This window comes from Alosa alosa, chromosome 4 (assembly GCF_017589495.1).
Source record: "Alosa alosa isolate M-15738 ecotype Scorff River chromosome 4, AALO_Geno_1.1, whole genome shotgun sequence".
Classification (NCBI taxonomy): Eukaryota; Metazoa; Chordata; class Actinopteri; order Clupeiformes; family Clupeidae; genus Alosa; species Alosa alosa.
The window spans coordinates 36,827,232-36,947,139 of record NC_063192.1 but is presented as its reverse complement, the minus strand read 5'-3'; the positions used below and the strand labels follow the sequence as shown (position 1 = coordinate 36,947,139).

Genomic DNA, 119,908 nt, shown 5'->3' with positions numbered 1-119,908 from the left:
TTTAAAGACAATGACCATTTCCTGCTTTTGAACTTGACATGTACTAGTGTAGGGCTTTTTGTTTTTGAGATACCCCTACTGGATGAAATTCTAAACCCAACAATGTTTTCCTCAAAGACATGGATGACAAATAAAAGTTTCAAAGTTGAAAAGACATAGCAGCTTGGTCCGTTTGAATACCTACGTTACAAAGTTTGAATGAAGTTTCAAGCCAAACTTGACACATGTATGAGAGATATAAAGACATGGATGACAAATAATTTCCTGCTTTTGAACTCTGATAAAACAGAAGTCATGTAGTCTAGTGACAAATGGTCAAAAAGGGCTTTAGTTTTTGAGATACCCCTACTGGAGGTAGAACTAAACCCAACAATGTTTTTCCTCATCTCTAAGGTCTCCCATATATGAAATGGATTCTTAGCTAAATATATTTTACTGCTAAGATTGTTAAATTAACAGATATTGTTATACACACCAAAACCAAAAAAGGACTAAAATATAGCCTGTCCGTATGGGACTTAAGGCATAAAAAGTAATGCAGATCAATCACACATGGATGTGAATATCTTGATGTATGGCTTAAATACACTGTGTGCAAAATTATTAGGCAAGTGAGTATTTTGACCAAGTGAGTATTTTGACCTGGAAAATATGCATTTTCATGCATATTTTCCAACTCCAAGCTATATAAACTTGAATGCTAATTGGATTTAAGCATTATCAGGTGATGTGTATTTGTGTAATGAGGGAGGGAGTGGCCTATAGTGATCAACACCCTATATCAAGGTGTGCATAATTATTAGGCAGCTTCTTTACCTCAGACAAAATGGGCCAAAAAAGAGATTTAACAGACTCTGAAAAGTCAAAAATAGTACAATGCCTTTCAGAGGGATGCAGCACTCTTGAAGTAGCAAAGATATTGAGGCGTGTTCACCGAATAATCAAACATTTTGTTGCAAATAGTCAAAAGGGTTGCAAGAAACGTGTGGAGAAAAAAAGGCGCAGAATAACTGCTAGAGACGTGAGAAGAATTAAACATGAAGTTACCAGGAACCCATTGACATCCAGTGCTGCCATATTCCAGAAATGCCACCTACCTGGAGTGTCCAGAAGTACAAGGTGTTCAGTGCTCAGAGACATGGCCCAGGTAGGAAAGGCTAAAACACGACCACCACTTAACAAGACTCATAAGTTGAAACGTCAAGCCTGGGCCAAGAAATATCTGAAGACAGATTTTTCAAAGGTTTTATGGACAGATGAAATGAGAGTGACTCTTGATGTCTAACAGTCTTTCAGTCTCGTCAGACTGAAGAACTGTCTCTCTGACACTGTGATCTGCAGCACCGGAGCGCCACAGGGAACTGTGCTCTCTCCAGTCCTGTTCACCCTGTACACATCTGACTTCTGCTACAACACCGAGTCATGCCACATGCAGAAGTTTTCTGATGAGACTGCAATTGTGGGGTGTATCAGGAACGGGCAGGAGGAGGAGTACAGGAGCCTGGTGGTGGATTTCCGCAGGTCTAAGCCCACTCTGCTACCAGTTCACATTGATGGGGTCAATGTGGAGGTGGTTAGCACCTACAAGTATCTGGGTCTCCACCTGGACAATAAACTGGACTGGTCAGCCAACACTGATGCACTCTACAAGAAAGGGCAGAGCAGGCTGTACTTCCTGAGGAGGCTGCGGTCCTTCAATGTGTGCAGTAAGCTCCTCAGGATGTTCTACCAGTCTGTTGTTGCCAGCGTCCTCTTCTATGCAGTAGTATGCTGGGGTGGAAGCACAAGGAAGAAGGATGTGGGGCGAATTGACAGGCTGGTAAGGAAAGCTGGCTCTGTAGTGGGAGCTGAACTGGAGTGTATCACTTCACTATCTGACAAAAGGACCCTGAACAAACTGATCAACATCTTGGACAGTGAGTGTCACCCACTCCACAGCACTATTGTAAAACAGAAGAGCCTGATCAGCTGGAGACTTCGCTCACTGCCTTGCACAACTGACAGACTGAGAAAGTCATTTGTCCCCAGGGCCATTGAACTGTTCAATGCCTCACTTAAGGGAAGAGGAGAGATAGACTATGCGGAGAAGTCTGTCTGCCTCTTCATCCCCTCCATGTTTGGTACTGTCTGTCCACTAGCCACTTGTACCACTGTCTTTATGCCTCACTGTTTGCGTGCTATATTAGCACATCAGCACATATGCATAACCCCCCCCCCCTCCATGCCACAGCCGAACTGTGGCCACACTTATACATTTTCTTAAATAGTTAAATATATAGATATATAGACTTTCCTTTACTTTATTTCTGCATTGTTGCACTGTTGACTTACTCATTTGCACTAACACCATGACCACTATCACCATTGCACTACCACCATGACACTCATTCACACAGAGCACCTTAGAGCACCTTACCATACCTTTCTATGCACAGAGAATCACAGGCTCAGTCCCTGCCTCAGTCATTGCAAGCGCCTCTGATTTATTAATCACCACTATGTGGATACTGTTTTTAGAATTGATTTAGATTAAGTGTTAGTATAATTTGTAATTTTGTTATTTGTATTTTTAGTATATTTTTTTATATATTGTATTAAGTGTTAGTATAATTTGTATTTTAGTATATTTAGCATATTCTTTATCTTCTACTGTCCTTACTGCTTAGTTGTGTTTTTATATTATATACTTTAATTACTCTTCTGCTGTTAAAGAATGTGTTTGTCTTGTATGTATGCTGCTGAGACCTTGAATTTCCCCTGGGGATCAATAAAGTATCTATCTATCTATCTATCTATCTATGGACCAGATGGATGGGCCCGTGGCTGGATCACTAATGGGCACAGAGCTCCACTTCGAGTCAGAGGCCAACAAGGTGGAGGTGGGGTACTGGTATGGGCTGCTATTATTAAGGATGAGCTAGTTGGACCTTTTAGAGTTGAAAATGGACATAAAATCAACTCCCAAAACTACTGCCAGTTTTTAGAAGATACTTTCTTCAAGCAGTGGTACAGGTAAAAAGCCTACATCCTTCAAGAAAGCCATGATTTTTATGCAGGACAATGCTCCATCACATGCATCCAAGTACTCCACTGCATGGCTAGCCAGCAAAGGCCTTAAAGATGACCGAATAATGACGTGGCCCCTTTCTTCACCTGACCTAAACCCCATTGAGAACTTGTGGGCCCTTCTTAAACGTGAGATTTACAGTGAGGGAAGACAATACACCTCTCTGAACAGCATTTGGGAGGCTGTGGTTGATGCTGCGCAAAAAGTTGATCATCAACAGATAAGAAAACTAACAGACTCCATGGATGGAAGGCTCATGACTGTTATTGAAAAGAAGGGTGGCTATATTGGTCACTGAATATTTTTTGAAATGTCAGAAGTGTGTATTTGTACATACTGAGTTGTTTATGTATTATTCTTACTCTAAGAAATGAAAATAAACAAGTGAGATGGGAACATTTTAGCTTTTCATTTAGTCAAGTCAAGTCAAGTCAAGTTTATTTATATAGCACATTTCATACACAGAGGTCATTCAATGTGCTTTACATAAACAAAACCAAACGATAATAACAAATAAAAGCATAGAAGGGCAATATAGTCAAAGAATAGTTAAAAGGTAAAGATCATAATAAAAAGAAAACATAAAACACAAGGTAAAATCATTTAAAAATAAAGAATAATTAGTAAGCAAAAACAAAGGCAAAAGTAGGAAAAAAAGTAATAAAAGACAAAGTAGAATAATTATCGCGGCAGATTCAGAATTTGTAACTCGGCACAGTTAGCAGAAAGCGTCTGAGAACAGTTTGGTCTTAAGTCTAGATTTAAAACTGGCTACAGTTGGGGCCTTTTTAATGTCATCCGAAAGTTAGTTCCACAGCTGAGCCGCATAGCAGCTAAAAGCTGCTTCACCATGTTTAGTTCTAACTGTAGGTTTTACTAGCAGGTTTTTCACCTGGGACCTGAGAGGACGAGAAGGGTGTGTACTGCTGAAGCATGTCTGACAAGTATTTAGGTCCTGCTCCATTTACTGATTTATAAACAAGCAATAGTGCTTTTAAAGTCAATTCTGTGACTTACTGGAAGCCAGTGCAAGGACTTAAGAATTGGAGTAATGTGGTCAGTTCTTTTAGTTTTTGTTAGAGTCCTAGCTGCTGCATTTTGTATCACCTGAAGCTGTTTAATAGTCTTTTTAGGAAGGCCTGTGAACAGTCCATTGCAGTAATCAACCCTGCTGGAGATAAATGCATGAATGAGTTTTTCTAAGTCATGTTTTGACATCAGCCCTCTGAGTTTGACAATATTTTTGAGGTGGTAAAAAGCTGATTTAGTTATCGCTTTCATGTGGCTGTTGAAATTTAGATCACTGTCAATTAATACACCAAGGTTTTTAACAGTATCCTTTGCCTTCAACCCTTTTGTGTCAAGGAGAGTGGCAACCCTAAGTCTTTCCTCATTTTTACCAAATATAGTTGCAATTCTGCACACTAATAGTTGCCTAATAATTCTGCACACATAGATATTTTCCTGATGAAGCCAAAACTCACTTTTCCTCTGTTAAATATTCAGATTTGAGGTGTATTGACAATTTTGATTGACTGGGAAAACTGTATTGTTCAACAATACAATAAATCCTCAGGAATACAACTTGCCTGATAATTTTGCACACAGTGTAGAGACATATAAACACATACCTAAAATAAGCGGACATGCAAACAAATAATATCTATGCAGAATGTTTTCATTTACTTTGTGGTTGCTTTGCCAGGGATTATCATACAAGCACATATGATGGCTTGTTGGAAAGGTGGGGTTGTGCTGAATCTAGCAATACCAAGTATGTAAATATAGCATGGCGAATCAGGGTGTCAAATTAAAGAAAATGGAACACTGACCAAATTTACTCTCAAGTCCAAATCACATTATCAGTGGTTAGAAGAATGTTGAGAAATTCAAATATAAGATACATTTAATAATAATAATGACATTTCATACAGTCCATATGGAAGCAAAGATTAAAATCGAAAGATAACACCTTACCATAGCACAAACAGGAGACCAGGAGTCAGGATTGCAGTTTGACCTTATTCATTTTTAATAAAACTATAACTTAACTTCACACAATACAAATGAAATTACTGTCTTAAATCAAACAAATTGCAATCTAACAAAATAAACACTCTGAGGGGGAATGAGCCCTCTCCTCACTGAATCTCCAGCTTTTCTCAGGCTTTTTTCCTCTAGCAGCCACCCATGATGTTACAGCTGCAACACACCACTGTCACTCATCCACATTGTCATCAGTGACAAAATGGGTCATATTTGGACAGTCTGGGAAAGGGCAAGAGCAAAACTCTGTGCAGGTCAAGCCCACTGAAAGACACTGACATTTGGTGACATCGCTGCAGTTTCCATCTTTACAGTAGAGGTGGGTGATGTCTCTAACTTCTTTAGGTGCTGGTGCCTTCTGGAACATCACAGGTTCAATGCACCCATCTCCTCTGAGCCTCCATCCTCTACCAACTGGGTTCCAGAGAAGAGGTTTGGCCAGGTGGCTGTGACGCCACACTGCTGTTTGGTACAAGGCTCTCAGCACATGTTGCTGGAAGGCATCTTCTGTTGGAGGCAGATTTGCTGCTGACAAATCTGTGGTAGATGCTAGTGTGTACCTTAGCTCATCCAGGTTGGTGCAAGGATGCCCATCCACCTTTTTCTTTTGGCCATACAGGAGAAGGGCATACCTTCTTGCCACTGGCAAAGCCTCTTCCAGGCTACCAGACAGTCCAAATTTGGTAATTTCCTGTAACTCACAAAGATGGGTCTTCAGTCTTGTGAGGGCAGTGGCCTTCCCAATTCTGTACAAACTGCTTGTGGTGTCACAACCCGTGAGGGCATGGCATGCAGGTAAACACTCACAAAGCACAGCTCCAAGCTTCTGAGCGATCAAACAGATAGGGACAAATCTTTCCTTAAGGCCATGTCCAGAGTGCATAAACACTGCTGAGGATCCAAACATCCCTTTGCTTGAATAGTACAGAAGCAAAACTAATACATCTGTATCATCACATTTGACAATTATACGAGAATGTGACTGTGCAAGGTGTATTGCATGTAACACCAGCCTCGTGTCAGCCTCCTCCTGGTCACTGTAAAGATCTGTCAAGCAGTCAATGCCTGACTTGCTAACCCTCTTAACCTCCTGACCATTTTCAAAGCCACCTGCCAAGATGACAGTGTTCCCTGAAGAAATTCTTGTTGGCCCAGTACTGATGATGTAGGTGCTGACAAAGCTACATAGAGCAGCCTTGTTTCCACTGATCCTGAGGTATTTTCTGTAGTTTGGAACACTTGTTTGTCCTGTGATGATATGTGTTCGTCTGCTGGTTGAATGGTGCCTCTTCTTTGTCTTTCAGAGTGTTGAGTGTTGGTGGTCATATCTATCAAACACTATAACGACGCAGCTGTTGCCTTCTTTTCCCATTAAAGTTGCAATCTTTTTCCAAACACACTCACCCAGGTCATTGAACGTTTGAAAGGCTGAATCATTGAGACTCTGTAGAAGAGCCATGCCATCAATGATATATGCTGATGGTTCTTCAACATTTGGAAGTTGCTGTGTCTCTTCAACAACAGCCTCAAGTTTCTTGGCCAGGTCAGCTTTTGTTGTCTTCCTCATGCTTCCATCATCATAAAACAAAGAGGGCGGGACAGCTGCGAGTTCGTGAGACATCACAGTCTCCATGGACACCTCTCTTTGCTTGGAGACAGCCAGTAATCTTCGAAAGAGCACGTCTGAGTCCATGTGAACCTTTCTAGATATGCTGCCTCCAACTGATGTTTTCATGTCCTTGGAAGTTGCACACTGGTTTCTTTTCTCTGGCTCCCAGAAGCTCTTTGTTCTTTTTGATTTTGCCAGACATCGTTTAATAAAGATGGCATTCTGCTTCGCACCATCTTGGAGGAAGCTTGAGAGCTCTTTTGCAACTTTCTCAGATGCAACCTGACCACTTGCAATATTGATCAGTTCCTCTGGAATGCTATCAAGATCAAAGGGATTCTGCCTCTGCTCCACAGCTTCCATTATCTTCTGGATGTCTCTTTCGTCTCTGTCCATTCTGGATGCTCCATGCTCCTTGTGTGCTTTCAGGCTCTGATCATCAGTGTCACAAAGCTCTTTCATGGCATCCACATATGCTGTGGTCACATGTCTTGTCATCAACCATCTTGTGAGAGCTCCTTTTCGTAATGTGAAGCCAACAACTCCACCCTGACTCTTGCCTTCACGATTAATGGTTTGTTCCAGTGCTTGATCAGTAGCCACACAGTTGAAGCTTCGATGCTCAGACCGGCGAACAACAAACCCACCTTGCTGCATGAATGTGTATGCTTCTGGTTGTTCATGTTCAAGTGCTTTCATTTCTGCAACATAGACTGGCATGTACTTGCCATAATTGGTCCTACCAGCAGCTCTGAACCAAGGCATGACTTCACACATGCAATTCAAGTGAAGTTGAAAGTCAGCTTCACGCTCCGAACGAAGAGTCCTTAGCAATAGATCAGCACCATTGAGGAACATTAACCAATATCCAAAGGTTGCTGATTGCTTTACTCCCTCATTTGTGAACATCTGGATTCTCTTCTGGATCTCTTGAAGTTCAGTCTCCACCTCACTGATGAGCTGTTGCGCAGTGGCCTTGTCATTACCATGAAATGCATGCTGTACATCTTGTAGGATTTGCTCTTGTGCTTCAGTCATTGCACATCGTCCTTGTTTTTCAAGCCATGATTGCATGGCTTGCCAGAAGAGCCTGAACAGAGCCTCAGAGGCTAGCTTGATGCTTCTTACTCCTCTTGCCAGCTGTTTCCCTTGAAGCAACTGTCGAGCTGTTCCCTCTGCATACACATCTGACTCAGTTAGTATGTCAGAGTCCACCATCACCATAGAGCTTTCCAATGCTTGCTAGGTAAGCCATCGTGATATGCATATCTCCCAGTCTCATTGTGATCTTTCCTTGTAAGGGTGATGGTTTGCTCCACAAGATCTGTTGTGCTTTATTATAAATAGCAAGGTCTGCTGTCACAAGAATATGGTGCTGTCCCAGTTCTGCAGCAAGCTGTACAAGTCGTATCATAGATGTATATAGATGGTGGACAATTCTGAGGGTGATTCTTTTAAGAAGGGCAGGTAGAGTACACTGGCTACTGAACAAGCAGTGTCTGACGTGAAGGCATTAAATGCAGACCAAAAAGGGACATGCTGCTTATTCTCAATTACATTTCGGGATAGCTTCCATACCAGATCTCTGTCTTCAGCTGCTTTAGAGATTGTTGTGTTTGTGTGCAATAGCTCAGGTTGGGCAAGTTCAGGTGGTTCGGGTCGCTTTGTAGATTTGATGTAATCACAATCACAGATCTGTAATCACAATTGAAATGAGAGGATAAGCTTATGATCATATACATTAGATATCAAATCAACCTCAAAACATTCATATTGAACATTAATTTGTATTAATCTTTAGCAATTCATGTGACTAAGCGAATACCATAACATGAAAACAAAAACAACTTGAAAATATATTTTAGAGATAAAAGAATGACAATGTCCCTGTAAAGTTTATCTCCATTTATATCAAACATGTTTAAGGTGGTGAGGGACCTCTGTGGAACCCGTGCTAGGTATTTATCTGCTGTGGAGACTTGGCCTCTCCGGAACACAACAGACGCCATAGCATGAGTTGTACGCTTCACATCCAGGGTGTCTTCATTTTGGTCAAAGTTGTCGATGGCAGCATCAACAATTCCATGTTCAGCGACTCCAGTGAGGCCCGTTGGGATGTAGACACTACTCTCTGTCCTTGATATCTGGTCGGCTGCCACAGATGTGAGGAAGTGCCTAACCTCTGTATAGGAAACACAGTGCCCCATTGCACTGAGCTCATTGATGAGTGTCTTACTACCAAACTCATGATATATTAAAATGGCAAGTCCCAGTGTGATTGGCGTATGGATGTGATGGCTCTGTTCAATGAGATCATGACAAATTGCAATAACACACAGATTGTCCTTTGAAGCTGGGTCATCATCACATGTAATCTCTGTGGGCATGTGAATCAACACACCAGTTCACAAAGTCATACAGGATGTTGGGTACATAATTGCTGCATTGGAGACGAGATAGATGGTCACTACTGACATATGATTGACTGTCATGCTCTACCTGCTCCATGCTTTTCCTCAATACGTCTGCAGCCCTGTGTAATATTTGGATTTCGGAAAGACTCTGATTCTGTGGAAGTGTTATCTCACAGTCCACTGTTATTTCTGTGAGTTTAGCAGCTTCCCTCAGTGCACAATATGGTCATACTATCTGAGCAGATCAGATCTGACGGTCCTGGACGTGGAACAAATGCAAGCCTGTCTTTGTGCTGTATCAGCTTTTCCTTTAGTTTCCAGGATCTATATTTCTTGTGTTGAACTATGGACACACCTTCTTCCTCAGCAATGGTCTTTAGTATGCTGTCATAGCTGAAGAGTCAAAGAGTTGAGAGTCCTCACTTTCATATCTTTGGACAATACTGTTGAATCAACGTCTTCAGTGAGCTTAATAAAGGCTTTGTCATACACATTGGTCTGCTTTTCTGACTCTTTTCTTCGTCTGGCTGCTGCTATATTTCGTTCAGAGATGTAGTGTGCAAGGCACATTTTATGGTATTTGGCATCATATGCAAAGAGATCTGGGCATGAAAGAATGCGAACATGTACATCTTCATCAAGCCTTTTAGAAGCTGCACGAAGGACCTTGTCTCTGGTACTTGCGCCTGTACCAGTCGACCAGAGGTTCTGGTCTAGAGCTGGCCTTCCCACAAATGAAACAATCTCTCCGTATTTTAAATGATGATGTATCAGCCCTACTCAGCCTTCTTGGTGCAGCTGTGCCCTCACTCTGAACATCTGCAACTTGCTGCTCACTGATTTGTATCTTAATGCAGTATTTCGCTCTACATGATACGAAACTTTGACTTTGGAGGACAGTATGTCATCTGTATATGGAGCCATAGTTTTATGGACATCATCATCTCTCTGCTGAGCAAGGGTTAATATGCGTTGGAGGCCTTCTACTGTGGGGTTTTTTCTTACCCTTTTCAAAATGTTTCCCACAAATGATACAATGCTTTGGATCCAATTTCTTTAAGACATTCTCCATAATTCAAGAGACTAGTGAAAAGGAAAAATTATATACAATTCAGAATTTTCATTGAAATGCAAATCAAGTTGAATTATACTTGCAACATTAGGGCTAAGTACTTTCTTAGCTAGGCTATGTAGTTTCTACAACTAGCTATTTAGCTACATGTATTAGGCTAGGTCAGCCTTTTCATATGACATAATATTTGTAATGATTTACCTGTCTGGTTAGGAAGGGATCAATAAAGACAATCAAGTAGCTACCTACTGCTGGATCCAACCGTTAGTTTAACAGTAGTCAACTCACTATCTAGGTCTAGACCACAATACTCTTATCAAATTAAATAATCTAATATCTTATTCTTATCTAATCAAAGATCACACCAATAGGGTGAAGTAAGCAGTGTAGGCTCCACCGCCCACTGCTGGTCTGGACAGACAAAAGCTACCAATATTATTTTCCATTATTCAGTAATAACTTGACCAAAACAAAATTTAAGTGGATATGAATAATAAAGGCCATTCCAATGTTAACCTGATTCAGTTGTATCTGTTTCATACAAAATGCATAGTATACTGTGCCATATGAAATGTATCATTATTAAATGTATCATAAATATAGATCAGCACTTACCTCATGTAACTTATTTTGCATTAACAATGAATTTGTCAACATTCTTTTCACCACTGATAATGTGATTTGGGTTTTATCAGTGTTCCATTTTCTTTCATTTGGACACCTCATACATCGAGTGACAGACCACCCTGATTTGTCATGCTATATTTACATATCTGGTATTGCTGGATTCAGCACAACCCCACCTTTCCAACAAGCCATCATATGTGCTTGTATGATAATCCCTGTCAAAGCAAAAACATTCTGCATAAATATAGATTTTTTGCATGTCCGCTTATTTTAGGTATGTGTTTATGTCTCTATTTAAGCCATACATCAAGATATTCACATTCAGTCTTTTCTAATAGGTAGAGCAACTTCCTGACTACAATCATGCCAAGTTTCAAAGCTCTCAGAGCTTGTGTGATTGATCTGCATTACTTTTTATGCCTTAAGTCCCATACGGACAGGCTATATTTGAGTCCTTTTTTGGTTTTGGTGTGTATAACAATATCTGTTAATTTAACAATCTTAGCAGTAAAATATATTTAGCTAAGAATCCATTTCATATATGGGAGACCTTAGAGATGAGGAAAAACATTGTTGGGTTTAGTTCTACCTCCGGTAGGGGTATCTCAAAAATGTGGGGCCATTGTCACTAGCCTAATGGTTGTAGGTCCTAAAAAGATGAGGGATATCCTATCCTCATCACAGGCTACATTTACTAATCTTCGACTATCCTCATCCACAAGTGTTAAAAATGTAGGAGTTACAATTGACCAAGACCTATCACTAAGTAATCACATAAAACAGATTACCAAAACTTCATTCTATCACTTAAGGAACATTTCAAAGATAAGGAAGTCTTTATCCTTACCAGACGCTGAGAAATTAATCCATGCTTTTGTCACCTCAAGGATTGATTATTGCAACGCTCTGTATGCTGGCTGCAATAACACCTGTCTAAAGAGCTTACAGCTTATACAAAATGCAGCTGCTCGCACACTCTCTAGAACTAAAAAATATGAACATATTTCCCCTATCCTGGCATCTCTACATTGGCTGCCTGTTAAAAGTCGCATTGACTTCAAAGTATTACTTCTAACGTACAAAGCCATTAATGGCCAGGCACCAGAATATATTAAAGATCTCCTAGTCTCATATAACCCGCCCAGACTGTTACGATCACAGAATACTGGCCTTCTTGTAATTCCAAGAATCTCAAAAACAACAGTGGCAGAGCTTTCAGCTATTGCGCACCCCTCTGGAATAATCTACCCTCCTCAATTCGATTAGCAGACACCCTCTCTATTTTTAAGTCTAGACTTAAAACATACCTCTTTACTGCCTCCCATAGTTAGGTATGGTGCAGTGTGGAACTTCACCCATCTCGGGGATTTGGAATGGACCACCCTGCTGAGTCCTCGTGTGACTGGCACCCCAGTTGCGCGTGAGATGGTGGTCACTGACCATACCTGCGCTGGTGTCGACTACCCCTCACCATGCCTTAGTTATGCTGCTATAGCATAGTGCTGTCATGGACTTCTCATGTGCCATGCCGTACAACCCCCTCCCCTCTCCCCTACCCTCTTTCTCTCAACTCTCCCTCTCACCCATTCTCACTATGATTTACTGTAACAATATATAGCACCACTGATCACTTCTTGACATTAACCACATTGATTTCAAGTACTACTAACCCATTCTACATTTCTCTTTCTTCTCCCTTACTGTACCTCACTTGTGAGGTATATCATCACCAGTCATCAACCATCCGTGTGCCTGGCCCTCCTCTTACCCATCCCGCCTGTCCCATCCTTGACTGCTGTATTACTGTCCCCCTACCTGGATTCCTGGCCCATCCTTGAATGCTGTATTACTGTCCCCCTACCTGGATTCCTGGCCCGTACAGCCCCATCACCTGCCTATGACAACTCTGCCCGGATTCTGGCCTGTCTGCTGACCCACCACTGGCCCCCTCACAACTTTCTTTCCTGGACAATTCCGACGCCGGACTTTTGCACTTTCTCTCACTAAATCATGATATGCTTTATCATACCGGATACGTAATCATCCCACCTTCTGTAACCTTCACCTCAGGTGCTTTAAACACCATGTCCTATTCTCCACACCTGACTGTCATATGCATGTCTCATGTATACAGACCTTACTGTCCTGTACTGACCCTAGGCAGATGGGTCAGGCCCTTGAGTCGTGGATCTGCTCGAGGTTTCTTCCTATATGTATCTCCAATTCTAGGGAGTTTTTCCTCCCCGGTTACCCTGTTACCCCGGTTACCCATGGGCCTCCCTTCCTTTCTTTTCTTCCTCTGTTCTTTTTCTCTGATTGCCTACATTCTGTAAAGCACCATGATACATGTGTAATGTTTTGGCGCTATATAAGCACAATAGAATTCAATTTCAATTAAATTTAAGTTAAACTGTTCAAGAGAAATTGCGTACGGATAAAGTGGTAAGCGGAATAATAAGTTGCCTAGGAAGAACAGTACAGTGCATTTTCATGCACTGTAATCACCGATTTCCCTCCATTTCAGTCACGAGAACACTTTAATTGTGATTGTTGATGTGCGCTTGCTGTAGCCTAGGCTAGATAAGGAAAATGTCAAAAAGGAAACCCTGGGTCAGCGAGCACAGCTTGCGAGCACGAACACAAGGCTGAAATGGGAAAGACTGGGGCAAATGAACGGCCCGTTAAATATCGCACACTGCGACGAGTTAGTACGTGTTAACCCTGTTCGGTTCCACTTGCATGTGAGAAATCTTTCTCACATATGAAAAATATAAAGACAAACCTGCATGCGCTCACGTTTGGGGGCCATTCCGCGCAGGGCTGTCACATCCATAACGCCAACACAATGCATGGTAGGCTATTTAGTTGGCATTATGGATGTGACAGTTTTGCGTGGAGTTGCCCTTAAATGGTGACATCCTCAATTCTTGCATGACACTTCACCACCTCACTGAAGATGAGCCAGCCAGACTCCAAGGCCATCACCAAATCTAATCTCTGGTAGGCCTAATGTTCAATTTCGCCAATGACATGTCAATGAAAATTGAGTGTTGTGTTGTTAACTATGATGTTACTTTGCATACTAAAGGACACTGGAAAAATAGGGGGTGGTGTTTAGCATGGGAAGCCTACTTCTGTCATTCAACATTTCAAGTTACTTGCACATTAAAACTAGTAGAAAATGTAGGCCATTTAAAAATCTTCTGTTGAATGAACCTATAACTGTACGTTAAATATCCAAACTTTTTCTTGTAACCGTCTTTATGTGGCTCTTCTAAAAAAGTAATACATTTGGTAAAAGTGGCTCTCCAGGCAAAAAAGGTTGCCGACCCAACAACCGGTCCCTAACCAGTAGGACGGCCCGTAAATCGCCAGATACCGGATGCCAAAGACGGCAGCTTTTTTGTAGGCGAACTTCAGGTCAATTCTATTCCCCGGAACCTCTCCAGGTTGCAGATTTTTATTACGTTGGTGGGTGTTACATTGCAGACTTGGAGAACCAAACTCAAAAGAGCTCTGGGAAATAGGCGTGTTGCACATGGCAGACTGACCACTTTGTAGCAGTTATTTATTGTTTTTTTTCCCTTGCACAGTAATCATCTTGTGGTTACGTTCATATTTATATTTTTACAGGATCTAACATGTTCAGGATGGTGGTGGTGAGGATTATCAAAAAGTTACAAACTCCTTAAAAAAACAGAATGACAAATCAAGTGATGTTTTGTTTTTTTAACACATACTCAGTCTAAAGCTGTAAATCAATCAATCAATCAATCATTCATTCTTGGCATAAACTAACATAACATCAGTTAAGAAATAAACGGGGGAGGGGGGATGGGGGTTCACTTGCTTGTGCATGCGAATGGGGGGAGGGTGTCAGGTGCAGGTGCTAGTCAATGCCCACAATCCTTTTGCTTTACCACTACGGAAGCTCTCAACTTAAACCTATGGCTTCGTTATCTGCTCCTTTATAAAAAAAAATACAGTAAAAAAGGTGCACGTCATGAGCCAAATTAAAAACGTTAACACTTGATAAATGTGATGTGATGCATTATTAGGAAGTACATTTAAAAGACAACAATATTAAAACAATATGAAAGGGGAGAACGTAAAAAAAGGAACTAGACAGATCTTAAGGTCAAAAGTACTGAACTATATATAATACAGTAGAAAAGAAGGCATCTCGTAACATACATATATACGTGTATGTAATAAACGCATGTGATTTGAAGTCGTTTTCAGTTCAGCAATAGAGCAGCCGACCCGGTGGCCAGTGGGCAGGCTGGAGAGATTGTAGGCATCTGGAGAGGTTGGGCCAGGGGGCGGAGCTTCAGACCTCAGGCACAGAGTGGTCCATGGCAGACCGCAGCAGACCCCCAGACATCCTACGAGCACCAAGCCATGCACAATTACAACCAAACACATGACAAACGTTCACCTTTTTGCAGCCGGAGATAGGCATTAGATTTTTGTTAGATCATAAAACAGATATGTGAGGATTATAATGGTCTTGCAAAACACACTACGTCCACTCTTCGACTTTATACTAGCTGGTGTTCGCTGCCTGCAAATACTCACTTTTTAATCATGTGTTCGTAGATGAACTTGGGCATGATCGTAATGGTCATGGCGGTGGGGGAGGTGGTCAGGATGTCTTTAATCTGAGTGTCCTGCAAACACACAAAGCAATTCAGACACACAAACTGATTTGGCTTGATGATCAATTCAGTTGGATTTGGCATGATGACCAAACACACAAACTGGATTTGGCATGATGATCAAACACACAAACTGGATTTGGCATGATGATCAAACACACAAAGCAATTCAGTTGGATTTGGCATGATGATCAAACACACAAACTGATTTGGCATGATCAATTCAGTTGGATTTGGCATGATGATCAAAGACACAAACTAGCAATTCAGTTGGATTTGACATGATGATCAGAGACACAAACTGGATTTGACATGATGATCAGAGACACAAACTGGATTTGACATGATTATCAGAGACACAAACTGGATTTGACATGATGATCAGAGACACAAACTGAGATGCCAGATAGCAGCTACATTGTGAAAAGCCACAGACAGGCCCGAGATCAAACCTTCAGGCCGATGACGTTCTGGCCGTTGATCTCACATATGTAGTGGTCAGTCAGCATGCCGTTGCGTGCGGCCGAGCCATCCTTGACCAGCGAGGTGATGCGGCCGGACTTGTAGATGAAGCCCACGTGACCGGAGCTGTCCTTGTGCATGGTGATGGCGCGCTGGAAAGGCCTGGACACACACGCGGAGGAAGAGCAGGTCAGCAATCAGCCAATCAGGGGAGCACACACAGGAAACATCTCCAAACCTACTCATATGGATCATCATTCATATCACAACAGTGGCCAATAGGAGACCCTTATGACTAGGTATGCTTCTGGCCTGGCCAATTCATGGGTTTCATCAGGTCCCTTTCCACAGGTGTTTAAAATCAAGCATCTTGATTATCAATACAGACTGCATGGTGCTTGATTAATACACCTGTGGAAAGGGACCTGATGAAACCCATGAATAGGAGACCCTTATGACTAGGTACAGTATGCTTCTGGCCTGGCCAATAGGAGACCCTTATGACTAGGTACAGTATGCTTCTGGCCTGGCCAATAGGAGACCCTTATGACTAGGTACAGTATGCTTCTGGCCTGGCCAATAGGAGACCCTTATGGCTAGGGGTGGATCCCAAACATTTATTTGCGTGCTGCTTCTTTCATCGGTCCTCGAGTTTGTGCCCCGGAAATCGTTCATAGCTCGGCGTCATCGAGGATGTCTCATTTGTCTAATTGCAACCAGAGGAGATGAGAACAGGGCCGATACGCGAGGAAACACGAGCATCCTATACGGAAATGTTTTCAGTCGGAATTGTGCGATCATTGGTCCAAGCTGTAAAGATGAAAAGTTCCCTCCCACGTTTGTCAAGTTTTCAAACAAGTTTGTAGCGATTTATTAGCGACAATAACCAAGTAGATAGACCAAGAAAATACCGTTATATGCTGGAATCATCATGAGCTACCATGCACACTTTTGTAAAAAAAAGTTAATGCCTTTTGTTCACGTTGTATAAGTTTTAATGTATGTCTCGAGAACTATCAAACACTACCTCATTACTAGGCTCAATAAGTGGGAATAGTCCAGGCCCATATGATAGTTTTAGGCTTTATGGTACAAGTTAATATTCTCTGCAATTTGCGTGTAAAATGATCTGTTAACGTCTCTTAAAAGAAAAGTGATGCGTGAGTGAGGAGGACGTCTCGTTTGCCATATCTGCCTCTCCTTCATTCCCCCATCCTCCTTGCAGTCCTACTTCCTGGTTTACTTCACAAAGGAGGGGAAGGGAGGGAGGACAAACAGAGCAAAGGAGGTCGATAGCAGATAAACTAAGCAACTGTGAGGTGATTGGTTTGCTCTGCTTGTTGAGGTCCTGGACAAAAATGTGTCACTGATTAGGTGTGACCATAATTATGACCACCAGGGGGAACCAAATCGACCACATGCACTCTGGTTTGGCAGGGGAAGGAAAATCTTGTTTTATCTGTGTGAACTTTGCCCTATAATTCCACAATGGAAACAATGACATCACCCAACTGCCTTGCGTGTCGCCCATCTGTGTTTGTGAGTGTCGTCCAAACGGCTCAAAGCCTCCAACATGATGCGCCCCGTGTGCACGGCACCTTCACAGCGGCCATATAGAGATGGAGCACAGCACGGCCATATCGAGAGCAAGTGCTCGGTGACGGAGCACAGCACGGCCATATCGAGAGCAAGTGCTCGGTGACGGAGCACAGCAGGTTTGAAATATTGATACAATCTGCTGGTGGCAGCTGCTGGTTCTCCCCACTTCCCATCCAACTCGTGTGGAAGCCCAGATTGGACTCCAGCCACACAAACACCCCACCTCAGCTAGACATGAACATATAAACACCCCACCTCAGCTAGACATAGTCACACAAACACCCCACCTCAGCTAGACATGAACATATAAACACCCCACCTCAGCTAGACATGAACATATAAACACCCCACCTCAGCTAGACATGAACATATAAACACCCCACCTCAGCTAGACATGAACATATAAACACCCCACCTCAGCTAGACATGAACATATAAACACCCCACCTCAGCTAGACATAGTCACACAAACACCCCACCTCAGCTAGACATGGTCACACAAACACCCCACCTCAGCTAGACATGAACATATAAACACCCCACCTCAGCTAGACATGAACATATAAACACCCCACCTCAGCTAGACATGAACATATAAACACCCCACCTCAGCTAGACATAGTCACACAAACACCCCACCTCAGCTAGACATGGTCACACAAACACCCCACCTCAGCTAGACATGAACATATAAACACCCCACCTCAGCTAGACATGAACATATAAACACCCCACCTCAGCTAGACATGGTCGCACAAACACCCCACCTCAGCTAGACATGAACATATAAACACCCCACCTCAGCTAGACATGAACATATAAACACCCCACCTCAGCTAGACATGGTCACACAAACACCCCACCTCAGCTAGACATGGCCACACAAACACATTTCTATGCTAATTACCTGGAGACCTTAGATCACCTCATCATATAAATGATCCCTAATCATATGAAGATCATAAGATGAATCATTCACACCTGACCTGTTTGCATATGTTTTGAAAATGTGGTTTGGGTGATCTGATCACAAGTGGACAGCGCTAAATAAGAGTGTCTTTGGTGATCTGGACAGCGCTAATTAAGAGCGTCTTTGGTGATCTGATCACAAGTGACAGCTTTTTAACAGGCCGCTCCCAGAGGGTCAGGCTGGGTTCCAACATCTCCACTGCGTCAGGGCAGCAGAGAAGACCATATGCTGCCCCCTCCCCACGCTGGAAGAGATCTACGCCTCCAGATGCCGTAAGAAGGCAATAGACATTTCAAAGGACCCTTCACACCCAGGTCACTGTCACTTTCAGCTCTTGCCATCAGGCAGGAGATAGAGAACAATGAAAACCAGGACAAACCGTTTAAAAACTTGTTTCTATCCGAAGGCAATCATGGCCCTTACCTCTTCGAATTTGAAATAGTCTGTTCTTGGCCCCTAACCCATTGTGCAAATTTTATTGTGGAGTAATGTTTTTTACCAGTGAAATCTGTACAGAACCATTCCTGTTCAGAAGCAGTGCAATATATGTTTATATTCTTTTTATATTCATATGTGTATTTTTTAAACTATTTATTGTTCTTATGCAAACCTCATGAGTTGACCGCACTTTTAATCTTGTTGTACCTTTGCAAAAAGTGTCAATGACAAAGACTATCTATCTATCAGCGCTAATTAAGAGGGTCTTTGGTGATCTGATCACAAGTGGACAGCGCTAAATAAGAGTGTCTTTGGTGATCTGATCACAAGTGGACAGCGCTAATTAAGAGTGTAAACAATCACCAGGCACATTGGGATTTTATCCCTCATCCTGAGGTGGTCAGGGAGACATGTGACCACATGTTCTGTAGTGTAAAGGCTAACATGTTCTTGGCGCGTCTTGACGTGTTCTTGATGCCGAGTCGTGCTCCCTCACGTTCACTCAAACTAGAGACTTTTCCCCGTCAGTCGTGCTCCCTCACGTTCACGTGAACTGACCTGTCGCGTACGATGAGCTCGATGCGCGTCTCGGCGGCGGACTTCAGGGCCTTGTGGGCCTTATCGGTGCTCCAGCCAGCACAGTTCTGCCCGTTGATCTGCAGCACCTGGTCTCCGAAGCGCAGGCCAGCCAGAGCGGCCGGAGAGTTGGCCTGCACCAGCTGGATGAAGATGCCCTGAGGATGGAAAGAGAGAGTTGTGGTCAGTGGACTGAGGAGAGGAAGAGAGCGGTCAGTGGACTGGCTTTATGGAGAGGGAGAGAGCAGTCAGTGGATTGAGGAGTGGGAGAGAGCGGTCAGTGGATTGAGGAGTGGGAGAGAGCGGTCAGTGGACTGAGGAGAGGAAGAGTGGTCAGTGGACCGAGGAGAGGGAGAGTGGTCAGTGGACTGGCTTTATGGAGAGGGAGAGAGAGGTCAGTGGTCGGTCCACTGGCCTTAGCACTCAGCCTTCCAGAAACAGGAAGGACTAAGTGATCTGAAACAGGAAGGACTAAGTGATCTGAAACAGGAAGAACTAAGTGATCTGAAACAGGAAGGACTTAAGTGAGCTGAAATTCAGGCGGTCATGCCGTAATGGAACTTAAGTGCTGGGGTTGAGTTGTTCAGACTGAAGTGGTTTGTGAGCTACAAGGATGTGGTGGGTGTGATGGGCAGACCAACCAGCCCTGCTGCAGTGACTGGTCGCCATGGTGATAATGACTCACGTTGTCAATCTCCCGGAGCCTCAGGCCGACCTTCTTGTCCTGGTCCTTGCAGAGGATGATTTCACGCAGACCCTGGCGGATCTCCGCACGCCTGATGCCAATGTCGTTGCCCGTCACTGGCCTCACCATGCCAGCCACGCCCATGCGCGCGGGCACTGCCACCTGCTGCACGCACAGAGAGAGAAAACAGGAAGATGACGAGGGAGAGTTTAGAGCTACGAAGACATGAACAAACAATAACAGGAGAGATCGCTGAGCAGTCAACAGCAGAGAGCAACAACAGAGAGATGCAGCAGATGCACCCCACACAATACCACATCGCCAATAACACACGCCAGCCACACACATACCAATAATAACACTTTCAATAATACACCCCAATAATTTCCAATAATAATAATACCCTTAATAATAATAACACCCCAATACTCTTACCAATAATAATACACACACACCCCAATAATAATACCTACCAATAATAATAACCTAATAATGCCCAATACACACATTAATCTCTACACACGCTTCCCACACGCCAGCCCCACACATGGCCCCACACGCGCCCACACACGCACCCCACACGACCCCACACGTCCCACACACGCACCCCACACACACACACCCACACACGCCCCACACACACGCACCCCACACACGCACCCCACACACCCACACCACACGCCCCACACGCACGCCCCACACACCTAATCTCACACGCACCCCACACCCACACACGCCCACACGCCTCCACACACGCCACCCCACACACCACACGCCCAATAATAATCAATACCACCACCAATAACGCCACACCAATAATAATACTCCACACGCCCCACACACACGCCCCACACACGCCACCCCACACACGCCCCACACACACACACCCCACACACACACCACACACGCCCCACACACACACCACACACACACCCCACACACACCACGACGCTCCCACACGCACCCACATCACCCAATAATAACTAACAATCACACCTAACACACCACACCCAATAATAACGTTAATCTCCACACACGCATCCCAATACCCAATAATAACACACCAATAATAACCACACCCAACACCCAATAACACCCAATAACACCACACACCCAATAACGCACCACACACCCCACACACACCACACGCCCCACACACCACACCCTACACACACACACACACACACACACACACACACGCCCCACACACACACACCACACACGTACACACCACATAATATTAATCCTACACACACACCACATCACCACCATTAATAATCATTAATAATAATAACTAATACCCATAACACACCACACCCACACACACACACACACACAATAATAACTAATAATTAATGCCCAATAATAATACACACCCAATAATAATACACACCCACACACACCAATAATAACACCAATACACAATAATAATCTCACACCACACCACACACACCACACGCCCCACACACCTCCAGACTGCTGCTGGCTGGTGAGTCAGTGCTGTCTTGCCCTGTGATGATTCCAAGACCACAGATACTGCAGTCTTGCGTATCCGGTCCACTCACTCCCCACCCCACACACGCCCCACACCCCCACACCCCCCATACACACCCGCCCACTGCAGTCTCATGATCCGGTCCACTCCACCCCCACCCCACACACGCCCCCACACCCCCACACCCCCACACCCCCACACACACAATCTCCAATAACTCCCCACACACACCCCCACACACACACACGCCCCACTGCAGTCTCATGATCCGGGTCCACCCACCCCACCTACCAACGCCCATTAACACAACTTCCACACCCCCACACACCCCCACACACACACACACGCCCCACTGCAGTCTCTCATGATCCGGTCCACTCACCCCCCACACACGCCCCACACGCCCCCCACACCCCCACACACACACACCCCACACCCCCACACACACACACACACACCACACCCCCCACACACACACACACACACCCCACAATCTCCATACACTCCCACTGCAGTCCTATGATCCGGTCCACCACCCCACCCCACACACCCCCCACACCCCCCCCACACACCCCCACACACACACACGCCCCCACTGCAGTCTTGCGTATCCGGTCCACTCACTCCCCACCCCACACACGCCCCACACGCCCCACACACCCAATACACACACACCCCACACCCCCCATACACGCCTCTACTGCAGTCTTGCGTATCCGGTCCACTCACCCACCCCACACGCCCCACACACCTACACCCCCCACACACACCCCCACACACCCCCACACACACACGCAGTCCCATGATCCGGTCCACTCCACTCCCACCCCACACACCCCACACGCCCCACACACGCGCCCCACACACACACACACACCCCCACACCCCCCATACACGCCCACTGCAGTCCTCTATGATCCGTCCACCCACCCCCACCCCACACACGCCCCACACAATAATAACACGCCCAATACACACCCCTTGGCCACACATCCCCCACACACACACACGCCCCACTGCAGTCTTGCGTATCCGGTCCACTCACTCCCCACCCCACACACCCCCACACACACACACACACCCCACACGCCCCACACACACACACCCCACACCCCCCACACACACACACACGCCCCACTGCAGTCTTAAGGATCCGTCCACTCCACTCCCAACTCTACACACCCCCACACACACACCCCACATCACCTCCCACACACACACCCCCCACAATAATACACCCCACAACTCCCCACACACACACACACACGCCCCACTGCAGTCCCATGATCCGGGTCCACCCACTCCCAATCACACACGCCCCACACACCAACACACCCCCACACACACACACGCCCCCACACACCCCCACACACACACGCCCCACACACACCCCCCACACACGCCCCCACTGCAGTCTTGCGTATCCGGTCCACTCACTCCCCACCCCACACACGCCCCACACAACCTACACGCCCCACACACCCCTGTTCCCCACCCCACACACGCCCCACACCCCACACACACACCCCACACCCCCACACACACCCCACTGCAGTCCCATGATCCGGGTCCACCACCCCAATCTCCCACACAACTCCACACACACACACGCCCCACACACACGCCCCACACACGCCTCACTGCAGTCCATGATCCAGTCCACTCCACTCCCCACCCCAGCCATCGCCCCTGCCACTCCCACACACACACGCCCACTGGGTGTCTTATGATCCGTCCACCTACCCCACCCCACACACGCCCCACACAGTACCATAACACGCCCCCACACACACCCCACACGCCCCACACACACACACACACTCCAATAATAACACTCCCACCCAGTCCCATGATCCGGGTCCACCTCACCACCCCACACACACACCCCCACACCACACACACCCCCACACACACAATAACCTCCCACAATCTCCACACACACACACGCCCCACTGCAGTCCATGATCCGGCCCACCACCCCCACCCCACACACCCACAACGCCCCCACCTAACACACCCCCACACACCCCACACACACGCCCCACTGCAGCCCTCATGATCCGGGTCCACCCACCCCCCCCACACACACACACCCCACACACCCCCACACACACACACACACCCCCACACGCCCCCACACACCTCCTCTCACTGTATTATGAACACTGTGGGCCCTGCCTGCCCACACACGCCCTTACACCCCACTGTATTACTAAACACTGTGGGCCCCACTGCCTAACTGCCCACATGCCCCCCACACCCCCCCCACTTCCTCCACTGTATTACGCAACACTGTGGGCCCTGCCTGCCTAACTGCCCACACACGCCCCACACCCCCCACCTCCACTGCACACACGCAACACCGTGGGCCCCGCCTGCCCAACTGCCCACACACGCCCCACACCCCCACTCCACTGTATTACGCAACACTGTGGGCCCTGCCTGCCTAACTGCCCACAGCTCTTACTTTCACTGCATACATGCTAACACTGTGGGCCCTGCCTGCCTAACTGCCCACACACCCGCCCCCACTTCCTCCACTGTATTACGCAACACTGTGGGCCCTGCCTGCCTAACTGCCCACACACGCCCCACACACACGCCCCACTTCCTCCACTGTATTACGCAACACTGTGGGCCCTGCCTGCCTAACTGCCTGCACTTTGCATTCAGCGCTGGCTGCATAAGCCATGTGATAACTCCACTGTGCCTGTGCTGTTTTAACCTACCATGCTCTGCCCTTCATTATTTAGGAACATCTACATCTAATATGCAGTTCAGTGATCTGCTTCACCTCATTTGTGGAATTACATAATACAGCAAGCTTACATTCACCAAATTCATAAAATCCTCTTTCTATATGCACTTTCTGAGTGCATTGGTGTACAAACAAACCCCTAACTCCCCCCTACAGTAAACATCTACGTCACCATCCAACACGTGGGTCATTTAAACGGCCATGTTGTCAAGGTCCTTGTCGTTTTCTTTTAGTGAAAGCATACTAGCACTTTCCATTAAATAATGGTGGACTGATGTGGCAGCAGGCGAGAGCAATAGCCATTACACAACACACTGGACTAGCCCATCAGATGACCCCGCCTCCAACCGCTTGACCACACAACACACTGGAATAGCCCATCAGATGACCTCCAACCGCTTTGACTACACAACACACTGACTAGCCCATCAGATGACCCCGGCTCCAACCATTGACCACACAACAACACACTGGACTAGCTCTATCAGATGACCCCTTCCAACCGGGCTGGACCACACAACACACTGGACTAGCCTATCAGATGACCCCGCCTCCAACCGCTTGACCACACAACACACTGGAATAGCCTATCAGATGACCCCGCCTCCAACCGCTTGACCACACAACACACTGGACTAGCCTATCAGATGACCCCGCCTCCAACCGCTTGACCACACCCACCTGACTGGAACACAAACAAGGGCGCAGCCAACACACCCAGAGGGGTATTTCACAAAGGCAGAATTAAGACACCTAGCTCAACTCGTTTCACTAATGCCAAACCAGGATGAGTAGGAGCGACTATGTCAAGCCAGGTGTAAGTAATTCAGGATGTGTGCGCATGCCCACGGTTGGAATTTTAAAAAATACAAAAAATAGAGTTCATAGAGAATCATTCACACAAAGTGACCAACTGCTTTTGATAGACTAACAATGCAGTAAAGTGGGGTAACATGGCTATGTCTGTAAAACAGCAAGAGTAGGTGTGGTGGACCGACTGAATGCAAATCTACGTATGCATGCACCCACGTGTGAATGCTTCCTTATCTCGGCACGCGACGTCGTTCTCTTTTGTGAAAGCAAGTCAAGGTTAAATTTACCCAGGATAACGGAAAAAAAATCCCAGCTTAATCCCTTATCTAGGTTTTGTGAAATCCCCCTCAGATGCACAAATACGAATACACAAACACGTATGCAAACACACAGACAGGCACATAGCCAAGCACGCAAGCGCTCACACACACACCCCCCCAGGCACACACATCCAGGCACCTGCGCACACAGCCACCCACACACACACACACACGCACACACACCCCCAGGCACACACGCACACCCAGGCACACACGCACACCCACCCAGGCACACACACACACACCCAGGCACACACACCCAGGCACTCACGCACACCTGCACAGGCACCAACGCACACACACCCACAGGCACGCACACACACAGGCACCAACGCACACCCACTGGCACGCACACACACACACCCACAGGCACGCACACACACACCAACGCACACACCCAGGCATGCACACATACCAACCAACAGGCACCAACGCACACTATGAAAAGGCGACTCATGCACACACACCCACAGGCACCAACGCACACACACACACGCACGCACGCACACACACTATGAAAAGGCGACTTATGCACACACACACACAGGCACCAACGCACACACACACACACACACTATGAAAAGGCGACTCATGCACACACACACACACACACACACACACACACACACACGCACTATGAAAAGGCGACTCAGATGGCCACACACTTACGCTGTCTGCCAGCGGCACGAGCGCCAGGTTCTTCTGCACCTCATCGCTGTTGAGGTTCAGGCCCATGTAGTCCCCCAGCTCCTGCAGGTTGGGGTAGAGGCCTGAGACAAGACAAGGAGAAAAGTGGGCTACTAAATATCACAAAATCAAACATGTGTCCCCCCGTTTCTGCAGGTCAGGTTAGAGGCCTGAGACAAGACAAGGAGAAAAGTGGGCTACTAAATATCACAAAATCAAACATGTGTCCCCCCGTTTCTGCAGGTCAGGTTAGAGGCCTGAGACAAGACAAGGAGAAAAGTGGGCTACTAAATATCACAAAATCAACATGTGTCCCCCGCTCTGCAGGTCAGGTTAGAGGCCTGAGACAAGACAAGGAGAAAAGTGGGCTACTAAATATCACAAAATCAAACATGTGTCCCCCCGTTTCTGCAGGTCAGGTTAGAGGCCTGAGACAAGACAAGGAGAAAAGTGGGCTACTAAATATCACAAAATCAAACATGTGTCCCCCCGTTTCTGCAGGTCAGGTTAGAGGCCTGAGACACGACAGGAGGACAACAACTAAATGTTGTTGGAGCAAAACAGACAGCAGGCATATAGACAGGCCATAACAGGCTTATAGACAGGCCATAGCAGGCTTATAGACAGGCCATAACAGGCTTATAGACAGGCCATAGCAGGCTTATAGACAGGCCATAGCAGGCATATAGTCTGAAGTTGAAGTTGTTCACCCATTTGCCTTATATCAATTTACATCCCCATGAATGGGTGGTTTACATCATACAGCAGATTAGACGCCTCAGCCATTTGCTTTCCACAGGAGGGGAGAGGTTACCAGAGGTCATCAAGCAGAGTAATGGCAGCAGAGTAATGAGTAATGGCAGCAGAGTAATGGCAGCAGAGTAATGAGTAATGGCAGCAGAGTAATGAGTAATGGCAGCAGAGTAATGAGTAATGGCAGCAGAGTAATGGCAGCAGAGTAATGAGTAATGGCAGCAGAGTAATGGCAGCAGAGTAATGAGTAATGGCAGCAGAGTAATGAGTAATGGCAGCAGAGTAATGGCAGCAGAGTAATGAGTAATGGCAGCAGAGTAATGAGTAATGGCAGCAGAGTAATGGCAGCAGAGTAATGAGTAATGGCAGCAGAGTAATGGCAGCAGAGTAATGAGTAATGGCAGCAGAGTAATGGCAGCAGAGTAATGAGTAATGGCAGCAGAGTAATGAGTAATGGCAGCAGAGTAATGGCAGCAGAGTAATGAGTAATGGCAGCAGAGTAATGGCAGCAGAGTAATGAGTAATGGCAGCAGAGTAATGAGTAATGGCAGCAGAGTAATGGCAGCAGAGTAATGAGTAATGGCAGCAGAGTAATGGCAGCAGAGTAATGAGTAATGGCAGCAGAGTAATGGCAGCAGAGTAATGAGTAATGGCAGCAGAGTAATGGCAGCAGATTAATGAGTAATGGCAGCAGAGTAATGAGCACATAGCAATGCCCAGCACTCACTCCAGTGCCCAGGGTGGTTTAAATGCCCAGCACTCACTCCAGTGCCCAGGGTGGTTTAAATGCCCACCTCTCACTCAGTGCCCAGGGTGGTTTAAATGCCCAGCACTCACTCCAGTGCCCAGGGTGGTTTAAATGCCCAGCTCTCACCAGTGCCCAGGGTGGTTTAAATGCCCACCTCCTCACTCCAGTGCCCAGGGTGGTTTAAATGCCCAGCACTCACTCCAGTGCCCAGGGTGGTTTAAATGCCCACCTCTCACTCAGTGCCCAGGGTGGTTTAAATGCCCAGCACTCACTCCAGTGCCCAGGGTGGTTTAAATACCCAGCACTCACTCCAGTGCCCAGGGTGGTTTAAATGCCCAGCTCTCACCCAGTGCCCAGGGTGGTTTAAATACCCAGCCTCACCAGTGCCCAGGGTGGTTTAAATGCCCAGCACTCACTCCAGTGCCCAGGGTGGTTTAAATGCCCAGCTCTCACTCAGTGCCCAGGGTGGTTTAAATGCCCACCTCTCACTCAGTGCCCAGGGTGGTTTAAATGCCCAGCACTCACTCCAGTGCCCAGGGTGGTTTAAATGCCCACCTCTCACTCAGTGCCCAGGGTGGTTTAAATGCCCACCTCTCACTCAGTGCCCAGGGTGGTTTAAATACCCAGCACTCACTCAGTGCCCAGGGTGGTTTAAATACCCAGCTCTCACTCAGTGCCCAGGGTGGTTTAAATGCCCACCTCTCACTCAGTGCCCAGGGTGGTTTAAATGCCCAGCACTCACTCCAGTGCCCAGGGTGGTTTAAATGCCCACCTCTCACTCAGTGCCCAGGGTGGTTTAAATACCCAGCACTCACTCCAGTGCCCAGGGTGGTTTAAATGCCCAGCACTCACCCAGTGCCCAGGGTGGTTTAAATACCCAGCCTCACCAGTGCCCAGGGTGGTTTAAATGCCCAGCACTCACTCAGTGCCCAGGGTGGTTTAAATGCCCAGCTCTCACTCCAGTGCCCAGGGTGGTTTAAATACCCAGCTCTCACTCAGTGCCCAGGGTGGTTTAAATGCCCAGCTCTCACTCAGTGCCCAGGGTGGTTTAAATGCCCAGCACTCACTCCAGTGCCCAGGGTGGTTTAAATGCCCACCTCTCACTCAGTGCCCAGGGTGGTTTAAATGCCCAGCTCTCACTCAGTGCCCAGGGTGGTTTAAATGCCCAGCACTCACTCCAGTGCCCAGGGTGGTTTAAATGCCCACCTCTCACTCAGTAACCAGGGTGGTTTAAATGCCCACCTCTCACTCAGTAACCAGGGTGGTTTAAATGCCCACCTCTCACTCAGTGCCCAGGGTGGTTTAAATGCCCAGCTCTCACTCAGTGCCCAGGGTGGTTTAAATGCCCAGCACTCACTCCAGTGCCCAGGGTGGTTTAAATGCCCACCTCTCACTCAGTAACCAGGGTGGTTTAAATGCCCACCTCTCACTCAGTAACCAGGGTGGTTTAAATGCCCACCTCTCACTCAGTGCCCAGGGTGGTTTCTCAGAACAAAACGGCCCAAGACAAAACACACACACACACACACACACACACACACACACACACACACACACACACACACACACACACACACACACACACACACACACACACACACACACACACACACACACACACACCCCTTGCGTGGCCCCTCAGACCGGCGGCCACATAGAGGTGTATTTGCATGAGGAGAACATAAAGCACATGGGACGGTTTGTGCTTCCCCAGGAGTGGGCGGCTGGTGTCGTAACTCGGCCGATCCCAATCAGGCATCCCTCCACAGCCCCCATAGAGACTCATTTACCTGCACAGCACACCTAACCGCACAGCACACCTAACCGCACAGCACAGCACAGCACAGCACACCTAACCGCACAGCACAGCACACCTAACCGCACAGCACAGCACAGGACAGCACACCTAACCGCACAGCACAGCACACCTAACCGCACAGCACAGCACAGCACAGCACAGCACAGGACAGCACACCTAACCGCACAGCACAGCACAGGACAGCACACCTAACCGCACAGCACAGCACAGCACAGCACAGCACAGCACAGCACAGCACAGCACAGCACAGCACACCTAACTAGGGATGCACGATATATCGGCGGTCGATATATTATTGGCCGATAAGTGAAAAAATGAAAATATTATTATTGGTCCGATAACAGAATTCTGGCCGATAATTTGCGCCGATAAGTCCTAATTTAGGCCTACGTAAGGTCCGTCTGGCTACACTGAGCTACTTGAGCTTGGTTGGCTATACTTTTTCCTCAATTTCGCCTAGTTCTAAGTTGTGTTTTAGTATTATATTTGCATTACTTTAGCTTGGGTTTTGTATTATTACCTAGAAATATGCTAACCATTCCTGCTTCAGTTCCAGACAGGTCATCATAATAAGTTATTAAAACCTTCGGGGATAACCCCTTTCATTTCTGCTGCAGCAGGTTGTGCGCAACAGAGTAGACGGACATAAGATACAGTCTGAGGAGTTGCAGCTTTATTCAGTTACCCGCAGTTGAAACTAAACCTAAGTTTCCCCTCACAAACTCTGATTTGGTGGCTATACTGTAGCTTATTCCCAGCTTAGCCGTTTATGAGTGTTTAGTCCTAAATGAAAATGATTCATACTCTCTAGCCACTCACTGACGTCATGTTCACTTAAAGGAGCCACACATACTGTAGGGCTAGGCTACTGTTATGTTGACTGCTGTACTATTGAGGACTATGATGAGTTCTGTCCATCATTTGGTGGTAGGTAAAATTACTGCAATAAAATTACGCTTATTAAATGCTTTCCCCAAATCACTTTTCACAATTTTTTTTCAAGAGTAATATTATTGGTTATCGTATAGGTCACAACAAACCAATAAATATCGGTTATCGTTATCGGCCCTAAAATTCCATATCGGTGCATCTCTACACCTAACCGCACAGCACAGCACACCTAACCGCACAGCACACCTAACCGCACAGCACAGCACAGCACAGCCCCGCACAGCACACCTAACCACACAGCACAGCACAGCTGACCGCACAGCACAGCACACCTAACCGCACCGCACAGCACAGCTGACCGCACAGCACAGCACACCTGACCGCACCGCACAGCACACCTAACAGCACAGCACACCTGACAGCACAGCACACCTGACAGCACAGCACAGCACACCTGACAGCACAGCACAGCACAGCACAGCACAGCACACCTGACCGCACCGCACAGCACAGCACACCTGACAGCACAGCACACCTGACAGCACAGCACAGCACACCTGACAGCACAGCACAGCACACCTAACCGCACAGCACACCACACCTAACAGCACAGCACAGCACTTGGCTTACTACAGGGAAGGGTGACAGAACTGCATTACCTTTACATACTTCCATAACTGCAGTGTTGTATTCGCTAAATATGGTTACCAACCACGGCAGAGCAGCGGACATATCCAAGATAATTATACAGTTTATGAAAGTGCCACTTTGCAATATCCATAATGCATTCTTGAAGCCATCGTCACACTTAAAAGCACTTTCTAGTTACATAATGCAAATACCCATGATGTGGGATAGGCTAGGCCATACATCATGTAAGTACCCATGATGTGGGGTAGGCTAGGCCACACATCATGTAAGTACCCATGATGTGGGGTAGGCTAGGCCAGGCCATTGTGGCCAGAAAAAACAATGAAAAAACAATCAACACAACAATATCAAAGGTGGAGGACAGGTTAATGTACAATTAACATTTAATTTGAAAAATTACCTGAAAGGAACACGGCAATTGATTGGGAAATTGTTTTTATAATCAAGACACACCCCCTTCCCTTCTTTGTGTGTGCTAGGGTTAGCTTGACACTGTTAGCCTAGCTTAGCACAATTCACTGGAAGTGGGTTGTAGTAGTGTATTCTTATCTAACTCAGGGGGTAGACAATAAATATGCTAATTTTTCAAAAAGTTGCTTTGTTGTTCCTTTAAGCTTTATTTTTTCTGATTTAGCAACCTTTAGCACCAAGCCTGAAGCCATTTTAAGAACATAAAATATCATCCATTCTATGCACAACCATGTACTAGTGAGTGGTGGTGCCCATAGTGAGTGGTGGTGCCCATGTACTAGTGAGTGGCGGTGCCCATAGTGAGTGGTGGTGCCCATGTACTAGTGAGTGGCGGTGCCCATAGTGAGTGGTGGTGCCCATGTACTAGTGAGTGGTGGTGCCCATGTACTAGTGAGTGGTGGTGCCCATAGTGAGTGGCGGTGCCCATGTACTAGTGAGTGGCCGTGCCCATAGTGAGTGGTGGTGCCCATAGTGAGTGGCGGTGCCCATGTACTAGTGAGTGGCCGTGCCCATAGTGAGTGGTGGTGCCCATGTATACCGAGAGGGTCCACTGCAGCACTGCTCACTTAGCAGCGAGGACAAGGCGTCCGACAGGAAACCAAAGGGGCGTTCAGAAAGAGAGAGTGAGTCAGAGAGACCAAGGTGGAGGGATGCAGAGGAGGGGGGGGGGGAGGAGGAGGAGGAGGGGTGAAAGGGGCCAGAGGAAGAGTGGAGAGAGACAGAGGAGAGAAAAAAAAAAAAAAAAAAAAAACACACACAGCAGTGAGGATGAAAGAGAAAGCAAGATGGCAGAGAGAAGGTAGATGCAGCACAGAGATGTGCTGTGGAATGTTACAGGGAGAACTAGCGAGAGAGAGGGAGAGAGAGAGAGAAAGGGATGGGGGTGGAGTGAGTAGCAATGAGGCATAATGATGAAGGAAATGCAAAAAATGCAGAGCAGGGGGGGAGGGGAAGGAGAGAGAGAGAGAGAGAGAGAGAGAGAGAGAGAGAGAGAGAGAGAGAGAGAGAGAGAGAGAGAGAGAGAGAGAGAGAGAGAGAGAGAGAGAGAGAGACACGACACACAAAGTACATTTTATGCTATAAAAATACATTTTCAGATGATATCCCAATTAAAATCTGGTCCAAAATATTCGGCACCACTATCCTGCCTATTGCATTTTATGGAAGAGAGAAATGTGTGGTTTGTATTGCACTTTATGGAAGAGAGAGAAATGTGTGGTTTGTGGGACTCACTTGATCCAGGTGTCCCCAGGCCAGCGCCGGAGGCTGCTGGCTGGTAGGTCCCTTCTGTGAGGGCCGGAGTGGTGGTGTGGACAAACTCAGACTGAGCCTGCAGAGACACAAGACCAGCGGTGAGCGCTCACACCAGAGACAGGGGACCAGCAGTGAGACATCAGACTCAACAGTCAAGAGCATTGCTCCTCTAGCAGCAAGTAAACAAGTGCAATTATACTAGTAGCAATGTTGTGAGTGTTGTGCTAATGTCGTAGTAACTCAGTTTAAATAAAGATAGTGTGTGTCACACATTGCTGGAAGAAGTCGAACCCACTGACTTGATGCTACCAGAACACGAAGCTAGGCAATTTGCTTCCTTCAGATACAGGTCTTGTTATAATCTCTCTGTACACTTTCAAAGTTTACAATACTTTGGTTTGTCTGTAGGGACCCTCACCACACTACCACAGAAGTGTAATTATATTTTGAGCAGTCAGTGGTATAAAATAGTGTTTGTTTTTTTAACATGCTAGCTGGCCCCCTTAGCTTAGACTATAAGCCCAGTCAAAGTTGATGCAAAAAAACGTGTTGCTCAAAACTCAACCAATTAATGTAATCAATCAAAAGTTTGAATTTGTTAACTACCATAAATAGACCCTAAATTCTTTTTACTCCGGAGTTACGCTTCAATAAAAAAAAAAAGAGAATTTTGATCTGTCAGATTTATTACTTGATGTGTTAGGACAATCTTCTGTGTTGAGGCATGGGGCCTGAATAGTGTTTATCAGGTTGTTACTGCTTCAGCTTCCTAGTAGTTAAAAATAGTGTTTATCAGTCTGTTAACTTGCAACACCTGCCATCTCATTTGATACATACTGCCCAGACAGAAACATTTAAGCATCCACGCTTATTTATATGCAACTCTGCGGCATCGTTCAAGCTGTCGGCTGGGTCAGACTGGAGGCAGGAAGCCCAGTTACTTGCCGTCCTCTCCCAAAGAGGCCACTTGACCACATCTACAAGTTAGTCATGCGATCCGTACATCTTGAATGACTTGCAACATCTTCAAAATCACTAATGACTTTATGACTCACCTTAATGACCTTGTCCACCTTAAGGTCCTCAAGGGATGGATAGAGCGACATTCTGCAAAACACAACACAAACAAAACTGATAAATAACAATATAAAAGCTGTACAGAACACAGAGCACAGAACACAGAGTAGAGAGCACAGAACACAGAGCACAGCACAGCACAGAGCACAGCACAGAGCACAGCACAACACAGAGCACAGCACAGAGCACAGCACAGAGCACAGCACAGAGCACAGCACAGAGCACAACACTGAACACAGCACAGAGCACAGCACAGAGCACAACACAGAGCACAGAACACAACACTGAACACAGAGCACAACACTGAGCACAGAACACAACACTGAACACAGAGCACAACACAGAGCACAGAACACTGAACACAGAACACAGAGTAGAGAGCACAGCACAGAACACAACACTGAGCACAGAACACAACACAACACTGAGCACAGCACAGAACACAACACTGAGCACAGCACAGAACACAACACTGAGCACAGCACAGAACACAACACTGAGCACAGCACAGAACACAACACTGAGCACAGCACAGAACACAACACTGAGCACAGAACACAACACAACACTGAGCACAGCACACAACACAACACTGAGCACAGCACACAACACTGAGCACAGCACACAACACAACACTGAGCACAGAACACAACACAACACTGAGCACAGAACACAACACAACACAGAGCACAGAACACAACATAGAGCACAGAACACAACACAGAGCACAGCAGACAGTCGAGTCAAAGCGGGAGTAAAGCTGTGTGATTGACTGGCATGTAGCCCAGCTGCTCTAATGAGATCGCAGCTTTTGAACGGAGTTCTGTTCTAATCCTCCATGATACTCCACTGTAGTCTTGGAAATAGGTGCGTGTTTTAACGCAACACAATTTACTTATCAGTAGAAGTTATTAGTGAAGGTAGGATGTGAAGAGGGAAGGTGTGTGCACTCACTCAATAATCTTTTTACAGGGAACAGAAATCTCTGGAAGAAACTCAGAATACTAACCACATGCTACAAATAGCTTAGTCTTTGACATGTGTGGTCAAAATACATAAAAAAAAAACAGACAAACCAGCACAGGAACCTTTCATTCTACACACTGTTGACAGGACTAGGGGTGCCACGATTTGATTCGATTTTCAATCTTTTTTAAATATTACTATTAATGCATTCCTTATACGCTACTTATTTTTTTTTTGGCCTTTTCCTTTTCTGTTTTTATTTCTGCGCTTTTATTTTGAAACCGCTTTTTATTTTGAAACCGTTCCAACCGCGAGGTTCAGCACATGCATGTGCGTTTGTGCATCTTGGCATACATGCTGGACGTGAGATTGGGGGTGTGGCTGCATCATCGATTCTACTTTTGAGTTCAAAGTTCGAGATTGAGATGTAATTTCGATCGATTTCAATATAAAATTGTGACACCCCTAGACAGGACACATCATTCGGCATACTGTTAAGCATAAGTATAAGTATAAGTATATACTCTTTCATTCGGCATACTGTTAAGTATAAGTAAGTATATACTCTTTTGATCCCGATGAGGGAAATTTGGTCTCTGCCTTTATCCCAATACGTGAATTAGTGAAACACACTCAGCACACAGTGAACACACAGTGAGGTGAAACACACACTAATCCCGACGCAGTAAGCTGCCTGCTACAAGAGCGGCACTCGGGGAGCAGTGAGGGAATAGGTGCCTTGCCCAAGGGCACTTCAGCCGTGCCTACTGGCAACCCGGCAACCCTCCGGTTACAGGTCCGGTGTGCTAACCAGTGGGCCACGGCTGCCCCAACAGGAGCACTTCCTCCATACTTCTCCCGCCTACACAAGCACTTCCTCCATACTTCTCCCGCCTACACAAGCACTTCCTCCATACTTCTCCCGCCTACACAAGCACTTCCTCCATACTTCTCCCGCCTACACAAGCACTTCCTCCATACTTCTCCCGCCGACACAAGCACTTCCTCCATACTTCTCCCGCCTAACAGGAGCACTTCCTCCATACTTCTCCCGCCTACACAAGTCCTTTCGGCAGCCTGGGTAGCGGAGCGTCCCCACCCTAACTAGACGGAAACCACGGTGATGGCTCATGCCCTTGCATGCCCTTCTCCCTCAGGATGCAGTCAGGGCTGGCCAAGGCACCAGTCCGCTCTTGTTGTGGCACGAGTGGATTTAGCAAACAAACTAGCACAAATATCACAGCAGCACAATGAAATAATAAATAAATAAATAAATAAATAAATAAAAACACATAAAGGAGCAGCAGTGTGGAATGAGTCATCATTCACACGGACGCCTCCAGACATTCTGCCTGCAGAGAGTGTCGAGTGCGTTACATAAAACCTGTTAAAAAATAAATAAAAAATAGAAAATGCAATTCCAGGGAATTACCATTGCATGTAAATGCAAAAAAGCTGCTGTGTATAACATTATATTACTTACAGTATGATTATTCAAATTACACAGTCTTACAGTATTCTTGAAAACCACTTACTTGGTTAGATGTTAGCTTAGAGTATATGAGTCAGTAAAAATAAATGGTCAATTCAATATTGATCAACATTCTTTGTTTTAATACAGCAGAATGATACCTTAGAATACAACTAATGAACACTTACCAATGTAAGCTTGAAAATAGTAAAGTAAAAATCACAGTTCTGTGTGTGTGTGTATATATATATATATATATATATATATATATATATATATATATATATATATATATATATATATTATACACACACAGAACTTGATAATGCCAATCATAATTATCCTAAGACAGACCTATTTATCAGTGGTAACTATCAGTGGCAGCAACAGCTAGAGGCCTCAGTTAATGGTATTAGGTCAAATTTGATGGTGATATATACATATCATTATTTATATATATATATATATACATATCATTATTTATATATATATATATATATATATATATATATATATATATATATATATATATATATACACACACACACACACACACATATAATTATATGGTGATATATACACTGAAGAATAAAAGAGTCAGCCCTTCAGATGATCAGTTTTAGACAGAACTTAGGTTAGAATCTTAATTTTCACACAGCACAGCTCAGATCAGAGAGGTCTAACAGCACAGCTATGTTTCACAGATGTTACAGCACAGGTATGATTCAAAGGTAGGAATGGTTGACAAATATGATTCACAGGTATACATGTTCCATATAGTTAGTGAGTATAGTCCTCACACAACAATATAGTTCTCAGAATGTCTCAGTGTAGATCTCAGATAAGTCTCAGTATGGTTAAATGGTATGTGCACAGATATGGTTACATGTTTGTAAGAATGTATGTTAGTATGTTGCTAGCAACATTGTCAGAGATGTATGGTTGACAGGTGTGCACACAGACAGGCACACACGTAATGTCATACACGGTCAGCACCACTGGTCTGGTCTGGAACCTAAAAGGCAAAAGCAAACAGTTATACCAAAACAAGGAATGTCTGCAATTGTACAATTGTTCAATACAACTAAGGTATTTAAGTGAAGTTGTTACATTACATTAGGCTGACACATTATAACCTAACGACTAACATGGTAAACAGTTTAAGCTTTTTAAACAATTCTAGGACAATTTAAAAAAAAAAAACGTAGAGTAGGCCTACAATACAATTGGTGCACCATCAAGCTACTGGTAGTTAAATAGTAGCCTATAATATTAAATTGTAAACAAAGCAGAATTCTGTGTTTTATTGTTTTTAGTTTTAGTATAGGTGATAGCTAATCATATTTTTATTTAAATATAAAACGTAAACAGCTTAGAAAATTTTGCTGGCAAAGTGTTTGGTGTTGCTTATGATAATCATACGAGTAAGGACAGATCATTCTGATACTAAGTATCTTGATAACCAACTGCTATAACTTAAACAGCTTGCTAGGTCTGTCAGCCACATTTTTTCCTACAGATTACGATGTACTACAACTTGAAGGCTTAATTCACGTGCCAGGCTACACTTTAATTTATAGACCAGAACAATGCAGAAATGAGTAGGCCAAGTAAACATTGTAGCCTATGTTGACAACACAAACATTATAGCTCAACTTATGTAGTGTGTTTTAACAAGACTTTAGTCGTATGGTCCATTTCTTAACAGTAGCCTATTCATGGCTTTCATAAGGTCCCTTTCCACAGGAGTATTAATAAAGCACCAATGCATTCATAATCTAGGTGTTTGAAACCCATCAGGTCCCTTCACACAGTAGCCTAGGCTATAATCAAGCACCACGTAGTCTGCATTCATAAGCTATTCTAGGTGCTTGATTCTATACACCTGTGGAAAGTGACCTGATAGAACCAGAGCCTAGTATCTCTAGGCCTACTTCTCTGGTTTACGTTAACGTTCCAGCAGCTAGTTAAAACGCTGCTGGTTAGGCCTAATGAACAAATGTAACGTTAGTGCATTACGTTTGATTGTCGTTAGCTACGGAAACCTAATCGGTCACTGTCTTGAATTTCCCCTGGGGATCAATAAAGTATCTATCTATCTATCTATCTATCTATCTATCTATCTGTAAAGTTGACGACATATTAACGTTGATTAACAGTGGGTTTCCTTTCATAATACATATCAACGTAGCAAGGTGCTAATGTCAACTATTTCACTAACGTTAACGTTACCTAACGTTATAACGTTAGTTTAGTTATGTGTGACCCATCATTTCATACATATAACGCTAACGTTACATAATGTTTGACGACATAAATTACTCAAATACCAAAAACCGGAACACTTACCTTGTCTGTAATTGGAGAAATGTGCCTCTGAAGGAGTTTTACAAAGTGACCACGGCACAGCAGGCGAAGACGTTCAGCAGATTCACAGCTCCAGTGATAGCTCGCGTTCAGCTGTTGATGGCTTATTTCTTTCAGCTGCAGGTCACGTCATAATGCTAAAAGTTGCCGCCAAGGTGGTCAATGTTAAGTCAATGGGAATTTATTGCTCTTTTATCGTAAATATCTCAAAACGTATAAAGCTTACAAATGTAAAAATTATATTGTACAATCGTTACAAGACCTTTGTAGGAGTGTTTGAATGACGTCAGACGGTTCAGTGGTTTTACTGTTATTAAACGTCGAATTTGATCGGAAGAAGAATAATAACTAGAAAACGCAATTCCAGGGAATTACCAGTGCATGAAAATGCAAAACATATGGTGTGAAATATATTGTTAAAACAGATGATGTGCTAATTGGCAACCAACATGATGAGGTTTAATATAGTTGAAATGACTGAACAGATAGGTGGATAGTTTAAAAGGTTAAATTATTTGCTAGTAATCACAAAGTCAGTAGTGTTTCGGCATCTGGGTTGCCAGCTCTGCTCTAGTTACCACATATGCGGTGTACACCGCTCTACAGTATTTTGAAAGTGATTGTAGTACCAGTTTTGGCCAAAATCCTACATACGGTTCCTTTAATATAGTTGGAATGACTGAACAGTTAAATAGGTGGATAGTTTAAAAGGTTAAATTATTTGCTAGGTAGATGAGGTTTAATAGTTGGAATGACTGAACTAGGTAGATGAGGTTTAATATAGCCTGGCCACCTGGCCTAGGATTCTAATTGCTTAACGGCAGTCTTAATAGAGCCATATTGTATGCTTAAAGCCTGAGACAGAGTATATAGTTTAAAAAATGTAGATAGTGTAATGGATGTTGATAGACAGAAAGTTGAATGGATGTTGATAGGCAGATTGTTTAATGGATGTTGATGGATAGTTTAATGCATAGGTTCTCAAAGTGCGGCCCGGGGGCCAATGGCGGCCCGCGGAAACATTTCTGGCAGCCCGCGATAACATCTGATAACATCTGTAAAACTGTACAACTGTACTGTGTGCTTTGAAAAGAATGAATCTCCGTTTAGGGGTGTTCCGTGGCCGTCAGGTTTTCCTGTGGTGCTTTGGTAGCTGGAATTGGCCCTGAATAAGGCCTATGCTGATAAGAAGCAAGGCACACTGAGACTGACTGTTCGTACTTGAAATGGACTGCAACCTGAACTGTTATATCCTAAATTTGTCTGTTGAGGGTAGAGAACCCCAGGGATTGTGTGTGCATTGCAATTTTTCTTAAGATTTTCACAAGTTTTGCCAGGTTTAGCCCCAGTTATGAATTAAAATGTGTTAAATGCTATACATATAAACTGTAGAGATGCAACCTGCTCATTAAAATGATACAAATGGGGTTTAATGCTATACATATAAACTGTAGAGATGCAACCTGCTCATTAAAATCATTACAAATGGGGTTTAATGCTATACATATAAACTGTAGAGATGCAACTGCTCATTAAAATCATTACAAATGGAATTGGCCCTCAGTTAATGTTGGGTTCCTGAATTGGCCCTCAGTTAATGTTGGGTTCCTGAATTGGCCCTCAGGTCAATGTTGGGTTCCTGAATTGGCCCTCAGGTCAATGTTGGGTTCCTGAATTGGCCCTCAGGTCAATGTTGGGTTCCTGAATTGGCCCTCAGGTCAATGTTGGGTTCCTGAATTGGCCCTCACCAATTCCAAAATACACAGACACACACACGGGCAAAGTTCTATACAGACACACACAGGCAAAGTGCTATAATGCGCAATGATACAACCACCTGCGCAATGATGCAACCACCTGTGCAATGAAAGCTAAATTAGGGATGCACGATGATATCGGCCTGACATCGGTATCTGCAGACTTCATAACTTAATTATCAGCATCGGCCAACATGGACATTTCTGCCAATGTGCCTGGCCGATAAGGTGACCTGTTAATTATGTGCACACGAAGCAAATGTTTACGTTACTATGAGCGGCAACAACATACTTCAACATGTTGGCTGTGTGGCCGTATTTCCAAATTCTGGAAATTGATTAAAAAAATAGCTATTTGCAGAGCTTGTAAAGTACCAGTGATGCAAGGAGGGGTTAAACGATACTCTTTTAACGTTACCAATTTAATAACACAGCTTAAGAGCCATCATCCTGAACTCTACAAAGCACTAAGCCAGAAGCGGCACCAGCTAAAACCGTGACGAGGCATTGCTAAGCTTTTGTTTACAATGCAATCAGTCCAGAATAAAGGCTAGCTGTAAATTTACTAGCCTACGTGTTGTAGGTCTCATTCACTTTACTCTACAGATTGACATTTTAAGTTTACAGGGTTACAGCTGCATTTCTGTTCATTTGAGAACAATGTGTCGTATTGTCAACAACTCTTGGGGAACTGTCTTATTATTATTATAATATTATATTATAATGTGTTATTTGAAATAATTTAAATATTTTTTCATGAATGAATGTCCATTTCTAAAATGATACAGGGTTGAATCAAAGTAAAGTTTTTAATGTCCCGTATCGACAGCAAGTAGGCCTAGCCTACACCATCATAACAGGTTAATTGTAGTACAGGAGAAACTTTTCAATTAATAAAAATTAGACGTGAATATCGGTATCGGCAATCGGCCAAAATGAGCTTGTAAATATCGGCATATATCGGCTGAAATTCAATATCATGCATCCCTACTAAATTACAGAGCATGTTTGGGTTGATAGCCTATACAAAAATAATATGCTTTAATGTGCTCTTTTACACAAGAGATTCTAGGAAAACCCTGACCTAGGTGGATTTGTTTGGTTTATGATGGTGCACTCTGATGATTTATTTACCAGGAAATGGAAAACTAATGAGCAGCAGTGAGCTCACAGAAAATCATTAGAGCTGGGTTGGGGAGAAGGGCATCTTCTGCCAGGAAGTCATATGACTTAGTCTACCCTGTTCCAGAGGGGACTAATCTAGTCAGTTGCACTTTGCTGGCAGACATCTAGAAATATGTACCAAAATGAGCTAGTCTTTCTACTACAAGTATTAATTTAGATACAGGAACGATTAGCCTACAGAATTGACTTGACATGTGGCACTCAGCAGGCTTGAGAAAGCAAGTGAGTGTGTGGCAGAGCTGAGTGGGAGTGCACTTGGTGAATGGGAACAGAGCCATCTCCACATCCAGGATCTACTGCTCAGAGCAACCAACTCGCACTACAGCTGCATTCAGACAGGAAGCCACTAGCAATGACAGACCATGGAATGTTCAAGAAACTCAGTACTGGTTAGCACTTCGGACTTGTAACTGGAGGGTTGCCGGTTCAAACCCCGACCAGTAGGCACGGCTGAAGTGCCCTTGAGCAAAGCACCTAACCCCTCACTGCTCCCCGAGCGCCGCTGTTGATGCAGGCAGCTCACTGCGCCGGGATTAGTGTGTGCTTCACCTCACTGTGTGTTCACTGTGTGCTGAGTGTGTTTCACTAATTCACGGATTGGGAGTATATACGTATAGTTAGGTGACAAGAGAGAGGCTAAGAGTATACATATAGTTAGGTGACAAGAGAGAGGCTAAGAGTATACGTATAGTTAGGTGACAAGAGAGAGGCTAAGAGCGTATAGAGCGCAACATCAACGTATGTTCCGTATGCCTATATTCTGCATCCTAGTGTGGTAGAACATCCACGTATGTTCCGTATGCTTATATTCTGCATCCTAGTGTGGTAGAACATCTATGTATGTTCCGTATGCTTATATTCTGCATCCTAGTGTAGTAGAACATCTATGTATGTTCCGTATGCCTATATTATGCATCCTAGTGTGGTAGAACATCTACGTATGTATCCTATATTCTGCATCCTAGTGTGGTAGAACATGTACGCATGTTCCGTATGCCTATATTCTGCATCCTAGTGTGGTAGAACATCTACGTACGTATCCTATATTCTGCATCCTAGTGTGGTAGAACATCTACGTACGTATCCTATATTCTGCATCCTAGTGTGGTAGAACATCTACGTACGTATCCAGGCAGCCCATTTGCAGATGTTGTTCAACCAGAGCCTGTAGGTACACCAGTCTCCCCTGACAGTTATCATGGATGGTTTACTTCCCTATAGAGATCCTTCTTCAGCATAGATGACCAGTGTTTCCCCTAGAATTTTTTCCAGCAGCGGTGCTGGGGGGGGGGGAGGTTGTTGCACATTTTTTTTATTTTTTTTTTATATCATACCTTCGTGTTTCTTTTGTGGACATTTTCAGCTTTCTTTTACATTATTGGTTAAAAATGATAGAAGAAAAATGAAATGGCACAACCCAGAAAAAGATATAAATTTACAATTTATTTAAATTTGTCTTAATGGCAAAAGGCCACACCCAATCTGCGAGCACTTATTTTTTCTGGGCTTTTCAAAGAACATCTCTAAGGCTCTTTGGTAATTGAATTGAATTGTTGGGGGGCCATTAATGCTGACACGCATGCACGTAGCCAGATGCTCTCCTTGTAGTCTATTTCTCAGTCCCAAAACAACAAACCCACGTATAAAAAAGTAATTACTCACTTTTCTTCTACATCACTCCCACAGTTACCATACAACTCACTCACAATTAACTCGAAAAGGACCTAGGCTACTTGATTGAAGTACGACCGTTCGTCTCACCGCCAAGAGAACACTGAAGTTATGAGAACACGTCTTTCTGATAAGAGAATGTAGGCTCCTATGTTTAATGCCGCAAACGTAGAAAAGGTCTGTTTGTGATAGCCTATTATAGCTAAGTGGACAGAATTTAGGCTATACGTATATGCCAACATATGCTCATATTTCCTTTAACTATCAGAAAGTTTAAACAGGCCTAGACTGTGTTCGCCTATAAGTAGGCTATTTATTGTGTAACCTACAAGTGAACGATGACACCATAGGCTACACTGTGGCGGAGCAAGTCCCCATCAGTCGGATAGCTAAACAATGTAACCGTGTTCAGAACGTAGGCTAGCCATATGGGCTGCAGACTTGTCTTTGGGCTTGTAATCACCTGACACATCATGCCGCATATATGTCCTGAATAATGAGAGGCTAAGTGCGGATTTGATGCACTTAACTTACTCAAAACTTTCAGAAAACAATTTCGAGATGACGTTGGCCGTTGTGCTTTTACAGTGTGTTAAGTGAATCTCGCGGATATTATGTTGCGTGCAGCGGCGCTGAAAATCCAGGCGCTTGCGCCATGCCGCTATTAAATACACTGTAGGGGAAACACTGATGACAGTTATCATGGATGGTTTACTTCCCTATAGAGATCCTTCTTCAGCATAGATGACGTAGAAAAGGTCTGTTTGTGATAGCCTATTATAGCTAAGTGGACAGAATTTAGGCTATCATTATATGCCAACATATGCTCATATTTCCTTTAACTATCAGAAAGTTTAAACAGGCCTAGACTGTGTTAAGCCTATAAGTAGGCTATTTATTGTGTAACCTACAAGTGAACGATGACACCATAGGCTACACTGTGGCGGAGCAAGTCCCCATCAGTCGGGATAGCTAAACAATGTAACCGTGTTCAGAGCGTGGGCTAGCCATATGGGCTGCAGACTTGTCTTTGGGCTTGTAATCACCTGACACATCATGCCGCATATATGTCCTGAATAATGAGAGGCTAGCGCGGATTTTGATGCACTTAACTTACTCAAAACTTTCAGAAAACAATTTCGAGATGACGTTGGCGTTGTGCTTTTACAGTGTGTTAAGTGAATCTCGTGATATTATGTTGCAGCGGCGCTGAAAATCCAGCGGCGGCGCTGCGCCGCTATTAAATACACTGTAGGGGAAACACTGATGACAGTTATCATGGATGGTTTACTTCCCTATAGAGATCCTTCTTCAGCATAGATGTCTGTGTGTGTACGCAAGAGAGCATCACGTGTGTCAGTCTAATCCCATCAAAACAGGAAGCACTAGTTTTTGGTGGTCAACCTCACAACGACCTCCTTTCACAAAGACATTGTGCCAACGCTATAAGCCGCTATGAGCCCGCGCTGAGCTAAACGCAATTACTAAGTGAATACGTAAAGTGTGTGTAGACATGTACCAAGTCCTCTGGTGTGTGATGAAAGCATTGTGAAATCAACATTACACCTGTGCATGTACTTGTGTTTAGTATCCTTTGTTTATCCTTGAATGGTTAGAATGCAATAGGAGCCTATCTAGAGACCTTTTGTTTATTCCCAGGTGTGCTTCTTTGGCCACGTCTACACGAAAACGACAGGCATATTTTCATGCCATTTTCACACCTTTCATACACAAAATCCATTTCGAGATATAGCGAATGCCATGAAAGATGGAAGATGATGACAAATAGCCTAAATAAATAAAGAGTAAGACAAAGCAAATAGCCCAGTAGCATAATAAAATACACTACGACTTGATGCACGATGCACCATGCAGCATGCATGCAACATGTTTTAAACGATGGTATGAAGACACGTACATTTGCAAAGAGGAGAAACAACTTAACTTGATTTACAATGAAATGTTACATTTAGTTTACAAGTTGACAGTCGCGAGGGAATAACTGCACATTGTAACTAAGGGATGCAATAACGCCACTAACAACAACCAAAACCATTCATTGAGAGCTCCTAGCCGCATACGTACATTTCAAAACATTGCGACATGAAATGTCACAAAAAGCAGCTTAGGATTGTTTGTGCATAGGTCTTAGTGAGTTAGGAGTCCTTTCGACTACTTCTAAGCTGTCCCAGACTCAGGTGCTACTCTTAGGGCTCAAATGCTTTGTGAATTACTCTTAGCCAAACAAATTAGGGGTCCTAAAGTTAAGAGTGACATGCCCATTATTATGACCGCCGCTAGCGAAGCGGTCATATAGGGATTGTCAAAGTCCCCCCCCCTCCCCCATCATCTACTTCCTGAATTTTTGGTCAACGATACCCGGGACACCGAACCACCGGGGCACATGAAATTTGGTCGGTATGTAGCCCCACTAGACTTTTACGGAAAAATTTTGTTTCGTCCCCGGGGGCCACTGCCCCCCGTACCGCAAAAAAAAGCAGTTTTTCCTAAATAACTACCTGAACCGTGGCACTGAGGATGAAGAATCTTTTATGGTATGTTGGTCTCAAGGGCCCACATCAACCTGGCCCATAATCACTCATTTGTGATTTGCACCCCCCCGGTAAAAAATGAAAATGCAATATTATTCTGCTTTGATCGCCCCTATGTTCAGAACTGCACCAAATTTTATGTGTATGATTGACCTGGCATTCTCTGGGGGTATGCCAAGTTTCGTAGAATTTCATCCATGGGGGGGGTCTAAAAAAAAATTAGGTTATGTGTACATTTAGTGACTGTACACTCATTGGCCTGTAGATGGCGGTGCACACATATACACATGCACACACACACACAGGCACCCACATACTATCGTTATTAGAACGGCCGATACATAATTACAAATTCAGTAGGATTAAAAGAAAGCCAAAATAAATATTCATCATCATCATCATCATGTCTGCATTTCCAGTATTGGCGATAAGTAGTCGTTTGTCCACTAGATGGCGCATCGTTGTAGTGAGACGTAATTTTGTTGGAAGTTAAAAGTGGGTTGGAAAATCAATAGACGCTTCCTACAAGGACTAGTTTAGGCTACCGCAGAGAACGTCTAATAAGGATAGGACGATGTTCACATGAAATGTAATTCCCATTTCTTCTTGAAGCCGAAATAAATCTGAGGATGTTTATCGGACATGCTTGGTTTTTACTGCAAGTACATTAATCTTATAATATCAATAAGGACCTAGGTAATGTTACCGTTAGCGTTGGTTGAGTGATGGAGGCCAATTTCATTGATTGCATTTGTAGAAAACTATAAATGCGGTTATACCAAGCAAATTGATAGCAGCACTGTAATTGTATCTTTCGACTGTCATTTGTTGCACGTGCTACAAAAATCATTCTGTGCAATGGAAGATTTACCAACGTTACACCGGGTCTGATACAGTTTTGCCTATACATGTGAGACAGGCGCTTCTGTTTATTTTGTTTTAAAATGCGTGCAGGGGTGTGAGGGGAATCGATGTGCTTTGATTCCAGCTTGGTAGTTGTAGTCTGTGAAATTAAAAAGCACATGTGTGTGAAGTATCCAAACAATGACACCTTCATTTCATTATGGCGGCTTTAGCAACACACCTTAAGCTACTGTGTAGTGGGTCCCATTTAGAAGTGGCTACTTCATTCGCGCTTTCCTTGACTCATGGAGCTGCGTGAATTTTATTACAACTTTCCGCCACGATATGGCAGTTTAAGGCCGCTTGATACTGTAAGGCGTGAGCCATTGGTTTCCAAAGGAGATTTTATTTGTGTCGCCAGCATAGCCTATTGACAATTTATGTTGTAAATAGGCCTACCTTATAAGCCTACCTGTAGCTTAGGGAAGCTAACAGCTTTCTATTAGGAGTTTGTTAGTTACAGTTTTGTAAACCTAGCCTGATCTGCCCGCTATTTATTTTTTGATTTCTTAAAAGATTGAGCTTGGTCTGGTGAAAGCCAGACTAGCCATGGACCTCAGTTACACAATGCAAGGGAACATGAATCAGCCTATATTTGCACGAACAATAACAGACAACAGCTCTTCAACTTTGGCCCGTTAAAATGTGTATGAACAGAAATGTATGAACATAGCGACGCATTTCATCAAGGCCCATTTGGACATGTCAGTTATTTGCACCACTGGTTAGATGTAAAACAGCATTTCGTTTCAGACTACTGTTACTTAATTTGTGCATTGACAATAAAGTATCACATGAACTAAAGATGACTAAAATCTTATGTAGAAGAAGAAACATTCACAAAAAATCCATCCATCCAAAAATGACCTTTGTTTTTGATAGCTGTTGAAAACGGCATGGAACTGACAGAGATGTTTTTTGTTTATAAATAACATTGTGCTGATACCTTTTGCTTTTCCCAAATACAATGTAGCCTACAGGTGTAAGTGACCTTTCATCAATCCAGTTGCAATGGATGAACTGTGATGAACTGCCCTACTTGTGATTGTTATAAAACCTTTAAAATCTCTAAACAATGCTACATCTTCTTTGGCTATTCTACAATCTATTGACCTTTTCAGCACCAGTAGGCTACTTTCTGTGCAGCTGCACACACACACTCAGGCATGCCAAACAAGCACACACAAAAGTTTCAAGAGTGTGGGGATGGAGTAAAATATGGAGACAAATTGAAGTGTGATTTCTTTTCGCGGAACGGATGTACAGGACTGAGCGGCGGTCATATTTTGTACCGCTATGCGGTACATCTAGTTTTTAGGAGTTTCTCCTAAATTCGCCAGATTCTTTGTGAATACGGCCCCTGAGGTTCAGACACTAGTCAGAAGTAGGGCCAACTTTCACCTTGTTTTCATCCACTGAGGCCAAGAGCATGACCGCTAACTATCATAATCAGCTCCTAGTTCACCTTCCCTACCCGAACATTTTGAGCATTCAGGAAAACACTCCTGTAGGCCACAGAGATGGCCAGTCAGGATCAAACTACGGTCCAATGCCCACTCACAGGAAACGGGATGCCTTTCAGACAGGAGAAGGGGGTTTCCCCCAATGGCAGATCTACAAGCCTTTTCATATATTTCACAGCAGAACACGAGACTCAAGATTGAACCACTCTACTTCCAATGGGACACAGCACAGCAGAGCACTTCTTGAGGATGTCATACAATCCCTCCATTATGTCATTAGAGGCTGTAAAGCCCCCTTCAATATTTGCTCTGGGCTATGAGAAGGGTGGGGCATTCTCGCAGTATGTTGGCTAAAACAAGGGACCTTAAAATACTTTGGGCTTTCTGGCAACATAACCTGCCTCCACAAACTTAGAGGCCTTCATGACTGCTGTCTACTGGAAGTGGTTCGCTGGGGAATAGGGAAAAAAAAGTGCAAATCACTGTTGGGCAGTGATGGGCTCTCTGCACTGGCTGAGTGCTTTTAGCAACAACATAATTGAGTCAGAGGACTCCAGTCCATCACTCCGAGGTCGCTGTGCCTTCATTGTCTTCCCCAGAACCTCCTTCAGCCGTTCATAAGCGAGCTATTATCAAGGCCAGCTCGGTCCGAAACAGAAGACAGCGATGCTATTTATAAAACTTATGGCGGCAAACACAAAACAAGAGGCCACAACATGAGGTAAAAAGACTATACTTCAGAAGATGTACGGAGGTAGAGAACAGGAAAGTCTGGACAACCAGACTAGCTAAAGAGCTCTCACACTTCTGGACAGTTCTTAAAACAGCTAACCTCAAACAAAGATAATTTATCACATTTTACATTACTTTGCCAAAACAAACATCAACAACTTTCTCTGTTCTGGAATAAATCTTTAGATTTTGGAATCTCTAGACAAAATCCTCAAAAAATTATCTCTAATCAAACAAAGCAAAACCATCACGAGAGGTTTTTTGAAGGGAACTGGAAACACAAATGAGTCACTCTGGGAAAAGGATTCTTGCCCTATTGACACAGAGGTCAGAGAAACTAAGTTGCATAATGTCTTAATGTAAGCATCATAAAATTATCTGAATCGCCTGAAGGGTCGGACATCCGTTTGAAGATCCGCATAGTGCGGAGGACATGTCTGAAAACAGTAATGGTCATAGATAGCAGCACCAGCTGAAATCTCCAAAACTCCAGAGTGTGAGGTCTGGGGAGGTAAAGAAAACGATCATTCTCAGCCTTGAAAACGAAACCATTGAGACTGGCCTGAATCTGTGATTTTATAAGAGGTGGGTGACAGGTGACGAGTGTTCTAACTTTAAACTGACAAATCACACATGACTGTTTTTCATGATATTATTTCGCATTACCGGAGTTGTATTTGTTGTGATATCTTACTTTGTTAGTTTAAGGAAAGAGACACCAATATTGCGCTACGCATATCCACCATCACGTGAAACTTACAACACTGGTACCAATGTCCAGCCAGTCTGAAATGAGTGGCTAACATAATCCTGAAGCTGATGTCATTCTGGAATCCCCCGTTCTACCTCCTTCAACCAAATGGCCTTGCTAAGGTTAAGATGTTTGGTCTGACAAAAAATTGTGAGAAACAGTTTCATTCACATGAGTGGGGAAGCAAGTTAGCGTCACTAAACTCACTTATGAGTTAACTATCAAAGTAACATGGCTTGGAGACAGTTCATACTGGCTAAATAAGTTAAAAGTAAATGTTGGCCACAGCAGAGAAGAGGCCTCCGCATCAATTTACCTAGCACCATATATAAAGGCCTAGCACTTAACTGTCGTCATCACGCCGATGATAAATAACGTTAACGGTAGCTGCTAGATGTTTTGGTTAACGTTGTGTCCCCAAACTGACTCATATGATTAGGTCAAATCATTACGTATCACAACGTTAACGGCAAGCCAACGTTCATGGATTCCAGAGAGAAGTGATATTAGACTGCTGAAATGAACGTAAGACACGTTGCTTTGACGAATTATTAAGAAAACGGTTAACTTATTAGTGATAGCAAGATGAACTGCGCCATCACAGCCATCGCGCTAACGTTAAGTTAGCTAACGGGGTGGGATCCCAGGTGTTACTTTAAGCTGTTATTACCACTGATTTAACTACTTGCCAGTGAACTTTTGCAATTATGTCGATGTCCAACTTATAAGCTTTCCTCATAGATGTTACCTCCATGTTTAAGGTGCGTTATGTAATGACCTCATAAAACACAACAGTTAGATAAAGTCAAATGTTTACCTAACTGGTTTGTCTTTGTTCTTTCGAGAAACCGCTAGCTTCTGGGCAGCTAGCGATAGTTACCACTTTGTGAGCTAGCTAAGGTAACGTTAGCTACTAGGATAAAGATGCAACCGATGCAACTCAAGCCACGGAGCTAGAAACTAGCTGATCAACAGCGAGAACAAAATTAAAACCATAACAGCTCTAGCGCAATTGACCATTCATCGAATTACCATACCTATGTGTCCGTACTCAAAACTTGTTCATGAGAAGTGTTCTTACCTTGTAATTTACTGTACTGAAACCCAAGCGCAAATACGGTCAGATTTATGTAGCTAGTCCTAGCGAGCTAACAAAACCAGACACGTCCGAGCCGAGGTACTTCTCGCTTTGCGCTGTTACTGGAACTTCTTTGCTAAACTTCCTGGTAGGCAAGGGCTTGCATGACGTATTTCAGACCGCCTTTTAACCAGCTTCTGAAGACTTTTCTGTGCTGTGCTGTTTAACCCTCGTTTACTTGTCATACAAAGTTGAATTTCGACTGTAGGTCGGGAACATATATACTATAGTATACTGCTCTGGAAAAAGGATGTTGACATGTCAAAACAGATAGCCTAGGCCTACGGTCAAAAGTGGCAACAGCTGTGGCAGCTCCCCTATCTAAACGACAATGGTAATGTTGCGACTTTATGGCTGCCAATCATATGACTTATATGAGTCATAGTTTCAATGAATTACGTTGGACCACAAGTAGACTAGGCCATTAGTCATTCTCAAGGCCTGACAGGTAAACTATATCCGAAATTAAACAGTAGCCCATCCTGAACGATCGCACATTTCAACTCAAATATGGTCTGCACTGACTGAGAAACAGTGGCATAGGCACCCTGGGTCGTACTGTGGCAGACTGTTGAGGTAAGTAATATATTTCTTTCTATTTCCGAAGTCCTACACAGTTGGTTGAGTTTGGGTTAGTGGTGTTGTTTTGCTTGTTTCCTTTTATCTGCATTCGAGAAGCGCAGTCTTGAGGGTTCCGTCCACCTTCTTAAACAAGCAGTAGGCCTATTGTCAAATGAACTGACCCCTCGTGTGTCTGTTTCCAAATGTGCCATTGTAAGTTAATGGTTATGGTGAAAAAATGTCAGCATGATAGAAGGGTGATAGAGAAGTATAGTGATTTTCAGTCATTCATGGTGGCAAAGTCTTGCTTGTAAATAAGCTATAACATATATGGGCAACATCCGGCCCGTGGGCTTTCCCTGACCGGCCCGCATAAGGTCCGTGAAAGAACAATAGTCAAGAGCCTAGCATAGAGATAATGCACGCAAATCAATATCGTTGCTTTTATTTTGAAAGCGACTGATATTTGTACGCCCATACCATTTGTGCGATGTGCATAGAGTTAATTTAATGATGGTAATGATTTAATGATGAAATATTGCTGAGTGTTGATGAAATGGTGGCACAGGCCTAAAGTTGTACTGACTCATGCACATTTTCATGGCCTAGCCTAATTATATAGATATTGTAGTTCTTTTTTATATCAGTCTTTGAAAACTGAAAAAAAAAAAGAAAAAAAAGTCAATGTCAAAATCTTTTTCGAGAATGAGGATTAAATACTGGACATAGATTAAATAGCCTATTGCTGTTTTTCCTTGGTCTCCCTCACATTTTCATCTGTTCTTACGAGTAGTAAACAAAACCATATGATTTACTTAATGTTATACAAGAACAGAATAGGACAGAATTGAGTTCAGACTTGAGTTGGGTATTTTGGGTCCGGCCCTCCTCAACAGTCCGTTTGTCATGTGGCCCCTTGGGGAAATGAGTTGCCCACCCCTGAGCTATATGGTTGTGGGGACGGCAAAAACAAAACACAGCTAAAAACGCAGTCTGGTGAAGACATCGGAAAAAAGGCTAATTTCTCAAAGCAGGTAGAAAGCACTTTATTGCAACAGCACATTTTGATTTAATCATTGGTTTTTGCCTGCGCTAGTTACTGAGCACACGAATGAACAGTGCAGCAAAGGACCCTTGAAGCCACATATCCAGATAGCTTGAATTTCAACAGTAGCAAAGGCCAGCATCTCCTTAAGCTATATTTTTATGTTAACTCTTCATTAAAACATTTATTCATACAAAACATTGTTGCCCTAGCTGTCATTTGGACTAAACAAACAATTTGTTTACAAACAACTTGTTTAGGCAATGTGTCCCACATCAGTATTGATAGTGGCAGCTTTCAAAAAAACAAATGTATAATTTAAAGTCCAACTGTAGAATAGTATTTCTTTGTGTTAGAAAGTTGGCATTTGAGATATATAAATGATGGCAAGTAGTTAAAGTAAATGAGGTGGGGGAGGTCACAATTGCAAGATACTTCCCCACTTTAGCAAAAACATTTCTGCAGGAAAAAAAACACAATTTAGTGTGTACCATTGTGCACACATACCCAGATGAATACTAAAGTCGCTAAAATGTCTTGGAAAAAGTTGAGCACAGTGAAAGTCAACTCAGTAGAGGACTTGACTATGGAACATGCACAGCCCCTGTCCGTTCAATGAGTGGCTGCAAAATTAGTCTGATTTCAGTGTTAAAATGTCCAAGTCCAAGTATCACTAAACAGTTGTTTTTATTAGCAAGTATATTGATATCGTTTCCATTTTCAAAACCTTGATTTATTTGATTAATACAAAGCGAAGTTATATCCACCAAAAAGACAGCAATTTGTTTTGTTTCTCCTTCTATCTGACCTATTTGGATTAATTTTCTCAATTTGAGGCAACACGACATTAGACACATTTTGCAGCAAGACTGTTCCTCTGTGACATCATTGTCATTGGGCTGTTTTATGAAGAGGCACTAGGGTCAGGGATGCTGGGACTCGCTACCAAACTAAACCATGAGTGTATGGACAGACACTAATCACAACTACCTAATTCAGATAGGAGGGGCAGAATTAAAAAAGAAAATACAACTTCATTTCTAATTAACATTGTAAAGGAGTTCCTGATTGACATCATAAAGGATAGACCATGATGATTCAAAGCTACACCTCTATGCAAGCTAACAGTACAGGCTAGACCTTCACGCTCCTACGCTAAATTCATATTTTGTTCTATTCTCCAGATGGGAGGAGGTATGAATGCCAACGTGTGCTTTTCGTTACCCTTACATCTTGAACTCAAAGTCAAACATGGTTGCTTGCACATGGACAACCCTTTCAGTGGAAAAATCAGTGAGTGAATGTGCATTGCTGTGTAAACGAGATCTCTGCTCAATGGTTCATTGGTATGTTGTAGTTACACTTGATCATGCACAAACTAGAACAGAAAAAAAAAAAAAAAAAAATCCACAATTTAAGTATTTAAGATTAAGAACATCACGAGGTTTGTTAGGTTATGGCCCATAGTTTTATAGGAAGAGTGTGGAGGGAGGATAATAACAGTCACTGACAAAAACACAGATCTATACGGATAAAATAGTGACCCAAGTGGTGGAAGATTAGACTCGGGACTCTTAAAGAATCAAGTGCAGACTCCCCTAGCTTCTTTACAAGTGTCCAAGGTAGGAGACAACTGCAGAGGAGAGAAAGGGGTAAATAATTACATCTTTACATGAGCAAACTTACACACAATACACCACAGTAACATGTAACATTGCACATGCATATTGCATACACATGTTCACCCACCAAAAAATACAAACAAAAAGAGAGGCTGAAGAGAAGCGCTTTCACTCCAGGCTGAGCAGCTCCACATCGAAGATTAGGGTTGCGTTGGGCGGGATGATCCCTGGATGCCCCTTGTTGCCATACGCGTAGTCAGCAGTGCAGGTCAGCTTTGCCCGCTGCCCCACGCTCATCTAAACGGACATTAGAGCACAAAAGGAGTCGCATTCAGTTGCCGTTTCAGGTGCAGAAAACCTGAAAGGGACTCCTGACTAAACCCTAAACTAGATTGTGTTTCATAGGTAAGGTAGCAGCAGACTGCAGCAGATGGATTGTGTTTGATAGAAGCCATTATTTATACACACACATTATATTTATACATCTAAACTGAGAAATAACACAAATTGTTGTAAAGACTGTTCAAATGTATGCACACCAACACCAGGAACAGTCCACTACCCCCCTCCAGCTACATGTCACTAACAATCCTAATTTAGACAAAATGATCCACAGTGATATACAGTGGTGTGTAGTCAGTGACCAGATCTGAAACACCTGTGAGTGAATAACATTTTGCAATAATTGAGTTGAACTCAGTTTCCTGCCACTGTCTCTCTTTGACTGAAAAGCTGACATCTAGCTGCTTGTCAGCAAAAGAAAAGATAATTGAATTTTATTCCCCATCCACCACAAGTGTTGCACATTTTTCCTTTTATCAGATAGAGTCTCTACCCATCTGTAGTAAATGACATAACACATCCCAGGGAGACTGCTGGAGGAAACCAGTGACCAGGATACATCAAATAGGTCTGACATGGCAGGCAAGTTAAAACTGCTGTGCGCCGTATCAGCATTTGTTGGGGCAAGCGCCACACGTCATAAAGCAAAGAGTAACGCCACAGACAGCTCCACGCGTCATAAAGCAAAGAGTAACGCCACAGACAGCTCCACGCGTCATAAAGCAAAGAGTAACGCCACAGACAGCTCCACGCGTCATAAAGCAAAGAGTAACGCCACAGACAGCTCCACGCGTCATAAAGCAAAGAGTAACGCCACAGACAGCTCCACGCGTCATAAAGCAAAGAGTAACGCCACAGACAGCTCCACCCGTCATAAAGCAAAGAGTAACGCCACAGACAGCTCCACCAAGTCATAAAGCAAAGAGTAACGCCAAAGACAGCTCCACGCGTCATAAAGCAAAGAGTAACGCCACAGACAGCTCCACCCGTCATAAAGCAAAGAGTAACGCCACAGACAGCTCCACCGTCATAAAGCAAAGAGTAACGCCACAGACAGCTCCACGCGTATCATAAAGCAAAGAGTAACGCCACAGACAGCTCCACGCGTCATAAAGCAAAGAGTAACGCCACAGACAGCTCCACGCGTCATAAAGCAAAGAGTAACGCCACAGACAGCTCCACGCGTCATAAAGCAAAGAGTAACGCCACAGACAGCTCCACGCGTCATAAAGCAAAGAGTAACGCCATAGACAAGCAACGCCATAGACAGGTAACTCTGCTTTGCCCCGTTGTTGGTTCCGGCATCTGAACCGCTGTGTTCCGCCTTCATTACCACACGCCCTTCATTACCACACGCATTACCACACGCCCTTCATTACCACACGCCCTTCATTACCACACGCCCTTCATTACCACACGCATTACCACACGCCCTTCATTACCACACGCATTACCACACGCCCTTCATTACCACACGCCCTTCATTACCACATGCATTACCACACGCCCTTCATTACCACACGCACACAAGGCTTACGGCATTGCATACCTGCACTACCCCTTCCTCCCAGCCACGGATCACTTCCTGTTTGCCAATCTTGAACTTGAAGGGCTTTTCACGGTCGCGGGAAGAGTCAAACTTGCGTCCATCGGTGAGGGAGCCTAGAAGGGAGGGAGATAGAGAGAGAAAGAGAGAGAGAGGAGAGAGAAAGAGAGCGGTCATTTCCCCGGAAGCCCTTGCAGACCACCAGATGGGTCTCTGTCGCCACCCCCACCACTTAGCATTCACACTCTGAGGCACACAACTACAGACAGGGACGCATGAGAAGCCCACAACTACAGACAGACAGAGACGCATGAGAAGCCCACAACTACAGACAGACAGAGACGCATGAGAAGCCCACAACTACAGACAGGGACACATGAGAAGCCCACAACTACAGACAGGGACGCATGAGAGGCCCACAACTACAGACAGGGACGCATGAGAAGCCCACAACTACAGACAGACAGAGACGCATGAGAGGCCCACAACTACAGACAGACAGGGATGCATGAGAAGCCCACACTGCAAAGGAACATGTAGGCCAAGTGGTGTGGGAGCGCAACACTATGTGTAGTGCACTAAGGGAGCACAACATTATGTGTAGTGTACTAAGGAGCGCAACACTATGTGTAGTGTACTAAGTACTAAGGGAGCGCAACACTATTGTTTTTAGCACTATTAGTTTTACGGCCGGCAGATATATCAGACCAGACGCTATTAATGGTTACAACAATGGCATAATCAGATAGTAAATTGTTTATTTCTCATCTCTGATCTACAAATCTAAGCAAAATGACATTTTAAACACATTCAGCAGCCATTACCGAGGTCATCCGCCATGTTTGTTTACCTTTTACAGCTGTTTGACGTTGCCGCAAGGGATTATGGGTAGGAGGGAGCATGAAGTGTGCATCGATGCTGCCTCCAAAAATGTTATTCCCGTTATTTGGGAATTCTAAGATATCTTAAAAGGCAGCAGAATTTGTTTTTTCGGTTTCGAAACGCACTTGCTGCCTTGCTCCCCAGTTAGATATCTTAAAAGGCAGCAACTTTACCCGTTTCGAACACACCCTATGTGTAGTGCACTAAGGGAGCGCAACACTATGTAGTGTACTAAGTAGTGAGGGAGCGCAACACTATGTAGTGTACTAAGGGAGCGCAACACTATGTAGTGTACTAAGTAGTGAGGGCGCGCAACACTATGTGCTTATGTGACACGTAGGGCAAATGATGGAGAATCATACGTGACAAACACACAAGAAATCGACCACATCTTAGTTTTCCTGCTGTGATTCCTTCCTGAGGGAGCACTGAGGTTTCTGTGTCAAGGAGAGGATTCTCCGTTCAGCAGAGACAGCCACAGCACTCGTCTCTAGCCTGTACTCAAGTGAGAGGAAACGGGGCCAAAACCTGCTGTCCACACAGATCACCTCTACAAGGTAAAGCCTGCATCGTACTGCTATCCCCTTATCCAGATCACCTCTACAAGGTAAAGCCTGCATCGTACTGCTATCCCCTTATCCTCACACTCAGCAGTATCTGTATAGGGCTAGGATGTGACCATAACAGTATCTGTATAGGCCTAGGATGTGACCATAACAGTATCTGTATAGGGCTAGGATGTGACCATAACAGTATCTGTATAGGCCTAGGATGTGACCATAACAGTATCTGTATAGGCCTAGGATGTGACCATACAAGCACACTTAACATGTACTGAAAGTACCTCAACAGCTGCAAAGACTCATTGACACGCGTTCTATGGATGTGTCAGTATATATCACTTAATCACAAATCAAAACTGACTTTACACATAACCTGACTAAATGAATCGCTTGCTCAGTTTTCCAAATGGGTCAGCATGGCTAGTTATGGTGTTATATAGTCCATTCATTGGTAAAATAACAACAACAAAAACAATTAATAGTAGGCCTAATAATAATAAATAACATCAATAATAAATTAAAATACCCGTTTCCCCCCATTCATAATAACTGTAATAAAATCCCTTTATTTTCCACACAAAAAAATAGTAATGTTAATAAAGAATGTGGGTAGTATTTCAAAGTTACATAATCAAACACCAGCCTCACTGCCTTGATCGCAACTGTCTAGCGCTTTGGAAGTGAGAAGCTCGTCGTAGAAGCATTATCTTAAGAAAATTAAAACAATTCCTTGTGCACCTGATCGGTAACTTAATTAAAGACTTATCCACTCAGAACTCCTTAATGCACTAACTTACAGCCAATACACCGAGTCACAATATCCCATGGAGTCAATCACCCCAGACGCTGATAATCCGCTCTATCCAACGCCGCCAATCCTTCGAGCTCCAACAAAGGCAAAAAATCAGACGGGGTTTAAAAACAGAGCTGTCTTGTCTGAATGAGACAGATGCAATAGGCTGTCGACGGCTGGACATCGTGAGTAAAAAAAAATATTTTTCAATTAACTTCAAGTGGAGCTACATGGAATAACGATGCACGATTAAAATAAAATAAAAATAAATCTGCGTTTTAATTTAACACTAGCGTAGAGTACAAGATGGCTATATACAGTGCACCCAGTTTCATTGAGGTTGTGCCGGGGTGTCGTTTGTTATAGCTAACAGTGCCTAGCGTAACAAACGTTAACGTCTATCTGTTCGTATAATAGATTGACACGATTTTGTAACGTTAACGAATAACGTTAAGATATGCATGGTTTCAGCTTTACACTGACCAATCTTACATACACGAAAGCATGCTGATCTTTACAGAGAAGACCTTTCCATTTATTGTAATTTTACAGGGAAACCGTGTTGGGTGCATACCCAGTTAGCAGATAGCTAACTACACACTGGCATTGCTGGGGCCATCAGCTAGGCTTGTTTGATACGATTCGTAATAGAGGTTGCTTGTATAGCTAAAATGGTCGATATACCGATATCTTGAATATATAACACCAAGTTAACGCCCAGTTTCATAGGTACTCAATCGGAAAACAATAAAGCTACTAAGTCACTTCAAACCTATTTAAGACTCACCGACATAATGCACCACACACGTCTGTCCTTTTTTGGGGAAAGTCCTTCCTGTTAGAGCGCGCAGAGAAAAACAGGAAAACAGGCAAGAGCCCGCGGTTAAAAAAATGAGATCAAAAGGAGACAAATAATATCAAAATATATAAACATTTAAATACTAAATTTTCATAATGGATATTAGATGTTTTATGTTACCATCGCCCGGGGTTATTGTCTCAATCTCGACTCCCATTTTGTTCGACAGTATCTCCGTCCAAAAACGACACCCTCCCGCAATCTGCTCCCTCGGCGGCTGTTCCAAGCTGTCTCTATGCAGCGTTAAAGACCACGTGACACCGACGTACCAAAGCGTTTGGTTTACGCTTGTACGGCCTTCGACGCCGGAAATGGTGAGACGAAAAAGGAAATAACACAAGAATGCATCTGTTTGAAGCAAAGATAACCTAGTCCTATATCTATGTATAAAACCCAAGGCTCTCTCTTTATGTAAAAGTCTTTGAGTCCCCTATTGACATGTTTTCGTCTTTGTTATTGAATTTTTTTAAAAGGAAATGGAAATCTCTTTTAATAGCCTCTTGTGTGTTGTTTTGTGTTGTAATATCCTTATGTATTTTTCTTTATCCATCATACCCAGACAGCACACATACATCTGCCCGATGTCGGTTTCAGATCAGCATGGAATCCTCCCATATAATAATGTCGCAGGGTATCGGCCTGAAGTCGCTTCCATGTATGTTGGCTTTTGATCGTTCCTACTACCCAAAGCAGATCCCGAGCAGATCCCGCTTATCTGTTTTTTTACCCCAGCTTCCATGTATGTTGGCTTTTGATCGCTTACTACCAGACGCAGATCCCGCTCTATCTGTTCTTTTTCTATGCGGTGTAGCAGGCAGCCAGGCACGTCAGATCAGCCTCCTGGAGCAGCGACTTTCAGGTTGGTAAATTCACTCATGTAAATTGTCAGAAAATAGGCATTGTGTCAATTGTATGACTGTTTATATATTTGCCTGCTAGACTTAGCCATAACTTGGTGTACATTACTTTATAAAGAGCTGTTTTGGGGTAATTACAACTTCGTTGTGAACTAATTCACGTTAGCTAGTTGAGCTAGCACTGGAAAATATGTTAAACCTAGCTAGCGGCTATGGCGAAATGTTAACAGCATCCATGATTACCGGTACAAGGACAGCAATATGCTTGGGTGTAAGAATAGCACGTTATTATTTGACTGTGAGACTTAACCCAGGAAAGGCTGTCGTTTTTGTATGGAGAGGAGTGGGAGCTAGGCTATTAGCTAACGTTACTGTCTTTGGCTGAGCTAACCTGCTGGTCGTGTCATCATAATGCCTTTGCACAGAGGAAATGCACAGATAAATCAGCAATAAATCAGCTGAAGTTCCCAAAGCAAATGTAGGCTACTTTTCAGTCCCAACTTTCTCTAGTCACTTTCAGAGTTCGTGGTTTTGGGGCGTTAGCTAAGAAATAACGGCATTGCTTCGCCTCTGCTTGATTGAAAAATCAGCTGAGGTAATGCTAATGGGTTTGAAATCTATTTCTCCGAGCTCGGTAGTGGTTCTCTGCATCTATGAAAATTCCTTAACAGCAATCGGTAAGGGTAGACTTTAAAGATGAAAGTGTTGCGGTGAATTAATTGTTGTTTTTGTCTCTTGCAGGAGAAGAACCTGATTTTTGGGGGAACATTTTCTAACAGCATTTTTTCATCATCATCAGACTTTTTTAAACATTAAATAAAATGAATTGAAAATATTTCTGGCATCTTTCTTGTGTCTTTATAGATCTAATTTGCTGTTGAAATTAATAAATGGATAAACTGATAAATTAGGCTCACTTTAGGTTGTGTCTTCGTTTAGCCTAATGAAACCTAGTCTAGCGTAAAGCGTTAAATAAGTAAAAATGCCATGTCAAACAGTGCTTGGGGTAGCCTGTATCCGGTATAGCCAAGACTGACGTCGATGGCAAAGCATTCTGCTTTGGGGAAATATTTGCTATGGTATGGCATGGCCATGGTATTCAAATACTGTATATGTTCAACATAGGCTGAAAGTTATGTTTAATGTTCCTTCTCCAAAAAAGTTTTAAATTATTAATCTCTAAAGTAATGAGTCAAAATCACAAACAACTTCAGGCGGCGCTCTCTTCCATCTAGCCTGGCCCAGCTAGATGGTGTTCTCCCCCCGCTGCTCGTGGTTCAGTCCTACCACAAGTGCAAAAAAGGAAAATTAGAAAATTGAAGCATCATTTAAATTTTTAACTTCTGAACAGAAAACCGTAACTGTGCTCAATTGAAAATCAAAATAAGCAACAATAACCCATTTACTGTGCCGTCCTAAAGAATGGATAACAGATTTTTAAGCCGATTTTTATATATATATTTTTTTTCATGTGAATTCGTGAATTCTGCAAATAGAACATAGCACTGCAAAGCGTTACACGGACCGGGTCTAGTCCAGTCAAGAGCAAGTTTATTTTGTTACTAAATATAGCAGTCTAGCCAATCCCATAAAATGGATAATACTGTCGAATTTGAATCTATTGAAAAGTGACCCTATTCTTAGAGAAGTGTTTCTGGTCCCCCCAAAAATTACTTTTAGGGGGGCCCCCACCCTTCGATACAAACTAGTACCAAGCCATCTCAGCGTGAGCAAAAAGACCATTTGGCTCCACAGACAGATATTGGGTACGTACAAATGTGGATTTTGCAACCATAGTTCTTTTGTTTAATGGGATTCTTGTATTGGTGTCCTTAGCCTAAGAGATATGACCACCTAGTGGCCTTTTCTTGTATTGTTTACCTGGGAATTAATTACCTATTGTGAAGTCATTACCTGTGTTATCCAGGTGTTTGTGATTAGCTAACCTTTTAAGAGAAAATTGTTTGTTTGAGCACCATACCCTGAAAAAGGCGTTCTGTGCCGCTATACGTGGGGTGCTGCCCAGTTTATGTTTTTTAAATGTGACATAGCCATGTAAAATAAACATTTTTGGATACGAAGAGTGCCTTGGATTTCCTCCTTTTTTCAAATGACTTTTGTATTCCCTACACCTTCAATTTTTTCTGCAATTCCTGAGACCTTTGGACTTTTCCTCATCACATATGTTGAGTCTTTGAGGAGGGACTTAAGAGAAGCCATGGCCTTAGCGCAGTCGACCACTGAGAGACGGCAGCGTAGGCAGACAGAGGTCTATAACAGGAGAGCAAAAGGGTCTACCTGTTAATGTTGGTGATAGTGGCCAACACATACCTGTCAACACTCCCGTTTTTCCTGGGTTTCTCCCGTATTTCAAGGTCATCTCCCAGCACCCTCCCGTTTTGTTATTTCTCCCGGAAAACTCCCGTAATTTGCATGGCCATCAAACTTCATTTTAAAATCATTGATCCATTCAGGTTGCCAGATTCTGTATGAAATACACCCTACACATACACAATCACTTAGTTTCAATTTCAACCGTTTTGTCATAGGCTAAAACCTGGCAACCCAAAACCCAAATAAGGTAGCGGGTGCCGACTGCGCAGCCTAAGTCTCGTCGTAAGCAAGCGGGCTAGTTGAATGGCCTACTCCAGAACTAGCTGTTGTGAAATTGTTGGGAATTTATTTAATTGATTAACACATCGCATAAACTGTTATTGAGTGTTGTTGATACACTGAACTTGTACCCTCGGAACCAAATCTGACAGCAAGCAGCTTTGGAGTTTTGCAAGTAGGCTGCAGGCAGGCAGCTGGTGGATACATAACTGGCATGCGTAAGGTAACGGTAAGGTAAAAGCAACGACCGAAATGCAGTGTTGAAACACATGTATGAAACGTATTAAATATGCAAACACAGATCCGGTATAAACACTGACCCCCCCCCCCGAAAAAACAAATCTCCCGTTTTTGGAAAGCTAAATGTTTAGCGCAGTCGACCACTGAGAGACGGCAGCGTAGGCAGACAGAGGTCTATAACAGGAGAGCAAAAGGGTCTACCTGTTAATGTTGGTGATAGGGGCCAACACATACCTGTCAACACTCCCGTTGAAGCAGCTGGTCGTATAAAAAAATTGCACAGAAACCTCATCATGCCAGTGAATTTTTTGCCAGTTGATGACAGAAATGACACTGACGAGCACCTGTCTTTCTCTGGAGACAGTATTAGGGTGCATTCAAGGCACTTCGGAATGACAAGGACCGCCCCCGTGGCTACTTTGTTTTTCCCACAGCAAGTGTTCATGTGCTTTGCCGTCAGAGTGTGTGACAAACAAGGATGCCACAACAAAGGTGAAAACATACACTCACTAATCCTAAATAAACAACTGTATTTGCTTAAAATATAGTGTAAGACACTTCTGAAAGAAAGATATACAGCTTTCAAGTGACAAAAACGGCAAATTCCCAAGTTCACATTAAAACTGTTGGACATGAAAGGCCACATCGACTACAAACGAACTACAACGTGATGACAAAAGTGATGACGAGCCCCTAACTGGGCAACTCTGTTAGCAAAATCTAGCCCCAGTTTCCGACCTCTGACTCACACATTACGTGACGTGAATGACGCGGAATGATGATGTTTTGCCTCGGAAAAAGGGTTTTCCGAAGCCCATGAACGCTAGGTTAGTGTGGCTGACAGCCTACAGTCTAGCCTGGACGATGACACTGATGACAGGACGGTTAGATGGGTTGCTCTGGGTTGGTCTTCCTGGTTGCTCTGACACGCATAGTGGGGACTCAGGGGATTTGACTGACTAGACGGAGGGACTGTAATAATTCCAGACTCGGTCAGAGTGGAATTAGACGCCTCAGCGTCCTCAGTGACAGTCCTGCGTGTGCTGTGTCGGACATGTGTGTTGGCGAGTCTCTGCCTGTTGATCCCCATTCGATTTTCAATTCTTCCTCCCACACTGGTATTGCTGCATCTCCTGTCTCTCCTGGTCGCCATAGGGGTGGCGTACGCACAAGGTTTGGTAGAAGGCTCATACAGACTATGTCTGCTCAGTGGGTGCGGAGTCTTTTTAGAGGAGGTCACTAGAGTACATTCAAGTCAAGTCAAGTTTATTTATATAGTGCATTTGAGGTCATTCAATGTGCGTTACATGGCAAATTCAGATATTTTTTTGTATATTACTTATATTTACTGTGTAGGCAATTTTGATGTTTAATCAGTAAAATCTCTTTATACAGTCTGTTTGATAAGTTTCATTTCTACAAGTATATCCCTCATCACACTGGTTACTTCCCTTTGAAGGGACACCAGGCAAGCCTGATGCTTATTCTCTACGAAACTCCGGTCTGAAGCTCCGGTCTGAAGCTCTTTTCCTTTTCTTTGCGTCTTCCGTCAAGGGTTTTCGATGCTTCTTCGCCGGCTCTGCCATTATACACAGGTTTGCAACAATCTCTAGCGTTTTCGCTAGCCTGCCTCTGTGCTGTAAACTGATCCTGCTTCGGGTCGGGCGGGTAGGATACACCGAACTTGCAAGTGGGATATTCTTCCTACAGGCAGTAGGGGCGGCGAGAGAGCCTTTTTATTCCCCTGAATGAGTCATTTAACCATATACCGACTTACGAAGATGATTAATTAACACGAAAACGTTGCCTGGTGTCCCTTTAAGGGGGAGAAGTTTCAGTATTTTCAGTCTATTGTACTAGACTTTGTGTTCACAGTTTTAGTGTATCCCTGTTTATGAGGTGTAGATGGCACCTTACCCAGGATTAGTTTGGGGACTAGCAAGCCCCTTACCTCTCTAGTCCGTCACCGGACAGCTCTTTTTAGCTGGTGGACCTGTGGTCCTGATTTTGCGTTGCACTTACCTGTGCTACTTGTCATTGAGGGTTTACCTTTTTTTATTTTTTTTTTCCTTCCTGTATTTTTTTTTTTTTTTACAAAATTCAGTGAAATCAGTGGGGGTGAGTGTAGCAGGAGTGATTGCGTTTCCCTGAATTTCCCCCCATGATAATCTGTGTCTCTCTGTTCTGTTAATTTTTCCCACAGTTGTGTTAGGGTTAGTTAGAGTAAAAGTGACGTGGGGCTCGGGGCTCAGGCCTCCCCCCCCCCCTTGGATGGTGCATCTTGCACGCATGTTACACTGAGCAATAAATTCTGTAAATAAGATCCAATTCAGTTGTCACATGGACTTGTATGGATATGTATGAATTTAACAACAAAACACAACGCAGAGTATATTTAAGGGGTCAAAACACTCCCGTTACAACTACATTGACTGCACTGCACTGTTTACCTGTTTACATTTGGTCCTGCGCTGCACTGTTTACCTTTGGTCCTGTGCTGTTTACCTGTTTACATTTGGTCCTGAACTGCACTGTTTTACATTTGGTCCTGCACTGCACTGTTTACCTGTTTACATTTGGTCCTGCGCTGTTTCATCACTGCCTTTGTTTTGTTTTTCAGTTTCCCGCAGACGCTGCCGTCCCTAATTGGTCCTGTTGAGTCCCTGTAGGAGGTGTGCCGGGCTAAACAAAAAGGGCTCTCCCGTGGTCTGGGGGAGAGATTACTTTGAGCGGCGTTACATGACTGTCTTGAGTACTGTAGTAGCCAATTCTCAAAACTCATTAGTGACACTCGTGTCTTTCAACATTATTGCAGTATCCAAGCATATTGTAATACTGGTAACACCCAAAACTACACAATATATTTATTTTTTATATTCCTGATCAATGGAAACAAAACGTAAGTGATTCTTTGTTTTTCATTTTTAATACATTTCCAAAAATCTCAAACAACTTTTTAAAGTGGTCATTATGGGGTATTAGCTGTAGAATTTTGAGAGAAAAAAATCAATTGAATCCATTTTGGAAAAAGGCTGCAACATAAAATGTGGAAAAAGTGAAGCACTGTGAGTACTGTCCGTACGCACTGTATACACTGCGTTCCAAATTATTATGCAAATTACATTTTTATCAGATTTTCCTAAATAGTTGATGTAAATGACAGTATAATTTTCAAGTCAACAACCATTAGAGTATAATTCAAATTTTATTGAACAAACCTTCCAATGATAACAGTATTTTTTTTTTTTTTTCAAAAATAAAAAACTCAAAATGCACTGTTCCAAATTATTATGCACAACAGAGTTTCAAGACATTTTATCGGTTGTAAAGAACTAAAATTGGTCATTTGTTGAATTTGCAGCATTACGAGGTCATAGAAATTAAATCAAAAGTTATTTCAATCAAAAACATCTTAACAGGCCAAGTTACTTGTTAACATAGGACCCCATTCACCAACTATCCATTACTCCATCCATCAGGGCCCAGTTTTCCGATAACGGAGACACACTCCTAAGAGGGTTTTCTACGATTCATCTTACGATTGTTCGTTTGGTTTTCCCGACTGTTTCCAGAACATGCTCGTAGCATGAACGCGTGTGCACTGCTCTTAAGATGCTCTTAAGGGGAGCTGTCCACGTTAATAGTTCTGAAATGTCCTCTAATTTGATGGTGATGTCAGGTGACTGCACGTCACAGCTATAGGCCTACCGTTTAAACTTCGTATCTACACATTAATTCACATCAATACGAAAATAGAAACACTTTAACATCTGCATGTAAGCATCCCAAGGCTAGGTTACCACACAAGTACCACCCAAGGCTAGGTTACCACAGACATAAATAATTGTAATTATTTAAGATTAGATTGTTGCACCATGCAATAATTTTCCGCGGTGTCACTTAAGAACACGTTTGAAGATAAGAAAGAAGTCGAGTAAGAAAGTGAGGAAATGTGTAGGCTTAGATTTTGATGCAGTACAGACTAAACCACATGTTCCTTTCTCTGCTTTTACTTCATAGGTCTAATAAATTATAGCCTTCACTTAGCAAAGATAATGGCAAACTATTCTGGCAACGTCTCGTTTCATAACTGGATTGCATTTTGGTCCGCTTGTCATCACATTATTATGACCATTAAATGTAGGCTATTTTGCACGCTAAAATCTGATTCATCACAGGTAAACACAATAAAGAATGGGAACGTAAATTGGATTATGTATTCTAAGTTGTAATTCCTCTGTATGTCCTGTTGGTGACCTCAGTGAGAAGTACTGTTAAGACGCTCTTAGCCGGTAACGAGAACTCTGGAGCACTCGTAGATCTACGAGTGTTTTCACAACGTTCTTAAGCTACGATGGTTTCGCGAAACAGTCGGCAAATCTTAAGACGTTCGTAAGAGGGACTTCACGAAGCTCTTAGGCATAAGATGCTTTCGGGAAACTGGGCCCTGGACCGTCTAGGGTTGCACGGCATTCATCCATAAACAAAACTGTTTTGACAATTAGTCTTAATGTATTCCTGAGCCTAACAGGAATGGAGAGCACTGGGTAACTCATTCCACCAACATGGAAACCACTGAGGAAAAGAGTCTTGAATTTGACCTAGCGTTTATGACTGGTCGACACAACAGACGCTCATCGGAAGACCGCAGTGCGCGGTTGGGGATATACATCTTGATCATTGAATTAAAATAACAGATATATATATATGACATGTCATCTGGAAAACCTGTATTTATCTAAATATACACTATTGTACATAATTAATCTCTATCGTCTACATAACTCCACAGAATACTGTACTCAACCTGCACGGTATTTAATGCTGCTTTTGCACTTCTGGTTGGATGTCAACTGCATTTCATTGGCTATGTACCTATTGGGGCAGCCGTGGCCTACTGGTTAGCACTTCGGACTTGTAACTGGAGGGATGCCGATTCGAACCCCGACCAGTAGGCCACGGCTGAAGTGCCCTTGAGCAAGGCACCTAACCCCTCACTGCTCCCCGAGCGCCGCTGTTGATGCAGGCAGCTTATGCGCCGGGATTAGTGTGTGCTTCACCTCACTGTGTTTTCACTGTGTGCTGAGTGTGTTTCACGGATTGGGATAAATGCAGAGACCAAATTTCCCTCAAGGAATCAAAAGAGTATATACTTACTTACTTACCTGTACTCTGCTAAATAACGTTGAATCTAATCTAATTGGTAATCGTAATTCATGATATGTTGTCAAATATTGTTAGTAAGTTGTGGGAAGTGTACATAGCTTACTTCTGCTTAAATAACTCCTAAACGGTTTTGTTCAGAGCCGAAAATGCAACTGTATTTGACAGACGACAGATAGGTTGCTAGTGACATAATATTAGCTTTCAGTGTTTTACAATGTCTCTGTAAATTATGTTTAATTAAAAACTATTTCATTCGTCCCGGTTCTTTTGCCTGCATCAAATCGCACATTTGCATTTAGTGCGCATCTACTGTAGGCTTCACATGATTTCTAAGCGACGTGTAGCTCATATCTGACTACAGAAAGAAATGAATGACACCGGCACTACGCACAAATTAATTTAAACTTAAACCGTACTTCCCTACATTTGTTGAAAGTGGTTACAGTTATTTCCATTCCAATAACTTCACACACTGCATTTCCATTCGCACTTGTTTTTTCTACTGTTTAGTTTAATTTATTGAACTGCTCTATTTCTTATCCTGGACTGCCACCTACTGGATAGAAAAGGCAACAACCTAGTGATTATGTGAATAAAAATTTACATGTTTGAATGGTCAAAAAAGGATAAATCATAGGGGGCCACACATTAGCTTGGTGTTAGGGTAGCATACTCTGCACATTAGCTTGGTGTTAGGGTAGCCTACTCTGCACACTACCTTGGTGTTAGGGTAGCCTACTCTGCACATTACCTAGGTGTTAGGGTAGCCTACTCTGCACATTACCTTGGTGTTAGGGTAGCCTACTCTGCACATGTCATTGACAGTGAGTGGTAACTTCAGTCATTTGTATTCATCATGCTAAAGATCTGACACCAGACACGCTAATGCCTGAGCCAAAGGGAAAATGATAATAAAAGAGAGAGACGTTGAACTTTAAAGTCTATAATGTTGGTTTGGCTCTTCATTGTTATAATAAAAGAGAGAGACGTTGAACTTTAAAGTCTATAATGTTGGTTTGGCTCTTCATTGTTATAATAAAAGAGAGAGACGTTGAACTTTAAAGTCTATAATGTTGGTTTGGCTCTTCATTGTTATAATAAAAGAGAGAGACGTTGAACTTTAAAGTCTATAATGTTGGTTTGGCTCTTCATTGTTATAATAAAAGAGAGAGACGTTGAACTTTAAAGTCTATAATGTTGGTTTGGCTCTTCATTGTTATAATAAAAGAGAGAGATGTTGAACTTTAAAGTCTATAATGTTGGTTTGGCTCTTCATTGTTATAATAAAAAAGAGAGAGACGTTGAACTTTAAAGTCTATAATGTTGGTTTGGCTCTTCATTGTTATAATAAAAGAGAGAGACGTTGAACTTTAAAGTCTATAATGTTGGTTTGGCTCTTCATTGTTATAATAAAAAGAGAGACGTTGAACTTTAAAGTCTATAATGTTGGTTTGGCTCTTCATTGTTATAATAAAAAAAAGAGAGAGACGTTGAACTTTAAAGTCTATAATGTTGGTTTGGCTCTTCATTGTTATAATAAAAGAGAGAGACGTTGAACTTTAAAGTCTATAATGTTGGTTTGGCTCTTCATTGTTATAATAAAAGAGAGAGACGTTGAACTTTAAAGTCTATAATGTTGGTTTGGCTCTTCATTGTTATAATAAAAGAGAGAGACGTTGAACTTTAAAGTCTATAATGTTGGTTTGGCTCTTCATTGTTATAATAAAAGAGAGAGACGTTGAACTTTAAAGTCTATAATGTTGGTTTGGCTCTTCATTGTTATAATAAAAGAGAGAGCGTTGAACTTTAAAGTCTATAATGTTGGTTTGGCTCTTCATTGTTATAATAAAAAAGAGAGAGACGTTGAACTTTAAAGTCTATAATGTTGGTTTGGCTCTTCATTGTTATAATAAAAGAGAGAGACGTTGAACTTTAAAGTCTATAATGTTGGTTTGGCTCTTCATTGTTATAATAAAAGAGAGAGACGTTGAACTTTAAAGTCTATAATGTTGGTTTGGCTCTTCATTGTTTTTATAATAAAGAGACGTTGACTTTGAACTTTAAAGTCTATAATGTTGGTTTGGCTCTTCATTGTTATAATAAAAGAGAGAGACGTTGAACTTTAAAGTCTATAATGTTGGTTTGGCTCTTCATTGTTATAATAAAAGAGAGAGATGTTGAACTTTAAAGTCTATAATGTTGGTTTGGCTCTTCATTGATTCACTCATCAGCCAAACTTGTTTTTAAGATGTTCATGGCAAACATTGATGCATGTGATTAATTTAGATTAATTAATCACAGAGAATGTAATTAATTCAATTATGTTTTTTAAATTGGTTGACAGCCCTAGTTTTAACGTTAGAAAGACGTTTATTAGCAGTTGTTTTCCCTCATTTTGATCTCTTTCTTTTTCCTGTTTTTGCTTTTTTTTTTTCCCAAGGGCGTAGGTTTGGTCTCAGCTTTTGTGGGGACATATCCCCAACTCCTGTTGTCACAATACCATCATTATTGTTTCAATACCAATAGCAAGTGAAGAATCTTGATTTCGATACTTTTGCGATTTATTAAAATTTGATTTGGTTTGTGTGATCATTCACATCAGTGGCAACCATAGAATTCGATTTACCCTCCACACACACACACACACACACACACATAGAAAGTGATGGTTGTCATAGGTTTCTATTTCATATTTTGGAATTCATATAAACGTTCTAGTTTTAATTATTTATAGTATTTTTATGATCTGCATAATTACTAATAGCTAAACATATTTAGTCATTTGAATACATCATGATATTTAAATTATTAGGCTAGACACTTGTCTTCAAAGTGTAATTCCAGCGAAAATTGACCCAATGGTGTTTTTCTGCATTAAAACATATCAAATAAGCCGTGGAGACAGTATTTTTCGTTGATCAACCACTACAGAGCTTACTCCGGTATACACTATAGCCCCAAATCGCAAATTAACTAAGGGCCATGAGCGAAACGCTTCCCAAATAGCATTTTTTAACCAGTAATATTATTCAAAACAGCATCAAACCTCGTCAGTAGCTTGCTCAGGGTCCCTACACATAAAATGAAGCACCAACAACGTAGTTAGCGAACCTGGAGTTCATTAAAGTATATTTTCAGATGGCTAATTTAACTTGTATTTGAGTAATATTTCATCAAAGTATTGGGACTTTTACCTCTGGTGGAATGTCACCAGCCGTAGTACATGTTGTTATTGTGGTGGCTCACTGCCCCCCTGACCTCAGTACAAGTGGTGCGTCCACTCACTGCCCCCCTGACCTCAGTACTCACTGCCCCCCCTGACCTCAGTACAAGTGGTGCGGCCCACTCACTGCCCCCTGACCTCAGTACAAGTGGTGCGCCCACTCACTGCCCCCCTGACCTCAGTACTCATTGCCCCCCCTGACCTCAGTACAAGTGGTGCGTCCACTCACTGCCCCCCCTGACCTCAGTACAAGTGGTGCGTCCACTCACTGCCCCCCTGACCTCAGTACTCACTGCCCCCCCTGACCTCAGTACAAGTGGTGCGTCCACTCACTGGCCCCCCTGACCTCAGTACTCACTGCCCCCCCTGACCTCAGTACAAGTGGTGCGTCCACTCACTGCCCCCCCTGACCTCAGTACTCACTGCCCCCCCTGACCTCAGTACTCACTGCCCCCCCTGACCTCAGTACAAGTGGTGCGTCCACCACATGAGGGGAGAACAGATAGGAGGTGGAGAGAGAGCGTTCAACAGGAATAAGTAGGGCGCCAATGACGCAGGATCTGACGAACAGCCTGAGAAAATCAGAAGAGAGTTCAGCTCGTCTTTCTGAGCACATGAATAAAAAACAGGATTCTCATTCAAATAATAAATTTATATTTTAATTTCATATTCTTAAACATTTCAATGTTTTTTCCTTCTCATTCACCTCTGAGCACTGCTGTGAATATGCGCCACTGTAATTTGTATATAAAATTATATTGTGCATTTAGTGAACACAATAGACCACAATAATACCTTTTTTTACCATCATCTAAAGCAGTGTTTCTCAACCAGGATGCCAGTTGCATTGTTACGATGCCCCGTGATTATAAAAGTAATGACTGGCCTGACCATGTTGTAGCCGCCTACTACACTACTACTACACTACCACTACTACTACACCACTACACTACCACTACTACTACACTACACTACCACTACTACTACACTACCACTACACTACCACTACTACTACTACACTACCACTACTACCACTACACTACTACTACACTACCACTACTACTACACTACCACTACTACTACACTACTACTACCACTACATTACCACTACTACTACCACCACTACTACTACTACTACTACTACACTACTACCACTACTACTACACTACCACTACTACTACACTACCACTACCACTACTACACTACCACTACTACTACTACTACTACACTACCACTACTACTACTACTACTACTACCACTACTACTACTACACTACACTACCACTACTACTACTACTACCACTACTACACTACCACTACTACACTACTACTACCACTACACTACCAGTACTACTACTACTACTACTACACTACCACTACTACTACTACACTACACACTACTACTACTACTACACTACCACTACTACTACTACACTACCACTACTACTACTACACTACCACTACTACTACTACTACCACTACTACACTACTCAGGCTCAGTCCCTGCCTCAGTCATTGCAAGCGCCTCTGATTTATTAATCACCACTATGTGGATACTGTTTTTAGAATTTATTTAGATTAAGTGTTAGTATAATTTGTAATTTTGTTATTTGTATTTTAGTATATTTTTATATATTGTATTAAGTGTTAGTATAATTTGTATTTTAGTATATTTAGCATATTCTTTATCTTCTACTGTCCTTACTGCTTAGTTGTGTTTTTATATTATATACTTTAATTACTCTTTCTGCTGTTAAAGAATGTGTTTGTCTTGTATGTATGCTGCTGAGACCTTGAATTTCCCCTGGGGATCAATAAAGTATCTATCTATCTATCTACTACTACTACACTACTACTACACTACTACTCTACTACTACTACTACTCTACTACTACACTACCACTACTACTCTATATATGAGAGCTGTGGACCAGGAGCTACGTGTGTCAGTCATCCATTCCTGCGAGAATAGAGCGGTTATGTGCATCGTCCCAGGCCGAAGTCACACTCCTATGTGCGTGTGTGTGTGTTGTAGTATGCTACATGCGTTATGCGTTTGTTGGTCTTCAGAGACAGTGTGTGTATTCTAATGATAATCCACATAAAACATTTTTTTAAAAAGTTTGGGTTACCTTGAGATGTTTTATTCATGTAAAGGGTGCCGCAATTGAGATGTTTCATTCATGTAAAGGATGCCACGATTGAAAAAAGGTTGAGAAACACTAATCTAAAGAGAGTCATGGATATCTTAAATATGGGACAACATTAGACTAACACTGGGACAATGTTAGACCAACACTGGGACAACGTTAGACCAACGCTGATCTAAAGAGAGCCATGGATATCTTAAATATGGGACAACGTTAGACCAACACTGGGCTAACACCAGCTGTCATGGATATCTTAAATATGGGACAATGTTAACAATGCCAACACTGATCTAAAGAGAGCCATGGATATCTTAAATATGGGACAATGTTAACAATGCCAACACTGGGCTAACACCAGCTGTCACTATTAATTGACTGTTACAGTGTAAAAAAAAGAGATGAAAAAGATTAAATAATGGAAATTTCATCAAAAGGTATATAAGAGGTTAATTAATGAAAATGTCCATGTGTTGTCCATACTCCTCGTTGGTCTTCAGAGGGGAAAGTCTTCTCTCACCGTGTCCCCGTTCCTAGGCAACAAAGAGCAACATTCTCATTACATTAGGAGTAGATCGGATAGCGCCTTCATTTGCACATGTCCACTAGATGTCCCTCCAGTAAAGCAGTGTTGAGACTTTTCTTCCGCTGCTGCTCATACTGTCAGCACAACAGGAGACTTTCTACTGAGGAGACACAGCACTCAAAAAATCCTCCATAGAAATGCATGGGGTTAGTTTGTAACGTCAATATGGCAGTTGTCTACACATATCCCACCCCTTCCGCGGCAAAACGTTGACATGTAAATACATTGAGCCAATCATGTGGTGTGTTGTGAATACACTGAGCCAATCATGTGGTGTGTTGTGAAGACATTGTGCCAATCATGTGTTGTGATCTCGCAAGGTTGGTGTCGTGAAGCCTTGCGCACACGCATTTCTACCGAAATAGATGCCCGATATGCGTTACAATATGGCCGCAGAGTTGAGGGACTTGCCTAAAAGGACTTTGGCATAACTTCATAACGGCTGATAATTTGTAACAGAATACAAAATACGGATGTGAAAAATGTATTTCGTTAAAATACAAGTAATTAGTCATTTAAACATAATAGTCTTTTAGTCTTTTTTTTTTACTGAACACCAGAGGTTCCTCTGAGGGGACTAGTGACACTCCACAGAATAATACTATGGGTAGACTGGTCTGTTTTAAAAGTCCATGGAGCAAATAAGGCACATTGAGTAATGAAGTAAGAGTTAGTAAGATGCAAAATAAATACAAGTAAGATGTGAAATAAAAGCAATATTATATAAAGACCTTACACTAGTATTTGAATCAAAAATGCATTTCAAACAAATGTGACATGGTTGGGTTAGGGTTACATTACCCCACAACACCACCTGTGCCAGTTACATTACCCCATAACACCAACTGTGCCAACACCATAGCACCAACTGTGCCAGTTAGATTACCCCATAGCACCACCTGTGCCAGTTACATTACCCCATAATACTAACTGTGCCAGTTACATTACCCCATAGCACCAACTGTGCCAACACCATAGCACCAACTGTGCCAGTTACATTACCCCATAGCACCACCTGTGCCAACACCATAGCACCAACTGTGCCATTACCCTATAATACTAACTATGAACTCACAAGGGAGGAGCAGGTACATTTGTTTTTTTATAAACACTGAGGTCGGTCTACAGGGTGTGTTACATGATTTTCATGCATCTAACCTGGACATTGCCATTGTCAACATCAGAAAATATGGCAAAATATTTGACTATGGTGATAAGCATAGCCTTACGGTTGTCATGGTTATAAGTAGTATATTTAACTGATGCATTTTGGTTTATTTGAGATTTACAGAAATACTCAAAATACAATCCCTCAAAGTCTTTTGCTGCAAACTACATCTTATTGCAAAATACAAATGACAAAATACGCTAAAGTAATGAAATACTTGACGAGTCTTCAACAAACTAGTTTGATTCTGGGGTAATTTTTTGCATGTCTAATAGTGAAGTTCTCAGAGAATTACTGGAGCAGATGGACCTGAATATCTGTATTAGTGAGCAACGTAAACATTGCCTTGACTAGTCTGCAGAGAATGCATGCTGTAAGCACAACATAAACATTGCCTTGACTAGTCTGCAGAGAATGCATGCTGTAAGCACAACATAAACATTGCCTTGACTAGTCTGCAGAGAATGCATGCTGTAAGCACAACGTGACTAGTCTGCAGAGTGTATATGTTTTACCTTTTCATTTCAAGTACACATCTCCACACTCTAACTGTAATTTGCGGTGCCAACAATTGAAATAATTTCATCATGTGAAATAAAGGACACCAAGGAACCAGAGGTTTTGCAATCAGGAAACAGATATGCAGTCTGAAAATGTGTCATTAAACCAAGAGAATGTAGACAGGGTTCATTTTACACCACTCAAAAAACAGTACTATAGCAAACAAATGCAGTAGTGTAGCAGGCAGTCAGTAAGTAGGTTTAATGAGGCTTCTAACATGTTACAGATGCTCAGAGTGTTTCTGGCTTCCTCCTGTTCACCTATTCAACCGGAATCTGGGTTAATCATGCTTTTAAAAAGTGGGCATTTTTCATTGCAAAACAGATGTGCGCTTAATCACATGGGAGTACCAATCAGAGGTGAGCTTAATCACATGGGAGTACCAATCAGAGGTGAGCTTAATCACATGGGAGTACCAATCAATCGCTCGGCACACATCTCCCCCAGCACCAGTGGCGCAAAAAGTGGGTATGCGCACCATGGGGGCGCCAAAGCGATGGTAAAAATAATAATAATAATGATAATATATTTGGTATATTCTATATGTAGCTACTGTTGTACGTTTCTAAATCATTTCAACATTTTCTCAATGTTAGATAACATTTTAGAGGACTAACAGGCTAGAGTAGGCGCCTTATCTCATAAGATTCCAAATGAGATGGCATGTCAAGGGATGCGACAGTAGTTAAATAAGTGGACGGTGAAAAGCAACAAGTAGGATTTAAAGTGTGACGTCTGTGCTTGGAGGCTTGCAAATATTCATGTTAACAGACTAACTAGCGTTTGCTAAGCATATGCCGATTGAAACATAACCTATTCCATTACAGTAAGATAGCTAGGTGGCTATCATGCTCATACTGAACTTTTAATGGCAAACTGCAAACAGAAATGTCACGCTAGCAACAACTCATTACATGTTTCCATTTCCTAACAATCCTAATATTAATAGCTTAATATTGTGCTGATAATGTGGCAAACAAAGGCTAGAGTTGGCCAGCCTATCCTTTGTGAGCAACAGCTGGCAAAAGGACGTTATGAGAACCGTTTAGACTCTCTTAAAGTGACAATGCACCATTTAACAATACTTCAAGTTCAAATTGGCAGAATTTCTTAAAAAAATAATGATTTACACTAATAGCGTTTTTTTTTTTTTTTTTTTTTTTTTATGGGGCACCAATTTGTTGTTACATACCCCTCAAAAAATGGGTAGCTGCGCCCCTGCCCAGCACACATCTCCCTCCATGGTTGGCACATTTCCCTTGACCTCATCATGAATGCACGAGTCGGGAAACGGCACCTTTTCAGTCTACAGTCATGGGGCAGGCAGGATGCGTCTTTACTCTTAGTGTGGTCTTTTCACACATATCATGCCATGTTTTTAGACACATGACATTTTTCATGACAAATGTAACACACACACACACAGCTGTTAAAAGTACAAAGTTAACGCAGCCCCCTAGGCCCAAGTTGTGATGCAAGGAATGCTGGGAGGAACAAGGGTCATTTCTCTGTTTTGGGTGCGGGTGGAATCAGCCGCACATTCCATATCAAAACCACAGAGACAGTAACCATGACCACATGGGTTCAAACAAAGATCTTGTCATTACACCAAACAGAAACTACCAGGGGAAGATATTTTGAATATCTATTGAGATATTTGTGGTTCCCAGCCTCTAAGGATTCCTACTGAAGGCCAACACATGTTCAGATGTCGACATAAACAAAAATAGCTCCTCTTGTTTTGATATATGTATACAAACATGGGGCATTTTCTCCCAAGTCACATTCACAAATATGGGGCATTTTCTCCCAAGTTCCATACCCTCACATTCATGGGTGGTACATCAACCTGTCACAAGCCTCTTCCTTGTTCTGGCTTAGATCCATTTTCAGAGTTGATATTTTGCATTTAGCTGGAGGGAGAAGACTAACGAGAGGATTGTGAAGATTTTGGAGTCAAAAATGGCCCTAGACCTATAACCTTATTTCCAGACATGGTGGGACATTGTGTAAAATGTAAATAAATACAGAATGTGATAGTCTGCCACTCACATAACATACAAGTAAAAAGAGCATCTCAGAGAAGCTAGTCTTTGCCACTGTCAAAAACTGTGGCAAATAATGCAACAATATAAGAATTACTCTCCTCAATCTAGAAAGAGAGAGAATCTAGAATCTAGAGAAATCATTTAATTGCATTTTGTGTTTTCACCATCTATAGTTCATAATATGATTCAAATATTCAGAGAATCTAGAGAAGTCATTGAATTGAATTTTGTGATTTCACCATCTATAGTTCATAATATGATTCAAATATTCAGAGAATCTAGAGAAATCATTGTACGAAAGGCACAGGGCTGAAAACAATATTTGATGACGAGGATCTTTAATAATAATAATAATAATAATAATAATAATAATAATAATCTTTATTTGTATAGCACCTTTCATACACAGAATGCAGCTCAAAGTGCTTTACATTTGAAGCATGTAACACAATAATAGTCAGTCAGTCATTATCAATCACTTTTCTTTGCTGTTTATGATCTACTCAGCAACATATCAAAAATATAGAAAATGACGTGCTTCAGATGGCCCTAACCCTAACTCTAACTGTAAAAACAGACCTGATGATGGTGATCTTTAGTGCTATTAGACAATAAATTGTCTCTTCATGTGGCCAAAACTGAATTCATAGTGTTTGGCTCTAAGCCAAGACTGTATAAGAAAGAGTTGTCCAGTATCAGCCTTGGTGGGCAGCTCTTCCCTGCCAAGCCCTCAGTGACATATTTAGGATGCTGTTTAGACAGCAACCTAGATGGGGGGAGCATGGCCTCTAAGGTCATGAGCAAGGTTAATGGCCTCTAAGGTCATGAGCAAGGTTAATGGCCTCTAAGGTTATGAGCAAGGTTAATGGCTTCAAAGGTTATGAGCAAGGTTAATGGCCGATCCAGACTCCTAGCTAGGAAAGCTCCATTCCTTGATGCAGTGAGCCTCAGACTGCTAACTAATTCACTGGCCTTATGCTGTCTTGATTACGGACTTGGCTCATGGTATGGTGGTCTAACTAAGGTTAGTCAGGGTAGTGCTGGGGCTCACACCAAGCGATCATGTGGGTAAGCTCCAGTTCCAACAGCTGGGCTGGCTCCCCCTGGAGGCTAGGCCAGTACAGCTCCAGCTCAGGGTGGTCCATAATGTTTGCAATCATAAGGCACCGGCATACCTTAAAAATCACTTCACAAGGAGTAGGGATGCCCATGCGTACCACACCAGAGCTAGTAATGCAGACTTGTACTTGCCTAAGTTCAAAACAAACATTGGGAAGTGTACTCTCAAATATAGTGGTGTGGTGACCTGGAATAAATTACCTTTGGAAATTAGTGGAAATTGAGTTGTTGTCTGTTGGTGTTGTCTATGTATGCACGTTGCACTTTAATACAGAAAGGTAGGGTTAGGGTAGTTTGTTTTATATGTTTAGCCTCTCATAGTCTATTTTTTATGATGTTTAATTGTTTTGTTTTATGTGGATATATGTCCTGTCTTGTAACATCAGGGACCATGATGGAAATAAGTGCTTGCACTTTATCATGTTTTTTCTATCCCTTGGATATGTCTTTATTCCAAATAAATCAAATCAAATGAAATTAGATGGCGCTGTATTAAAAACAGACCTGTGTCTGTAATGAAGACGCAACTTGCGTAATGCACTTACTCACACAGCCTGCTTCCACTCACTAAAGAGTCAGTGCTGTGTGCAGCACTCACTAAAGAGTCAGTCAGTGCTTTGTGTCTGCCATAATAATATATTTAACTGTGTGTTCTGCCATATTAATATATTTAACTGTGTGTTCTGCCATATTAATATATTTAACTGTGTGTTCTGCCATAGTAATATATTTAACATTAATATATTTTACTGTCTGTTTTGCCATAGTAATATATTTAACTGTGTGTTCTGCCATAGTAATATATTTAACATAAATATATTTTACTGTCTGTTCTGCCATAGTAATATATTTAACTGTCTGTTCTGCCATAATAAAGTATCATATGATATGAAATGTACTCACACAGCCTGCTTGAGGGCACATTGTATTTCCTGCCGCCGTTTCTCGTTGATAGGGTAAAAGTAGAAGAGTCCCATGCCCACCACGATCAGAGCAATGGGCACGGGGGCAGAGAGCACCCGCAGCGTGGTGATCACCACCTCATTGTGCTTGCACGCCCCCGGCTTGTAGCCTGCAAAACTAAGCATGAGGAACAACACTGTGAAACGATGAAGCTGACAGAGAGGCTTAGAGTCACAGAAGACTGATCATGAATGGTGGTAACCATGGTAGCAAACAAAGCCATTTCACACAATCAAAAACCTGTTTGTCACCTTTGTTGGTGTTTTTGGTTTAACTTTATTAACTAATAGGGGTGAATCTATTTTATACAGTCTACGGTTTAACTTTATTAACTAATAGGGTGGAACTCTACGGGTTAAACTCAATTTAAGTCTTATTTGAACTCTGTGTATGTTTGTTCTAACAGACCATGATTCAAAATGAGAAACATTTGCAGTACACATACGTTTTATAAATAAAAAGGAACATCTGCAGTAAACATACGTTTTATAAATAAAAAGAAACGTATGTGTATCAAAATAACACCACATATTGAAGTCAGTGCTGCCTGTAGTACTCACTAAAGAACCAGTCAGTGCTGTGTGCAGTACTCACTAAAGAGCTAGCGTGTGCAGTACTCACTAAAGAGCCAGTCAGTGCTGCATGTAGTACTCACTAAAGAACCAGTCAGTGCTGTGTGCAGTACTCACTAAAGAGCTGCTGTGTGCAATACTCACTAAAGAGCCAGTCAGTGCTGTGTGCAGTACTCACTAAAGAGCTAGCGTGGAGACTCCTGCCGCCATGCCTCCTCCAAACTTGTTGAAGAAGACGAAGAAGGAATAGAACATGGGTTCCAGGTCTGAGCAGGACGGGTTTTTCAGCTTAAAGTCGTCCACCACATCTGGCAGCATTGACCTGGTGAAAACAGAAACAAATTGGAATGCAATGCACTGACCTGTGACCAAAGGAAAGCATCACATCGCAATGTGATAACTCATGACAAATGTGACACAAGTGTCTAATGAAAAACACATTGAAGCTCTCTTGAGCTCTCCCTCATGCCAGAAAACAAGCTAATAGGGAACCGGCGTTTTTCCTCTTGCTTTGCCCAGACACATGCATGTACTTGTGTGGTCACTAAAACTGCATTGGTGTCACGCTTTTATCTCAATATGCACATATTTGCAAGGAGACTGTCCCCAATCCTCAGAACTGTTACGTAGCGCTGGAATAAGGGGAGGCTGGACCTACGAGCCTGGACCTCAGCTCCTGTTCAGCTCATGTTCATCTCACTGAGACACTCGTCTGGCATGTGTTCATCTCACTGATACACTAGTCTGGCATGTGTTCATCTCACTGAGACACTCGTCTGGCATGTGTTCATCTCACTGAGACACTCGTGTGGCATGTGTTCATCTCACTGAGATACTCGTCTGGCATGTGTTCATCTCACTGAGATACTCTTCTGACGTGTTCATCTCACTGAGACACTAGTCTGGCATGTGTTCATCTCACTGAGATACTCGTCTGGCATGTGTTCATCTCACTGAGACACTAGTCTGGCATGTGTTCATCTCACTGAGACACTCGTCTGGCATGTGTTCATCTCACTGAGACACTAGTCTGGCATGTGTGTGCTTTTCCCTGAGCCACCAGTATGGCAGGCCAATCCGTTACAAAAGATAATGACTTTAGTTTTAACATTTTTACACAACAATATTCAGATTGAAAAGTTCAAAGAAAAAATGTCTGAAAGGAACGTTTGTCTCTGTCGAATTTGAACACACTTCAGGCTTCATGCTCAACATCTCACTAATCTGCCTTCATGCTCAACATCTCACTAATCTGCCCTCATGCTCAAGGTATCACATCTCACTAATCTGCCTTCACGCTCAACATCTCACTAATCTGGCTTTATGCTCAACATCTCACTAATCTGCCTTAATTAAATTACAGGGGCAATAAGTATTTGACCCCTATGTTAAATTCCCATAGAGGCAGGCAGATTTTTTTTTTAAAGGCCACTTAATTCATGGATCCAGGATACTATGCATCCTGATAAAGTTTCCTTGGCCTTTGGAATTAAAATAGCCCCACATGATTTGCATTGAACTCAATGAGCATCAAACCAGCTAATAGGCTAACTGAAAAACACACCATGCCAATCTCTAGGTATGGTGAAGGGTATGTGATGATGTGGGACTATTTATATTAGGAACTCTCCTACAAAGGTTATCCCTTTAGTGAGCACCATGAACTTGCACAACTCAAAAAGCTTCTACACACCTACTCACCATGGCAACAGGTAGAGTGCAGCAAGACTAGAGCCAGCCAACATGGACATCAGAATGAAGACCACCAGCTGACTGTTTACAGTGCCGATCACCGCCAGGGCCGGCATGTAAAACTGGAACAGGGGGAGAGAGAGCAGATAAGATTAAGAAATGATGTCACTAAAGAAATGAGCTGATTAGTAGTAGTATGTTGTTAAGACGCCACCAATATAGATATGAAAACCCATAGATATAAAACCCATAGATATAAAAGCCCATAAAAACCCATAGATATAAAAACCCATAGATATGAAAACCCATAGATATAAAAATCCATAAAAACCCATAAAAACCCATAGATATAAAAACCCATAGATATGAAAACCCATAGATATAAAAATCCATAAAAACCCATAAAAACCCATAGATATAAAAACCCATAGATATGAAAACCCATAGATATAAAAATCCATAAAAACCCATAGATATAAAGGCCCATAGATATAAAAACCCATACATATGAAAACCCATAAAAACCCATAGATATAAAAACCCTTAGATATGAAAACCCATAGATATAAAAACCCATAGATATAAAAACCCTTAGATATGAAAACCCATAGATATAAAAACCCATAGATATAAAAGTCACTAGATATAAAAGCCCATAGATATAAAAGCCCATAGATATAAAAGCTCTTAGATATAAAAACCCATAGATATAAAAGCCCATAGATATAAAAGCCTAGATATCTACGGGTGCACCACAGTCAGGTCCAAGTTACCAGGGAGACCCATGACTCGAGTCCTACCCACCGTCATGTCCCAGTGCCACCCCATCTCTCTCTCTCATTTGCTTCCTTAACAAAAGTTCCAGAACCACAACCCTGAAACAAACGTCCTATGAAGTCCTAGCAATTACAATGACACACAATGGAGGCCAGGGCCTCCTCTGGCCAGATGATGATGATTTCAAACTAATCTGAATATTCCCACACCAATGTTCTTAGCAAAGGGATTGTTTTCATTGCTGTCCCTGCACCTCTCAGCCCACACCAACATCAGTGAGCCGCTAAGACCCAGCGTGATGATGGAGTCCTGAATAGGGCCTGTACTCTTTTACATCACTCAATTGGACAGAGACTCACAGATAGGCTGATGAATACATCACTCAATTGGGCAGAGACTCACAGATAGGCTGATGAATACATCACTCAATTGGGCAGAGACTCACAGATAGGCTGATGAATACATCACTCAATTGGGCAGAGACTCACAGATAGGCTGATGAATACATCACTCAATTGGGCAGAGACTCACAGATAGGCTGATGAATACATCACTCAATTGGGCAGAGACTCACAGATAGGCTGATGAATACATCACTCAATTGGGAGGGCAGAGACTCACAGATAGGCTGATGAATACATCACTCAATTGGACAGAGACTCACAGATAGGCTGATGAATACATCACTCAATTGGGCAGAGACTCACAGATAGGCTGATGAATACATCACTCAATTGGGAGGGCAGAGACTCACAGATAGGCTGATGAATACATCACTCAATTGGGAGGGCAGAGACTCACAGATAGGCCGATGAATATGGTCGTCTTCTTGCCAACTCTCACCAGCACCAACTGCCACAGAGGGATGGCCAGCGTGGCCGAGGTCTGGAAGCAGGAAGAGCATTAAGATCTCATGTAGATATTGGTCTGGAAGCATTAAGATCTCATGTAGATATTGGTCTGGAAGCATTAAGATCTAATATAGATATTGGTCTGGAAGCATTAAGATCTCATATAGATATTGGCATTAAGATCTCATATAGATATTGGTCTGGAAGCAGTGTGAGAGAGCGCATTAAGATCTCATATAGATGTTGAACAAGCATGCTGTCATTGATTTACTTGCTGCCAGAACAAATCAGTGAGTTGTTTTGTATTTTCACAATAAACTGCCGTGCAGCTGTCAGACTATCCACCATGCAGTGGTGATATTAACAGAGACTTGCTGTTGGTATGTGTCTCAAATACAGCTGAATGATTTCCCAGACGGGGATTAAGGCAGCTATGACTAGCATTTCTGGAAACCACTGAAACATGGATTTCTCTGGTCTGTTTAGCTGTGTTTTGCATGCACCTCATTTCCATGCTTGTGGCATATTTTGGTTTTATGTAAACTAGCTCACAGGCTCATCTGACCAGGCAACAGCAGCACAAGAGCAGACGCTGATGAAAGGTCCAGTCGCTTGCTTACAAACATTCTGGTGATTTATTTGGCCATGTCATGCAGGCATCATGCGTTCATACATTACTCATATTACATAGCCATATTTATTCTGCTCTTATAAGGTAATTGCTAATACACTGCACATATTTATATGTAACTTATATTACTCTAAACCTCCTTCTGTAAATCAACTGTATACTACTGTCTACACTGCACTATATTTCTTGACCTGTCTATGCACCACCTGTCTATACTTTATATATTATATCACATTGCACTTTTCTGCATTTTTTTGCACTTCTGGTTTAAACTGCATTTCGTTGGCTTTGTACTTGCTTTGCTGTTTTTACAGAAGTACACAGTGAAAAGCCAGTGAGAATGACGTCTGTTCACCTGTCTTGTCCATCATTATCTTCACACAACTCAAACATACTGGACTCCACAAAACCAATATCTGCCCTAGTCCAGCGCCTGCCACTGACATCACAGCAAAACAGATCACTCACCAGGAGGATGAGTACGAGGTGCTGGAAATACCTGCCCACTCACCAGGAGAATGAGTGAGGTGCTGGAAATACCTGCCCACTCACCAGGAGAATGAGTACGAGGTGCTGGAAGTACCTGCCCACTCACCAGGAGAATGAGTACGAGGTGCTGGAAGTACCTGCCCATCCCGGCAGCATGGGTGCAGAAGAGAGCAAGGTTACCCTGAGACAGCTGCACATCAAAAACAGACAGACGCCAATAATGCAGTTTCATTATGCCACAGCCCCTGCTATTGACATTCTTTGTTTTGGGGATTTAGCATAATGCTGCTACCAACAGTTCACTCACAGAAACACATTAACTTGCTCTGCCATCACATTGATCTTCCTTATGACTAATCACCAAATGAGACCTTTGGGGTATACTACCAAGCACGTTAGACATATCTAGGCTATCTACACATATCGAGGCTACACAAAGCCTTGACAGGGGTATATGTATAACTGTTAAGTGATATTACGATAGCAGTTATGTGATATATTTGACAAATTAGGCTTTCAGCTCAGATCTGTGCACGTTCTCGGTGTTGGGATGATGTTGGCCAATCGTGAAACGTGGAGACGCACTTGACCACCTATATTAAAACACAATTACTTCCGCATTAATAAGCGATAGCGTAATCTAGACTGCGGTCATTTTTAGTGTCTAGCCTATAACATCAAATACATCGATTGTCATCAGATGGTGTATGGTATGCACGTCCATAGTGCCATATTTGCATGCACAACACTGTAAAAAATATTTTTTTCTCGCTGATTTATTTTCACTAGCAACATGGGTAAGGGACTATTACAATAGTTTCACATCAGACTCAGAGGACTGCTTTACTAATAAAGTAAAATATAATTACAATAGTTTCACATCAGACTCAGAGGACTGCTTTACTAATAAAGTAAAATATAATTACAATTGTGTAATGATGCTTGCATGAGAAATACTTCCCAAAAGTTATGCAATCCTAAAAACAACATGTGATAGGGCTTTTTCTGTTGCTACCCCTTGATTCTGGAAGATAGATAGATAGATAGACAGATACTTTATTGATCCCCAAGGGGAAATTCAAGAAAAATTCAGTAAGCCATTTTTGTCATTGGCCAACCTGGGGAATGAACCCAGGTCTCCAGCATGACAGTCCGGAGCTCTAACCACATGCGTGGAATCCATCCTTATAGACATGAAGTCCTATCCCACCATCAGTGGCTTTTTTCTTTCTATCTATTTTCTTTGGCCTTTGATGTCCATTAATTCTCCCCTTGTTTGTTTATTTATCTCATTTATATTTCTTTTCAGCAAAATATGAACTGCCATATTTAACTTTACTGTACATTTTGATCTGGGCCTATAGTAGTAGTAGTTTTAATAAACGTATCTTCTTTTATCATAATTAGTTAATCATTATCATTAGAGGGGATGCATCCCCTCTATTGAAATCCGGAGACTTCATCCGGAGAATGAAAATGCACTGTACTGTTCTTCCAAGGCAACAACATCAACAACAACTTCTTATTATTATTCCACTTACCACTTTTTCCGTACGCAATTTCTCTTGAGCAGTTTAACTTAGAAACGTTCAAACTTTGTAACGTAGGTCTTCAAACGGACCAAGCTGCTATGTCTTTTCAACTTTGAAACTTTTATACTTTTTAAACTATTAAAGAAAAACTTTTTAAAAATCCCCATAGACTTAACATTGCCGACAGACATCATAATAATGGCTGTTAAGCAATTAGAATCCTATGGCAGGTGTTCAGGCCACCTGCAGCCTCAGCCTTTAAGCATACAATCTGGGTCAATTAAGACTACACATCCTATTCAACTGTTTCCTCTGCCCAAAACTGTTTCAAAATAAAAGTCCTCACTACAATAATCCACTGTTAAACAATGTAACCCATTAAACTACTGAACTTTTTACATTCAACTTTTAAACGGTCTACTCATTAAACTATCTAGCTATTAAACTAGCTGTCTATCAACAACTTTTAAACTATCTACATTCAACTTTTACATTTTTAAACTATATACATTCACTAGCTGTCTATCAACAACTTTTAACTTGTCATCAACTACGTCAACACTTTTCATCAACTATGACTCCTACCCACTGTAGCTAGTTAGCATGGTTAGCATTGCTAGCATTGTTAGAATTTTTAGCAAAACTGCTAAAAATGATTAGCTAGGTTAGCTAAGTCACATGGTTAGCATAGTTAGCATTGTTAGCATGCTAGTTAGCATAACAACTAAAAATGATTATTAGCTAGGTTAGCTAAGTCACATGGTTAGCATAGTTAGCATGTTAACATGCTAGTTAGCATAGTTAGCATAACTATTAAAAATGATAAGCTTGGTTAGCTAAGTCACATGGTTAACATAGTTATCATGTTAGCATTGCTAACATAGTTAACATGTTTAGAAAAACTGCTAGAAAATGTTAGTTAAGTTAGCTAAGTAGCATGGTTAACATAGTTAGCATTGCTAACATAGTTAGCATGTTTATCAAAACTGCTAGAAAACGTTAGCTAAGTAGCATGGTTAGCATGTTAGCATTGCTAGCACTACTATAAAACATTAGCTAAGTAGCATGGTTAGCAGAATTAAAAATCTTAGCATAACTACTAGCAAACATTAGAGCCATTCCAACTTTCAGTTATCGTCAAATATCTACCTATACACAGCCATTAAACTATTTGAATATCAACATTCATTCAACTTCCAGTCTGTCAACAACTTTTAAACTATTTACCTTCAACTTTTAAACGGTCTACATTTAAACTATCATTAAACTATCTATTAAACTAGCTGTCTATCAACAACTTTTAAACTATCTACTGTCTATCAACAACTTTTAAACTATCTACATTCAGCTTTTAAACAGTCTACTTTTAAACTATCAACTTTTATTAAGCTATGCAACCACCATGTCTATCCTAACATCACCGTAGTAACCATCTCTGTATTATCTGTTTTAACTATACATGATATTTTACATCACAACTTTAGCATTTTCATGCACTGGTAATTCCTTGGAATTGCATTTCTAGTTGTTATTATTTTTCTTTTTACCTTTTTGTGCGCGCTATTCAGCCCAAACCGCTTAACGTACAAATTTGGTTGAAGCACCGTTCCGTAGATCTTCCAAGGCTTTACCGTCCTATCCGTTTTTCATTTTTGAGAAGTTTATACTTTTTGAGATATTTGTAATTAAATGTGTATTTTTCCCCCATAGACTTGAATAGGGGCTGTGATGTCATAATAGAGCCAGCTGCGCTCGTTAAGTAGTTCTCGGAGCAGTTCCCAGGCTAATCAGAACACTGGCACAGGTGTCACCTGTGAGGAATTCAACTGTCTCAGCTTCTAAGCATACAATCTAGCTCTACCTGAACTACACATCCTGTTAAAGGGTTTCCTGTGTGTCAAAATAAAAGTCCCAGCCATATCTCATGCATTCAGCATTATATCTCCAGAACGGCTTGACGTACATGCTTCAAATTTGGTACGAGTGTTTTTATGGACTCAAAGATGAAGTGAGTTGAAGTTGGAGGTTGAAGGTCAAATGTCAAGGTCAAAAACACCTTGAGTATGATATCTCAAGAATGCCATGTCACACAAGATTCAAATTTGGTTACTCCAAAAGCACCTTTGCAGGTATCACAATTACCCTACCAACCAGCTAGCAGCAAGCTCAACAGCCCCACCAACACCCTAACCAGCAGACTGCATCCCCTCGTGTAATTCCTCGGAATTGCATTTCTAGTTACTATTATTTTTTGTATTTTTATTTATTTTTGTCACTTATATTTTTGTTTTAATCACTATATTAATTTTATTTCTGTGAGCACATTGCCTTTAAGTGTGCTATATAAATAAATGTGACTTGACTTGACTACACTGGTAGGCAAATGGAGAAAGTATTTACATGCTTATTGATGAGATTTCATTTGAATGTTTGAATGTGAGGATTCAGGAAACACAATACCAGTTTCTGTGTATGGTAAACGACAGAGCAGATCACTGATCTGGAGATATGTATTAAACAGGAAGAATAATTAGGCTACAATAGCTTTTGGCCACGTTATATATTCAAATCTGACTATACAATACTCAATGCTAGACAGTGTATTATCCAGTTATATTCAAATCTGTCTATAGTTGCAAGAATCAACTTCGTTCTATTAAATGTTGTTACCTCACTCCAACGGGTTGAAGCGGTTTCAGTTTGTATCGCACAGACACTCACACACATGCATTGAATGAGCGCTCATACCACTATCCTACCACTTAATTGTGTGCCTCTATGTTTGATGACACCAAATTAGCAAGTACTTCCTCCTGATTGCGAAAATGATTGTTTTCTTTTTCCTGTCCGTCCGCGGTTCCTTGATCAACTGCGCAGCAAATGACCAGAGTAACAGAAGCACCGCGCAGCAAATGACCAGAGTGACCAGAGTAACAGAAGCACCGCGCAGCAAATGACCAGAGTAACAGAAGCACCGGGGAGGAGTCTCCTCATCGGCACCGGCCTGCGGCCCATAGTTTGAGAAACACTGCCCTATAACAGGGGTTCCCAAACTTTTCCACGACAAGGCCCCCAAATACCACTAGGTTCTGGCCAAGGACCCCCTTGATGTGTTACTAAACCCATCAACAATACTATGGCAAATGTAAAAAATGTAAAAGCTAATACTAATGATTATTTTAGCCACAAGCACTTCGCGATAGAGCATACCGTGTGTAAAAATTGCATTTGGGGCTTTCTGCTATATGAGAGCTATCACTCTACTATTATTCCCAATTATTATCATGAAAAATATAATGTTCAGATATGCGACAAATTATTATAATGGCATTGTATTTTTCAAATGTATTTATTTGTTGCTTTTATTTTTCCATCCAACTTGCTGAGGCCCCCCTGGCACCCCCTCGCGGCCCCCACTTTGAAAACCACTGCCCTATAACACACCCATACGCAGGCATACAACACACACACACACACACACACACACACACACACACACACACAAACGAGCATGATGCCTCTGACCTGGAAAGCCAGAGAGGAGAAGAGGAAACCGAAGACCAGCCAGACGTAGGGTGTGTGTCCCCACACCATCCTCATCCCAGTCAGGTACGGCACCTGCATGCGGTCCAGTTTACTCAGCGGAGCTGCCCACACCAAGAGTTTGGTCAGCCATCAGTGCCAAAACAAAAACAATATATAACAATATATAACAATATATATATATATATATATATATATATATATATATACTTATATATAAGAGTTTGGTCAGCCGTCAGTGCCAAAACAAGAACATGGTAAAATATGACCAAACCTTTTTGGCCCGGTCTCTCAAAACAACATGATTCATAAAAGCATTGGGATTGAGACTGGATTGTTTAACTGCTTCCCTGTGAAGCACTTTGAGTGTCAAGAAAAGCGGTATATAAATGTAACGTGTTGTGATACGTTTAAGAAACATTCATGACGTATGCAGCGTGTGGGAGGGAAACTATTACTTTATTTCATGTTGAGTTTTGCTTCCCAGCATGCATTGCGATTCATTTAGTATTTTTGGCTATTATTAGTTTTTAATATTTTGAAACAATATGGTTTGAACAATTTATCTTAGGCTAGCCTAGGCCTACTCTGATGATGTTTTGAACAATATGCTACGGGATATGCCCATTAAAACGTCATTATTAGTTTATTAAAAAATGACACCGTAGATGTGAAAGCAGCACATCCTAGCCCGGTATAAATGTCCATGTCTACTCATCATTAGTGTAATGCATTCGGAGGACGTGATTTCATACATGTGGGAAAATATGAGGTGGGTGAAGATGATTGTGTAGTTGTAGAACAAGTCGTTAATGCATGTTCATGTTCCTTCTCTCCTAGCACGCTGAGACTTACAGGATGTAATAGCCTACCATACTAAATCACGCTTCATGTTTTTTGTTTTTTTTACCATCGCGGAAATATAAATGTCGCGCGCATAACGTCGCGGTGACCATTACAGGACGTCCTCTCAAAGTCTCGTGGACGTCTTTTAGACCTCCCGAACAGAGGTCCGCGGGACGTAAAGGGAACCCTACACAATGTCGAGGAGGTGACGTTCGCCAGGGGACCTTTAGGGGACGTCGCCAGGACTTTATTTTGTTTACTGGGTAGGCATCACTGTAGGAAAACAAGTGTAATGCAACGTATTGCACGCATTTGACTGCATGCAAAGTTTCTGCATGTGCTACTGTCCTTGTGGCAGACTACCATTCTGACTTGCATTCATGACATGTGACAGTAAACGTCACACTGTAGTTTTAAACCAAGCGGCTGGGGCGGACGATGGAGAGTTTGATATTCATATTCCCAAAAGAGTGAAATGACAGTATTTAAGCAGCAGCCGTGATAAGAACTAGTCCAATTCTCTAACTCTCCCTGCTTAGGCAAGAGCTCTCCCTCAATGCAGCAGCAACATTTAAAAACCAACGGCCATAACATCCACCACTGCTTTAGCATAGGCCATAGGTCAGATTCTGTTAGCGGTGAGGTTGTCTCTTCCCAAGTCTTTATGAATTCTCTCCTCGACCTAATGACCGTTTCCAATGAGATCAAGTAAATAATCGGACATGCATGTCGGCCCTGGACTCACCCAGCTGCTCTTTGACTCCCAGGAACAGCACCACACAACACACAAAGTACAGCGCAGCCAAGATCACCGCGGCAACCACGTAGGCCCTCCTCTAGGGACAAAATGGAGAGAAGACAAGTCTATGTACACATAAAGTATTCACCATGAGAATATTAAAGTCTTATTATTAAAGCTGTAATATTTGTGATTATTGAAAGACTCTATAATTGTATTTTTAATATCAGTAAAACTTGAGATGTTAGTAATTATTGAGTATAATCATTGAGAACAAGGGAACTGTTTTAGTTGTTGTCTATGACTCAATGTGCCCAGTGGGTTGACACATCACATGGTTCATCAGTGGGTTCACACACGGCTCATTAGCTCTTGTGCTTCCTCTATCTAGGCTATGCTTGGGTGTAAATTGACAAGGAGGTGGCATTTGAGTAAGCCAAAAGAGGAACTTCTTGTTTACACCACAATGGAACTCACACATTGTACGTTCTAAGACGACTCTGCATCTCAATACATCAAGTTCTACCACTAATGGCGCACACTTTTAATGACAACTACCGAGTATTAAAAATAACTCTATTGTGCTTAAACCAAAACAGAACCTATGTGTACACTGGACTCAGAGAAAATGCAAAGTGCTCAGCTGTTGTAGGCTACAAGGTCACTAAAAGAATCTTTCCCAATTCTAATCTGACGATCCATCAGTAAGCCTACTCCTATCTTCCTCTCTTGCACCCACACACACATAGGGGAAGATCTGTAGCATGGCTGAAAACACGATCTTCCATCTTCAATCTGTTATCCCCACAAGTTTCAAGAGGTCCACCATCATTCCAGTCCCTGAGAAATCAACAGTGAGCTGCCTTAACGATTACCACCCTGTGGCTCCCACTTCTGTTATGAAGTGCTTTCAGTGGTTAGTAAAAGATCATATTACATCCTCCCTGTCTTCTGCATTAGACCCACTCCAGTTTGCCTATAGGCCAAACAGGTCCACAGACGATGCGATAGCATTTGCTATGAACACTGCTCTCTCTCACCTGGATAAGAAAAACACCCATGTATGGATGCTCTTCATCGACTACAGCTCAGCTTTTAACACCATAGTTCCATCCAGGCTGAAACTGAGAGACCTGAACATCAGTCCCTCGCTGTGCAGTTGGATCCTTGACTTCCTGACTGACAGGACACAGGTGCTACGGCTGGGAAACATTATCTCCTCCACTCTAAGGCCCGTTTCACACCGGGTGCGTGGCGTGAGTGTGTCAGCTGCGTGGCGTGAGTGTGTCAGCTGCGTGGCGTGAGTGTCAGCTGCGTGGCGTTTCCTTTTTATTTCGGCTCCCATGGTAACAGGTTAGAGCTTGCACACCGCCTGCGTGACAGGCACAGCTCGAGCCGCGCCGAAAACGCGTGCATGCTAGGAATAGGACTCACGCCTATGTTTCACGCCACACGCGCGTTGGAAGCGATTCCATTCAAAACAGCGAAGAAACAAATGAGGTGAGAAAAAGAGACGTTGTGATTGGCAGAGAGGCCGCCGCAGTGCTGCATCAGCTTCTGGTAAGCAAAGACAGAAAACACCACGCAGCCGCCACGCAACAGACACGCAACGTTCACGCCACATTCCCGGTGTGAAACGGGCCTAACATTCAGCACTGGTGACCTGCAGGGATGTGTGTTAAGCCCCCTGTTTGATTCGTTGTGCTCTCATGACTGTATGGCTTCTCACACCTCAAAGACCATCATTAAGTTTCCTGATGACATTTGAAATGAAAGTATTGCTTTTTGTTTGATATCATTTAGGCCAATTTCCAAATATCAAATATATAATTGGCCATTTCCAAGTCCAGGGACTTTAGTCAGGTTCATATTTTCATCGGAGGCAACTGAACAGCTCACTGTGTTCTGCAGGGTGTCTGTGAGCGGCGAGACAGTGTTATTGTTGGACGGGGAAGAGTGGTTTAGACGCAGAGAATCACTCTGGTTCAGCATACTGCAGTCTTGGGCTCTCTTTGCATGGTACACCCCAACAATCTGACCCTGAATGGCTGCGCCAGCCAGCGTCGCAAAGACCTCCATTCCCATCCCTGAGAGAGAGGGAGGGAGAGGGGGAGAGAGAGAGGGAGAGGGAGGGAGAGAGAGGGAGGGAGAGGGGGAGAGAGAGATATCCATTAATGGGAAAAGGTATTCCAAGCAACAGTTTTACAAACTTATTTGCATACATATGCATACTCAAATTGAAAGCTTCCATTTTATGGCCCATCACTTCCTTGTTAAGGCTTCCTGTTAGCAGATACAGGAAGTACATATTTATTCCCTTGGCTATCACCCCAGGCCATTTCTGGTCTTGACTATCGGACATAGACAGAAACCCAAACTTGGCAAAGTCAGGCCCCATTGACTGCAAATAAAAAAAAAAAATAAGGGCCTCTTACGGTATCCAGTTGCAGAGTCTCTATCTCTCTGGCCTCCACCAAGGAACATGTTGAGTGAAGAGTATGGAACATGATAGCACTAGAACATGACAGAGAGATGACGTCCTGTAACCAAGGTGACACAACAAGGAAGGAAGACAATATGCAATACAGCGCACCAGTGTACCATGCTCTGTTACCATGGCAATACTCCAGAGGGGAGACACTCAGTGCCTTCTCTGGCAGAAGGAGGAAATGAGTATGTGGAAGAATGCGTAAGAGTCACGTTGAGATTTGTGTTTGGCGTGAGTGGACAGATTGGCGTCAGGGTGAAGTGTGTGGTGACGAGGGGCAGGTCTTACACTCATGAAGGTGTCAAACAGACAACACCAGAGGAAATACCAGCAGAAGCTTGTGGCAGGAGTCATGGTGGCCTGAGGGGTAAACCACAGCATGACGTAAGACAGAACCCCAAAAGGTGTGGTGAACACAATCCTGAAGACACAGAAACAGGGTGAACACAATCCTGAAGACACTGAAACAGGGTGAACACGTATCATAACAACCTGCCATCAGCACAATGTTGGGAATCATAACGTATCATAGCAACCTGCCATCAGCACAATGTTGGGAATCATAACGTATCATAGCAACCTGCCATCAGCACAATGTTGGGTATCATAACGTATCATAACAACCTGCCATCAGCACAATGTTGTTGTATTAATAATATGTTATGTGTTCAAATATTTGTGTCATTTCTACTCACCATGGGATGAGCTTGCCGATACGTGTCCGGCCGCTCTTGCTGACGGCGTAGCCCACCAGGGGGTCGGTGATGGCATCCCAGGCCCGACCGAGGAACAGAATGAAAGACACATTGAAGGGGTTCATCTGTTCGTAAAGATAAAATGACGCACAGAAGTAATCTTATACAGTTGAACAACTCGTAACTAAAGCTGTGGGGCTGTAAAGAACTAGAGCTAAATAACTAGTAATAACTACCTAGTCACTAGAGCTAATAACAAGTAATAACTATCTAGTGAAATAACTAGTAATAACTACCTAGTCACTAGAGCGAATAACTAGTAATAACTACCTAGTCACTATAACTAGTAATAACTACCTAGTCACTAGAGCTAAATAACTAGTAATAACTACCTAGTAACTAGTAATAACTACCTAGTCACTAGAGCTAAATAACTAGTAATAACTACCTAGTCACTAGAGCTAATAACTACCTAGTCACTAGAGCTAAATAACTAGTAATAACTACCTAGTCACTAGGGCTACATAACTACCTAGTCACTAGAGCTAATACATGTAACTAGTAATAACTACCTAGTCACTAGAGCTAATAACTACCTAGTCACTAGAGCTAATACATGTAACTAGTAATAACTACCTAGTCACTAGAGCTAATAACTACCTAGTCACTAGAGCTAATAACTAGTGATACTAGTCACTAGAGCTAATAACTACCTATTCACTAGAGCTAAATAACTAGTAATAACTACTTAGTCACTAGAGCTAATAACTACCTACCGGTAGTCACTAGGGCTACATAACTACCTAGTCACTAGAGCTAATAACTAGTGATACTAGTCACTAGAGCTAATAACTACCTAGTCACTAGAGCTAATACATGTAACTAGTAATAACTACCTAGTCACTAGAGCTAATAACTACCTAGTCACTAGAGCTAATACATGTAACTAGTAATAACTACCTAGTCACTAGGGCTACATAACTACCTAGTCACTAGAGCTAATAACTAGTGATACTAGTCACTAGAGCTAATAACTACCTATTCACTAGAGCTAAATAACTAGTAATAACTACTTAGTCACTAGAGCTAATAACTACCTACCGGTAGTCACTAGGGCTACATAACTACCTAGTCACTAGAGCTAATAACTAGTGATACTAGTCACTAGAGCTAATAACTACCTAGTCACTAGAGCTAATAACTAGTAATAACTACCTAGTCACTAGAGCTACATAACTGTCTTTGCAGCAGTTGCTGTGTGATATGTTGCTATTTATTCATCTTTTTATGTGATGCTATTTATGGTGCTATGACAGACAAACAATGACTTGGTTCATGAGAGGAAGTGAAACTGAGTTAAGGGCAGTAATGGACAATAGTGGACAATGGAGAGCTTGGGACGCAGTGAAGTGATAAAAGTCTCATATGCATAACAGTGTCTACTCTGGAGACTTCAAAAAGAACACAGGGTTCTACTCAAGAGTGGTCAACCACAACGTCCTCTCCCTTCCTGCACACGTAACAGAGGTCACAAATCTACATGTGGAAGTGTGTCTGTGCCACTCTGTGTGCTATAGCCTCCACTCATTTCTCAGTTTGTAGTTGCTCTGCCCCGTCTCGCTGTAATGTGCACTGAAGACTAGGTCAGCATAGTGCACATGTGCACTGAAGACTACTGTAGGTGAGCATAGTGCACATGAAGACTAGGCGAGCATAGTGCACATGGGACTGATAACTAGGCGAGCATAGTGCACATGGGACTTTATGAACTTTGTGAAAGTCTGCAATTGATAATGTCCTCCCACAGATACGTATTGATAATGTCCTCCCACAGATACGTATTGATAATGTCCTCCCACAGATAAGTCATTTTTAAATTGCTTTTATCAAATTATTTTGACAGAAGCCATAAATCTGTATCTTACCGGGAGCATCACACCAAAGCCCTTCATGCAAGTACAGAATGTACATAATATTCAGTAACAGTGTGCAAATGTAAGGTTTAGAAAGGCAGAAGTTTTGTGTAATACACCGCTTCCTGTTGGCAAATAAAAGTCCAACACAACCCCCATAACGCGTAGGCTAATGACAACATGTGGTGTTAGACAATCTTACCAACCTGCACAACATCCAGTAAGAATATCTGCATGAAGAAACCTTTGGCATTGCCTGTCATCTGATATGGCATTCCTCCAACTGCATAGCACAGTTTTCTATAAAAAGGGATACCAGGAGCAACCTGGAGAAGAAAGAGTCATAGGCCTAGTGATGACCACATCTTCAACAGCCTTTAGGTTTGCATGGCTCCAATAGGCGTCATGCTGGAGCCCACAATACGGTACATTGTATGATAATAACTTGCACCATAGCCTTGTCTTGTCAGCAGAACTAAGAACCTCAGAATTATCACTTCAGAATCAAACAACTTCAATCACTTTAGGCCTACATTAAACTTTTGATTATGCTCGCCTACCCACTTGTTAAAACGACCAGATCCTAATTTTAAAGATTAGAGTCCTCGCCCAAATTCACCCAAATCTACCATACCTTACGATGTTCATCTCCAATCTCAGTGGGATCGCATGCAGTATCAATATCTGTTGTCATTTTACTAAATCCAGAGAAGTTGAAAACGTTACAGAAAAGTTGAAACTTTTAATACACGAAGGCGGGGCATCTCTCTTTCTCTCTCTCTCTCTCTCTCTCTCTCTCTCTCTCGTTGCCTTCTCAACAACAGTAACCGTGCACAGTCGTGATACTTCATGAAAAACATTGCGCAGTCCGTTAAAGCGTAACCCTAGAGTCTCCAAGCAGAGCTAACCATTTGGGATATTATGGCAGCGTAAAAGGCGTGAATTTTGACTAGCTTCCATCTGCCATTTTTGTACAAAAAAAAAAAAAAAAACTTTTGCGTGCGTATTGATTTTATTCTTGTAAAACTAGTTGACATAGCTCACTTTATCAAGGATAGACCCAAAGAGGATTTGGTTTGGCCGAGGAGATGAGCACACGACTGGCCCCGAGCCGCGGTGCAACTCAGAAATGTTTTGAGGGCTTCGGCCAAGCGTAACGTAGGACACGGGGAGAAGAGGAATGCTCAATCTGTCACATCGGACACGGGGCTCGGGTTCCCACACCTTTTGGCCAACCTTGCATTAGCTGTCCTCAGTACAAAAATAATTAAAACTGAAAAATAAAAACTCTGCTCTTAGCTGAGCTCGTCGTGTGCTTAAGAACAGCTGTCCATTATGGTTGTGTTTTTACAGTGCCGCTGCTATTTGGGTGTCTAAGCAGAACTGCTTTGTGGTGAATCCCCCCAACCAACCCCCAGCATTGTTTGTGCCACATTATAGCACAATATTAACAATGATATGCATCCTATTAAGTTGGTATTAACAGCCTTCATTGCTTTGGAAATTGAAGACATGCATGACATGATGCTATCTAGACATTTTCTGTTTGCAATTAAAAGTAAATTATGAGCCTGTAGCCACCTAGCCTGTCTGAGTGGAATGTGTTTCACTCGGCATATCATGTGTTTTATGTAAATGCTTAGTTTAAGGGAAACTAATTATTGAAGACTTTAAGAATCACCAATTCTATTACACAAAGGCTAATGGCACTCTTTATATTATAGTCAATTTTCCAAGGTGAGTGCAGCCTGTTAAGTGCTCTCGCAGTCAAGGCTGTAGCATAGGGTCAGGGCGTCGCATAGGGCAGTGGTTTTCAAAGTGGGGGCCGCGAGGGAGTGCCAGTGCAAGTTGGAAGGAAAAATAAAAGCAACAAATAAATACATTTTTAAAATATACTTATTACTATTAGGGTTGTTATACAATGCCATTATAATAATGTGTCGCATTACTGAACATTATATTTTTCATGATAATGACTGGGAATAATAGTAGAGTGATAGCTCTCATATAGAAGAAAGCCCCAAATACAATTTCTACACACTGTATGCTCCATCGCGAAGTGTTTGTGGCTAAAATAATTATTAGGATTAGCTTAATGTATTTTTACATTTGCCGTAGTATTGTCGATGGGTTTAATAACACATCACGGGGGTCCTTGGCCAGAACCTAGTTGTATTTGGGGGGCCTTGTCGTGGAAAAGTTTGGGAACCCCTGGCATAGGGTCTCCTCTAGCCTTGTCTTTGCTGCCTTTATGATTTCCTTTAAAAAAGTTTGCCACTCTCTCTCTCTCTCGTGTTTAAATGGAGTAGGCTAGTGTTGAAATTAGATCTGCTGCATAGTGGAGATTGAGAGGACCCATCATTGCATGTAACATGCTGTTGCTGCATTTCGACACTGACTGTAAACGTTCGGAAGAATAAAAAGCAGTTTAAAGTAAAGCTACTCATATTTATTGGCTAAATGTCGGTGCCCCAGACGCCAATTGGTGCCCTACGCACAGTGTGTGATGCACGTGGTGGTAGTGGCGGCACTGTGTTATTATTGTACTGTAGATTACATGTACTGTAGATTACATGTCAAATGTGAGTTTGAATCCACTGGGTGAATCAGTTAGTGAACAGCAACAAAAATTATAATACAGTGCAAACATGTAGGCCTAAAGTTTGAGCGATAAAAGTGTTCCTGGCCATGGTGGCCTTGGCGGTCCTGACCCTGAAGGAACAAGCTTTTTAACAGGGCAACCACTGACCAGTCTGAGGCTGGGATGTGTAGGTGGGGGCTGGCACACTGACCAGTCTGAGGTCAGGGTGTGTAGGTGGGGGCTGGCACACTAATTAACAAGAGTTTGGCCTTTTGTTCTAGCCTGACGAGCCAGGCCAGATGTCTATCTAGGGGGTTTTAGGGTTGGTGAATCTATCCCAGCCATTAGTTTTGAGTAAAAATGACTCCAAGTCCATAAAAAAATTATTGAACAATTACAAAACAAAACTTCCTTAATCGGTTTAAAATTTAACAAACTTCATCCAACTCCCCTGCACTCCCTCACTCCTGTTATCTTCTGACGTTGATGTTCTGGCAAGAGTTACCATGACAGTTCCAACAAGCAGAAATACACTTGACTCCTTGCTTTTTACAGCAGCACCTGAGAGTGTCACAGACGCCTGCATAGTTGCTGCTGACAAACTTGAGAAGGTAGTCTGGTGCAATGGGATCTGGTGTAGGGACTGGTGGTTAACCATGTTCTCAGGGTCGGACTGGGAGCAAAATTCGGCCCTGGCAATTTTCTCCTGGACCGGCCCACCACTGAACCCGGACCCCCCCCAAACATTCAGATTTGGACCTATAGCCTATAGGTTATTATAATCACAATAAACTGAACCCAAACATTCAGATTTGGACCTATAGCCTATAGGTTATTATAATCACAATAAACTGAACCCAGACATTCAGATTTGGACCTATAGCCTATAGGTTATTATAATCACAATAAACTGAACCCAGACATTCAGATTTGGACCTATAGCCTATAGGTTATTATAATCACAATAAACTGAACCCAAACATTTAGATTTGGACCTATAGCCTATAGGTTATTATAATCACAATAAACTGAACCCAAACATTCAGATTTGGACCTATAGCCTATAGGTTATTATAATCACAATAAACTGAACCCAAACATTCAGATTTGGACCTATAGCCTATAGGTTATTATAATCACAACAACACTGAACCCAAACATTTAGATTTGGACCTATAGCCTATAGGTTATTATAATCACAACAACACTGAACCCAAACATTTAGATTTGGACCTATAGCCTATAGGTTATTATAATCACAACAACACTGAACCCAAACATTTAGATTTGGACCTATAGCCTATAGGTTATTATAATCACAATAAACTGAACCCAAACATTTAGATTTGGACCTATAGCCTATAGGTTATTATCACAACAACACTGAACCCAAACATTTAGATTTGGACCTATAGCCTATATGTTATTATCACAACAACACTGAACCCAAACATTTAGATTTGGACCTATAGCCTATAGGTTATTTTTTTATTTTTATTTCTAGTTGCTAATCACACCATTTTAAAGTGATTTGAGAGGGACAGGATTCAGGGATAGGAAGACAGGCTCATCTTCTGTCTGTCTCACGTCATGTTACCCCATGCATTAAACCACATGTCACTGCTTGACTAAATGAAAAATATAGGCTACTGAACATGGACATCGTCATAGTTGACAGAAATTACGTTTTGTGCCAACATGTTGTAGAAACACAAACACAGCCATTATTTGGTGCAAATCTTCTCCTTTACTTTGGTTATAGTCCGCGATTCACATTAACTGTAGGCTATCACCACAAGTGTAGGCTATACTAAACGTTTTTGCCCTAGTTTGTGTTTTGCAAAATTAGGCTACCTTTGTTACTAACCTACCAGTTGATAGCCTACTTTTTATCTGCATCGAATCGCGATTGATTGTGCATCTAATGTAACACTCGGTGGAGAGACCACTTTCCAAGTTTCACTTTCAGTGTCATTGTGAGCTAAAAGGATAGGCCTACTATATGGGAAATACTTTGAAGTTCCTTTTGAGTAGGATCAGCTCCAAAAATGAATGGGTTTTCTTTAACCTATGCTACACTTTTCCACCAAGTTGTGCGAAAATTGTAGGCTACCCGTAGTTTTTTTTATGTTGACAGGACCGCACTACAGTAGCCTACATGATGCAGTAAATGGAAGCTCTTGGTAGCGCGTGGAACTAACGTATATAAAAACAATATATTTATGGAATAAAACTAGACCTCTGATTGCTGTTTACGGTTAAACTGCGATAATGTGAACACCAGCCAGCGGAGGGCACTTATACAGCCTATACCATGCACTCTGCTTGGACAAATCCACTTGAGGGGTGGGGCAGGGGGCGCGATCGTAACACACACTGAACCTGTCATGAAGAGGCCAAAATTATTGACCTGTCACCCCCCAAGCCAAATGGATGCAACTGCATTTATAGGCTAGGTCTAGGTCTACATGACGGGCCGCAAATAGGCTAAATAACTTTTAAAAAAAAAAACGGCCCACATTACCAGTCCGAGCCTGCATGTTCTCCTTGTTTCCATCCACACTCAAGGGCATCCAGTGATGGACTTTGTAGCAGTAGCCAACCTCTGGTCTGGAGATGCCCGCAGAGAGAGCTGTTCTGCAGCTCCTGCAGTCGGAGGCAGTTTCTCAGGCTTGACACTAGTTATAGTGGGTAACATGGGACAACACTGAAGAGATGTTGTCCCATGTGAGATCTGAGGTTCTGAAAAAATAATTGTTGCTCTACATAAAGATGGCTAGGCTATAATAAGATTTCCAACACCCTAACACTGAGCTGCAGCACGGTGGCCAAGACCAAGAACAGGCCTCGCTGTGGTCGACCAAAGAAGTTGAGTGCACGTGCTCAGCGTCATATCCAGATGTTGTCTTTGGAAAATAGACGTATGAGTGCTGCCAGCATTGCTGCAGAGGTTTAAGGGGTGGAGGGTCAGCCTGTCAGTGCTCAGACGCCGCACTCATACGCCGCACGCTGCATCAAATTGGTCTGCATGGCTGTCGTCCCAGAAGGAAGCCTGAAGGTGATGCACAAGAAAGCCCGCAAACAGTTTGCTGAAGACAAGCAGACTAAGGACATGGATAACTGGAACCATATCCTGTGGTCTGATGAGACCAAGATGAACTTATTTGGTTCAGATGGTGTCAAGTGTCTGTGTTGGGAACCAGGCAAGGAGTACAAAGACGTGTGTCCTGCCTGGTCAGGCATGGTGCTGGGAGTCATGCTCTGGGGGGTACAAAGACACGTGTGTCCTGCCTGGTCAGGCATGGTGCTGGGAGTCATGCTCTGGGGGGGTACAAAGACACGTGTGTCCCTGCCTGGTCAGGCATGGTGCTGGGAGTCATGCCTGGGGGTACAAAGACGTGTGTCCTGCCTGGTCAGGCATGGTGCTGGGAGTCATGCCTGGGGGTACAAAGACACGTGTGTCCCTGCCTGGTCAGGCATGGTGCTGGGAGTCATGCTCTGGGGGGGTACAAAGACACGCGTGTGTCCTGCCTGGTCAGGCATGGTGCTGGGAGTCATGCTCTGGGGGTACAAAGACACGCGGTGTCCTGCCTGGTCAGGCATGGTGCTGGGAGTCATGCTCTGGGGGGAGTACAAGGAACGCAGGTCCCTGCCTGGTCAGGCATGGTGCTGGGAGTCATGCTGGGGGGGGAGTACAAGGACACGTGTGTCCTGCCTGGTCAGGCATGGTGCTGGGAGTCATGCCTGGGGGAAATTACAAAGACACGTGTGTCCTGCCTGGTCAGGCATGGTGCTGGGAGTCATGCCTGGGGGGGTACAAGGACACGTGTGTCCTGCCTGGTCAGGCATGGTGCTGGGAGTCATGCTCTGGGGGGGGGGGAGTACAAGGACACGTGTGTCCTGCCTGGTCAGGCATGGTGCTGGGAGTCATGCTCTGGGGAGTACAAGGACACGTGTGTCCTGCCTGGTCAGGCATGGTGCTGGGAGTCATGCTCTGGGGTACAAGGACACGTGTGTCCTGCCTGGTCAGGCATGGTGCTGGGAGTCATGCTCTGGGGGGGGGGGGGTACAAAGACACGTGTGTCCTGCCTGGTCAGGCATGGTGCTGGGAGTCATGCTCTGGGGGTACAAAGACACGTGTGTCCTGCCTGGTCAGGCCAATCAGAATCCCGAAAATAGCAACAACAGCAACAAATCACTTCCTATTTCTCGTTTGAACTGTATTTGCAAATGCAAACAGGCTAAAAGCGTTTGCACAAACGTAAAAATGAGTACCACCTTAACAGTATCCATGATAAGTAGCCAAACAAACTGTAAACATAGGGCACTCACATGACGTTAAGCATTTTCTGGAGCGTAATGTGACTGAGAATCTAAAACCCCATTTCACCCAGTTGACACAACAACACATAAACGGCGTTATCAGAAATCTCCACTTTGGCAGAGTTTTTAGAAATAATGGTTTTCTGTGATAAAAACGGGTTTTCGTGTAAATGAGAGGCCCCAAACGAAACCAAACCACTACTAAAACCCCAAAAGGAATATAAATCCAAGTTCATATATCGCACGGCGAAGCAGCTGAGAGGTTCACAGCATCGGCCCAGCAGCTGTCCCCAGTTCCCCGAGCCTCTCCCGATTGACTGCCATTCCGCACGTCTTATAGTCAATCACACAATAAGACCGGAAGTAGCTGGCGCCCCTTGTGGATGGAGGATGCTTGTGTATATGACAGTGGACTGTCTGCTCTTGTGTAGGTCTGAGCAACCCCCAATACATAACAGTGTGCATATGTGTTTGTGTGGGTGGCTGGGTGGTTGTGAATGTGTTTGTGAGAGAGTCAATGTGCATAGATGTGTGTGTGTGTGTGTGAGAGAGAGAGAGAGCAAGAGAGTGAGAGAGAATGAGAGAGAGAGGGAGAGAAAAGTGTGTCCAACATGAAGGGTGGACAGTGAGCAGCAAAATGTAAAACTCATGGGGAGGTTAGATATATATAACTATATACATAACTAGTATAAAGCCTTAGAAACAAGGACACATAACTAGTATCAAGCCTTAGAAACAAGGACAAATTGACTAGTATCAAGCCTTAGAAACAAGGACACATAACTAGTATCAAGCCTTAGGACAACATGACTAGTATCAAGAATTAGAAACAAGGGCAACATAACTAGTATCAAGCCTTAGAAACAAGGACAACATAACTAGTATCAAGCCTTAGAAACAAGGAAAACATGGTTATGCACCAGTCCCTACACCAGATCCCATTGCACCAGACTACCTTCTCAAGTTTGTCAGCAGCAACTATGCAGGCGTCTGTGACACTCTCAGGTGCTGCTGTAAAAAGCAAGAAGTCAAGTGTATCATGGTAACTCTTGCCAGAACATCAACCAGCCAGATGAGAACAGGAGTGAGGGAGTGCAGGGAAGTTGGATGAGGTTTGTTAAATTTTAAACCGATTAAGGAAGTTTTGTTTTGTAATTGTTCAATAAAACCACTTGTTATGGATTTTTTATGGACTTGGTGTCAGACACCAAACAGGACGAGGACCACAAAAGCGTCACGTTAGAATGTTTATTTAAGGGTTGGGGGTTACAGGGGTTTCAGGGGTTCCGGGAGTTCCAAGAGTCTGCGGTGTGTGTTCCCCACAGCCGAAAGCAGCAATGGCAGGAGCTGGATGATCCGGGAAGTCCTGGGGAAACACACACACAACAGCAATTGAAACGAAGCAGCAGTACAGTCAAGGGCTAGGCTGTATTCAGAGAAGAGAGACGGAAGGCAGGTCAAGATTACCGGGCTGGAGATCAAAGAAGTAGTCGAGCCGGTCTGGGTTCACAGGCAAAGAGTCAGAGTCGTTTTCCAAGACAGGCAGGTAACTGGTGCGGGTTTGCAGACGATCTGACAAGTGTGGACTGAAAAGCAAGGCTTTATATACAGGGCATGATGAGTGGTGAATGCAGTGCAGCTGGTAGGTAAACGAGGGTGAGGCAGAGCAGAGCAGGAACAGGTGGAGGTCATCAGACTTCAATCAGCTGTTACCAGGCAGAGAGAGAGCTCATGACAGAACCCCCCCCCCCCCCTAAGGGACGGCCCCAGAAGTCCCCAAGAGTGACACCACGCCGGGAGGGCGGAGGGGAGCCGGTGGAGGGCTAGAATTCCTCCGAGCCGTCCGAAAGTGAACATCCTCATCCTCGGAGGGAGCTGGAGGGTCGTGGACAGAAGACGGGACAGGTACCGGTGACAGGGTCAGGGTCAGGCACAGGACAGGAAGCCGGGCGGGCAGGACGGTTAGGGGACCCTCTGGGGCGGCCCCTACGGATTGCAGGTTGATCAGGATGCAGACGGTGGAAGTCGGGCGATGAGTGTCCGTCCACAATCCGACTGGCTGGCACCCAGGTTCTCTCCTCAGGCCCATAGCCCTCCCAGTCGACGAGATACTGGAGGCCCCCCTACCGCCTGGACCGAAGCAGGCGCCGAACGGTGTACACCAGCCCACCGCCAACGAGGCGCAGGAGGAGGAGGAGGAAGCGCACGGGACCAGCGGCTTTCATGCGCCGCCGGCTTGACTTTCAAACATGGAAAGTAGGGTGCACCCTCATGGAGGTTGGCAACTGGAGCCGGACTGGGCGGTTGGGCTGATGACCCTCTGGATAGGGAACGGGCCAAGGAATCGAGGTGCCAGTTTACGCGATTCCACCCGCAGTGGGAGATTCTTGGCTGACAGCCACACCTTCTGGCCAACACGGTAGGCGGTGCCGGGCCATCTTCGGGCGGTTAGCCCCAGTGGCATAGCTGACAGCTGACTTGAGTAGTGTGGCACGAAGCTTGTGACCAGGTAATGACGGCAACGGGCGGCATAGGCTAGGGCAGACGGGCAGGACACATCTCCCTCCTGGCTGGGGAACAGGGGGCTGGTAGCCATACACACACTGGAAAGGTGACATACCAGTGGCAGAGCAGGTGAGGGAGTTGTGAGCATACTCTATCCACGCCAGTTGTTGTGCCCAAGCCTGGGGTTTGCGAGAAACCATGCACCGCAGCCTTCTCCAGCTCCTGGTTTGCCCGCCGGATTGACCATTGGACTGGGGGTGGAACCCAGAGGTGAGACTCACTGTGGCCCCTAGAAGACAGCAGAACTCCTTCCAGAATGTGGAGGTGAATTATGGACCTCGGGTCAGAGACAACATCCCTGGGCAGCCCGTGTAGACGGAAGACATGATCAAGAACAGCCTGGGCAGTCTCTCTGGCAGATGGCAGTTTAGGGAGGGGAATGAAGTGTGCCATCTTGCTGAACCGGGTCAACCACAGTGAGAATGACCGGGCCATCCCACCTGATGGTGGGAGGCCAGTTACAAAGTCCAAGGAGACGGGGACCAGGGTCGTGGTGGGCACAGGCAAGGGCTGGAGTAAAACCAGCCGGGGGCCGAAAGGGAGGACTTGTTCTGATTGCAGGTGGGGCAGGCACGGACGAATTCCCTCGGACATCCCTTTCAAAGCAGACCACCAGAAGCTGGGCAAGGAGATGGCAGGTGCGGGCGGAGCCCGGGTGGCAGGCAAGGCGGGAGTTGTGTCCCCACTGTATGACCCGGGACCTCAAATTCTCTGGGACAAAGAGACGACCGTCTGGGCATGCACTGGGACTGGGATGGTCACGGAGGGCCTCCTGAATTTCCTCCTCGATATCCCAGGTCAGGGCAGCTACGACGCAGGGATCGGGCAGAATTGATGCAGGTTCCTGGGAAGGGGCGTCATCCTTATGAAACTGACGGGAGAGAGCGTCCGCTTGGTGTTCCGAGAACCTGGGCGGTATGACAGGGTGAAGTTGAATCTGGTGAAAAACAAGGCCCAGCGGACTGTCTGGGGTTAAGACGCTTACGCTATGGATGTATTCGAGGTTTTTGTGATCGGTCCAGACCAGGAACGGAACTGTGGACCCCTCCAGCCAGTGACGCCACTCCTCCAGGGCAAGCTTGACTGCCAACAGCTCGCGGTCTCCAACATCATAATTGCGCTCTGCAGGTGAAAGCCGGCGAGAGAAAAATGCACAGGGGTGCAACTTGTTGTCCTCCTCTGCCCGTTGAGAGAGTATGGCCCCCACTCCCACGCCTGAGGCATCCACCTCGACAACTAACTGCCGGGTCTGAACTGCATCTGGAGGATGGGGGCAGTGGTGAACCGGCCTTGAGGGTATGAAAGGCTGTGTTGGCCTCTGGGGTCCAGGAAAAGGGGTGTTTGATGCTGGTCAGAGCTGTGAGGGGAGCGGCGACGAGCTGTAGTTCCGATGAATCTCCGTAGAAATTGGCAAACCCGAGGAATTGCTGCAACTTCTTCCTATTCCCCGAACTGGCCAGGAGGTAACTGCCGAGACCTTTGCGGGTCCATCTGGATATTGCCTTCAGCTTAACAATGTATCCCAGGAACGACACAGTCTGAGCGTGGAACTCGTGATTTCTCCGCTTTGACATAAAGGGAGTTCTCCAGGAGCCGCTTGAAGAACCAGCTGGACATGACGAAAGTGTGTTCGACAGAGTTCTGGAGAAAATTAAGATGTCGCCCAGGTACACGAAGACGAATTTATTCAGCATGTCCCGCGAAAGCACATCATTCACCAGCCTGGAATACCGGGCTGGGGCGTTGGTGAGGCCAAATGGCATTACCAGGTACTCATAATGGCCGGTGTGGGTGTTGAATGCAGTCTTCCACTCGCCACCCTCCCTTACTCGGACTAGGTGGTAAGCATTTCTAAGGTCCAGTTTGGTGAAAATAGTGGATCCCTGGAGCAACTCAAAAGCAGAGGTGAGTAAAGGCAGAGGGTACCGGTTCTTCACTGTGACATCGCTCAGACCTCGATAATCAATGCAGGGGCTTAAGAGAACCATCTTTCTTTCCCACAAAGAAGAACCCGCACCAGCTGGCGAGGAAGACGGGCGGATGAGTCCAGCTGCCAGGGAGTCCCTGATGTAATCCTCCATAGTTTTTCTTTCAGGAGGGATAGTGAGTAGAGGTGACCTTTGGGTGGAGCAGTCCCAGGGAGGAGATCAATGGCACAGTCGCACGGACGGTGTGGGGGCAGAGATGTGGCTTTGGTCTTGTTGAACACCTCTCGGAGGCCATGGTAATATTCAGGGACATTAGAAATGTCGGGGCAGTGCTGGGGGTACTGAGCCGGGGGGGCAGAGGCAGCACGCAAACAGGTCAGGTGGCAGGCATTTCCCCACTCTTTCACAGTTCCGAGGCCCAATCGAGGTGAGGATTGTGGAGACGGAGCCAAGGGTAGCCCAGGATTAGGGGTTGGCCTGGGGAGCTGAGCAGGTGGAAGCGGATGGTCTCGGTGGTTTCCTGACACCATCATTGAGATGGGGGCTGTGATGCTGGTAACTGTGCCACTACGGACCGCCCAGGGCCCGGCTGGAACAGGAGTGGACAAGCCGATGGCTTTCCAAGCCCAGCTGACGAAAGCAAGTCCTGTGTCAATAATGTTTGCTTCTGCGCCAGAGTCCACCAGGGCTGCCAGGGTGTGGGTGGAATCAGACAGGTAAAGACAGACTTGGATGAGGGGTTTACGGCTGATGGAGGGCGGAATGTTCATTGAGCTCATCCGATTCCTCCTACATCTGGTGAGCTCCGCCTTTGCTGGACAGGTGGCGACTCGATGACCATCACCACCACAGTACAGGCACAAGTTGGAGGTGATGCGTCGCTGGCGCTGCAGGGGTTAGGGAGGGCGGGCCGATCTCCATCGGTTCAGACTGGTCCGCTGGTTAGACGGTGTGGCAGGTGCGACAGAAGGGCAGTTGGGACACTCCCGGTGCTGGTGGATGGACTCTGGGCCCTCTCTCTCGACGACGGACCTGGATCCTGCGGTCGATGCGACAGCCAGAGCAATGGCTTCATCAAGAGTGGGGGTTGATCATGGGAAACCAGCTCGCCCTTTATGTAGTCCGCCAGGCTGTGGAGGAAGGCATCCACCAATGCTTCCATGTTCCAGGAGCTCCGACTTGCCACAGTTCGAAGTCAATGGAGTAATCCGCAACAGTCCTTCTGCCTTGGCTAATACTCATCAGGGTCCGAGATGCCTCGGCTGTGGTGGATTCCAAATCAATACCTTGAGCATCTCCTCTGCTAATAGGTTGAAGGTTGCACATGCTGGGGTCTGGCCGAACTCCGCCGTTCCCAGAGTCGAAGCTCGCCCGCCAGGTGAGTGATCACGAATCCGACCCTCGCCCCTTCAGTGGCAAAAGTCCTGGGTTGCAGGGTAAACTGGACACGCAGCTCGCCAGGAACGCCTGCACCTGGGTTGGGTCGCCGCTGAACCGCTTCTGGGTTGCCGATCCTGGGTTCTGGGGCTCCGCAGCCACGCAGCAGTGGACTGGGCAGGAGACTCGGGTGCTGGGCCGGGTGAGCAGGCTGGCTGGGGCTGGGCCGGTGGGAGCAGGCAGAGGAGAAAGGATGGTGAGAAGTTGAATGATCATTGCAAGTTGTTGCTGTTGCTGCTGGAACTGCTGAAGCTGTTGGTAGGCGGCTTGAAGTAGGGAGGCAGTGTCAGCAGTGTTGGGCGGTTTGCCTCTCTCTCAGTCTCTTCCAGGGCTGCATGGCGGTGGGTGGTTCTGGTTCGCCGGTTTCCATGTTGGTTCGACGGCGCTTGGGTCCATGTTTGGTCAGATCGCACTGTCAGACACCAAACAGGACGAGGACCACAAAAGCGCCACGCTAGAATGTTTATTTAAGGGTTGGGGGTTACAGGGGTTTCAGGGGTTCCGGGAGTTCCAAGAGTCTGGCGGTGTGTGTTCCCCCCAATAGCCGAAAGCAGCAATGGCAGGAGCTGGATGATCCGGGAAGTCCTGGGGAAAAACACACAACAGCAATTGAAACGAAGCAGCAGTACAGTCAAGGGCTAGGCTGTATTCAGAGAAGAGAGACGGAAGGCAGGTCAAGATTACCGGGCTGGAGATCAAAGAAGTAGTCGAAATGGTCTGGGTTCACAGGCAAAGAGTCAGAGTCGTTTTCCAAGACAGGCAGGTAACTGGTGCGGGTTTGCAGACGATCTGACAAGTGTGGACTGAAAAGCAAGGCTTTATATACAGGGCATGATGAGTGGTGAATGCAGTGCAGCTGGTAGGTAAACGAGGGTGAGGCAGAGCAGAGCAGGAACAGGTGGAGGTCATCAGACTTCAATCAGCGCGTGTTACCAGGCAGAGAGAGAGCTCATGACACAATGCCATGGTATTTAGTTGCCGTTATGGATGTGACAGTTTTGCGTGGAATTGCCCTAATATAGATATATTCAGTGTATTAACAGAATATAATATATGAAAACAGAATAAATATGGATATTTAGTATGACAAATACAGATATGTACAGAATGTACAGCTATGTGCAGTGTGGTAGCTATACCATTGTAGTGCAGAAACAGTAACATTATAAGAGTAGTAAGAATAAGTGTATGTGCAGAATGGATAGCAGTAGAATGTGGCTGTGTATAAGTGTATATGTCTAAGTGTATCTATGAAAGTGCGTTGAGGGTTTGTCACATGCTCTATATACAATACCCATTCCAGTGCATGAGGACAGACTGTGGACAGCCGCATTCCAGTGCATGAGGTGGACAGCAGCCTTCCAGTGTATGAGGTGGACAGCAGCATTCCGCATTCCAGTGCATGAGGTGGACAGCAGCATTCCAGTGCATGAGGACAGACTGTGGACAGCAGCATTTTCTCTCAGTATTGGCTTTCAGGCAGCGGTAATGTTTCCCAGACCGTAGCACAGAGAAGAGGCAGCTGTTGGGACGAGTGAGGTCTCTGGTGATTGGCTGATGAGTGAGGTCTCTGGTGATTGGCTGATGAGTGAGGTCTGTGATGATTGGCTGATGAGTGAGGTATGTCAATCTATTAGCCTGACGAGCCAGACCCACATAAGTATAAGTATATAAGTATACTCTTTTGATCCCGTGAGGGAAATTTGGTCTCTGCATTTATCCCAATCCGTGATTAGTGAAACACGACAGCAGCATCCATCGTCTTTGTTTTCAAGTCGCTGGGAATTCATTGACTGCAGCGCTGGAGATGCATCTCGTTCACTTTACAAGGGCTTATGTCATCCGTTGCCGAAGTGAATTGCGGTTCCGTTGCGTGGCTTTTCTCCTGTCGCCTCCGTCAAAAAGTTGAAACATTTTAAACTTTTGCTGCACCAACGGACAGCAACGCAATGCACCAGCCAATCAAATTATACAATATGCCAACATTGCATTGCTGTCCGTTGGTGCACCACCCCTAGTACATTAGTGTCTAACTTGAGAAACAGACATATCACAGCGCTAACCTGGCAGCTTTGTTAAAAGGCCTCAAAACACCTGTGTCAAGGAACTTCAAAATAAGAGGTGACTTGTGCTGCCTTCTAGACAGATCTGTACTTGACTCAAGATGCTACCCAACTTCTGGTTCAGGCAATAGTCATCTCACGACTCGACTACTGCAATGCCCTCCTGACAGGTCTCCCAGCCTGCGCAGTGAAACCACTTCAGATGATCCAGAACGCGGGCGGCGCCTGGTCTACAACCAACCCAAAAGGGCACATGTTACCCCGCTGCTCATCCAGCTACACTGGCTACCTATGGCAGCCCGTGATCAAATTCAAGTCTCTAACGCTTGCCTACAAAGTAGTCTCCGGTTCTGCTCCCACCTACTTGAATGCCCTCATACAGACTTACACTACCTCCAGACCGCCAAGCGCCCTCTGATCTAACGACGCCTAGCTCTACCACCGGGTACGCTCAAGCCAATCCAAACTTTTCTCATCTGTTGTTCCTCGTTGGTGGAACACACTGCCAGTTTCTACAAGGGCAGGGACATCCTTTTTCCACTTTCAAAAACTCCTGAAGACCCAGCTCTTTAGAGAACATCTACTCTCATAGCAACACTTACAACAAGTCTTACTGATCCTAGCACTCACCAGCCGTTAAACTGACAAGTAACTGTTAAAATACAGCACTCACCGACGCACTTATTCTTACTGTACTCTAATGTGTTTTTCTAACTGTCCTAAAATTGTGAGAATTGTTCTAAAACTTACTGTTTACCATGTTGTTAGTCGCTTTGGTTAAAAAAGCGTCAGCCAAATGTAATGTAATGTAATGTAATGTAAGGTAATGTACTGTAATGTAAAGAAAAAGCCATATCATATCAAACTGGCCAGGGCAAAAGAACACAGATAGTTGACAGAGGAAGACTTGAAAAAACTGTTATGAACAGACACATCTGGTGTTCAGATCACAAATACTCGTCAGAACATGCTGGAGGAGAGATTGCTTATGGTTATGGTTATGGATTTAGCAGATGCCTTTGTCCAAAGCGACACATAAATACAAAGCAACATAATAATATTTAAAATTGAACAGGGAACAGATTAGAATGTCGGTCAAATATAATAAGGAGAATAGTTATAATAAACAATAATATCAATTCAATAAATAGCCTAATAAAAATAAGCAATGAAAATGAGGGGAAAGGCAATAATAAACAATAATGTCCATTCAATCAATAATATAAAAACAATGACATGCTAGGACTACATTAAGGAGAATATCAATAATAAACAATAATGTCAAATTAATTAACAGCCTGATGAAAATAAAACAATATTATATAAACCATAACACATAAGCGCTTAAACAACTAAGTGCATGTTGAAGTTCCAAGTGTCACGCATGGAGGAGAGAGTGTGGTGGCCTAGGGGTGCTCTTGGTGGCAGTAGAGAGAGTGTGGTGGCCTAGGGGTGCTCTTGGTGGCAGTAGAGAGAGTGTGGTGGCCTAGGGGTGCTCTTGGTGGCAGTAGAGGGAGATTTGAACAGGATAGTAGTCTTAAAGAGAGGAGGCTATTACTCCTTACTTGGATAATAACTAGGACCACAAAGGATGGTGTACCGAGTGGCAGCTTGTAATGAGTATATATACTTATACTCTTATACTTATACTAATCAAGTAAATAGTGTATTATTACAGAGCTCAGGAACAGCACATTCTTCTAACATGAGACGTTAATAATAATTTGCCAGCAGCCAGACCAATGGATACCTTGTCTTAGCTGAATTACTGAAGCTAAGCAGGTGTGAGCCTGATTAGTACGTAGTACACATTTTTGGCAAAACACGAGCAGCACAGCAGCTGATTGAAATAGCTGTTTCCGGTGCGTAAAATTGGTGGAAATTTTCTTTTTGGCTTGCTTACTGCACTTCGGAATTCTTTTATATTCTTGTTTGTGAATTTTGTTACATCTATTTTTTATTTTCTATTTGTTTAATTCGTTTAAAATTAATAGTGTACATATTTGGTTAAAACCGATTCCCTATTTTAGTTTTCGAAACTTGTGTTGTTTGGTCCAATCGATTGTGCAATCGATTTTCGAACGTAAAGTGACAGCCCTAGTGGCCAGTAAGTGGCACTCTTCCCTCTGGCCAAAAAAAGATCGATCCCAATGCCCCAGTGCCGTGACGGGGACACTGCACTGTAGGAGATGCCGTCCTTTGGATGAGACGTTAAACCGAGGTCCTGACTCACTGGGGTCATTAAACCCCAGGTCATTAAATATCCCATGGCACTTATCGCAAAGAGTAGGGGATTCCCGGTGTCCTGACTAAATCTCTAACCTGGCTCATTCAATCTGGCCCCCTAATCATCCCCCACTGTAATTGGCTCATTCACTCCCTCACTCTACACCTCAAGCTGGTGTGTGGTGACCGTTCTGACGCATAATGGCTGCCGTGCATCACCCAGGTGGGTGCTACACATTGGTGGTGGTTACTAGTGAGGTCCCCCCATCCATGTGACGTGCTTTGAGTATCGAGAAAAGCGCTATATAAAATGTAATGTGTTGTTGTTGTTAACTAGCACACAGTTACAAGGAGGCAGTACTATCGGCAGCCGTGGGCTACTGGTTAGTGCATCGGACTTGTAACCAGAGAGTTGCCGGTTCGAACCCCAACCAGTAGGCACGGCTGAAGTGCCCTTGAGCAAGGCACCTAACCACTGCTCCCGAGCGCCGCTGTTGTTGCAGGCAGCTCACTGCGCCGGGATTAGTGTGTGCTTCACCTCACTGTGTGCTCACTAGAGGTCTGCACTCCCGCGGTAGACCCGTGGGACTCGTGGGTCCCGACGCAAAAAAGCTCTTTGCGGGATGAGAGAGGTGCGTTCACGGGTGCGGGACAAACCGATGATTCACTGCACTCCTGCAAATTAAATATGTGCATAAAATTACATATGGAAATTATTAAATTAGTGTTCATAACTATAGTTCAGCTGGATGCAAGGGCGTGGGAAGGGGGGTACTGAGGGTGCTGCAGCACACCCTGCTGGCAGGAGATAGATTTTTTAAAAATATTATATATATATTTAAATAATTACTAATTCGCTGTCTGACATTATTTATATTTTTGTATGTGAAATGATGAGTCAAATAGCAAAAAAGTGTTATGGATAGGTTCGAATATAGGCTACTAAAAATTAACAGTTATAGAGATCAACGTGAACGTGAGTCAGTTACTGTTAAGAACCGTAGCGTTGTTTCAGCTATGTGATAGCGATCAAGTGTGTAGGCCTACGGTTGATATAGGCCTACATATTCTATGCGATTTACACGTTCAAAAAAAGCATGGATAAGCTGAAAGAAACTTTAATTGTGTTTTACAGTTTTGCAAAATTAATAAATGTATAGCTAGTGAAATCATTTCACTATCCTAGTCGCTAAAATAGAAATTATTAGGACACATAATTGCTGTGGAGACGACACACCTTAGGCCAGGGGTCGGCAACCTTTTTTGCCTGGAGCCACTTACCAAATGTATTATTTTTTTAATCTCAGAAGAGCCACATAAAGACAGTTACAAGAAAAAGTTTGGATATTTAACGTACAGTACTTTCATTCCGACTTTAATGGCTGGTCGAGAGAAGAGACAGGCGTGCAAGTTGCACTTGCCCTGGAGGGAAAGGCACTTCAGGCATTAATGGACTTAACGCCGGGTTAACACGCTAACTGGCCGGCGATCAAAGGAGCCCTGCAGCCGCGGCCGGCCAGCGATCTTCGTAGGCGATGCCGGGAGAAACTAGCTACTTTCGTTACAGAAAGGAAGGGGAGAGCCTGGGGGCATTCGCGGCGGACCTGAGGCTTTATGCGCGAAGAGGATATGCAAGTTTTGCCGGTGCTGAACAAGAGGAGCTAGCGTTACAGGCATTTGTGCGGGGCCTGCGCCCAGAACGGCTTCGGGAGCACATCCGCCTAAGCTTCCCCCGCTCTCTGACGACAGCGCTGGACGAGGCGGAGCGTGTTGAGCATGTCCTATGCGCCAATAGGCAGCATGTACGGCAGGTGGAGGTGAACATGGAGCCCGGCGAGCAGGAGCTTATGGAGACGCGCCAGGTGGCGACGATCAACGCCCGACGATATGTGTTGGCGTTATGGATGTGACAGTTTTGCGCGGAATTGCCCTTAAACGTGAGCGCAGGTTTGTCTTTATATTTTTCATATGTGAGAAAGATTTCTCACAAGCAAGTGGAACCGAACAGGGTTAACACAGCAATACTAACTCGTTGCAGTGCGCGATATATAACGGGCAGCATTTCGCGTTTTCAGAATCAGTCTTCGGATGGAAACTTTACCATTTCAGCGTTGTGTTTGCGCTCGCAAGCTGTGGTCGCTGACGTTTCCTTTTTGACATTTTCCTTATCTAGCCTACAGCAAGCGCACACATCAACAATAACAAGTGTTCTCGTTGACTGAAATGGAGGGACATCGGTGATTTTGTTTGATATTGACATGGCAACAATCCGCGAATGTAACAATATTGTGCAGGCTACGGTCAAGTGAGGTGGAAAGTTATATAGGCCTAGGCTAAATTACTCAGATAGACCTAGAATATTACATTTTGAAAATGAAAGAACTAAAATAAAATACATTTTAATTAAATACTCATTCATTATTTTCAAGAGCTGAGCCGCATCAGAGGGATCAAAGAGCCGCATGCGGCTCCGGAGCCGCGGGTTGCCGACCCCTGCCTTAGGCTATTCAGAAATGATTTGCGAGATCATTGCAGCCTGATTATTAGCCTATATTTAAAGCCTAACATCTCTGGTGTGATTTTGACGATCAGAAAAGTAATTTTCCTTAGCTATACTGAAATAGGCTAATGATGTCAAGTGCGCTTCTGTGGGGTTAGGGTGGGCGCAGTGGACTCGGAGTGCTGTCGCGGAACATTGGAATTTGCGGCTGCCCAGGACTTTTCTAAAATGTCTCGCTATCACCCGCACACCGCACTAAAATGACGTATTTAGCAGTCAAACTCCGAAACATGTCCAAGGGAGGGGCGGGGGGAGAGAAATCGTCGGACATCCATTATTTTGTTATTCAGCACCCCTGGTCAAAAATAGGTTCCCGCGCGCCTGGCTGGATGTTCTAACCTGACCCTAGCTAGATGAATGTCGTTCCGCTTAGCTTAGCCTAGCTTCACTCACATCCATCTGGGACCTCTTCCATTGAGAGTGATTTCGCCAACCAACTTTATGGTTTAGCCAATCAGGACGCAGGGCGGGAGTTTCATAGATGTGACATAGCGTAGAAGACTGTGAGTCTGTTATTAGCGTCACGGGTTGGCTTCGATGTGAGTGGTTGAAGTAGCACGTCAATAGATGACGGACAAGTGGCTTATTCAATCATATGCAAGCATTTTTTGATTAGGCCCAGCCTTCTGAAGCAACACTTCAATGGATCGGTTCCAGATGGATGAGTGGAGCTAGGCGGAGCGAAATTCATCTGGCTATTGCCAGGTAATGGATGTTCTGTTAGGCAGCATGAAAAATCAGTCCCGCGCAGACCTCTAGTGTTCACTGTGTGCTGAGTGTGTTTCACTAATTCACGGATTGGGATAAATGCAGAGACCAAATTTCCCTCACGGGATCAAAAGAGCAGGGGCGATTCTAGACCTAGAGCTTTGCTGGGGCACAGGCACCCAACACATAATTTTTTTTTTTAAATGTGCGCGCAATATGAAATAAATGGCTTTGACGTCTAGCCCACATCATGTCCTCATCCATTTCTTGCCTGTCTCTCTCCTCCTCTTCCTGTCTGGTACTGGACTGCCCAGCCTGTGCTCTTTCTCCCCTCTCTTCTCCCTCTCTCTCCTCCTCCTCCTGCCTGGTATTGGACTGCCCAGCCTGTCCTCTTTCTCCCCTCTCTTCTCCTTCTCTTCAACCTTCTTCTCCTCCTCCTCCTTCTTCTCCTCCAGCACTCTCTCCCTCAATTGTTGTAGCAGCCACTGCAGCAACATCCAAACACATAGGCATGAGTTGGCCTAATGTATACTCACTGCATGAATTTAATAGGCTTTCCTACACAAGGGAAGCTTATTTTTAGTCAAAATTGAGATATACTTCCCTCACAGGCAAGGGTCCTTCCTGGCAATACTGCAGTTCTTTGTAGCTTAAATAGCCTACTAAAGCCTTCATACTGACTTTTGGTGATAGGCTAATTTGCAAATGTAGCCTAATAGCCTAAGAGTCTGATTCTGTGTAGATTATTATAGGCTACATTTACAAATGCAGCAAACTTATTTAAGTTTGCCATTTAACCATTGATCAAATTACAGCACTGGCTATTACCAGCATAAATGTTACCTTTAATGTGGGCAATTATCATACCTCCCTCGTCCTCCTCATCTCTCCTCACTGTTCCTTTCCCTCTGCCTGTTCAGGAAGAATTGTCTGATGTCCATCTCTGAATAGTTTATCAGAAGGCTATATTTAGTTTTACAGTAGGACAGCTTCACAAACAGTATAGGCTACTTTTACAGGACTCTCTCTCCAGTATACGTATAAATCATTATTAATTGTCCGCATGTGTGCATGCAGCCTATACATGGTGAGTGTGTGTGTGTGAGGGAGAGAGAACAAGCTGGTAAACTGTTGCTAAACAGTTTACCAGTTAGGCAGTTAGGCTACGACGCTAAGCATTGAAAAACAGATGCTAATTATGTGGGCAACATTCTCTAACAGCGATCAACTTGTCATTTTTTTCTGTCAAACAAGTTGTGAATTTGTTGTAACATTAAAACAGGGGACGACTTACTCTGTGCTCAAAGGGATATGACGAGCTCCAGCGGACGAAATATTCGGAAGAATCATGTGAGCGATTTTCATTGGTTGTTGCGTTCAATCTTACCCAGCTACAGAGGTGCTATTTCCTGATTGGCTATTATGGCCCCTTTCTTTTTTCCTTGTTTTTTTTATTGGCTGGTAAGTGACAGGCTCGAGTCATGACTAAAGCAGGCACGGAGATGCGCTCATGAATGCCATTTCCAGCGAGAGCAGCGCTAGAATTGTACTGGGGTACTGGAGACTTTTACTAAGGCACGTGCCCCAGTGAATAAGGTCTAGTGACACCCCTGCAAAAGAGTATATATACTTATACTTATACTATACTAGACTATAGACTCCACCTAGTGGTATAAAAGAGTATTCGTAAGCATACAACAACTCCAGTTTGCAATGCCATGGGTAGCACACACTGTCCTCAAAATGATGATGATTATAGCATGTATAGATGACCATTACAGTGACCAAGATAACTACTTACTGTATCTTAGATGAACTAGCTGAACAACACAGGTGACTTCTGCATAATTTCATGGAGTGCTGAAATGTATACTATTTTTGACCATTTCTGAACTGTGAAACTCAGCAAGCTTTGTGCTTATGAGCTGATGCCTTTGTGCTTTGTGCTTCTGAGCTCATGCAGTGTCATCAGAACTATTATGTGCGCATATTAAGCTACAGCACAAATATTTCCATCCAATAATAATAAGCAAGTCTAACCTCTGAATTTCTTTTCAAAGTGCACCAGATTGATGCATTTAACCTCTTTGCACCAGATTGATGCATTTAAACGTATACAATATTTTCCACTGCTTAACAAGCACAATACCAATCAGTTTTCAGAAGCATAAGGATATTGAAACAAGCTAGATTACAGTAGCCATGTCAAGAAACATAACAAAAAGAAAAACACACCACACACACACATGCACACACACACACACAGACAGGTTATGTTTGCAATTAAGTCAGAAAGAGCAACACAAATGTCCATGCTGGTCAGAAAGACCATGCCTCGCTGCCCAAAGGCACCTTTTCCAAATTGTAGATGCAGGTGTCATGGTTTGCTCTTTTCTCTCTTTCACATCACATTGTGCAGCTCCTGCAGCCTGTTCTATTAGCTCGGTTCCTGTTCTATTAGCCTAGCTCCTGATCTATTAGCTCAGTTCCTGTTCTATTATCCTGGCTCCTGTTCTATTAGCTCAGTTCCTGTTCTATTAGCCTGGCTCCTGTTCTATTAGCCTGCTTCCTGTTCTATTGCCTTCTCACTGAATTAGAGACAAATTAATGAGACTAAACCGAGTCTCACAAGCCTGTACAAAGCACTCAGCAAACCCTTCTCCTAGGATGCATGCATACAATTTAGGGGAACTTATGCTTTCTTTATTTTGAAAATATATCCTACATAATAGTCCTATTATTTTTACATATATATTACATACAGTGTACCACGTTTTGTAAGTGTCACGACCCCCTGTGCCCCTTCAGGCCTCTCCTTGTCAGTGCACGGGCAGGTAGGGCCTGATTAGGTCAATTAGGAATTGTGTACACCTGCATCAGGGTGTGCTTATATAAGGAGTTCTCCTCTCCTCCCCTTTAGGCACTTTTCT

At 43.6% G+C, this 119,908-nt stretch overlaps 3 protein-coding genes and 1 long non-coding RNA gene across 5 annotated transcripts; 1 reads left to right on the top strand and 3 right to left on the bottom strand.

The window, feature by feature from the left end:
- Nucleotides 1–14,386: 14,386 nt before the first annotated feature.
- On the bottom strand, nt 14,387–51,226 carry sdcbp2 (syndecan binding protein (syntenin) 2). 2 transcript variants are annotated; one of them, XM_048241592.1, is made up of 9 exons: nt 50,860–51,226; nt 33,939–33,990; nt 32,863–32,959; nt 26,279–26,379; nt 20,224–20,385; nt 19,521–19,696; nt 15,946–16,117; nt 15,414–15,505; nt 14,387–15,220 (listed from the first exon to the last, which is right to left on the bottom strand). In XM_048241592.1, the coding sequence occupies exons 2-9, from the start codon at nt 33,987–33,989 to the stop codon at nt 15,166–15,168; spliced, it is 906 nt and encodes a 301-aa protein (XP_048097549.1). In that variant the 5' UTR covers nt 33,990; nt 50,860–51,226; the 3' UTR covers nt 14,387–15,165. The 2 variants fall into 2 exon arrangements, with proteins under 2 accessions (XP_048097549.1, XP_048097548.1); XM_048241591.1 differs by having other exon boundaries at nt 20,224–20,388; nt 50,860–51,224.
- A 1,276-nt stretch (nt 51,227–52,502) lies between these two features.
- Nucleotides 52,503–59,371, bottom strand: fkbp1ab (FKBP prolyl isomerase 1Ab). Its single transcript, XM_048241593.1, has 5 exons — nt 59,250–59,371; nt 59,058–59,105; nt 56,036–56,148; nt 54,272–54,441; nt 52,503–54,155 (listed from the first exon to the last, which is right to left on the bottom strand). The coding sequence occupies exons 1-4, from the start codon at nt 59,284–59,286 to the stop codon at nt 54,313–54,315; spliced, it is 327 nt and encodes a 108-aa protein (XP_048097550.1). The 5' UTR covers nt 59,287–59,371; the 3' UTR covers nt 52,503–54,155; nt 54,272–54,312.
- LOC125293599 lies at nt 59,341–60,777 on the top strand. Its single transcript, XR_007193380.1, has 4 exons — nt 59,341–59,443; nt 59,689–59,784; nt 59,941–59,988; nt 60,728–60,777. It is a non-coding gene; the product is annotated as an uncharacterized LOC125293599 (long non-coding RNA).
- A 13,030-nt stretch (nt 60,778–73,807) lies between these two features.
- Nucleotides 73,808–97,372, bottom strand: LOC125293596 (sodium-dependent lysophosphatidylcholine symporter 1). Its single transcript, XM_048241590.1, has 14 exons — nt 97,222–97,372; nt 96,794–96,913; nt 94,675–94,799; nt 94,268–94,400; nt 93,927–94,005; nt 93,391–93,578; nt 91,498–91,588; nt 89,889–90,010; nt 84,938–85,021; nt 83,662–83,745; nt 82,093–82,205; nt 80,570–80,713; nt 79,760–79,936; nt 73,808–73,907 (listed from the first exon to the last, which is right to left on the bottom strand). The coding sequence occupies exons 1-14, from the start codon at nt 97,279–97,281 to the stop codon at nt 73,871–73,873; spliced, it is 1,557 nt and encodes a 518-aa protein (XP_048097547.1). The 5' UTR covers nt 97,282–97,372; the 3' UTR covers nt 73,808–73,870.
- Between the last annotated feature and the right edge of the window lie 22,536 nt (nt 97,373–119,908).

Bases quoted from the DNA above. Each gene is read 5' to 3' on its own strand.
- sdcbp2 (XM_048241591.1), bottom strand. From the start codon at position 33,989: ATGTCGCTCTATCCATCCCTTGAGGACCTTAAGGTGGACAAGGTCATT. The intron at 32,960-33,938 runs GTGAGTCATAAA...GTGTCTCTGCAG, and splicing joins AGGTGGACAAGGTCATTAAG to GCTCAGTCTGAGTTTGTCCA. The intron at 15,506-15,945 runs GTTTGATCTCGG...GTGTGTTTGCAG, and splicing joins AGAACGTCATCGGCCTGAAG to GACACTCAGATTAAAGACAT.
- fkbp1ab (XM_048241593.1), bottom strand. From the start codon at position 59,286: ATGGGAGTCGAGATTGAGACAATAACCCCGGGCGATG. The intron at 56,149-59,057 runs GTGAGTCTTAAA...CCTCCCTTCTAG, and splicing joins GTGTGTGGTGCATTATGTCG to GCTCCCTCACCGATGGACGC. The intron at 54,442-56,035 runs GTATGCAATGCC...ATGTCCGTTTAG, and splicing joins GGGAGGAAGGGGTAGTGCAG to ATGAGCGTGGGGCAGCGGGC.
- LOC125293596 (XM_048241590.1), bottom strand. From the start codon at position 97,281: ATGACAACAGATATTGATACTGCATGCGATCCCACTGAGATTGGAGAT. The intron at 94,401-94,674 runs GTGAGTAGAAAT...CTGTGTCTTCAG, and splicing joins ATCGGCAAGCTCATCCCATG to GATTGTGTTCACCACACCTT. The intron at 94,006-94,267 runs GTAAGACCTGCC...GTCATGTTCTAG, and splicing joins TGTTTGACACCTTCATGAGT to TGCTATCATGTTCCATACTC.